This window comes from Aristolochia californica, unplaced genomic scaffold (assembly GCF_029961685.1).
Source record: "Aristolochia californica isolate CCGP_79_NKW_82.1479 unplaced genomic scaffold, dmAriCali1.0.hap1 SCAF_2, whole genome shotgun sequence".
In the NCBI taxonomy this organism is placed as follows: domain Eukaryota; kingdom Viridiplantae; phylum Streptophyta; class Magnoliopsida; order Piperales; family Aristolochiaceae; genus Aristolochia; species Aristolochia californica.
In genome coordinates, this window is record NW_027181881.1 from 8,183,504 (window position 1) to 8,327,682 (window position 144,179).

At 40.5% G+C, this 144,179-nt stretch overlaps 1 protein-coding gene across 1 annotated transcript; it reads right to left on the bottom strand.

The window, feature by feature from the left end:
- Positions 1-20,336: 20,336 nt before the first annotated feature.
- Positions 20,337-120,409, bottom strand: LOC137955714 (ferredoxin-dependent glutamate synthase 1, chloroplastic/mitochondrial-like). The gene is made up of 33 exons (XM_068802794.1): positions 119,461-120,409; positions 110,194-110,506; positions 109,566-110,008; positions 109,338-109,469; positions 93,984-94,082; positions 93,688-93,758; positions 83,580-83,676; positions 83,004-83,096; positions 82,659-82,804; positions 71,835-71,994; positions 61,396-61,506; positions 61,062-61,277; positions 59,434-59,591; positions 46,298-46,427; positions 45,960-46,018; positions 45,737-45,842; positions 41,111-41,207; positions 38,559-38,674; positions 38,160-38,357; positions 37,915-38,025; positions 37,444-37,683; positions 37,169-37,267; positions 35,942-36,037; positions 35,663-35,860; positions 35,465-35,539; positions 34,793-34,921; positions 34,586-34,684; positions 33,376-33,518; positions 32,912-33,005; positions 32,596-32,834; positions 32,375-32,453; positions 21,007-21,090; positions 20,337-20,905 (listed from the first exon to the last, which is right to left on the bottom strand). Exons 1-33 carry the CDS (start codon positions 119,740-119,742, stop codon positions 20,747-20,749), a joined length of 4,872 nt encoding a protein of 1,623 aa, XP_068658895.1. The 5' UTR covers positions 119,743-120,409; the 3' UTR covers positions 20,337-20,746.
- Between the last annotated feature and the right edge of the window lie 23,770 nt (positions 120,410-144,179).

The following is a 144,179-nucleotide window of genomic DNA, read 5'->3' on the forward strand; positions in this document are numbered from 1 at the left end:
GTAGCTTGGTCAAGCGTAGAAGCAAAATATCGTACTAGATCCATGTAGTAAGTGAAACGATATAGCTAAAATCCTTATTATTTGTTGATTTTCAGGACTCCATGGATTACATCATGGAGAAAGAAGAAGAACACAACCTGTGAGAAGAAAAGGGGGAAGAATGAGGTTATGGACTTATTGTCCAAACCCCCCTTGAGCTCTATTTATAACTAATAAAAGTATAATATTATAATTATGCCATTCACCATAATAAAAGTAAATAAGAGATAAAAAATATAAACTAATTACATCAATGACACCCTAATTACATCATATCTTCCAACACTCCCCCACAAGCTGGGAGGTAATGGTAGTGATCCCAGTTTGACACAAATAACATAAATGTAATAATAATCTCCTCTATCACGGTGTCCCAAGGATAAGTACAACACCGGGCACATACTCTCAAAGGTTAAAAATGGGCGATAAGTCGAAACCAACCTCAAATGATTTCAAACAAACATAATGATAATAATCACTAAAGTGGGTAATGCCTGTCATTCACAAGACAATGATATAAAACCTAAGGGTACCAAATAAAAAGTCTCGAAGGACCTAAAACACCCATATAAATAAAAGGATTAACCAAAGCTACGCTCCAAAAAAAGTTGGCCAAAGGGGTAAGTGAGATTCAAATAAAGGACAATTGGAGAAAAGATTGCCAAATAACCAAAGGTAATGAGTAATGAGGAAGATAAGATGTTGGAGCCAACATGTGCTTTATTTTCCTAAGAAAATCAAATTCTTCATCAGACGAACCAATGCCGAGAACAATCAACAAATAATGAACCCAAGATAAACAACATAGGAGGAGTTCTTCAATAATAATGTCTCAATCAAAGAGACACAAATAGTAGTAACAAAAATGGGCAAATGCCCAAATAACACATACCAAATGTGCAGTTGTATAGCAACAGATAACCGGTATAATAGAGGTAGAGAGCAAGTGGGCCGAGTCAACTTGACTGAGGTCCGAGTTAACTCGATCAGGTACTGAGTCAATCAAATCAGTAAGTTGAAGATACAAAAATAATTTTGAGAGAAACACAGATTAATGGCCTCAAAGTCCGAGTTAACCCAGTTTGAGTTGGGCTGAGTCAAGATCAGGTTGAGTCCGAGTTGACTCGAGTTAACCAGAGGGGAACAGAAGTACAAGCTGTAATAAGTAGTAGACCATGTGCTGATTCACTGGTTAGGGCCTGTTTTACTTGGTCTGAGTTGCCGGAAAGCAAACAAATAACAAATAGGCTTGGCAATAAATTAGTAACTTGACAGTAAACTAGAACCAGATAACAGGCGATTAAGTACCAGAGGCTTCATCTTCCAGAAATAGCAACAAAGCTGGCGCAATTGCAGTGTAGCAAAGTCTTCGTCCTCCAGAAATAGCAATAAAGTGATACAAGAATTTAAGACGAAGAAGAATAAATGAACAGAGAAGGAGAAGATACAAGAAGGAAGATTGATTTCAGAATTAATCATATATATCCCCATTATATTTCATCCCAGCTATATATAGCCATACAAGAAACTACCCACAACTCTGAAAAGGAAATAACCTCCCATGATCAAAGAACTGATTAACCCATTAAAATTAACTAAGTAAACACTAATTAATAACTGCTAAACCACTAACCTACTACACAAAGGCCTTAGCCATGTCCGGCCCTACCTTCGTGATCTTCTTCATGTGGCCATATCATTCCCCACCCCTTAAGAATCCTTGTCCTCAAGGATGAAATCAGGATAAGATCCTTGTCCTTAAGCTAGTATATAAGCCACCAGACCAACTTTCGTAATGACTTTGTATGGAACCAAGAAACGTTGGCGAACTTCATGGAGGGTCTGGTTCTGGTTGATTGCCCTCAATATCTCCGATGCCCGTAGGGGAAAAATCCTCGATCATAAATAATTGTGGTCGTTCGCAACGATGGCCTGGAACGAACTTCTCATCACAATAATAACATAACCCCTTCTCTTGATGTTCTCGTGCCTCTTGGTTGGTTATTCGGCGGAAGGTTGTTGGTTGAGTATTAGAGCTTTGGTTTATGTGTTGGGTTGGTGGAGGTCCTAACACCCCAACTATTGGTTTGGCTAAGACCTTTGGTGTCGCAAAAGTTGGTTGTGAAAATAGTTGGTGATTTGGTTGCCTCTGCAGCTAATTGCGTTCCTCGATGAGCCGAGCCACTCCTATTGTATCTGCCAAGGTTCTAGGTTGTTTAATTTTAACGTCGATGCGAATGTTGTCTCGAAGTCCTGCAATAAAACAACCAATTAGAAATTTTTCCGGTAGGTCGTCCACTCGGTGGGAAAGCATTTCAAAAGCTTCTTGATAAGCTGCTACAGTTGTGGTTTGTTTAAGGTGATTCAAAGCTTTTGAAGGGTCCTCGTAGTCGGTTGGACCAAATCGAAGTTGTATAGCCTTGGTAAACTCATCCCATGCGAATGGTCTGCGAAATTTCGTCAACCACCTGTGCCATTGCAAGGCGATGCCCTCTAAATGAAAGGAGGCTACCTGAACTTGTAGTTCTGGTGCAATGTGTTTGAATTCAAAGTATTGCTCAGCCTTGTAAATCCATCCAGTTGGGTCGTCTCCGTTAAACTTTGGAAATGACAACTTGAGGTGGTGATGAGAGTGGTCATTTATAGTATTTGAGCGAGAAATATGTGGGTGTGAGGATTTATCACGTGCAAATGGGTTGGTTTCAGAAAGACTAATGTTTTGGCTAAGGAAGGCTCAAAGAGCCTGGAGCTCGGTTAACACGGCTTGTAAGGCTGCGTTCACCTGATTGAAACTTGACTCGTGTCGTACCAAAATTTTGTTGACCTCGTTGCGGAACTCTGCGTTCGTTTTGCTGCAAGTATCCATAGACTGCAAACTTTTTTTTTTTTTAAACAACGAAAAAAAATAAATAAATAAAAAATACTAGAATTGGTTAGGAAGAAAATATGATCGTTTTAGAACGAGAGAAGGAGACAGAAAGATAATGAAGTGTAAAGAAGAGAAAAAATAAGACAAAGGGCTATTTTTTAGAGAGAAAAAAAATGGAACGGATTAAGGGAAGTTGCCGACAGGAGGGAGAAAAATGAAAAAAATGCGAGGGGGCGGAAACAGGAAGAGAAAAAAAAAATTTGACAGAAAGAAAAAAAAATGGAATTGATTAAGGGAAGTTGATGACGGGAGGGAGAAAAAATGGAAAAAATGTGAGTGTGTGGGGCGGAAACAGGAAGAGAAAAAAAAATCTGCTCTGGTTTTCGGAAACAAAAAATTTCGTCGATTCCGGCAGCGTTGAAGAAGATCTGTGGGTCTGAGTCTCAGCGGCAACGGCAACGGCAACGACGAGGATGTAACGGCGATGGTTCTGATTCCTTTCCGAACAGAGATTTTCTCGGATTTCCGGCGGTAGAAAGATGAAGAGTCAGAGGACGGCTTCGATGGCAGATGTCGAGTCCCGACAACGACAGCGTTGAGGCAGTCGGTGGCTCTGTTTTCTTCCCGAACATAGATTTTCGATGCGGTTTTTTCGGAATTTCTTCCCGGCGACAGAGGAAGGAAGATGATTCTTGCAAAAGACAACGACAAAAAGACACGGAAAGAAGGAAGGGAAGAATTTGATTTTCTGGGTAGAGAAGGGAAAATTGAAGAGCGTTGACAGAGAGAGATGTAGAGACAGAAGAAGGAAACTCGCGGAATGGAATCCCGGAGTCGTAACAGCTCTGATACCACTAATACAAGAATTTCAGACGAAGAAGAATAGATGAACAGAGAAGGAGAAGATACAAGAAGGAAGATTGATTTCAGAATTAATCACATATATCCCCATTACATTTCATCCCGGCTATATATAGCCATACAAGAAACTACCCATAACTCTGAAAAGGAAATAACCTCCCATGATCAAAGAACTGATTAACCCGTTAAAATTAATTGAATAAACACTAATTAATAACTGCTAAACCATTAACCCACTACACAAGGGCCTTAGCCATGTCCGGCCTTACCTTCGTGATCTTCTTCATGTGGCCATATCACAAAGTTGGCACAATGGTTGGAATCAATCAAAGCAGTAACTCAGAAATACCATATTGAGCTCTCAGAATCAATCAAAGCAGAAAAGATACCAAAACATCGTTGCAGGAGGATCAACCCGATCCAATGCCAGTGAAGAGATGAGGCAGGGTAACACCAGAAATAAACCAACCAACTGGGATCTGGTGTTCTTAATGAATCCGTGATCAACGAGAAAAATAGAGAAGACTTCCAGCAGTAGAATCAAATCGCATGATAATCAAATCTGCCAGCAACAGAGTCAGTGGTTATGGAGACAAGCAGAATCAGTGGGTCTGGTTGATTATCATGGGCTGGATCACCGTGAACAATAGCGCAGCAATTCCATAAGTGATTTCGATGCGACGTCCAAATGGAGAGGAAGACGAGAGCAATTTAAGCTTAATCCACCAATTGTTGCCTCTCGTTTCGATGCCTTGCGACCACCAGCTGGCAACGAAGCAATGACAACAACCAATGACAACAGCGAACTCGAATTAAAAACAGTAAGACAAATTAATCAGCTTTGGACGAGATTGTTGGCAACTTTCTAGTCGAATAAGAGGCTAGATACCGAGTGCCGGAGAAAATTACGTTCACTAGAGAGAGAGTTACGGGCTAGAGAAGTCAGCAGTGTTGATAACTTCGGGAATAGCAGGAATGATGAATGTACCTGGCTGGACGAGATCAACTCAGAATGATAGTTATCAGATGACAACAATAGAGCGATGAACCGATGAATCGAGATCCCTAGAGCAAGATACTTCCGACGGCCAGAGAGCAATCACCAATCGCCTAATATCATGTTGACCACGATGACCAAGAGGAAGATGAAGCAGAAACTGGTTCTTTTCAGTTAAGAGAGTCAAACTCGTTTTTTGTGACTCAACATCTAGACTCGGCAACAGAGAGCTGCTACTGGTATGCCTTCTCAGCAGAGATAACGGGGGCATAGGAAGACAACATCAAGTGGATTCTCGGGTATGGAACCAGATTGGTCTGGAACTCAGTGACATCAACATTCAAAGCCCCATCAAACCTCTGAGAGGCCGTAAAGGAATAGAAACAAGGATATCGTAGATGTCTTCATTGTTGTGTAGAACAACTACAAATACCATGAGTTTCAATAGTTCTGAGTTCTGAAGGGAGTCAGACCCTTCAACCCAAGAACAAGAGTCCTAACAACATTGATGAGTGATCAAAGGAGATTGACAACAAGTAACAGATTATCAGCCAGACTAACCAGCCGACCATTAATTAGGCTCCACAACTTAACAACTAAAACACCTTTAATTGAGACTCTTTAGTAAGACTTCCTCTTGCGAGACTCCTATAAGATTCCACCATATTAATTTTGGCTCTATGAGTCTTCTTACTGTGAGATTCATGTAAGACTCTTTCATATCTGCTCTTTTTGACACTCCTACACAAGTTGGAGTTTATAACTTCAACTTGCAATGAAAAAGATTCTTGGACCTCAATCTTGGTTTTCAATCTTCATTGACTAAAAATTTTATATAGATGTTAAATCTTCATCATTTGTTCTCCCCATTTCTTGAATATTATAGTGACATAAAATTTTTCACTCCATGTGGAACAAAATACCTCTTTCTTGTACTTCTTTTACTTCTCTCCCTCAAGCTAGGGATTGAAAAGAAAAAGAGATCCTAATTGGATAAAACACAATTTGGTAGAATAAAACCACTCCAAGCCATACGACAAAACTCTATACATTAGTTAAAGTAGTCATAGTCTAAAACACACTCCGCTCAATTTTAAAGGCAGGAAAACAACCCAACTTTACGGTTTAACTAAGGGACTACTCACTTTTAAGGATAGCTCAAACACAAATCACCTCTCAGGAGAATAATAAAAGACTTGCCTCAAACTGGATGTTGGGCACACTCTCATACTTTTTAGGTAGTGGATCTAGACATTACTCTAAAGCGATGAATACATAAGAAGATAAATTGAAAAATACAAGAGGAAAAATAACTTTAACCGGAAGGAGGCCACTATTCAACACTCATACTTCCAAACGAATCTAAAATATAACCTTTTTTTTTTTTAAACTATGAGAGACTATAATCATAGAACTTAATATATTTGACCAAGTATAACTTTTGTGTGTGTGTGTGTGTGTGTGTGTGTGTGGGGGGGGGGGGGGGGGGGGGGGGGGGGGAGGGGGGGTGTTGACCTCAATTTTCGGAGTTGATAATGCATAGGATACATAACCAAGTAACAAAAATGCAAAATTTGAAAACAACATCAAAGTGGGAATTTTTTGCATACCTTGAATGAGCACATCATGGAGTGATTAGTTCTGACCACAACTCTCCGATTAGAACATAAACTTGGCTAAAAAACTAGGATTCTAAGAGAAAAGGAAACTCAATTCATGTCAACTCACAGAAACCTTTTCTGATACCATGCTATTAATTGAGGTTCACAACTCAATTAATAGGGAAAAAAAAAGATTTTTGGCTGAACTGACCTTTAGTACTTCTGATATCAATATCTCCTATTAGATAAATCATAATCACAAAATGTTTGTTGTTTAAGTAACTAGATTGAAAGAGCTTTAATTTGATACCTATTTTGACATAGAAAACGTCGTTCTTTAATCTGTTATGGCCTCTTTATTTTCTTCATTGTGTAGCTTGATGGTCACTAACTCCAATGTGAATATCTCCTTCCATATAGACCAGATTGACATGAAATTTTTTTCTTCTGAAATTAGACTTTAATACCTTTAATTCAAGTATAATTTTTCTTTATCAAACATACTTATTTTGAGATAAAGAATCTGATAGATTTTTGCCTATGTAATTTGGCTGAACTGAGCACTCTTTCTTCTTTTGCCAGCATGACCATTGAGTCTTCCAATATTGACATCTCCCTCTAGAAAACTCAGATCTAGAATTGGTGTGATAGGTAAAAAACTAGACTTACAGATATTTATTTTTATATATAATTCTCTACTAAAATTCTCATTCTTGAAGGCATAAAACACCTTGAAATTGAAACTTTTTGCTGCTACTTGAACTTCTCGTGTAATCTGACCTTTCCTACTTCAAATATTGATTTCTCTTTGGAGAAAGATCCAATTTAAAAAATTAATTTGGATTGGAAATTAGACTCAATAATCTTTCCATCAATATATATTTTAAAATATGAAAAGTTCATTATGGAGGTGTAACGCCAAGAAAACAACGGATGCCAGGATAGGAAAGAAAGAAAAAAAGATAAGAATATGAACCTAAACTACTAGAGATGATAGATCAGAAAAGGATCACATTATCTTTGTGGGTTGACCGAGTCAACTCACAGAAACCTTCTCTGATACCATGTTGAATTTTTGGAAAAATGAAAAACGTCACTTACTTATTGTAATTTGAGTAAAATGAGCCTTTATTTATAATAGAGGAAACAAGTAGAATCCGATTACAACTAAACTACCTTTATCCCAGCTACACCAAAGTTAAACACTAAAAGATAAGTCCAGAATAATTAAATAACTGAACATAAATAGGATATTAATAAAACTAAAATACCTTTAACTGAGACTCTTTTATGATACTTTCTCTTATGAAACTCCTATAAGACTCCACCATATTAATTTTGGCACTATAAATTTTCTTACAGTGAAAGTCATATAAAACTCTTTTATATTTGCTCTTCAACTTGAGGGACTGTTAAAAGATACATGTGTAGGGGTGGCATGGCTAGTAAATAATGAGAACTTCCATAAAGATAGTATAGAATTATAATTATGCAAGCAAGAGTATATCCTCTTATATCATTTTTCCTTTTGAAGCATATAGCCCTAAGGGCATTGTGGTCTTTATAAACACTTTGCCACAACTATATATATAACCTCAAGGCATGGGGTAGAGCATTCTATCCTCTTCCTCTTGGCTCAAATTCATCCTTATACCTCTCTCACTTTTCCTCTTCTTTCTCTCCCTTGGTTTCTTCTCTCCTCTCTCTTAAGAGCTAGAGTTCCTTTCTTCTCTCATTCCCTTAAGATGTCTTGTATTTATGTGTTAACCCTAGAAATCAACACTAACCTAGCTTTTTTTATCTTGAATTTATGGAAAAGATAAATACTTCATTGACATATTGTAATCAGAGTACATGAACCTCTATTTATAATAGAGGAAGGTAGCATAGTCCGATTACAATTAAACTACTTTTGTCATAATTACACCCAAACTCTAACACTTAAAATAAGTCCTAGCATAATTAAATAACCCAATATAAATAAAAGACTAACATGACTAAAACACCTTTAAACTGAAACTCTTCTGTAAGACCTCCTTCCATAATAATTGTGGCTCTGTAAGACTCATAATGCCACCTCACGTGATCATGGTGGGTCCCACCTCACATGATCATGGTGGGTCCATATCTTATGGGCTTGGGCTCATCTTCCAACACATTTGGATATGTGGGTCTTCCTTGGTCTTGTGGGCTTGGGCCCATCTTCCAACACTCCCTCTCAAGCTGGGGGTGAGAGAACATCATGAACTCCCAACTTGCTTCAAATAATGTATAAGATCTTCTTGTATATAATGGCAGTTCTCCATATTTTCCAACACTTCCCCTCACGCTAGTGCTCTCTTCTATGAGGCCCAACTGGCATAAGGTAAGTGAGAGTAAAATCATTCCAAGCCATATGATATTGCTCCATACTCGAGTCATAACTCATGCTAGATGTAGGGCACACTCCTATCATTATCAGGTAGTGTCACTCCTATCTTTCACAAGTAGTGGGTCTATACGCAATGGTCAAAAGTGTAGTAAAACTCTTCCATCACCGTATCCTTCCACAGGACCACGAATCTCAAGTGGTAGGAGTAATAAATGCCAATTACGGGGGTAACAGGTAACAAAGATGTAGTAATAAGCTCATCCATCATGGTGTCCCAACCCGGGCATCGACTCTCACAGGTAAAAATGGGTGATAAATGCCTGTCATTCACAAGACAGTGATAAAAGACCCATGGTTATATATATATAGAAGTCTCAATGGACTTAAAACACCCAACCATGATGGATTTAAACTCCCAATCGAAGTAACATGCAAAAGGTTGGCCCAAAGATGTATGTGAGACTCAAATAAAGGATGGTAGGAGTAAGGTTGTCAAATAACTTGTTACAATGTGGGACCCACCATGAGCTCGAGAGGTGTCAACAAGAGTTCTCATACAAAGTGGCTCTAGCTAAGAGATAAGGAACATGTGTTGGAATTAAATAGAAGATTTGAAGATCAAGTGGGACCCACAAAGATACCACGAGTTGGTATCTCTATCTACATGAGCTAGAAGATCATGTGGGATCCATAAGATAAGACCAAGAGTTGGTTCTCTAGCTTGATTCACGTCCTTGAAGAAGGTGTTTGTAGTTGGGTTAAATTAGTCTCTTAAATAGATAATATAATCTTATCATAATAGGCTTAGTTCAAAGGGTTCTAGTTGGAATGTGATTAGGAGTCCTAAGGTTAGTTGTACATGGACTCTATCACCTCCTCAACTATAAATAGGGGTGATTGTAACTCGGAAATATCAAGCAGGTTTCTTATTTTTTTCTTCTCTCTCGTGTGAAGTGCTCTCTCTCTACTCTCCTTTATTTTCCTTGTCTCTATTATGAGTGGTTTTTTATCCATTGGATTTCAGAAATCTAATTACTTAGCTTCTATGCTAAACTTCTCCATTAACTGAGTTGTTTGAAGAACTTTGCTCGGTTTTGTGATTTTTTGGAGAATTTTTTGAGAGCCACAAGTTAGGTGATTGTTTTTGGAAAATCAAGAATTGAATATTGTTTTTAAATAAAAGGAATCAAGCACAAAATAAGAAAGGAAGTGGCCATTTGAAAGTCTAGTTGATGCCAATCCATTTGAAGAAAGATTGTTGTTTTTGAAGATCTCACAATATCTTCTTGATTAGGCTTGATTTTGTTTGATCAATCATATCTTGTCTAATTCATGAGGAATTGAATCTAGATTGGTTTATCCCAAGCCGGAGTCAAATTTTTTTTGGAATGATCTTGGAAAGATCTAATGTGGAATTGCTACCTTACCTTACTTGATCTCATGCTTATTTGATTTATTTTTGCTATTCTCTACAAGGAAGATTAGAGAATTAACTATAGAAATTTTTGGCCAACAAGTTGACTGACTAAGAGGGCTCCCTGCTTGCCTAAAGACTTGATAAGATTGGGTTCTCTGCTATCTACTCGAGCTAGCCTTGGCTGCACTTGAATCTCCAAGCTGCTTACTTAGGCTACTTCAAATTTGAGTACATTATTACCCTTGAATTGCCTGTTATATATGAAGAACACATGGGTAACAAAAAAAATATTGTCAAGATTATTACCATACCCTTGCGAGGGATATCAAATTTCTTGAGTTGGTCCACATCGGTTCAATAGTTCCTTATAATAAGGGACTTGGTCACCTCACCAAACATGGGCCACCCATTGATGAAGAAAATGTTGCTTATGCTAAGAGGTTAAAAAATGGCACTTTGGTAATTAGTTGGCTCATCAACAACATGGAAGAACCTGTTTCCAACAATGTTATTCATCTCGACACTGCCAAAAAAATTTGGGAGACATGTGCTAAGTTGTACTCTAGCTCCAACAACTTACACAAGCCATATGATATTATCCAAAGAATGTTCAACACTAAACAAAGAGAAAATATCCATGAATATTTGACTTATTTTTTAGGCCTTCTTCAAGAATAGGAGTTAGCTCAACCTACCTCCACCGATGTCTCTATCCAAGACAAACAGAAGGAAACCTTAGCCACTACCATTTGCCTAGTAAACATTAAGCCATATCTCAAAGTTTCTATAAGTAAACTCCTTAGCGCATCTGCTATTCCCACCTTTGATGATATATGTGCCACATTACTCTGCATTCCAGACTCTTCTTTTCCTTCTCCTATTGAAGTGTCATCCGCTAAATACTCTGGGCATAAGGGAACATCAGCCGACCATGGTTGAGGCCATCGAAGAAATTATAGAGGAGGAAGAGGAAGAGGTGGAATGAATGATTTTGTCAAAACAGACAGCAGAGAATACACCCAATGTGGGAAATATGGCCACACTATTGATCAGTGTTTTAAAATCCATGGCATACCGAATTGGGTTAAGGCTAATCAAGCCTCAATAAGTGATATAAAGGAGGATCGGTCTACCCCACCAAAATAAAATAAAACCCTTACTAATGATGAGTATGACTTATTCCAGAAAATGAAAACTCCAATGGTCTCTCCTCCAAGTTCCTCCTCAATTGTTGCTATCACCACCGCTTCATATATGCTCTCTGCCACTTCCTCCTCTTCATCCTAGATAATTGACTCAGGGGCCTTCGAGCATCTCACAAGTAACAAAAATCTACTCCACTTAGTTTCTCTTTGTCCGTCGAATAAATTTGTTACCATAGCTGACAACTCCCAAACTAAAGTTCTTGAGAAAAGATCCACCTCTATTACACCAATACTTACACTCACAGATATTCTTTTTTTTCTATTAGTCAGCTAACACAACACTTCAATTGCTCAATTACCTTCTCACTCATTTCTTGTGTGTTCCAAGTTTTTATAACGAAGTAAGTGACTGGTGGAGGCGGTGAACAAGGGGGGCTCTACTATCTGGATATGCCTCAAATAAATGCCGTCTCAACCAAGGAAACTAAGACAAGTCTATGGTACAATTGGTTGGGACATCCATCTGCACAATCTCTTCATCTTCTTTTTCCTACCTTTAAGGATAGGTCAAGTTTAAATTGTGAAGTGTGTTAACTGAGCAAACACCAGAGGACCACATACTCACCTCATCTAGAACTTCAAAGTGTTGCTCCATTTTCATTGATCCACACAAATGTATGGGGACCCTTGAGCGTCTCAAACATTTCTTGAGTCAAATACTTTATTACCTTTATTAATGATTTTACTCGTACTACATGGCTATTTCTTTTTAAAGAGCAATATGAAATACCATCCATATTTAAATCCTTTCATGCTATGGTTGTTACTCAATTTGGTAAGAAAATCAAAGTACTTAGGTCTGATAATGCCAAAGAATATACTTCTAGAGATCTTGATTATTTTTGTCAAGAGAATGACATTGTCCATCAAACATCTTGTACCTACACCACCAATAGAATGGATGAACCGTCACCTTCTTGAGGTAGCTCGTAACTTATTGTATACCATGAAAGTCTCATACTTACCTTTATTGATGATTTTACTCGTACCACATGGCTATTTTTTTCTAAAGAGCAATATGAAATACCGTCCATATTTAAATCCTTTCATGCTATGGTTGTCAATCAATTTGGTTAGAAAATCAAAGTACGTAGGCCTGATAATGCCAAAGAATATACTTCTTGACTATTTTTGTCAAGAGACTGACATTGTCCATCAAACATCTTGTGCCTACACCACCAATAGAATGGAAAAATCGTCACCTTCTTGAGGTAGCTTGCAACTTATTGTATACCATGAAAGTCTCATACTTTTATTGGCCGTAGGCCATCCTTCCTGCATGTTTTCTTATAAATAGGTCATAAATCCCCATATTCCTTATTGTTTCCACATGGTGATCCTTTATCGCTTTCCTTGAAAATCTTCTGTTGTATATGCTTTGTTCATATTACCTCCCCACAACATAGTAAAATTGATCCAAAATCTCTCAAGTGTATCTTCTTAGGATACTCTTGCACGCAGAAAGGTTATATTTGCTACAATCCTACTCTCCAAAGGTTACTTGTGTCCAAGGATGTAACTTTTTTTTAAAATTCTTCATACTACTCTGACAATGCTCCTCCAGGCCTCTCTTTTGTATCAGCCTCTCCTCGATTGGTTGTGCCCCATGCTACGGAAATTGTTCAACCCCCTAAAGCGCTAGTTGACACCACACCTATGGAGTTTGCGGATCTCATCGAGGTAAGTCCATCTTCTCTTGTTCCTTTTGGACAAAAAATATGATACTCAATCCATTGCCTTAAGAAAAGAACCCAAAACTTACACTAGACCTTCTACTTCTCACCCCATATCCAATTTTGTGTCTCACCATCGTTTATCCTCTTCATGTTGTCAATTTCTTGCGTCTATCTCCTCTATCTCAGTCCCACAGTCCTGTCAAGAGAAACATCTAGGGTGGAAGGCAGCAATGGACAAATAAATATAGGCACTCTAGGAGAATCAGACATGGGCTCTAGTTCCTCTTCCATCAGAAAATAAAACCTATCAATTGAAAGTGGGTCTTTACAGTTAAACACAATCCGGATAGGTCAGTTGCTCTCCTTAAGGTCTGCCTCATTGCCAATGACTACATGTAGAGTTATGGGATAAATTATGAGGAAACATTCTTTGTGGTGGCCAAAAGTCACTTGGTATGCTGCTAATTCTTCCTGACCGGTCTATCAACTTGATGTGAAAAATGCTTTTCTCAATGGGGATATAAAAGAAGAAATTTATATGCAACAACCACCTGGATTTTGGTTGAGGGGGAGTCAGTATGTCGATTGAAGAAATCCCTTTGTGGTCTGAAATAGTCTCCTCATGCATGGTTTGATTAAATTTAGCTAAACACTCATACGGGCTGGATTTCATAGATGTTCCGTAGATCACTCCGTGTTTCTTAAAGATACACCTAAAGAGAAAGTGATTTTGGCCGTATATGTTGATGATATTATCTTAACTAATAGTGATCCCGGGGGCGTTTAGGAAACCAAGGAAAAGATATGTGAAGAATTCGAGACGAAAGATCTTGAACTACTTAAATACTTTCTAGGTATTGAAGTACTACAGTCCAAACATGGGATTATACTATCTTAAAGGAAGTATGTCTTTGATCTACTAGAGGAGACAAGAATGATGGGTGTAAACTAGTAGAAACCCCAATGGATTCCAATACAAAATTATTTGCAGACACTAGAGATGATGTGGATTTCAGAAAATATCAAAGACTTTTAGAGAAACTCATTTATCTCTGTGTAACAAGGCCAGGTATATCATATGCAGTAAGTGTTGTGAGTCAATACATGCACAAACCACAACTTACTCACTGGCAAGCACTAAAAAGAATAATGTGATATTTGAAAGGAGCTCCAAGATGAGGGCTTCTCTATAAGAACCATGGTCACTTCAACATAGAAGGGTTCTCATATGCAGACTGAGCTGGATCTCCGGATGATAGAAAATCTACTTCGGGACATCGTACAAAGGTCGGATGAAACTTGGTTACATGGAGAAGCAAGAAGCGGAATGTAGTTGTAATGTTCAATGAAGATGTAGAATACAGGGCCATGGCACTCACAGTTAGTGCGCTTCTACGAATCAGATCCTTTCTCACTGAACTAGGATTCTATAAACAAGCCCCTATGGATCTACATTGTGATAATCAAGCAGCAATACATATCACCTCAAATCCGATCTTCCATGAGAGAACAAAACACATTGAGGTAGACTGCCATTTCATAAGAGAGAAATTCAAAGCCAGCATATTATCTCTCAAACACATCTCCTCACAAGGACAAGTTGTAGATATTATCACCAAACCAATCATTCATAAGATCTTGTCCACCATCTACAACAAGCTGGGCATTTACAATGTTTTCTCATCCCCAACTTGAGGGAGAGTGTTACAAGGTAGGACCCACCATGACCACACAAGCTGGCATGATGAGTCACCATGTGAGGTGGCATGATGATTCATCACACGAGCTGGAATCCTTATCACATGATTTGGAAGATTTATCAATCTTCCTTAATTAATGTAATCGATTTATCTTCCCTTGATTTATGTAGATTTGGATAATCATGATTGATGTAATTAGGGATATTAGGGATACTAACTTATCTCTGAAGTTTCCCTAAATATGTAATGAAAATATTATAAATAGGGATCTCGATTGAAGGGTTCAATCAAACTCTCCACTTCTCAACTCTGGAAGAATTTCTCTTTAGCCTAAGGTCCTTTTCTCTCTTTTCTCTTCTTTCCTCCCGAGCTCTCTCTCTCTCTTTGCTCTTTTTCTTCTCCCTCTTTTATCTTTCTTGAGGTTTCAATCATGAGGTCCTAAATTCAACATCTTTGAAATGTGAATTTTCAAATTGTAGTTCATTGTTACTCCTAATTTTTTATATTTCTATATCCTTGTTTTTTTTTTAAAAACTTTTTTACATGTGAACTAGAAAATCTACCCATGTGAACCTAGAGTAGTCATCTACAACCACTAGGGTGAGATGCTTTCTATTAAAGCTTTAGGTTCGAGTACATCCAACTAAATCCATATGGATTAGTTGAAGAGGTCGTGAGGTTGAAATTACATTCTTTGATTTGAAAGTGTTTGTGTTTCTTTCCAAGTTTGCAAACATAACAAGGTTTCTCTCTTACAATTTTTTGATTTTCTAGTCCTCTCACTGGGTTTTTCTTCACTACTTTGTTGAAGGAGCCTATTCCTATATGTCCTAGTCTCTTATGCCATAACCAAAAGTCATCGATGTTTGCACCCAAACAGATGGTACTAGTTGAAGGTAAATTAGCTATGTTCACTACGTAGAGGATTCTATGTCTCTGTCCCTCTAAAACTAGTTCATCATTTTTCATTCTTTACTAAGCATGTCCTTCTCAAATGAGACTTTGTTTCCTTTGTAACAAAATTGACAAATGATAAGTCATGCATCAACCCTTTTACATAAGAGACATCAGATATGAAAGAGGTTGAAGTACTGGTTGTTGACTGTATATTGACTCCCTTCTTGATTTTGATGATAACAAAATTTAATAGAATTGACAATTGCAAGTTAAGCATTTCATATACTTTACCTTCAAGAGACATGCATTTCTAGGTTTAAAGCTTCAAAACAAATCAAGCCAAACATCATGGATAGTAAAATCTTGAAGAAGCACCCTTGGAAGATGAAAACAAAGTGAAGACTGGAGTTTAGGATATACTGAGATATGTCAAAACTTAGTCTATGTAAAGAGAGTTGTCCAACACCTTCGATTGGAGGTACAATGTAAAATTAGAGCTTTAGGACATACTTTGCATTCATATATTCTTTAAAACTATCTATCATATACACATTTCAAACATGTTAGAAGCACTTATGATCATTCATTCCCACACTTTCAAAGTCAAATTAGTTAAACTGAAAGTAGAATGACCAATCAACATTTGCCAATGATCGATCAACCTAAGTTGATCGATTGATTATCCAACACATGGCCAAATCGTGCAATAAAGCATGTTTAATCATCCCACTTAGACTGATCAATAGAGGTCTCAAATCCCTCTTCGCCCATGTAAGCTTGCACCAAACTGAATAAGTGATCTACTTGCTCTTCCAACTTCTTCCAATTTGCAAAATTGAATGCCTGAGGTGTTAAGGAATAGTCCCAAATAAATTAGTGAGTAGAAAAATCTTGAGTTTATTAGTTGGGAAAGAGGCTTCCTAAGTAGGCAAGTTATTTTGGGACGGGCCTTAGACCCATTTTCTACATGGTATCAGATTATGTACTCATATGTGAGCCTTCACCCAAATTATCCACATATAGAGCCACAAAAGAAGGCCTACATGTAAGCGGGAGTGTTAAGGAATAGTCCCACATGGATTAGTAAGTAGAAAAATCTTGAGTTTATTAGTTGGGAAATAGGTTTTCTAAGTTGGCTAGTAATTTTGGGATGGGCCTTGGACCCAACTTCTACATGAGGAGCAACAACCATCTCTTACTCTTTTTCCATGCATCTAGTCATACCCTGAAAAAGGATTCATCCCAAGATGGAACTACTTCAATACTAGTTCATACGAGCCAAAAGTTTGTTTCAAAGAGTAGATGATAGTTGGTAATCTCTTCCTAAACACCTTCAAGATCTCCAACATAGTCCATGACATCTTTTTCACCCAGCTGAATTGGAAAAGTGTACAAGTGAGACATGTTCTATTCTTAAGAAATTCGCCTTGTGAGACCATTTCAAATATCATATGTTGTCTATCGTTGTATATCCTAACACTGTATATTAGACTACACTCTATTGATGAACCTAGACTTAACAAGAATATTTTTTGCTTTGCAAACAATTGACAAGTTCACTAGAGAAGGCTCAGTGAGATACTTCTCCAATCTCATCTAATCTCGTCTAAGTTCTCTATCTCATCAACCAACCACAACTGAAGTTATATGAAGGTGGAGCGTTAAAAAATGGAAACTCATAAGCTATAAACAAGTTGCTCTTAATCAAGACTAGAGAAACTGAGTAAGAAAAGGTAATAGGCTTGGAAAAACTTCACCTTTGACATTGTTACTTCAACCTCTTCACCACACATCAAGCATCAGCTTGATACCATGAGAAAAAAACGAGATTGCTAATTGGTTTTAAGTGTTAGAAAACTAGGAAAAGAAGAAGACTTAGTATGTAGATTAGGGTTCATATGAAAGAGAAAGATGAGAAAAGTTTATTGAGGCTAGTGAGGTGAAAAAGCAGACTCACCTCGTTCCTTTAGCCTTTATTTATATTATTCCCAAATAGAAAACAATTTAAGAGTAGCATCATCACTATCATAGGAAAGAAAAAAAATACAATGTAAGACTCAATATAATCAATTATCCCTCATAATTGAGTATAATTGATTGTGGTAGTGGGAAAGATGAGTTGATTTATTTTTTAAATGGGTTTGGGCCTAAGTCAATTTAGATTTTATTTGTCTAATGGGTTAAATTAGGGTTTGGTTAAAGTAAGGGCGGCATTGAACCAAGCTGGTTCATGAATAACTCGAGCTTGGCTCAGTTCCAGCTTGGTTCGGTTCAAAACTGGTTCATTTACTTAAACCCAGGTCAGGATTTGGGAGTCGGGACTCGGGACCGAAGGACTCCGAAACCTTTCCATCTCCAGTCGAGACGAAAATCAAAATCTCTCCATCTCCAAGATATGCAGTTTTCGACATCGATCATATCAACGTTTCCTATTTTAGATACCAACATCATCAAATTGATCACTCCATCTTGTCCCCTTTCTCCTCAAATTTTCTCAACTCGTAGACTCCCCCTTCTCCTCATTTTCTCTCTCGATAGGCAATTATTCGATCTCTCCTCCCTATCAATTCCCTCTGTACTCCTTGTTTTGTTCCTCGTCTTGATACTCGTCCTCAAATCCTCAAATCATCTCCAGTCTTGAGATGAGATTCTTTTATTGCTAATATTAGTTTCTCGTACGGAATTCTGTTTTACACATGTGAATGATCTTGATCGAATTCACGGATCTACATTGGGATGGTGATATGAGCTTGTTCTTAAATTGTAGAGGGACTTCGAGCATCATGTTTAAGAGGATTTTTGGGAAAGCTAAGCAGGAAACCAATGCCTTGGCGACTCTCAATAAGTTAAATGTGGTATTCTTTACCTTTATTAATTTTGTTTTTTTGTAAGTTTAGGTTTGCTTTCAATTCATGCGATCTTATCTGCGTATAGCATGATGGCCACAAAATCAAATTGGTGGAATTGTTGACGAAAGAGTAGAAGAAGGTGACTTAAATTGGGCGCTAGATCCACTTTTAATTTGGATAGGACTGATACGGGTGATGTTTGTTTCTGGTCAGTTGAATAGTAACTGAAGCCTTTAGGAGACCTTATATTTGACATTTTTAAATAAGGAAGTGGAGCAATGGGTCAAGCCATCTAATCCTGTAATAAGGATTATATCTTTGTTTGGTTTATGTGGTCATGGCCACACTTTTTGGTTTGTTTAACAAGTATGTTCTTGAAGGGAAGTTTCTAATTTTTTCAACTATCTTATGTTAACCATCTTATTTGCAGTTCCTAGATCACAAGCCATCAGCTTGTGAATAGCTGAACAAATCAGCTGCATACTATGATTTCTTCTAATTTTTTGTTGGCTTTCACTCTTTTTTTTTTTTTTTTTTTTTTTTGGGGAGAACAATGAGAAGAGAATATTCATTAAGAGAGTCCAAACATAATGGCAAAATGATACAAGAGGAGGAGATTGTAAATGATAAAAAACCAACCAAGCTAATGCACCAAAAGAAACAAAAAGAGCAAATGCCAGATAATGAGAAAACTCACGTACGAAGTGTTAAAAGTGAGCTCTAGGTAGTTTGACCTCCTCTCTAATGCCCATGAAATGACCAACGCAGAGTCACTGTTAACAGCCAGGGGGGACAAAAATCTCTCAAAATAGCTAAGCACACGGGTATGTAGAAAATAAAATTTTTATTGATATTTCATTAAAATTTTTGTGTTTGATTATTGAATAAATTTTATGCATAATATTATGCAATTTTTATGAATAGATTTCTGTAGAGTGTATAGACAATTTTATGTAGGGTTTATGTATAGAGGTTATACCTAATTTGATGTAGAGGTCATGCCTAATTTTAAGTAAAATTTTGTGCATAATTTTATATATAATTTATTTAACATGTATTTTATGTAAAATTTTAAATGTAAGTTAGAGGTTGAACTTGGTTCGAGCTCGACCTCGATTCCAATTTTAGGCTTAAGGCTGGGCTGGGCTCGAATTCGACTTCAAAGTATTTAAATCAAGCCTAGTTCGAACATATACAAGTTTGAGCTCGATTCGACTCACTACCACTCCTAGGTTAAAGTGGTGTTATTCTAGTCGCACTAAAATATGTCCTTATATTAAAATTCATATAAGAAATATATATTTTTAAAACCCAATATATAATCATTGGAATCTAATTCTAAATATCGTCTCAACAACATAAGCCGGAATAAATGTGATACAAAATTTTTTCCATTAGATAAAAAAAAATTCAACATTTGTTCTATTCTGGAAATAGAAATTTTTTTCTCTCCATTCTTCTCGATTTCTCTTACCTTTATGAATTATTAAAAAAGATAAAAAAAATGTCTCCCAATTCTCTTTGCTCTAACAAGAAACTATAAAAAAATAAATCCCAAAACACTAAAATGGCTCTTGATCACTTCTTATTTTTTATTATTTATAAAAAGTTTAATTAATTTATAGTATAAATAAAAAAACCGAAACTATTTTTCCATTGTTTTCAATGGCGACACAAACACAAGAAAACTAGTTAAAGTAGATTATTTTTAATAAGAAAATTTTTAATGAGAAAATTAGTAAAAAAAAAAGGAATTAACCAAAGTTACCCGAATCTCAAACCTAAGGGTTTAAGCACTGCTAATTGACAGGCATGAAGGCGTCAGCATTCCAGATGAAATCACAAATCCATGTACCTTGGACATTTGGGTTATTATAAATTATGTTCAAGAAAGCATTATAGAAGCCTGTTTGGGACTTCTCCAATATAGATGGTCCATTATAAAGAAAAGCTTGTAAATTACAAATGTTAGCACCATCCACATCAAGCAATTCTGTCAAAACACCACCTTTCTGACCAACATCGTGAAGTAAAAAATTACAGATTTCCTTCTTCTTTCCTTGACCCCTTTCCCCAATAATATGCCCTGGACTGCGGCCAGCTGATCAGTCCTGAAGTAACCAGGCTATCTACTGCTATTTAAGTGACTCGCTGTGTTGAATGGCTTCATATTTGCCAAAGATCTAACTGAATTCCCTGTCAGTTCAAGAAGAAAAGCTTCACTTCGCTGGTGGGCATTTTATATATATATATATATCAGCTCACTAGGCTGATTGCAACTTGATCTCTCCGGCTGCTTTCCCGTACTCAGAACAGGCCTCCGGCGTGTCTTCTTCACTAGGTGGCACTAATTGCCAAAATTGAGCAAGATATTTATCCCATTCTTGCAAAATCGCAGACCCCTTGCTGCTCCCAGTTTTCTCCTACAAAAAAAAAAAAAAAAAAACACATATAATCGACTTTCAAACGTCCAACATTTTGATGTTGGCTATAATAAAAGCAATAGTTTATCAGAAGTCGGTACCACATGTGCTTCTATGAGGCTCTTCAGCTGCATTTGGCCCACAGGTGCAACAACTCTCTGAATCTTGACAATCTCCTTATTTATCTATGACATTAGCAAAGAGAGTCGAAATTAGATCCTCTATCATAACTCAAAAAAAGGCTGACTTGAATTTCTGTTACTCTTGTTTGATCTTATGTTTGATCATATGTTTATGTGATTTCTTTTTAATTGGAGATAAATTCTAGGTTCATGTGAATGTAATAAGTAGGTTTGCCATTTGAACATGCCTGATCGTATACTACTGATAATATGCCATAGGCCACTGTAAACTACCTAGAACTTCTTACCATATAATAAATTTAAAAAATCATTCCCAGAATAGCTGATAATAAAATATAATAGGGTAACTTTCAAATATGGCCCTCGTAACTGTTTCCAAATTTAGCCAACTCGATAATGAAATTCGAATCTAACAGACCATAAAGGTAATAATATCATTAGTAGATCTTAACAAAAGAATACAGATAATTAAATTACTCTTCAAATATTTTTTAATCAAAAGAAATGCAACAGAAAAGCCACTCTCCCCACCCTCCTGCTACGCAAGAGGGTGGGCAGCCCATTGAATGCCACCAAAATTATTGAAATAAAGCTGATGGAGGAAGCTGGAATATGGTTAACCCTACCTTTATCTTTTCAATTTTAGGAAATTCCTGGTTTCCAATTTCCAAGGGAAGAACTTGAATGCCAGGTAGTTTTGTAACTAACAGTAGCTAACACACTAAAAAAATCCATCAAGAAATTATTCTTAGCAAAAAGAAAGAGAAATAGTGGTGTTTCAGCGACTAAAAAGAATTTTTTTTTTTTGTGTTAATATTGAAACTTGTTCAAAGACCTATTTATAGACTCTAAAACATTCGAAGACTTCCCAAAATAAGTAACATCACAACAAATTTTTTTTCCTAAGACGGAACATCCTAATTACAATTTAATAGTGAATTTCTGTCGAATTCGGGACGTAGCGCTAGCTCTGATACCAAATGTTGAGCACCTAGCCAATACTACCCAAAAGACCGGCCTGTTAGGAGCGGAAAACATAGGTACTTAACCCAAGACCACAACAATTTCCATACTGAAATCAGTTCCTGGAAAGAATTCCAGCCGCTAACTGAGATGGAAATCACTAATAATGGACTGACTAAATTGGAATTTTCCTAAATTAACTACTAATAAAAAAGACTTGCTAACAAAACACTTTGCTAAATAAAACTCTCCAAATTGTGACTGCAGACAAACTAGGAAACTATATAAAGTGGATACATGCTGATATAGGAAGTATAAAAATAGAGTACTTTCCAGAAATAGAAATAGCAATATGTCAGTCTTCTTCATTCCTTCTCTTCTACTTTCTTTTATATATTTTCAATGCTTTTACATTTTTGCATGAATTTCTTCTTCCACAAGTAAACTATGTACAACATCATTCATCCTCTCTTCAAAAGAACTTAGACTTTAGAGTTCTTGGTTGCAAATGAGCTCAATATAGTATGGTAAAAGATGCATGATAATGAATGTATAATTGTTCGGAAACTCTGTTTCAGCTTGCTGCCCATTGTTTTGGATGGTAGAAACAAGACCAACACCCTTCTTTTGTTCAGTTATTTGATTCTCAATGTCCTAGAGAGGCATAAAATAGGTTTGGATTTTTTATTATACTTTGGCCCCTTAATAATAGGCAACAGAGTGAATTTGTCCTCGTCTACAAGGAAGAAGTGTTTCTTTTGACATTATTTATTACATCTCTATCAGATGGCCACGATCTTACAAGTACGAGATGGCATGCAACCATGGAACAACATCACCCTATATCTTGTCCTTATACTTGTTTCCAATGCCAAAAGTAACAAAAATTATTTAGCCATGCAAGTAAGGCTGAGCATAAGTTTTGTTTTCAATTTGAGCTTGGTAACCACACCTGGAGAGATAATATTGTCACAACTACCTTAATCAATAATCAATTTGGTAGTGCAACCTCCAAGAGAACAAGTGGTGGTAAAGATATTATGACATAACCAATTCTCTTCATCCTTCTTAACAGTAAGAAAATACCTTCTAGTTACTAAAGAGAACTAAGGACCATACCCTTCATCCCCAAAAGGTACTAACTTCTTCCTCTTCATCCAAACAATCTCTACTTTCAACTAAATCCTATAAAACTATCTTCTCTACAATTCCATCTTCATGTACTAAGAGTTGTTGCCTTGATTGTGAACATTAAACTTTTGTGATGAGCTGTCTTTCCATACTTAAACACACACCAATGGCAAGAGATATCTCAAGGGAAGGAGAGAAGAATGAAACTCTGAGAGGAGAAAAGAAACAAAGGGAAAGAAAGAAGAAGAAAAGAAAAAGAGGTGTATGGACGAATTTGAGCCAAGAGGAAGAGGCTTGAATGCTCTACCCCATGCCTTGAGGTTGTATTTATAGTTGTCGGAAGGTGTTTACAATGACTACAATGCCCTTAGTGCTACATGCTTCAAAAGGAAAAAGACATAAAAGGACATACACCAGCTTGCATAATTACAATTGTATGTCATCTCTATGAAAATTCTCCTTATTTACTAACCATGCCACCCTAACACACGTGGGTGTCTTTTAACAGTCCCCTTCAAGCTGGTGTTTGTAACTACACTTTAAAAATAATCTTGGTCAAGAAACTTGTGTGCTTCCAAATAAATTCTAATCTTGTGTGATTTGCAAAAACAAATTTTGATTGCCTTACTTTGGTTCATCATGTTCTTATTCACATTTTGCTTGTAGTCTTCATTTTGTTCTCATCGTGTCTCCCCCTTGAATATTCTAATCACATAAAATTTGATTACCACAACACGTGACATTCTTCATTGTTTTTTTTTTTTTTTTAATGAAAGATGATTTTATTTAAAAGAGAACAAAGAAACAAAAGCTCAAGGGAGTAAACCCCTAACAAAAAGGGATTGGAGGGTAGCTCCCTGCTTAGCAAGTACATCAGCAACAGAATTAGCGGATCTCCGGATGAGAGACCAAATACAATCATAAAAGGCTACAATATCCATAATATAAAAAAAGGTATCCCAATGGTGCCATGGGGGGCAGAAGAGTGAGTACACCATCCGATCACAACTTTGGAGTCCCCCTCAATGTGGATAAGGCTGCTGAAATGATCTCAGAAGATGCCGAGCCCATTGAGGAGGTCATGGAGCTCAGTCGTCGTGGAATCAGCAATACCCAATAGGCCGGAAAAGGAAATGATCTGACTGCGTGTGGAGCCATGAATGACTCCACCAAAGCTTGCTTTCTGGGGATTACTGAGGGAGGAGCCATCAAAATTTAATTTGAGGGCACCGGGCTGCGGTGGGGACCACTCCATGACTGTCGGGGGGCTTCGAGTGCCCTTGTAGCTGAGCAAGGCAGCACCAATGTTCTCCAATGGAGGAACCAGAAAAGGAGGAGACAATCTTTTTGGTATGAAGCCAAGTAAAAATATTCTTAGAAATGATGTTGGCTACTATCTTTGGAGATTCAAACTTGGCGTTGAAACTCCTACGGTTTTGCTCATTCCAAAGACCACACAGAATGAAAGCAGCGCAATAGGAGATCATCAGATTTCCAAGACAGGGGACAGAGAAACCAAGGAGCATACGACTGGCGGTGGAGAGGTACGCAAGCATACAAAACTGAAACCCAATGTGACGAAGAATTGCGGTCCACACCCACCAAGAGAAGGGGCATAATAGGAGAAGGTGGCTAATCGATTCCTCCGCCAAGCTGCATAGGGGGCAAGTGAGATCAACCGAATGCTGGCCACAACTTCTAAGATTGTCCGCCGAAAGAATTTTGTTGAGATAGGCGCTCCACATGAAGAATTTGACTTTAGAAAGGGCACAAAGAAGCCAAGTGAAAGCAATCTCGTGCCTAGTACTGTGCGAGAGCCACCCCCTGAGTAAGTAATAAGTTGAGGTGACCGAGAAAGATCCACTCCTGTTAGGCCACCAAATTAACTTGTCCCGGGTAAGTGCATGAATCTGAGGTGGCTGAGTGGAGTCCAATAGGTGGCTCACCTCCAAAGCCTCAAGATCCAATAAGCCCCTGATGAGGGTGGAGGTTCTACCCACTATCACAAAGAGCCTCGGCAACTGAAATCCCTCTTTATAGGGAGAGACTGCAGAGAGTAGGGAAAGAGCTCTACAAAGGCACACCACTCGTCCACCAGTCTTCCTAAAATCTGATTGACTGACCGTTACCCATGTAATATTGAATAGCAGAGGAGAATTGGGAGGAGGAGATAAAGGGATCTCCATATAGGTGATAAACATCTCCTGTTCCCACCTGAAGTCCACCAAGTAGAGGGATTGCCGAGCTTAACATTCACCATATCCTTCCCAAGATTGGGAGCAAGAGAGTTATATCTCCATATCCATTTTAAGAGCAGATTCATGTCCTTGGATAACCGAATTCCTAGGCCCCCAAGGGACTTGGGGAGGCAGACATCATCCCAGTTGATAAGATGATACTTGAAATCAGAACCGGGGCCTCACCACAAAAATCTCCTTTTAATCTTTTTCAATAATCGGCAAAGAAAGGCAGGGCAAGGCATAAAAGATAGTGATTCGGGATTCCAACAATACTGGATTTGAGGAGGGTGAGTCTCCCGACCTTGCTGAGCAAACGCCCTTTCCAAGTGGCAAGGCATAATTCGATCTTTTCAATCACTGGCACCTCGAGATCCTTGCTGGTAAGACTCGTGAATAATGGAAGCCCGAGGTAAGAGGTGGGTGTGGATGAAACAGTGCAACCCAACACTAGCCATTTCCGAGAGAGTCCCCTAATCAATGCTGAAACCCAGCAGAGAGGTCTTCCCCCAATTAACCTTGTTTAAGGAATAATCCCACATGGATTAGTGAGTACAAAGATCTTGAGTTTATTAGTTGGGAAAGAGGTTTCCTATGTTGACTAGTCATTTTGGGATAGGGCCTTGGACCCAATTTAACATGGTATCAGGGCAGGTACTTATATGTGGGCCTGCACCTAAAAACACTCTACTTGTAGAGCCACAAAAGAGGGCCTACACCTAAAACTATTCACATGAAGAGCCACAAAAGATGGTCTACACGTGAGGGGGAGTGTTAAGGAATAGTCCCACATGGATTAGTGAGTACAAAGATCTTGACTTTATTAGTTGGGAAAGAGGTTTCCTAAGTTGACTAGTCATTTTGGGATAGGGCCTTGGACCCAATTTAACAAACCTTTTGCCCAGTCCTCAACTCAAAAAGCCCCAACACCACCTTTGATTCTTCTAATATCATCCATAGTCCCGTCCTTGAAGATCATAGTATCACTAGTATATTGCAAAACGGGAATGTCGAAAGTCGGAGTATGACTAGTTGGGGCTAACCATCCGCCTTCCTTGGCTGAGTAAAACATTGCGGAAAGAAATTCTGCCACATTGTGGAATAATAGCAGGGAGAGGGGGTCGCCCTACCTCAGCCCCCTTGAGCCCTTGAAAATATTGCAGGCTGTACTGTTGAGGATGAGCGAGTAAGGGGCCGAAGATAAACAACTCTTGATCCAGAATGTCCATTGGTCCCCAAAACTCATAAGCCCCATGAGGTCATCCAACAAAATCCAATTGACACAAGAAAAAGCCTTCTCAAGATCAAGCTTCAAAGCAAAACACGGTTCCTTTGAGTAGGTGCAGTGGTCAACGAGCTTATGAGCCGCCATAGTGGAGTCCACAATGTTTCTACCTTTGAGGAAAACACCTTGACCACGACAGATCACTAAGGCGAGGATCACCTTGAGTCGGTGCGCGAGAAGTTTGGCAATGATCTTGTATGTGCTGGATATAAGGCTGATCGATTGAAAATCACCCGGAAGCTCAACATTTATCTTTTTAGGAACCAAAGTGATGAAGGAGGCACCCATGCTATGGAAGGTAATGCCCGCTCGAAAAAAACCCGAACCATATCACACACATCCTCTTTTATGATTGCCTAGGATCGACAATAGAAATCGTCGTCGAAACCGTCAGGGCCCGAGGCCCTATCACTAGCCAAGCCTATCATCGCCCTTTCAATTTCCTTATGCGAAAAGGTACCCCCACTAGAGATGCAACAACATCGGAGAGGCGGGCGAAATGAAGTTGCTGAATTTTGGGGCGATAGAGACATTCCTCCGTATATAGATCTGTGAAAAAACTTGAGCAGCTTATCAGTAATGGAGATTCTATCCAACGTTACCTCATTATTGATGCATAAGGAGGTAATTCGGTTAGATATCCTCCTCGTTGAGGCGAGGGAGAGGAATTTTTTGTATTTGCATCTCCTTTGGTCAACCACATGAATTGAGCCCTTTGTTTCCATCTAATACTCTCATGGTGTAAAATTAATTTAAGTTCATTTAAAAGTGAAAGACGAGTCAAGAATTCAGAGTGGGAAAGATATCTTTGCTACTCCGTCGAGTCCAGGTCGGCAATTTGAGAGAGAAGAGAAGCCTTCTCAACACCTAACAAACGACAACGACAAGAGGACCAATCTTTGAGTTTGCCCTTAAGGAGTTTTAGCTTCTAAGGAAGGGACTATTCAGCTCTACCCTAAGCCTGAAAATTGGACCACTAGTCCCTTAACAAAGTACTGACATCAGATTGAGCAACCAAGCATTCTCGAATTGGATGAGGGGGGAACCCATCTACCACAATAGGAGGATAAGAGAATGGGCCAATGATCCGACCCACCCGATTGAGCACTCTACTCGACACATTTTCATTGAGAAGGAGCCAGTCCATGTCAGCAAGGAAACGATCCAGCTTAGAAAGAATTGGGCACTGCTGTCCGCTGGACCAAGTGTAGGTTTTCCCGGAGAGTGGGATTTCATCCAACTCACAACTACCGATGAAATCCGCGAATCCCCTCATGGAAGAAGTGATACACGTTGTTGGCAATTGCTTTTCATCACAAAATCGAATAGCATTGAAACCCCCCACAAATATCCAAGTTGAAGACCAACAAAGATGGGGCTCAGAAAGCTCCTACCAAAAACAAAGCCTCTATCAGTATCGATTGGAACCGTCGTCTCCAATTACATGGCAGAAGAGACAAAGAAAATCCTTTCCCATGGAAATCGAAACCAAGACGAATGATCTCTTCAATCCATTTCTGATTGTAATGCGAACAAATTCACCAATTCTGCCCGTGACCCGACCCAAGGAAAGTTCCGAGTCACCAAAGAGTTCCGGGAACGATCCGTCCTTCCGATTATCTGTCATTGAATCTTCATCCATCCTTCCTGATCGTCATCATGTACCTTGTTAAGGAATAGTCCCACATAGATTAATGAGTACGAATATCTTGAGTTTATTAGTTGAGAAAGAGGCTTCCTAAGGAGACTAGTCATTTTGGGATGGGCCTTGGACCCAACTTAACATGGTATCAGAGCAGGTACTCATATGTGGGCCTGCACTTAAACTATTTACTTGTAGAGCTACAAAAAAGGGCCTACACCTAAGCTATCTACTTGTAGAGCCACAAAAGAGGGCCTACACCTCAATTGCCTACTCCTAAATTATCCACTTGTAGAACCACAAAAAGAGGGTCTACACGTGAGAGGGAGTGTTAAGGAATAGTCCCACATAGATTAGTGAGTACAAATATCTTGAGTTTATTAGTTGAGAAAGAGGCTTCCTAAGGAGGCTAGTCATTTTGGGATAGGCCTTGGACCCAACTTAACATACCTTCTTTCCTCTGCCGCTGTCGTCGTGTTGAGCTGTCAGTAGGTCACCCTTCGTGCACTCAAGGGAGTCGTTGTTCTCACCGTTAGAGCAAAGAGGAGTCCCCTCTACAATTTTCTCCAAAGAATGACTAGGTCCGTCGTCCTGTTCCCTTCATCGGCGAAGGCACCAGGTGCGAAAGCCATTGCCTAGTCCATCGTACCGCTCGCCTCACTCGTCCATCCGTTTGTTTTTTATGAACCTCGGAATTCTTCATTGTTGGTTATCTCTTTATTGTACTTCTTCATTTACTTCTCCCCTTCAAGCTGGAGATCTCTTTGTTCTTTACCAAGAGACCCAACTTGCACAACAAAATGGTGAGAGAAGAAAAATCACTCCTAGACGAACGACAAAACTCCATACACCAGTCAAAACAGTCATAGTCTGAAACACATTCCACTCAATTTCAAAGGCAGAAAAACAGCCCGACTTTAGGGCACAACTTTTTAAAGGTAGCTCAAACATAAATCACCTCTTAGGTGAAGAATAAAAGACTTGATTCAAGTTGGATGTTGGGCACACTCCTATACATTTTAGGTAGTAGGTTTAGGCATTGCTCTAAAACACAAGATGATAAACTGAATAAATACGAGAGGGAAACAACTTTAACCGGAAGGAGGCGACCATGCAACACTCATACTTCTAAATGAATCTGGAAAGTAACCTTTTTTTTTTAAAAAAAAAAAACAGGGTAGACTAACGGTAGAACTGAATTAACTTAATAAAAATTTGACCAAGTTTCACTCACGAGGGAGATAAAAAAATAATCTTTATGAAGATGATGATTGAGAAAACATAAAAAAAATACCTTCACTAAGAAAGTTTTGAGATAAAACATAATAATAAAAAATTTCTAAAAATAGACTACATGCTTCAAAAGGAAAAAGACATAAGAGGACATACATGCTTCAAAAGGAAAAAGACATAAGAGGACATACACCTACATAATTACAATTGTATGTCATCTCTATGAAAGTTCTCCTTAATTACTAGTCATGCCACCCCTACACACGTGGGTATCTTTTAACAAGTTTATATTGGGGTAGTCTAGAAACTAGATTTGAGGTGGTCTTTGAAAATGATGATCGAGGTTGACTTGTATTATGAGGTGTATTTTCAATTGTTTGTGAATTAGATGGCTGAAAGGAAGATTGATAATTAGGTGCTCTAACAGAGGTCTTTCCATCATCTTCGGCAAATCAATTGGTGAAGGCTTCCAGAACAAAAGCAAAGGTAAGCATACTTGATTTCCTATAAATAGATGGTTTTAACCCACAAACATACTAAGATACCAATTACTCTTGAGTTTCTCCCAACCAATTCTTGCTAGCGATTTGTAGAACTCTTTGATGTATTGGAAAACAGATTTCATACATTGTGTGAGTTTGTGAAGTCTTTCACACAAAGCTTGATGATAGTTGAAGGGAAGGAACTCATCTCCCATTATCTTTTTCATCTTGCCATGCAAGTGATCTTGGGTTTACAGAAGTCTTTGGTGGTATTTTTTGGCTTGTCACATTGCAGTGGCTCGCCCCTTCAACTATAGAATACCATATCAACTTCTTTATCAGGTGGGAACTCCTTGATTTGGAAATTTTACTCAACCATAGTTACTCAATCAAGGTAATCTTCAACATCAAGGCTCCTACCAAATTCAGGAACCTCAAATTTCATTCCACTCTCCCATCAATTATTATATGTAGGTGGAGGATTATCTTGGAGGTGTCTAGGGTGTTGATTATGTGGTCTTACATTAGAGACATATCCTTCGGCTGGATTTTCCATGAAATTTTCAATTTCTTCATAACCCTAACTCCCACATTGACAATTATTTCACACGCTGCTCAAATTTGCTTGTTATATCAGCCTTAAAACTCATAAAAATCTAATCTTGATAAACTCTTTATATATATATTTTTTAAAATGATGCTGAGTTTTATTAAAAAAGCTCAAATGAGCAGATTACAAGAGGGGAAGCCTTCCCAAACAATGAGAGATTGCTGGGAGGTTCCGAATTTTTCCAATTTATCAGCCAAAGAATTGGCTGATATAGGAATGAGGTTCCTATTACAATGAATGGATGACACAATGTCAACAATACAATCAGTGATTGGCCAATGGCGCCAAAAGGGGAGCTATCTTTTGAATACCAGCTGATGACAATCTTTGAGTCTCCTTTGATAAGCAGCTTGCCACGAAGCCGCTCTTTAAAGATTTGGAAGCCGAGATAAACTCTTTATATTGATTTTGCAAGATCTAGTCTCGGTATTAATGTTGATTAGACAGTAGCTCTTATACCAACTATTGCTGCCAAAATTATTGAAACAAAACTAATGGGTAATGCTAGAATATAGATGACCCGATCTTTATCTTCTCTATTTTACGAAATTCCTGATTTTCAAGTTCCACAGGAAAAACATGAATTTTCAGGTGTTGCTTTGTAAGTAGCAATAGCGAGCTACTTTCTTTTAATACTATCACCACTATTTCAAAAAGTAGCAATAACTAGCACAAGAGAAAAATTCACTAAGATTTGTCAGCCATATTCAGAATCTGGCTTTGTTTTGAAATAAAATATCTGAACAGTCACATTTGGAAATAGCACATCTAAGGAAGCTGTATTTGAAAATTACCCACTATACTATCCAAAAACACATAAAACGTCTTTAGGCAATATGCTACCTTAGACATACAACTGCCAGCATAGCAGAATGCTTTTTCAAAGATTTTAAAAAGATTTCAGCAAAGTTGGGATCGACATCCTAAAAGAGGAGGCAACATACAGAATGCCGCCATCCTTTTTAATCATAGTGGCAGCTTCCTGCACACCACCGAACTCCCTCATTACTCTTTAACAGAAGACAGCATCAAGATGTCACTATTGCTCTATTTTTTTAAAAAGAAAAAAAAATTGCCACTTTGGCCATTTTGTTTGCAATGTGGTGAGTTAACTCATAACAAAACATTGAGTTTGCATTTGGGGGACATATTTTGTTTTTTCACTATTTGGGAATAATTTTTAAAATGTAAGTAATATAGTAAGAAACTCTTATCTTGAACTATAGAACACACAAGAAGCCACTAATTGACTCAGTTAAACACGACTCAATTTCGTCTGAAGTGCAATCTAAATCCGTGGCATTCTCCAATAGGAATTTATTGATATCACAACCAGTTTGCTGACTAGTCCAACTTGGTTGGTCAATGACCAACTGACACAAACTCGAATAGCCTGAGCCAACTGGTGATAGCCTAGCATTTTGAGTTTGGATTTTGAGCTCCAGGCCAATCCCGGAGGTGTCAATGGGAGTCACTCATTTGCACAGCGGAGGTTTCATTAAGTCTCCCATGAGGGGCTGGAAGCACCGATCTGCTGCTCCTGGAGCAGCAAATCGTCTCTAAACATGTACAAAACCCCCCTAAAATTCAAATGATAATGCAGCAGTAATAATTGCAATAGTAAGAAACAAATAAAATATGCCAATTGAATAATAATAATAAAAATAAAAACTCCATACCAGCAATTTAACAAAGAACAAGGCACATTATTAAATTAGAGTTAATAGCTCCATTGCAACATACCTTAGGTATGAGAGTATCATCTTCATCAAGAATATAAGTGAGCCCACCAGTCATGCCTGCAGCAACATTTCTTCCCACTCTGCCATAGCAAAAATTTCAATCAACTATTAACACCTATCAATTTCTACATAAAATAATGACACAAAGAACAGACGGTTTTGACTAAAATGAGCAAACATCCGCACTGTAAGGAAACATTAGTTCGAGAAATGTATACTTACTTCCCGAGCACTACAACACAACCACCAGTCATGTACTCACAACAGTGATCTCCAGTTCCCTCAACCACAGCTTCGGCGAGAGAATTTCTCACAGCAAAGCGCTCCCCAGCTTTTCCTCTAACAAAAATCTGACCACCCGTTGCTCCATACAGGCATGTATTTCCGACTATAGTTGCCTCCTCAGGTACAAACCCCACATTGTCCACAGGAGTTACCACGAGTTCACCACCTGCCATACCCTAAAATAGAATGTTTTTTGCTAAATTTGTTGTACTTGGTCAAAGATAAAAAAATATCCATCGTAGATCATCAATACCTTGCCCACATAATCATTGGCTTCACCAACAAGTCTAATGTTCATTCCAGGCGTCAAGAAACAACCAAATGATTGGCCTGCACTCCCCATGAATCTGACACCCAGAAGATGCAAGAGAAATTATTTGAGTCCCCAAAAAAATTACTCAATTAAATTTGACAGGCACTAGCAAATTTCAGGGAATTGCGCAAACATGGGACATTCATAGAAGTTCAATAGTAATGTTTTTAAAAAAGTTAAAGTTCAATAGTAATTTAAGTCAACTAAGCGGTATCCCATTGTCAGAGTCCCTTTTTAGTCCATGTTTCACTAATATTTTTTTTGTTAATGTTTTCTTCACTTTGAAGAACACACTTTGCACCACCTCACATCCACTACAAATTCCCTCCCTCCCCCCTTCCAAGGCTCTTTTCCTATTTGATTCATAATATCCTTACATAGAAAGCTTACATAGATAAACTTACATAATGTTTAACTGTCCTGCAAAACCTGTGTCACCATATTTCTTTGCAACCACACCAGCTATGCGACCACAAACAGCACGGTCAACATTGTAAATATTTATGGTTTTGTTCACCACTTTCTCCTGCTCAATTGCTTCAGAAATCTGCAAGGATTTTAAAAGCAGAACCCGAACAGCAGAGTCAATCTTATAAGTTATTTCAAATCCTATTTCTTTTTATTTTCTTGAAAATGATAAATTTTCATTATAAGTACTGCTGTAACGATTTAGGAGAATGTAAACTGATTCTAAAACTTTGCTACAGATTAAGGACAAGGAGGAAGATTATCCATGATGTCTCATAAATGCAACATAATTACAATGCAGAGAAGGCAATTCAGTCATTTGAGATAAGTTGTAGCCTTGCTAGCTGTCTATTATCCTATTCTTTACTAGTTAATTACCCCTGAAACTAGTTGGAAAGGGCACCTTTTTTGTTATTACATAAGGTAGACCAAGTGAAGGTCAGTATTGCCTTCATAAGAGAGGTAGCAGACTTTATACACTGCCCTTCACCCCTTTCCCTTATTGTACTTTCATTATTTCGAATGAAATTGTCATTTTCACCCAAAACCCTAATTCCTATTGAAGTAGATTTGATTAATGAAAACCCTAGATGAAATTATTGCAACTATTACTAAGGCAAAGATTTATTGGAGTCAAAACTTACTGGTTTTTTGTTAACCTATTGGTTGGGACTATTTTGCCTCACGATGCAGCAATCCTGAAACACTTTATATGTAATTTGGACTCTATAACCAAACACTGATGAAGTTGCAATTCTTCACAAAAGAACTAGTGGTAAAAACCAGAAAACCTAGAGGAACTATGTTGACTATGTTGATTGTTTTGAAGTCTGATGTACATACAAAGTGTTAAATACTTCCATGCCTGGGAAACCTTTTGCTCTTATAGTATATCTTAATAAACAACACAGAGTTGGTGAAATTAACAGTAAGCTGATCGTAGCAATTAGATTTCATTAAAAAACAGAGAAAGTTTAAGCATGCACCATATCCAAAACCATACATACATCAAATATATATCCGTTTGTTACTTAGTTGAAATATATGCATAAAAAGGTCCATCTCCAGCATGGAATTCAAATTCAAACAGATATTATACAGATCAATAAATTGTTTTCCAGATTCAACGAGGAATAAATTCACTACCTCAGGATCAGAAAGCAGAACATCATCTAGGACAGCACCATTATTATGAACCTGCTGTTTCCTGATCTGTGTGCTGCTCCACTTTGGTAGCCCAACACTCTGTAAATCAGTCATAACCAGCAAATAAATACTAAGAAAAGTGGTAATGCATGCAAGAATCAATAAATAAGATATGTAATTCAGAGAAAATTCCTTAAAACCCCTCACAGATAGAATGTAGCTGAGGTCAAGTTGTTGAGTCTTCACTAAGGAGATGTTTCTTGGTCTCAGTAAATCTGTCCGTCCAATTACGTCATCTAACTTCTCATAACCCAGTTGAGCCAGCATTCCTCGTACCTGGATGGAATCTTAAGTTCATTACAATTGCCAAAGTGTAAAAACAGGACGCCAAATTAGTACACATATGTTGCACATGTTATGACTAAGGAGCTTCCAGTTTATGTAGTTAAATGATCAGGTAGCCAGTACTCCTGAAACTCACTCCACTTAACGGACACCATGCTCAAGCCAACCAGAAAGACTAACTCAAACCATCACAGGCTTCAAAATAGAAAATGCCTGTGATTTTTCTTAGACTTCAATTTTGCAGTGGTTTATGTTCTGAGAGGCCTCTTTCCGCACCTACTTTCAAAAACTAAATCTGTCTTCTGTAAATATATTTCCTCCACCAATGTCCTTAAACTATTGTTCATTATAAAAGGAATTGTACAAGTGTAAAATTTTATTTTGGTCATATGGATAAAACTCATTCCAACTCGGATTAGTTCATCCTGATCAAATTGCAAAAGGAACACGCAAGCTTTTGGACTACATGCTGCATCCATTTGCCCCTAAATGCAAATTTAGCGTAATTCAAAACACAACAGCCACATGTCTCACCTCTTCAGCCACATACAAAAAGTAGTTGACCAGATCACCAGGAACCCCAGGAAAACGGGCACGAAGCTCTTCTCTCTAATGCACAAGAAGATACATTTGAGAAATAGAAAAAAGGAACAAATAGTTTTGTGTGTAGATATATGCCCACGTGTGCACACAAGATGAAAGAAAAGATCAAGCATTAAAGATCCCGGGTACCTGACTGGCAACACCAACTGGGCAGTTATTTGTGTGGCAAATTCGTGCCATAACACACCCAGTAGCTATCATAGCCACAGAACCAAAGCCATACTCATCAGCCCCCATTGCTGCAGCCATAAGGACATCAACCCCACTCTTGAATCCACCATCAACTCTAAGAATAACCCTCTCCCGAAGGCCATTCCCAATAAGTGTCTGCAAAAGGAAAATGCAATAATAAAGCAAAACCTCACAGTAATGAATGTGGTTAATAAACTGAAAGAATTTAATTATAACCTGATGAGTTTCCGTCAATCCAAGTTCCCAAGGACCTCCGGCATGCTTAATGGAACTTATAGGGCTCGCTCCAGTTCCACCATCGTGCCCTGATATCTGAAACCAATGAAGTAGAGTTGGAACTGGCCTATTTAAAGGAGCAGAAAAGATATGCGAGATCTCACTTTGAACATTTTATGATGACAGACCTCTTTTGCAATAACGAAAATATTTGTTTATGGAATGTACAAGCTAGCTGAAATGTTAGTCATGGTAAGGTAGCACCGAATTGTGCCATCAGTTTGCATATCCGATGACATTTTTAATGAATTTCACCAATTTTTATTATTTTTAAAAGCCAATAGTCCAACATATTTTTATTCTATCAACAAAAGGAAATGATCAAATGCTACAGTTTATAAGGGCACTTAACATAGAACCCTGTTAAAGTTCAAGGGTATTTTAGTCATTACATATGTGAGTAGTTGAGTCATTAGAATTGGTAAAAGTGTCTTGTTATAACATGTGGCCAGAAGGGACAAACATGTGGATAGGCCCTTCTCTCAAAAGGAAATTGAACTTGCCACTTTGGGTCTTGCCTCTGATCGTACTCCTAGTCTGGACAGGTTCAATGGCGAGTTTTTAAGCACTGCTGGCCTATTATTAAAGGGGATATATCGGAGATGGTTCATTCTTTCTACTCCCATGGGCTATCATATCAAAGCATGGGAGCCTCTTTCATCGCTTTAATCCCAAAAAAGCAAATCTCCTAGCACCCTAGGGATTACCGGCCGACCAGTCTTACATCCAACTCCTACAAAATCATTGCAAGGATCCTTGCCGACTTCCTCAAAGTAGCCTTGCCAATTCTGGTTCACCCAGGTCAATCTGCTTTTATTCAAGGAAGAAATATTTTGGATTCAGCCATGGTCACTCATGAATTGATGGATCATCTCAGCTGTCATGGTCACTCATGATTTGTTGCAGGCATGCCAATCATGAAGGGCATATTTGTCATTTGTAATGTCTTACTAAAGTGACTTAATAAAACAAGTTAGGATTCTCCCCCAACGAGAATGCTGCACTCTCTCAGCCTTTCTCCCTCAACTTTCTGCCTCTCTTTTTTCTTCTTCTTCTTTTATCTTCTTCATTTCATTATTTTACAAAGCCCATCACATCCATGTCTTAAAAGGAAATATCATATTTACAGAGCTAGTAAGTCGCTAGCAGATCCAAGTTAGGAGAGACCTGTATTATATCTGCATTGCCCTTTGCAACACCAGATGCAACAGTACCAATGCCAGCTTCTGCCACAAGCTTTACAGATACCTTGGCTTTAGGGTTGACCTGTAGAATCTAAAGTCAGTAACAGTGCCATACCGGCCAACACTGATGTAGCAAAAAGATAATAGTAGACATTAACATTCTTTTAAAAAAAGTAAGCGATAAATGGCACTTTGCTAAATGGTAGAGCATTAAAATTTTTGCATACTGATGAGCTTGAGCCAAGAAGGGCACTCGACCTGGTGAAGGTCAAAAATTAATTGAGCTAGATCCTCAATGGAATAAATATCATGGTGGGGAGGTGGTGATATAAGGGGAACTCCAGGCTTTGAATTTCTTAGTCGTGCTATGTAAGCACTAACTTTCTTTCCAGGCAGCTGCCCGCCTTCCCCTGGCTTTGCACCTTGAGCTATTTTAATTTCTAATTGAGCAGCATTCACCAAGAAAGTTGGTGTCACACCAAAGCGTCCAGAAGCAACCTACACAAGATAAAGAAATGGAGTTTAAATGTAGAAGGCAAAACCTAAAATAAAATCTTTCATGAAGTTCACAAAATAGTTTCAAGGGTTTAAAGATTTTAAGTACGCTCCATTAAATGGAAAATGGTACTTATTTTACTGTTCCACACCAGCCCGAGCAGCTAAAGAGATAAGAATGGAAGTACACAATCTAAAATTTAAGGGAAAATGGAAATGGTTGAGAGTCAAAACCTGCTTGATAGCACTAGTTGCAGTGTCACCATTCTGAAGACCTTTCAGGTGTGGGAGTGTCGAAGAGTACCCATCAACAACATCTGAAAGTGGACTCCACCGGATAGGGTCCTGATGAAGAAAAGTTATGAATTACTGGACTTTTCTTTCTTTGGATCTATGTTCAAATGGTGCAAATTACCATATGAAGAGAAATAACAAAATGTACAAATTTAGGTTTCAAGCAGATACAAATTGTATACTACCTCACCACCTTCACCAGAGTTTGACTTTCCACCTAATCTATTCATCGCAATTGCAATTGCTTCATGAGTCTCTCTGGAAATTGCACCAAGCGACATTCCACCAGTGCAGAACCGCTGAACAATAGAAGCTGCAGACTCAACCCTCCCAACTGGTATAGGACCACGATCACTTTTAAACTCAAGAAGATCTCGAAGCACCTATACAAAGAATGTTGTTAGGAAATACTTCAAAATAAACTAAATAAAAAATGGAGATAATAGCACTATTATAAATCTTAAGTTGAAGATGACAATTGCTGTAAGTATAATGACTTTTCAAAGATAAATATTAGAACAAACCTTCATGCTCTCCAGAAGTGCATCGAATCAATTTCAGGAAAAAAAGAAAAGAAATCTCACATTGACAGGACGGTTTGCAAGGTGCTGCTGATAAATTGAATATGCATTTTCACTCTTTTGGCGAACTGCTTTATGAAGTAGTTTCGACATCTCTGGGTTATTTCCATGATATTCTCCTTCATTATTGGGAAAGGAAAAAATATAAGAGACTGGTTCATAGATTGTACAGGTCAAGCAAGTATAACTGTATCAACAGATGGCATTAATTTTAGTTATTTCCTCTTGGCATTAATTTCAAATAGTGAGCATGTTCAGAAGAGAAAACATCATAGTAGAAGGCATTTTATTGAAGTATGATATCAACAGATGGCATTTATTTTGGTTATTTCCTCTTGGCATTAATTTCAAACAGTGAACATGTTCAGAAGAGAAAACATCATAGTAGAAGGTATTTTATTGAAGTATGACACAGGTTAAGTAGCAATAAATCTAAAACAAGAATGGATTGCAGTTACACAGGAACAGAGTCCAAGATTTGTTAGATCATTAATTTTTGTTCACTCTAACAAAAATTCACAGAAATTGAATAGATCTAACATGTGCATTTCCAGTGATTCAGGTCAATAAGGCTACTTTTAATTTTAACTCTGTGCAACAAAGTAGGTATATGTTTGTGTCTTTTGACTTTGAATCCAAAACATTAGTGCAAGTAGAGATGTGTTTTACTCTTGAGAACCTCCAATGTTTAGGTTAAATACATGTAAAGTTGGGTCCACGGCCCATCCCAAAATGACTAGCCAATTTCGGAAACCTCTTTCCTAACTAATAAACTTAAGATCTTTATACTCACTAATCTATGTGGGACTATTCCTTAACACTCCCCCTCACATGTAGGTCATTTTTTGTGACTCTACAAGTGGATAGTTTAGGTGTAGGCCCTCTTTTGTGGTTCTAAAAGTGGATAATTTTAGTGAAGGCCCTTTTTTGTGGCTCTACAAGTGGATAGTTTAGGTGTAGGTCCTCTTTTGTGGCTCTACAAGTGGATAGTTTAAGTGTAGGCCCACATATGAGTACCTGCTTTGATACCATGTAAAGTTGGGTCCAAGGCCCATCCCAAATGACTAGCCAATTTAGGAAACCTCTTTCCCAACTAATAAACTCAAGATTTTTGTACTCACTTATCCATGTGGGACTATTCCTTAACACATTAAATAGCAAAAATTTAATTTCTCACTCTTCTTTTTGCTAACCCTAAAGCCTTTACTGCTCACACTTCATCTTAAGACTAAAATTTCCTCTAATTAATCAAACAAGATCACTGTTTCAGTGAAAACATTGAGAATAATATTTTATTTGGAAGAATAAGGTCCATGCGTCTGACAAAAAGAAATATACGAGGCATCCACATAATATACATATCATCTCTATCACTTCTGGAATAAAATAAAAAAAAACAGGCACAATAACGTCCTTCAACCTCTGATAATTGGTATATACTTTTATCCAATATATTTAGAGAGTGGAGAAACTGATCTCCAATTGAACTACCCCAGTTGGGGCCCCTAATAGAAGATCAAATAAGCATTTTCCACTTCTTTGGAATTTGCAATCACCACACACTGTTCTTGCTTTCAATTATGCCCGGATTTCGATTTGACCAAGTGACAGATGATCAAAACCTCAGCCACCGAACAAGGGAGCTCTGGACAGGGAAACTGGTTTTCTACTTCTCAGTTTTCAATTACAAGGACCCAGAGAATGTAAGATCACCCAATGCAGCAACGGCACCAGTGCAGGATTGGGTAGGCGAGCATTCCGAAATAGTCTATTAGATCTCTCACCAAACACCCCAAACACTGAACCAGAAAAACAGCCCACACCAGCTCCTTTGGCAATCCTGGCATGGCGGGATTTGGTGGCGTGTTTCGGTACTCCTGTGGCAACCAGCTCATGTCCTACTCCGGTCCCATGGGCATCTCTGTCTCTGCCTTTGCAGAACTCCAGACCCTCAGTGGCCTCACCATTTTCAGGGATCATCTCTCTGGTCATCTCCACATCGAGGGAGATTCCACGGTGATTAGTGGATGGTTTTCCTCCCTCTACCCCACCATGGTAGCATTGGGATGTTTTTGATTCTATCATGGACATTATCCCCTACATTACCTGTATTTGGTCCCATGGTCCCAGATCTGCTAATTTTGTGGTTGACGCCTTTGCTAAGCAGGGAACCTCCTTCCAATCTTTGTTGTAAGGAGTGTGCCTCCCTAGTTTGTTTGTTTGTTCTCTTTGCTTAATAAACTATCACTTCAAAAAAAAAAAAAAAAAAAAGGACCAGGTTTCTCTAAATGTTATGGTATTTCAGTCTACATGAGTAGTTGCATATGACTAATTTTTCTAATAAAAAGTTTCAGAAGTTGACTATACTGTAAGTTCCCAAAATAACTTGACAGACTTTCCAAGCATAGAAACATAGAAACCAGAAGTGGAAAATCTTAAATAAAAATTCTGTTGAAATTGAGCTGCAAAAGTGACTCTTGATAATAAAGCCTTGCTGTAAATAATAATAAGAACAGTAACATCTCAAACATATTCACTAAAAAAAAATACGCTACCTCCTGGTCTGAATTGTATAAAACCAAAGTTTACCAGTCTCTTAGCTGTGTCTTCTGAGAAAGCCTTGACCCAAAAAGACAAGGTTTCCCTAGCCAACTGCAATAAAAGAAAAGGACTGTTCATGAGGAACATGGATACCAAAAAGGTATTTCTTGTATATGAAAGCACAATAATGATGAGCCATCCTAATTTTGCAATTAACTACCAGTCAAAACTAAAAACTAGGTATATCAGTAGCAGAACATAGTGTAACAAAAGTTGCTTCATCACTTTAGCTCAGCCCTATTGAGTAGGCCGAGACACATGACCAAAGTTCTGTTTGTTTTCTCCATGATTGTTTAGTCCTACTGCATTTTAAAGTTTTCTCAAGTCAGTGGAATACAGACGACAGAAGCATGAAATAAAACTCAGTAAATGACAAAAAACCAGAGGCACTAAGGACCATACCAAGATTCATCTTCTAAAATCCTCAATTTTCATAAATGATAGATATATTTGATTAAACCTAGCAAAAACTTAAATTTTAAAATTATCATGTGTATAGATCAAAGTCAAACAGGTAACAGTCGTAATGTGCGCCGAGAGCCTAACGATTTCGAATGTGCTAACATGCGCTGCTATTTAAGAAGAGCCGGGACCTTTCTCCGGTCACTATCCCCACGGTCAGTGACCGGAACCCACGACAACAGACTTCTGGCATGGACACAACCACCTTCTACGACTCCGATCGACGGAAAGACGACGTCTTGCCGAGAAGACACAAAAGATCCGCAACCATCGATCCAGGAAAAAGTCACTCCAGACACTCCAAAATCTCGGAGCTCCCCTCCGACGAGTGTTCGGAACCTCTGACAGAAGGTTTTGATGCCAACTAGAAGACGATCTCCCAGCGAAAGAAGAGGAACCATCCTTTCCGTTTCAGTTATGGAAAGAACAGAGTTACAGTGGAGATAGTCGCCAGGAGCTCTTGACATGTGATTCGCATCTCCTCTGCCATCGGATCGAAGATGTCCTTCATCTACGTTCCGATGGAAGCCATTTCAAGCTTCGTTCTTCTATTCCAAAGAGTCACGAACGAAGTCAATTGAACCCGTGAACTTTGGACACGGAATTCAATTTTCTTCCTGTCGGTGATCTCCTTTTGGGGACGAAGAGAGTGCCGTATCGTCCATCGTCGTGGCTGAACAATGCTCGCCATTAGGGGTGGCATCAAACCAACCCGGTTCGCGAGCAGCTCAGTTCCGGCTCGGTTCGATTCGATATCTGCATGCTAAAGCCGTTGCTGCAATCCTGGGCCTCTGCGAGAAAAGCATCTTCCTCAGTCGAGAGAGCCTCCGTCCTTTCTCAAATTGCCACTCTTGACTCTAAGGAAGAATCTAGAAGCCTCTCTTCCTCGGAAACAAACCAAAGATATGCCCTCCAAGGGCAAATGTAGTCCTTTACTCAAAGTGAGCTCGTGCACGGGAAGAAGCGTGCAAGATTTAAGTGGCTCGCCCATGGAGATACCAATACTAAATTCTTCCATGCAGTCGCCTCTGCACGGAGAAGAGCCAACTGCCTCACTACGCTCAGCATCAATGGTGAGATTACCTTGGATCGATCCCTTAATTTAGACTCACTGGTGAACTCTTTTGTAGATTTATATTATGATTGCCAACCAATCCACCCTTTCTTCGAAAGGGTTCATTTCCAGGCTCTTCCTTCAGTTGTAGCTAGTCTCATCGAGCTCTCTTTCTCCAGAAGGGAAATTGAAAAAGCAGCACTGGGTCTTCCTCTGGATCGCGCTCTAGGCCCGGATGGTTTTAACGGGGAATTCTATCGCTGATGCTGGCCCTTCACCAGAGACGACATTGCCTGCATGGTTCACTCGTTCTATTAGCATGGCATCAGATTTAGGAGCATCGGAGTTTCGTTTATTGCCCTTATCCCTAAAAAAGAAGGGGCAAACTTCCATCTAACTTCCGGCCGATCACTCTCATCACCAGTGCTTACAATGTGCTTGCACGCCTCCTTGCCAATCGCCTCAAGGTGGTTCTCCCTATTGCCGTTCATCATGGCTAGAGTGCTTTTATCAAGGGAAGGAATATATTAGATTTGGCCATGGCATGTCACGAGCTCATCCACCATTTTAAGGCTTTAAAGCTCCCCAGATTCATCCTAAAGCTTGATTTTGAGAAAGCCTTTGACAAAGTTAATTGGAAGCTTTTGGACACTCTCCTAGGGAAGATGGGATTCGGGGAAAAATGACGCTTCTGGATTCAAAGTTGCATCTCCTATGCGAGCTACTCCGTTCTTCTCAACGTAACGGCCTGCGGGTATTTTAAGGGATCTAGGGGAATTAGGCAGGGAGACCCCCTTTCCCCTTTGCTCTTCAATGTGGTAGTGGTATATCTATCCTCATTGATCTATTCGACCAAGAACTTGGGATGGCTCCTCCCCACGACGGACTGTGCAGCCTTTGATGTCCTGATTCTTCAGTTTGCAGACGATACCATTTGTTTTGGGGTTGGTACTATGGATAAGATTCGAAAATTGCGTGTTGTATTGGCACTATTTGAATTGGCTTCTGGTCGAAACATTAACTGGAAGAAAACCACACTCCTAGGCTATCATATCAACTCATTTCTGCTTCAGGGTATGGTAGATTATTTGGGGTGCTCAAGTGGGAAATTTGTCAGTTACATATCTAGGACGCCCACTCTTTGACTCTCGACCTTCAACGACGCTTTTGTCCCCCCTTATTGAGAAATTTGAAAAGAGACTAACTACTTGGAGGGGAAAGTTTTTATCTACTGCAGGGCGACTCACTCTCCTCAAGTCTTGTTTGGCAGGATTGCCAAACTATTTATTATCCTTCATGCACTGGCCAACCTCCGTTTGCTACAGGATTGACGCCATCCGTCGGCGTTTTCTCTGGAGAGGATTAGAGGACACCTTCAAATATCATTTGGTGAGTTGGAAGGATATTCACATGCCCCACAATCGGGGTGGTTTAGGCATCCGACCTACGAAGGAGATGAACAATGCCCTTATGCTTAAATGGATTTGGAATTTCAACATCAAGCATAACAACTATGGAGAAATATGGTCAGGTTCTATCTTCAACCTTCGGGTGACTGGTGGAGGGAGGATGGCATTACTCGCCTCCTATCCCTGAAATGGAAATCAATTCAAAAGCTCCTCCCAATATTCAGATATGTAACTTCCTTTCACACAGGCAATGGAAGGACCCTTCTCTTTTGGTTGGATGAATGGTGCGGCCCCTGCCCCCTCTTTGAGGATTTTTCGGGGCTCTCTAGGGTGGCAAGGGACCTCTCCTGCTCAATGGCAGATTCTTGGAGAGACTGTTCATGGAGTCTAACGTTTTCTCCTCTCTAGACTCAACAACATTACTATCCGTGAGCATGCAGTTGATAAACTGGCATAGAAGCCCAGTATTAATGGCCGATTCACAGTTGCATCCACCTACTCTCATATCAGAAAGCAAGATTACAACATGCAGGAGCACAAGGCAAACTTGGCATGGAAACTCTCAGCGCCTAATAAAATCAAAATTTTCGTGTGGACGACCATAAGGGAACAAATCTTCACCTTTGACAACCTCCATAGCAGAGGCTACATAGCCCCCGATCGTACTTGTCCCCTCTGTGGTACAAGCGATGAGACAGTCCAGCATGTTCTATTACATTGTGATTTCTCTTGGCAAGTCTAGATGAAAATCCTCCAGAAGATCGGACTCCAAATGGGGCTACATCAAGACCTCTTTGGAACCTATGAGATGGTTATGGGGATCTGCCTTCCTAGGTTGGGCAAACTAATTCTCTTGGCATGCCTTGCGCATGTTCCATGGTGCCTATGGCTCGAGCGCAATAACTGGAGATTCAACTCTAAGGTTAGCACCCCGGAAAACACGTCTTCTCATGCAGTGGGCCTTATCTCGAGTTAGTTACATACCGGAAGGAATTTGCCTCTCTATCGGGTGTTTCCCTTCAGGAAAATTGGGGCTTGATCATGCATATGGCGGACCCGTGCAGAACCCCGATTATGGCCACCTGGGATCCTCACCCTTGCGACTGCATCCAACTCAATTTTGATGGCAGTGCTTTAGGTTGTCCTAGGCCGGCCGGAGCTAGTGGTGTTTTCAGAGACAGTAGTGGAAACCCTATTCGATCTTATGCAGGACCGGTGGTTATTGTTGATTCAAATACTGCTGAAGTGAGTGCTCTTCTATTCGGCCTTCAAATCTTCAAAGAGTGTCTCCATGACATGTTGTTTATTGAAGGAGATTCTAAGACTATCATCAACTGGTGCTCAAAAGATAGCTCCCCCCCTTGGCGCCACTGGCCTATCACTGATTGTATTGATGACATTGTATCATCTATTCATTGTAATTGGAACCTCGTTCCTCGATCAGCCAATTCTTTGGCTGATAAATTGGCAAAATTTGAAACTTCCCAACAATCTCTCATTGTTTGGGAAGGCTTCCCCACTTGTAATTGCTCGATTGAGCTTTCTCTTAATAAAAATCAGCATCTTTAAAAAAAAAAAAAAAAAAAATCAAACAGTTAAACATAATTTATTTTCAATATCAACTGTAAATGGTTAATTGACATTGCAGTTATTACCTCATCAAAAGTCAGCCCACCAATTTTTGATACACTACCACAAAATGCAAGGTCAATGATCTCCTTCCCTAAGCCATAAATTTCAAATATCTGTGCTCCACAGTAACTGACAAAGGAAAGTGGCCACAACTCAGCAGTCATAAACAATTAACTCGGTAAAATAAGGGGAAATTGTTGCATAGTGAACTCTTCACAAAAACAAAAAAGAACAAGCTTTACCAACCTAGAAAGCAAAGAGATGCCCATCTTAGATAAGATTTTGAGAAGACCAGCTTTTACTGCCTGGACAAATTATAAATGATCAACATAATATAAATGCATGAAATTGGCTATCCTTTTTTAGAAAATTAAGTAAGAGAGAGAGTGTGGAATTACTATAACTTGTATACAACAATGAGCTCACTGGCATTCAAAATAGTTTTGCTAACTGTTACACAAGCAAAAGCAGATAACATGGACAAAGATTTGGACTCGGAAACACCCAGCATTGTTTTGACTGAGGGAAGAACTGGAAAAACAAGAAAGTTGATTTGCTTACAATGATGGAGCCTGTTTACAGACCTTGCAATAGTTTTTCTGGGCTTGCTCAATTGTAACAGTCGGCATCTTTCCATTGCGCATTAAGTTTACTGTTTTCGTGCTCAGACGCCATTGCCGACATGTTTCCAATGCCAAATACGGACATACAGCACTGCAGAAATTGGAACAATGGCAGTCAGTCCATCCTTCAAAGATTAGACTGTTTCTAAGAAGAATAGAGTTAGTTTTAGTATTGCTCAGTCCATTAGCAAGATTAAGTATTCATTTGGTCTACAAATTAACTCCCAAGTGTATAAAATCTGCTTTTTTTCCTTAGAAATTTTACGCCTTATACGTGTTAGAAGTTATAGTTTAGCATTTATTTAATTTTGTTATTTTTCTAGCAAAGTCGTTTCCTGCAAAAAAATATTTTTCCTAGGGTTTAAGGCAGAGCAGGGACATGAATATAGTTTTGAATATTATTTACATCATAAATAGGGGAGATGGGTCTCTAAACCCTAATCCATGAAAAATTCATCAATGCGATATTTGATGATTAATAAAAGCCAATCACCATTTCAAAAAAAAGAACCCAAGTACAGAGTCTTTTTTTTTTAAATGAGAAAAAGAAAGGAAAAAGCTGAACAAAGAAGAGAAAAAACGCAAAACAATACAATCGAGAAAGAACTAAGTTCACAACAAGCCACACACAAGGTTCATTTTGTAGCAAGCAAATCAGTAAGAAATTTGATGATCAGAGAAATGATCCCATAATTTCTGGGAAGCGATTGTAAGGTCAGCAGTATGAAGAGGATCACCCAAACCAGCCCCAAAAGAGATGATAACAGAAGAGTGCCTTCAATGATCAATGAGAGGGAGAGATACTCATAATAAAAATTGAGACCCAGAAGAACAGTCTTTACTTCAGCTTTTGTAGAATCCACTATACCAACAGGAGACACCCTCATGGTCTCTGGAGGTTCCCACTACCACTCCGATACCAGGGTTTTCCTTTGAGCACCTATCAAAGTTAAGCTTGAAAAAGCCAAAGGGAGGTGTCAAGTTTTTCAGCACTGACAGAGCAATGTTTTTCCAATTCATGCGAAAAGATGTCGCAGTTTTAATCTTTCTATTTTTTTCGTGAGAAAACCATGCTGTTTCTCTCCAACCATATGGACCAGGGAACAGCAGTACCAGATAAGGGAGAGGAAAAGAGGAGATTTCTGTCAACCAGTCAGCAATCCTCAAGGGAAAGAAAAGGAAGATCCCAAATCTAAAATTTAGAAGCACCATATCTCACATGCAAAGTGCCAATTGAGCATAATATGGTCAATGGTTTACTCTTCAGCATCACAAAATCTGCAGCTGATGATTGAGGTCTAAAACCTCTATGGTCAAGCAGGTTTCATTTAGGAAGCTTTTCCTTTTACTTTCCACAAGACAGCCTTTTCCTTCAAAGGGTTAATGCAATGCAATGCAATCACAGGGGTCTTTAAGCAAGAAATGAAACACTCAACCCTCATTGAATCTGCATAAGAACAAGCCATAGAGAATTTACCAGAGGAATAAACAGAACAGATGATCTTGACCTCACCTCTGCCATTATAGAAGAATTCCTTTTGAAGTCACTGGAGTCGATTAATTTCAGTAGCCTCTCTGAGGTTGCAGAGTATAACATAGCTGAGACAAATTCCGCCACTATATTGAATAAAAGCAGGGAGAGAGGGTTGCCCTGTCTCAACCCCCTCGAGCCATTAAAGCACCCACAGTTTGTTCCATTTAAGATGAGAGAGTAAGATGTCAAGGACAAACAGCTCTTGATCCAGTATCTCCATCGATCCTCAAAACCCATGTGGCACATGAGATCATCCAAAAGAGTCCAATTTACCTAGTCAAAAGCTTTTTCTAGGTCCAACTTCAGCGTGAATATCAACTTCTTCAAGCGGGAAAAATGGTTGACAAGCTCATGAGCTACCATAGTGGAGTCCAACATGTTTCTGCCCTTCAAGAATACACTCAGACCATGGTTGGTCATTAAAGGGAGAACCGTCTTGAGCCGATGCGTGAGGAGTCTGCCAATGATCTTGTATGCGCTCGAGATCAGGTTGATTGGCTGAAAGTCACTAGGGATCTCAACATTTCTCATATTGGGAACCAGAGAGATGAAAGAGGCACCCATGTGTTGAGCACCTAGCCAATACTACCCAAAAGACCGGCCTGTTAGGAGCGGAAGACATGGGTACTTAACCCAGGACCATAACATTACACCACACCTTCGCGAGCCGACGACTACAGCGGCCCACTCTAGCAACACTGGCCGGACCCGGGTTAAGTTCCTACGGCCTACCAGTAATTTTAATATGGCCTCTAGGTCGCCCTCTTTGCTTAGGTCATCCCCTCCGCTACGTCGCCCCCTCCGGGATTCGAACTCACAATGTGGGAGCCCGCTCTGATACCAAATGTTAAGCACCTAGCCAATATTACCTAAAAGACCCGCCCGTTAGGAGCGGAAGACATAGGTACTTAACCCAGGACCATAACACCATGCTCTGAAAGGAGATGCCCCTCTAAAAAACCAACCAACCATCGTATAAATATCCTCCTTTATGGTTAGCGAAGCCTGCCGGTAGAAATTTCCATTAAATCCATCAGGAACCGGGGCTCTATCGCAAGCCATTCCCCATAACTGTTTTTTTTTATTTCCTTCTGGGAGAAGGGGACCTCAAGAAGAGATGAAGCAGTGCGGGACAGACGGCCAAACTAAAGCTGCTGGATTTTGGGCCGATTAAGGAAGTCTTCTGTGTATAAATCTGTGAAAAACTTGAGCAGCTCATTAGTAATTGGGATATTGTCCAACATTATCTCGCTATTGATGCATAAAGAGGTAATTTGGCTGGATCTCCTCATCAAATCGAGGAAGTGGAAAAATTTAGTATCCGCATCTCCATCAGTCAGCCATTTGAAGCAGGCTCTTTGCTTCCAACTAACTCTTTCATGGTTCAAAATAATTTTGCAGCTCATTTTGGAGCGAAAGACGAGTGGAGAATTCAGATTGGGTTAGGTACCTTTGCTCCTCTGACAAGTCCAAATTGGCTATATGAGTGAGGAGAGAGGCTTGAGCTTTATCGGGAAAGACCATTCGGCTTTAACCCAAGCCTGAAAGCTAGACCACCAATCCTTCAGCAGAGCATCAAATTCAGCATCCATAAGCAAGCATTCTCCTCCAACTCCCCACTGCCTATGAAATTCGCAAATCCACTCATAGAGGACGAGATGCGGATGGCCGGTGGGTTGCTTTCCATCACATAACCGGATTGCATTGAAATCCCCTGCAAAAATCCAAGGCAAGGGCCACCGTAGTTGGAGCTCAAAGAGCTCCTTCTAGAAATTCATTCTCTCACAATAACAATTTGGGCCATATACTCCAATGAGGCACTATTGGGAGCTGGAATTGCGATCACGAAAATGGATCCCCACTGAGTAACTCCCATGGTGGGTGTTAACCGCATCGAACAGAGAGGCATCCCACAATACCATGATTCCTCTAGAGTGGCCAATCGCATTTACGGTCGACCACTATAAAGAGGAGCAACTCTAGATATGTCGAGCGAGCCTTGCGTACGAGGCCTGACACTTTGCTTCCTGAAGCACAATGATAGAAGGCTTGAATTGGGATAGGAGGCGACAGATGATTGCTCGCTTCCGAGAAGAACCTCCTCCCCGAACATTCCAGAAAATCAAATTGCCCACTAATATGTATTTCATCACAAAGGAAAAAACTAGAGAAAACATCTCCGCATTTAACTGATGATAGAAGTTAGCGTGAGAGGCGATTTAGGTGATTTTGAGCGATTTCGGAGAGAAATTAACGTTACGCGTAACGTGCGCCGTTAGCTTCAAATGTGCTAACGTGCACCGCTTTTCGAAAATGAGCCGAGATCCTTCTCCGATCACCGTCCGATAGTCGAAAAAGAGGTTGACCTTCCGAGAAGACACAGACATTCCGAAACAGGAAAACGTCAAGCCAGAAATTCGGAAACCCTGAATCTTCCCTCCGACGAGCCAACAGAATCTCCTACGGAAGATTTCGAAGCCAGCTGAAAGACAATCTCCCGACGAAAGAAAAGGAACCCACCTTTCTGTTTCAGCTACGAAAAAAACAAATTTACAATGGAGAAAGTCGCTAGGAGCTCCTAATTCGCATCTCCACTGCCGTGGGATCGAAGATGTCCTTCATTTGTATTCCGATGGAAGCCGCTTCAAGCTTAATCCTTCAGTTCCAATGAGTCACAAACAAAGCTAACAGAACCCGTGAACTTTGGACACGGGATTCGATTTTCTTCTTGTCGGTGAGCTCCTTTCGGGGACAGAGAGAGTGCCGTGTCATCCATCGGCATGACTCAATAGTGCTCGCCAAGATCTACATTCACGAGGCCACAAACTCGGGATTTGGCTAGAAGGAGTTCGAAGAAGCCATCCGAAGCTTCTCTCCGGCCCAAACTCCGGAGGGGGAGCCCCCAGAGCCAGCAGCACCAACCCAAGCCTTCCCCTATACCTGAGCCCCAGCAGAGACAAAACACTCCTTTGAGGCCATTCCCCCCACCCTTCCCTTGAATTTTTTTTTTTTTTATGAAGATGTAATTTTATTAAAAAGAAAGGAAGAAAAAACTACAAAACTACAAAAGCGGAGGGCGCAAATCCTTTACAACGAGAGATTGCAGGAAAGCTCCCTCCTTGGCAAGCCCATCTGCTGCCGAATTAGCAGATCTCGGAATGTGAGACCAAATACAAGAAAAGGAAGATACAATATCCAAAATCTCCCGGAATACGTCCCAATGCCTCCATGGGGGAGAAGAATTGCGCTGGCACCAACCAATCACCACCTTGGAATCTCCTTCGATGTGAATAGGCCCACTAAATTTGTCTTTGAACACCCGCAATCCATTAAGAAGGCCATGTAATTCCGCCGACATTGAGTCGGATATGCCTAAAGGACCAGCATAGCAAAGACATTGATTTCCAGTTGAGTCTGAAATGATGCCCCCAAATCCCGCGATCCCGGGATTACCAAGAGAAGATCCATCAAAGTTTAGTTTTAGGTAGCCAGTTCCTGGAGGGGTCCATTCCTGCATAACTGGGATTTTAGCTCCAATGTGCATCCTCGCCAAATTGCTCCAGTTGTCTCGAATGTCAGTGCCTTTGAAAGAGGAGGGGTTTTTTTTGCCAATAACCAGGTTGATATTTGCCCTGTCACTCTATCAACAACTCTAGCCTCAGATTCGCTTTTAGCATCAAATTGCCTTCTATTCCGTTCATTCCAAAGCCCCCATGGAACGAAGCTAGCACAAGCTGAGATAATCAATTTACTGAGGCCAGGAAAGGGATATCCCAAGATCGACTTGCAAAAGCTTATCAGGTCGACAACAATACAAAATTGAGTCTCCAATTTGCTTAAAATAGAGGTCCACACAGTCCATGAGAACTGGCACTGAAGAAGAGTATGACTGGTGGATTCATCTTCATTGTGGCAGAAAAGGCATAGTGGATCTATAGATGGGTGACCTCTTCTTCTGAGCACATCAGCCATAAGAATTTTACTTTGACAGGCACTCCACATGAAAATTTTTACCTTAGGGGGGCACATAGGTTCCAGACGAAGTTGATGTCATGCTCCCTTTGCGTCGGATCCCAACCGTTGATGTATCCATATGCCGAAGCAACTGAGAATTTCCCACTTTTGTCAGGCCACCAAATGAGTTTGTCTTCATTGGAAGGCCAAATTCTGACATTATTCAAAGCATCTAAGAGACTGCTGGCTTCCATGGCCTCCATGTCTGTTAAACCCCTTCGGGGGTGTAGGTTCACATTCCCTCCCTCAAAAGCATCCACAACTGTAATTTCCTTGTGAGTGGAGAGAAGGAAAAGAGTGCTGAAAGAGTTCCGTAAAGGTGTATGTCTTGTCCACCAGTCATCCCAGAATTTAAGAGATCTTCCATTACCCACAAAAAATCTACAGGCTGATGAGAAAATCTGAAGAAGCAAAAAAATAGATCTCCATATTGAGGATAGTCCTCTCAGGTTTCCTCCAGCCATCCACCATGGCATATTCCAGCCCAACTTGACGCGAACCATATCCTTCCAAAGATTGGAGGAATTTGTGTTGTACTTCCAAATCCATTTAAGCATTAAGGCTTTATTCATTTCTTTTGATTTCCGAAGCCCTAGTCCTCCCAATCTTTTGGGTAAGCAGACTTCATTCCATTTGACCAAATGATATTTAAAAGAGTCGCTTGATCCTCTCCATAGGAATCACCTTTTCATTTAATCTATGGCTTTGCAAACTGAGGATGGGCAAGGCAGAAAAGATAATGCATAGTTTGGGATGCCAGCAATACAAGATTTAAAGAGAATTGAGTCTGCCTGCCTTACTAAGTAACCGCCCCTTCCAACTGGCTAACCCGGATTCAATCTTTTCAGCCACTGGGATCCACAGATTTTGGGAAATACACCCATGAAACAGAGGAAGACCAAGATTCTTCACTGGAAGCGTAGCCGTAGAGCATCCAAATAGATTTGCCATCTCTTCAAGGTCATCTGGGCTCACATTAAAACCAATGAGAGAGGTCTTCCTCCAATTAACTTTCTGACCTGATGCAATTTCAAAGAGCCCTAATACTGCTTTTATCCTCCTAGCAGTATCCATATCACCGGTGCCAAAAATTATGGTATCATCCGCATATTGCAAAATCGGTATATTGAAGGCCTGTTGAGAACTGGTTGGGGAGAGCCATCCAAGGTCAACCGCCGAATAGAACATGGCTGAGAGAAATTCTGCTACTATGTTGAATAAAAGTGGGGATAGAGGGTCACCTTGTCTTATTCCCCTCGTGCCTTTAAAATAACCGCATACCGAACCATTGAGGATCAGGGAGTAGGTTGCTGAGCCCACACAGCTTCCCCTTCCCTCGAAATTACCTAACCCCCCTAACCCAGCCATTCAAAACCTCTTTTCAGAACAACATGCTCCTACACACCTTCCTTCAGAAAAATCCAAAACCATCCAAATCCCTCCAAACTTGTTGCATAAAGGGCGACAATCTCTGACCCGCTCTATCCTAGTCCACACCTTCTCCAGTATCGTCAAGTCAAGCATACTTCAATGGCTGACAGATGAGCTTCACCTCCCTACACACCCAGAATTTCCTACCTCAACCCCCATTCCTGGCTTGTTCACTTTGAAACCTAGCAAGAGTCTTCTGCGGCCCTTGCTCTCACACCCCACACCCCCTTGCGCATCATTGGGATATTAGAATGGCTCTCCTTGACTCCGTCTAGTCAATTTGGGCAATGGGCTACAGTCACCGGCCTCCCTACGGAAATATGGCACAACGAGGTCTTCACGAGCATCATCTCGGAGTTTGGCGACATAGCTCTAGACCCCTTACTGAGCACTGGCATCGTCTTAATGAGGCCCGGATCCTCATCAATCCTATCCATCCTTGCGAAGGACGCTACTTCCGATGTATTATGGTGGATAATGCCCGATTTTGGATCCAAATTGAGTTGGCAAATATGCAATATTTCAGTAATGTGACTTCAAGTCCTACAACTAAATCCAGAGATTCTCTACAACCTGCCCACACATTGAGAGCAGCAACCCCAGCCTCCTCTCCCCTGAAGATGCGTCCTGAACCAACCAGCCTTCCCGAAATAATCACACTCCCTCATTCCCTCCCGGCCTCTTCTCCCCTGAAGATGCGTCCTAAACCAACCAGCCTTACAATTGGTGATGATTCTATTCCAGCTGCCTCCTTGGTTGTCCCCCCCTCCAGCCTACCATACCACCCACCCACCCACCATAGACACTATCCCTGATAGAATTTATTCCACCCCCCAGATACCTACAGCTGCCATTCACTTTCCCACTTTACCCCCCGAAATAATCACCCCCCCCCCCCCCCCCCCAATTAAAAGCTCCGTAGGCCTCCCTATAACCACACCCCACAGTCCTCACACCCCTCAAACCACCCCTCAAATAATGAACTCTCCCCCTCCACCTCCTCTAAGATATTCCCACCCAGAAATTCCTCCTCCCCTTGCCACCTACCAGCGGCGGAATAGAGGTCAGCCAAGACAGCTTCTCCAGGATGCTTCAGATAGAACAACAAAAATTCGACCCAAAAACCTGGGCACATATAGTGGAACTAGTGATCAATGATCATTATCTCTTGGAATGTTAAAGGAATTGGATCCGTGCGTCATCGTGCCGCAATTCGGGACCTCCTTGCCTCTACCGAGGCAACTGTTGCCATTCTTCAAGAAACCAAGGCGACTTCTCTGCCCCTTGGATATATTTGCAAGTTGTGGCCTCAAAAGGAGCCTAGATGAATTTCTGTGGATGCAATTGGATCGGCTGGTGGCATTCTAATTATGTGGGACACTACTACCATTGAGGTAACTGATCGTTGCTGTGGCACTTACTCCCTCGGAATCAAATTGAGAGACAAAGGATCGGGGAACATTTGGTGCCTTGTAGGTGTGTATGGTCCTACTAGACACCATGAGAGACATCTCTTCTGGTATGACCTTGAGAGGACTTGTCAGAGGTGGCCCATTCCTTTGATGCTTGCGAGAGATTTCAATGTTACCCGCTTCTGCCACAAGAAATCCCCGCCCTCCTGGAGAATCACTACCTCCATGAGGCTATTTGCAGACTTTATTGGCAGTTGGGATCTTGACGAGGTTACCCTATCTAGGAAGACCTTCACTTGGTCAAATGGCAGACAGCCCCCCGTCCTCTCCAAGCTTGACCGCTGCTTAGCCAATAATTACTGGCTTCAGTTATACAGCAATGCCACAGGCAAAGTCCTCAATAGGGTTGTCCCCCCCCCCCCCCCCCCCCCCCCTCTTTTAGGTTCAACAATGCTTGGATGGCGGACCCCTCTTTTGACTCCTCTATCCAGTCCTTCTGGGAGAGGATGGTTGTGATGGGCCCGACCGGGTGGAATTTCCCAGCCAAACTCAAGATGTTAAAGCCATTGCTGCGATCATGGTCCTTTGCGAGAAAGGCCTCTTCCTCAGTTGAGAGAGCCACCGTCCTTTCTCAGATTTCCACTTTTGACCATGAAGAGGAATCTAGAAGCCTCTCTTCCTCATAAGTAACTCAAAGATACGCCCTTCAAGGGCAAATCTTCACTCATAGTGAGCTCATGCACTGGTAGCAGAGTGCAAGATTTAATTGGCTCGTTGAGGGGGACGCCAATACTAAATTCTTCCATGCAGTCGCCTCTACTCGGAGAAGAGCCAACCGCATCAAAGTGCTCAACGACAATGGTGAGAGTACCTCGGATCGATCCCTTATTTCGGACTCACTGGTGAACTTTTTTACAGAATTATACTCTGATGGCCAGCTAGTTCGCCCTTTCTTCAAAAGGGTTCATCTCCAGGCTAGTCCTTCGGTCGCAGCTAGTCTCATCGAGCTCCCTTTCTCCAATAAGGAAATTGAAAAAGCAGCATTGGGTCTTCCTTTGGATCGTGCTCCGGGTCCGGATGGCTTCATTGGGGAATTCTATCGCCGATGTTGGCCCTTCATCACAGACGACATTGCCTGTATGGTCCACTCGTTCTATCAGCATGGCATCAGATATAGGAGCATCGGAGCTTCGTTTATTGCCCTCATCCCTAAAAAAGAAGGGGCAGAAATTCCATCTGACTTTCGGTCGATGCCTCACCACTAGTGCTTGCGCACCTCCTTGCCAATCGCCTCAGCGTGGTTCTCCCTATTGCAATCCATCATGGCGAAAGTGCTTTTATCAAGGGAAGAAATATATTAAACTCGGCCATGGCATGTCACGAGCTCATCCACCATTTTAAGACTTTAAAGCTTCCCAGATTCATCCTGAAGCTTGATATTGAGAAAGCCTTTGATAGAGTTAATTGGAAGCTTTTGGACACTCTCTGGGGAAGATGGGATTCGGGGAAATATGGCGCTTCTGGATTTAAAGTTGTATCTCCTCTGTAAGCTACTCCATTCTTCTCAACGGAACGGCTTGCGGTTATTTTAGGGGATCCAGGGGAATCAGGCAGGAAGACCCCCTTTCCCCTTTGCTCTTCAATGTGGTAGCGGAATACCTATCATCTTTGATCTATTCGGCCAAAAACCTAGGTTGGATCCTCCCCACGACGGACTATGCAGCCTTTCATGTGTCGATCCTTTAGCTTGCAGAAGATACAATTTGTTTTGGGGTTGGTACTATGGATCAGATTCGAAAACTGCGTGCTGTATTGGGACTATTTGAATTGGCTTCTGGTCAAAACATTAATTGAAAGAAAACCACACCACACTCCTTGGCTGCCATATTGACTTTCCTGTGCTTCAAGAAATGGCTGAATATTTGGGGTGCTCAGTGGAAAATTTGCCAGCTACATATCTTGGACTACCACTCTTTGACTCTCGGCCTTCAGCGACGCTGTGGTCCCCACTTATTGAGAAATTTGAGAAGAGACTAGCTACTTGGAGGGGCAAGCTTTTATCTACGGTTGGGCGTCTCACTCTCCTCAAGTCTTGTTTGGTAGGACTGCTAAACTATTTATTATCATTCATGCACTGTCCGGCCTTAGTTTGCAACAGGATTGATGCCATCCGTCGATGCTTTATCTGGAGAGGATCATTGGACACCTTCAGATACCATTTGGTGAGTTGGAAGGATATTTGCATGCCCTGAAATCGGAGTGGTTTAGGCATATGGCTTACGAAGGAGATGAACAATGCCCTTTTGCTCATATGGATCTAGAACTTCAACATCAAGCATAATAGCCTATGGGGTGATATGATCAAGTTCTATCTTCAACCTTTGGGTGCCTAGTGGAAGGAGGATGGCGCTACTCGGCTCCTATCTCCAATATGGAAATCAATTCAAAAGCTCCTCCCAATATTTAGAGATGCAACTTTCTTTCACACAGGAAATGGAAGGACCATCCTCTTTTGGTCGGATGAATGGTGTGGCCCCCGCTCCCTCTCTGAGGATTTCCTGGGGCTCTCTAGGGTGGCGAGGGATCTCTCTTGCTCAGTGGCTGACTCTTGGAGAGATCACTCATGGAGTCTTACATTTCGTCAGGGATTAAATGACGAGGAAACTATTGCTTTTTGCTCTCTCCTCTCCAAGCTCAGCAGCACTGAGCATGCAGTTGAAAAACTGATATGGAAACCCAGCATTAATGGCCGATTCACAGTTGCATCCGCCTAATCTCACATTAGAAAACAAGATTACAGCCTGCATGAACACAAGGCAAACCTCGCATGGAAGCTCTCAACGCCTAATAAAATCAAATTCTTCGTGTGGACGGCCATCAGGGAACAAATCCTCACCTCTGACAACCTCCATAAAAGAGGTTACACCGCCCCCGATCGCACTTGTCCCCTTTGTGGTGTGTGCGATGAGACAGTCCAACATGTTCTCTTACATTGCGACTTTTCATGGTAAGTCTGGATAAAGATATTTCAGAAGATTGGTCTCCAAATGGGGCTACATCAGGACCTTTTTTGTACCTTTGAGATGGTTATGGGGATGCACCTTCCTAAGCTGGGCAAGATAATTCTCTTGGCATCCCTTGCGCATGTCCTATGGTGTATATGGCTAGAGCAAAACAACCGGAGATTCAATTCCAAAGCTAACAACCCGGATAATATAGCTTTTCAAGCAGTGGGCCTTATCTCGAGCTGGCTACATTCTAGGAAGGAGTTTGCTCGAGAAAATTGGGGTTTGATAGCGCACATGGCGGGCCCTCGTAGGAATCCGGTTATGGCCACCTGGGATCCTCCTCCTTATGACTGCATCAAACTCAATTTTGATGACAGTACTTTAGGTTATCCTGAGCCGACTGGAGCTGGTGGTCTTTTTAGAGATGGCAGTGGAGACCCTATTATCCTATGCAGGGCCGGTGGGTATCGCTGATTCAAATACTACTGAAGTGAGTACTCTTCTGTTCAGCCTCCAAATCTTTAAAGAGCGGCTCCATGGCAAGCTGATTATTGAAGGCGATTCAAAGACTGTCATCAGCCAGTGTTCAAAAGAAAGCTCCCCTCCTTGGCGCCACTGGCCAATCATTGATTGTATTGCTAACATTGTGTCATCCATTTATTGTAATTGGAACCTCGTTCCTAGATCAGCCAATTCTTTGGCTGATAAATTGGCAAAATTTGGAACCTCCAAGCAATCTCTCATTGTCTGGGAAGGCTTCCCCTCGTGTAATCAGCTCGTTTGAGCTCTCATAATAAAATTCAGCATCATTTCAAAAAAAAAAAAAAAGAATGTATTTCATCACCAATATGTATTTCATCAAAGTAATTCACCCACCAAAAGAGAGCATTTTACCTTTCCACACCGCTAATCTCTTCTCAAATCTTTTGATCATTGGGTACAACTCCACTTACATGGGGAATCTTTGAGTATATACCCTTGGCAGCCTCCCCAAGAAGAGTGATTTTTATTTTTTTTTGAAATGATGCTGATTTTTATAAGGACAAAAGCTCAAAAGATGATTAAAATAAACTTTACTTTGATGGAGGTTCTTGAGGGAACCTAGGCCGTGCAGGAAATGGAGGTCTCCATTTGGATCATTTCGGACAAATTATTAGAGAATACTCTGTTCCATTTGGTGAGAGTCATTCTACAAGGAAGAACTTCAGGCGTTATCGTGCAGCCTGAGGGTTTATTGACAGCTTTTTAACTCGCCTCTGGTGGTGGAGGGTGATTCCACAGTGGTGGTTAGGTAATTCTCTCATGGACACTTCGGCTTTGCAAGATGAAGTGTTCAATTTATGTGAAGGACTTCAGTTGCAGCAGTCACATACTGTGCAAACTGATAATGAGTTTTACTTTTTCTATTGATTGGGATTATTTTTATCACTATGTTCTTTTTAAGCATACAAGTTTTTTTTATCTTGTCATTATTATGGCCTATTCGTAAGCAACCTTCTTCTTAGTGGCCTTTTAGCCATTGGCCTGTTTGCAACTTGTCAAATGAAATTTTCCATATTCTCAAAAAAAAAAAAAAAAAAAAAATCACCAATAATGTAATCAAATAAAACAGCATCTTACATGCTGTGCACATAATTTAATAGAAAGTATATATCTCAGAAATAAATTATTGTCCATATAAAGAAGAAAGAGAAGAACCTGGCACCATATCCAACCAAACAAGCAAAATGGTGAGTGCTGAAACATTGAGCAGTATCAGCAACAATTGAAGCTGACATACGCAACCCATTCTGAATGAGGTGTTGGTGAACAGCACCAACAGCAAGAAGTATAGGGATAGCAGGACGAGTTGGTTCCTGACACAATTACAAAAAAGAAGCCAAATTAAATGATTCACTGTCAAACCAATGGTCCAAGTACACATAAGATGAGAGATTTGACACTGGAACATGTTCAAGCCACAAAAACACATAATTTCAGTTCATGGACAAAGCTAGAATGTGAACAACCCTGCCACTACTATTTCAACTCTAAAAAATTCCTGGTTTCAAGTTGAAAGCTGAATTTACAGGTGTGGTTTTGTAGCTCAAATAAGAAAAAAAAAAAAAAAGAATAAAAAACTGTTCCATAGGACTAGCAGGCTCTGTCTTTCCTTTGTTTTCTCAATAAAGGATCCATTTCTCTTAAAAAAATTGTTGTAATTACAGTTGAATGTCACTTGCTATATTAAAAAATAAAACTTACTCAAGAAATGATTCTAGCAACTAATTTAGATGGAAACTGCCAATGATTTAAGACTTTCTTAATAAGCAAATTAATTATTACTAAAGAAGACTTCCTATGTAAAGACTTTCCCAAAAAAACTTCTACAAATTGGAACTCTTGACAAACTGGAGTAATAAAGGAATATAGTTGCAGAATTTCGTCAAATAGAAAATACAAAAAATAATAACATTCCCTAAAAAGCCACTCTTCCGCCTCTTATATAGTTTCAATTGTTTTATATGACTTTCTCAGTCTTCAGGATATTCTTCAACAAATGAAGTGTATACTACATCACATATATGCACCAGAAGGAGAGAGTAATGATAGTAAAACAATATTCCAACATTCTCCAAACTTCTGCAAGAAGATCTCAGGAGAAAACATATATCAATTTGAACAAGGAGCAAATGAGACCAGAAAAAGCATATGCCTTGGAAGACCATCGTAGCACCATTCTTTCTTTTCCACTGCCGTCTCACAAAAAGATCTACAATCTTTCTCTCCTTTTTCTCCAACAGAAATGCCTATCCCAATGCACTATGAGGATGGCCTCACTGTGCTCAAGTATAATTAATGAAAAAAAATCAATGCTAACACTCATGACCATGATCAGAGAGACAACACATACACATGAGGATGAGAGATATAATAATGAATGGGAAGAGAAGAGGGAAAATAAAAGAAAGAACAAAAAAGCAAAAAAAGCCAAAGGAAGATTAAAAAAAGGAACCTCATGAATGATAACAGTGGTTTGTAGTTAATTTCTGAAACTAACAAGCAAGTAGTATGTGTTACTTCCAACAAGACGTTAAAAAAAACTTCCAGTCCACTAGGTTATTTGCTTAACTTTATCAGCTAAATAGTGCTAGTGCAATTCTCTCAATAGTAGAATAGAAATAACGCTTTCAAATAAACAAAGACCAACTACAACAACTACTCACTAAACATGCTGGAAATGTGGACAGTGCATGGAACCATATAGAGAATAATCATCCAAGCTTCTGTGCAGTATGATACAAATAGATTACCCACAACATGAAAAATTAGACAGACATCCTTACCAGTTCTTCAGAACGGTCAGAAAGTACAAGCAACTGTGAACCATTACGAACAGCTTCATCAGCTTCTTCACAAAGAATCTGCAGTGTCTTCTCCAACGAACAGTCAAGGCCTTTACGAATATCAAAAAATGTACGCAATATTTGTGGCTTAAAATGGGGGTCCTTCATCAAGCTCTCAAGTTCCCCATCATTTAGCACCGGACTTGAGAGAATAACCTTGTTGATTGTATAAAAAAAAAAAGCAAATGAAATGAAAAAAAAATGATTATTTACTTGCAAAAAATGAGGGAAACAAGGTAAAGGGTCCAAAATTGAGGGATGGAACAGCCATTACCTGAGAGGCATTTTGTGGTCCAACCTCTAATATGTTCCCACGTTTCCCAATATTAACTTCAAGTGACATAACCAAGCCTTCTCTAAGTGGATCAATTGCTGGATTTGTGACCTAAAGAAGAGACAAGAAAGTTGCAAATAGTTTGTTCCCTAAAGATGTGAGAGGATATAAACTCACCGATAGTTTAAGTGGAAGTTTAGATGTAAAACACAAAGAAGAACTTGTCCAATAAGCAATGGCAGGTATAAATGTGAGAAACATATTATTTTCATTAAATGACACAAAGGTCCACAAAAATGAAAAGTCAGGTTAAAATTTTCCTTTTAGGAACAGAATTGTTTTTGAGAATAGTGAGAATGTCATTAAATAAAATAAATTTTATCGATGGAAAGAGAACTATCCAGGTATATAAGAATTAAAGGAGCACCCTTATTTGAAAAAGTGTGTAAATAGACTATAAACGAAAAGAGCAAGTACAAACAAACCTAGGTCGGAGGGCTTTCCTCCACAACAAGGTGTTGGAGTGAAATGCCCGCTTTAGCTTGGGTGTCTGCCAAGTGATTGGTAGAGCGAGGAATGTGTTTCCAATTACAATTCAAATGAGAAATTAAATTACATATTTCCAAGTACATATCCCAGTGACGCCACAGGGACCTAATGGATTTTGCACACTAGTTTATGACCACCTTTGAGTCGCCTTCTATACAGAATGGACCCGAGAGTCGATTTGAAAAAAATTGAATTCCGTTTAGCAGTCCCGAAAGTTCAGTTGTTGTGGAATCTAAATTTCCAAGGGGCCCGCAAAAGAGAAGAGAAGATCACCGTTTGCATTTTGTATAATTCCTCTGTAGCCCGCAAGATCAGGGCAACCAAGAGCACTCCCGTCAAAGTTAAGCTTGAAATGGCCTAATGGTGGGGGGGTCCAAATAGCCATGAACGGGGGGCGAGAGGTCTGAGAGAACCCAGCAACGAGAATTCTTTTCTCTGAAGTTTGTGCTGCTAAAGTTTCTGAATTCTTTTCAGTTTTGGAGCCAAATAGATACTTGGCCCGAAATTTGATCAATTAGAACTTCTATGGGGGAGGATTTGAATTTGAATTTCCTCCTGTTTCGTTCTTTCCATAGTTCACATAGGATATGACCAATACAACATGATATAATCAACTTTCCTATCTTTGGGAGTCTGGATTCAACGAGTGAGAGGATAGTAGATGATAGATTTGCAGCAGCACAATATTGGAGCCCAATTTTATTTAAGAGAGAGGTCCAAACCGAGTGGGCATAATGGCATGATAGGAGAATGTGATTGGCTGTTTTTGGAGCAATTTTGCAGAAAGGGTATAATGGGCCCTGGACTTGGGAACCCCGCCGGATTAAAGAATCAGAGGTGAGGATTTTATTTCTGCAGGCGGTCCAAATGAAAATTTTTGCACGTGGCGGGGCAAGGAGGTTCCAAGCTGAGGCAGCTGGGTGATTTGAATGGGTTGTGGATGTGTTGCATAAGAAGTTGTAGGATGAGGCAATGGAGAAGGACCCTTTTGAGCAGGGTGTCCAAATTAAAGTATCATCTGTGTTATTGGGTTTCATTGCAGGAAGGCTTGCAAGGAGATTAAAGGCCAGAATGGCTTCAGGATCAGAAAGATGTCTTCTGAGATTTAAATTCCAGTCCCCACTGTCTGATCATATGTTAGAGATGAAGGCATCAGAATTACCAAAAAGGCTAGAGATTGACTCATGGCTAATTTTGAGGCTGGATTGGCTAGTCCGCCAATCATTCCAAAATTTTGTTGAGGTACCATTTTAGACATAGCACTTTACTGCTTTCTTGAAATCTGGAAGAAGTCGAATGATTTTTTTCCAAGCAGGGGAGAGAGAATAGAATTGTCCCCCCTTCGTCCACCAGCCCGAATGCTTGTTAGCTTTTGCCGCTACTAGAGCTCTCCAAATTAAGGTAGGGTAGAGGTAGAGTTTCCAAATCCATTTAAGGAGAAGAGCAGAATTTGTAGTGGTAGTATCTTGAATACCCAAACCTCTTTACAAACTTCGTCCCATTTTACTAGATGATATTTTTTCTCCCCATTTGGCCCTCCCCACAGAAATATTCTTTTTAGAAGCTCGATTTTGTTTCTGACAAAAACAAGACATCGAAACATGGACAAATAGTAGTTGGGAATTCCATGTAAACAGGATTTAATCAGAACTATTTTTTTTTTTTTTTATGAAATGTGATTTTATTAAGAGACCAAAAAGGAGCTAACTCCTGACAACAAGAGATTCCAAGGAGGCTCCTTGCTTGGTTAAAGCATCAGCCACATAATTCGCTGATCTCGGAATGAGAGACCAAAAACAATCAAAAAGATTGACAATATCCAAAATTTCAAAAAAGGCATCCCAATGGCGCCACGGAGGTGAAGAGGCATTCTTGCACCAACCGATCACCACCTTAGAGTTTCCCTCAATCAGGATCGGCCCAGAGCAATGATCACGAAAAACACGAAGCCCATTAAGAAGACTTTGAAGCTCAGCCGTCGTGGAGTCTGCAATACTGAGAGGCCCGAAGAAGGAGACGATCTGGTTCCCAAGAGAATCATGAATCACGCCACCGAACCCGGCTAAGCCGGGATTACCAAGAGAAGATCCTTCAAAATTCAACTTAAGGACTCCAGTAGGAGGCGGGGTCCTTTCACAGATGATAGGGGGCTTCGAAGAGATGTGGAGCTGGGCTAGGCTCCTCCAATTATTTATGATGGATGACCTCGAGAAAGTGGAGAAGGCTTTTCTAGAGTGAAGCCAAGTAGCAATATTGCCTGAGATGGTTTCAATGACTCTATCTTGAGTACTGAATTTGGCATTGAATCTTCTTTGATTGCGCTCCAGCCAGAGACCCCAGGCGATGAATGCGGATAAAGCAGAGATCATCTATTTTCCAAGACCGGGGATAGGAGTCCCGGCAAGCATTCGGCAGGTGGCAGCCAAGTCCTCAGGGAAGCAGAGATGGAGGCCAAATTTGCTAAGAATCGACGTCCAAATCCCCCAAGAGAAAGGGCACAAAAGAAGAAGGTGGCAAACAGTTTCTTCATTTGCATGGCAAAAAGGGCAGATGGGGTCAATTCCGAGTTGGCCACAATTTCTGAGGTTGTCAGCAGAGAGAATTTTGTTGCGGCATGCACTCCACATGAAGAATTTTATTTTTGGGAGGGCGCTAAGACGCCATGTGAATTCCACTGCAGGCTTGGGACCACGAGTGATCCCTCCTCGAATAGCAAAATAAGTGGAGGAGACTGAGAAGGAGCCACTTTTATATGGCCACTAGATTAATTTATCTGATTTGTTAGCTTGAATTCTGGTTGGCTGCAAAGCGTCCAACAGGCGATTGGCTTTTTTTTTTTTTTGAAATGATGCTGAATTTTATTATGAGAGCTCAAACGAGCTGATTACACGAGGGGAAGCCTTCCCAAACAATGAGAGATTGCTAGGAGGTTCCAAATTTTGCCAATTTATAAGCCAAAGAATTGGTTGATCTAGGAACGAGGTTCCAATTACAATAAATGAATGACACAATGTCAACAATACAATCAATAATTGGCTAGTGGCGCCAAGGAGGGGAGCTTTCTTTTGAATACCAGCTGATGACAGTCTTTGAATCGCCTTCAATAATCAGCTTGCCATGGAGCCGCTCTTTAAAGATTTGGAGGCCGAATAGAAGAGCACTCACTTCAGCAGTATTTGAATCAGCGATATCCACCGGCTCTGCATAGGATAAAATAGGGTCTCCACTGCTATCTTTGAAAACACCACCAGCTCCAGCCGGCCCAGGACAGCCTAAAGCATAGTCATCAAAATTGAGTTTGATGCAGTCGTAAGGGGGAGGATCCCAGGTGGCCATAACCGGATTCCTACGAGGGCCCGCCATGTGCGCTATCAAACCCCAATTTTCTCGAAGGGAGACGCCCGATAGAGAAGCAAACTCCTTCCTAGAATGTAGCTAGCTCGAAATAAGGCCCACTGCCTAAGACACTATATTATCCGGGTTGCTAGCCTTGGAATTGAATCTCCGGTTGTTTTGCTCTAACCATAAAGACCATGGGACATGCGCAAGGCATGCCAAGAGAATTATCTTGCCCAGCTTAGGAAGGCACATCCCCATAACCATATCAAAGGTGGCAACAAGGTCCTGATGTAGCCCCATTTGGAGACCAATCTTCTGAAATATCTTCATCTAGACTTGCCATGAAAAGTCGCAATGTAAGAGAACATGCTGGACAGTCTCATCACACACACCACAAAGGGGACAAGTGCGATCGGGGGCGATGTAACCTCTTTTATGGAGGTTGTCAGAGGTGAGGATTTTTTCCCTGATGGCCGTCCACACGAAGAATTTGATTTTATTAGGCACTGAGAGCTTCCATGCCAGGTTTGCCTTATGCTCATGCATGTTGTAATCTTGTTTTCTAATATGGGAGTATGCAGAGATGCAACTGTGAATCGGCCATTAATGTTGGGCTTCCATATCAGTTTATCAACTGCATGCTCACGAATAGTAGTGATGCTGAGCCTTGAGAGGAGAGAGCAAAAAGCAGTAGTTTCCTCGTCATTTAATCCCCGGTGAAATGTAAGACTGCATGAGTGATCTCTCCAAGAATCCTCCATTGAGCAAGAGAGATCTCTTGCCACCCTAGAGAGCCTCGAGAAATCCTCAGAGAGGGGGCAGGTCCACACCATTCATTTGACCAAAAGAGGAGGGTCCTTCCATTTCCTGTGTGAAAGGAAGTTGCATCTGTAAATATTGGGAGGAGCTTTTGAATCGATTTCCATATCGGGGATAGGAGCCGAGTAGCGCCATCCTCCCTCCACCAGGCACCTAAAGGTTGAAGATAGAACCTGACCATGTTACCCCATAGGCTGTTATGCTTGATGTTGAAGTTCCAGATCCATTTGAGCAAAAGGGCATTGTTCATCTCCTTCGTAGGCCGTATGCCTAAACCACCCCGATTTCGGGGCATGCAAATATCCTTCCAACTCACCAAATGGTATCTGAAGGTGTCCTCTGATCCTCTCCAAAGAAAGCGTCGACGGATGGCATCAATCCTGTTGCAAACTGAGGCCGGACAATGCATCAATAATAATAAATAGTTTGGCAGTCCTGCCAAACAAGACTTGAGAAGAGTGAGCCGCCCAGCCGTAGATAAAAGCTTGCCCCTCCAAGTAGCTAGTCTCTGCTCAAATTTCTCAATAAGTGGGGACCACAACGTCGCCGAAGTCCGAGAGTCAAAAAGTGGTAGTCCAAGATATGTAGCTAGCAAATTTCCCACTGAGCACCCCAAATATTCAGCCATTCCCTAAAGCACAGGAGAGTCAAAATGATAGCCAAGGAGGGTGGTTTTCTTCCAGTTAATGTTCTGCCCAAAAGTCAATTCAAACAGTCCCAATACAGCACGCAGTTTTCGAATCTGATCCATTGTACCAACCCCAAAGCAAATTGTATCGTCTGCAAACTGAAGGATCGGCACATCAAAGGCTAAACAGTCCGTTGTGGGGAGGATCCAACATAGGTTTTTGGCCGAATAGATCAAAGATAATAGGTATTCCGCTACCACATTGAAAAGCAAAGGGGAAAGGGGGTCTCTTTGCCTGATTCCCCTGGATCCCCTAAAATAACCGCAAGCCGTTCAGTTGAGAAAAATAGAGTAGCTTGCAGAGGAGATGCAAATATGAATCCAGAAGCGCCATTTTTCCCCGAATCCCATATTCCCTAGGAGAGTGTTCAGAAGCTTCCAATTAACTCTGTCAAAGGCTTTCTCAAAATCAAGCTTCAGGATGAATCTAGGAAGCTTTAAAGTCTTAAAATGGTGGATGAGCTCGTGACATGCCATGGCCAAGTCTAATATATTTCTTCCCTTGATAAAAGCACTTTGGCCATGATGGATTGCAATAGGGAGAACCGCCCTGAGGCGATTGGCAAGGAGGCGCGCAAGCACCTTGTAAGCACTGGTGGTTAGGCTACTCAAATGTCAAATGTATCTTTTGGCTCCTCACTCTCACAGAAAGGATATAAGTGCTACTGTCTATCTATTAAGAAAACATTTGTTTCTGCTGACATGACATTTTCTTAGGATACTCCTTTCTTTTCTTCATCCTCCATAGATGTATCTCCAGTCATTTCTATTCTTGAGGTTGTTGCCCCAACACCCATGGATGATATTCCTAGTCCACTTCCTAATGCTACTGCAAAGAAGCCGCTACGGCTATATCACCTATGGAAAGTTACTCGTGATGAAACTCTGCCCTCTCTCCTATTGGACCAAGAACCCTTCATATCTACTGATCTTGAGGTAAGTGATCTACACCTGCCCATTGCTCTTCGAAAAGATATTAGAAAAGGTACTTGTTATCCATGAAACAGAGGATGTGCAATGGTGGAACTCAGGTGACGTGGTGAACCGCTGGCACTACGCGTTGGAGACAATGGCAAGCAACTGAGGTGATCTCTTCTTCTTGACCTAGAGAGGCCTTGGTTGACTCAATGATTTGGTGGCCGGAGACTACCGGTGCCTTTTCTGTTTGTTCTGCCTACTTCCTCATCAAGGGATGGACTTCGATGCCTCTTGATCATAAAGTAGCTCTTATTTGGCGCTTATGCGCTCCCCCGAAGGTCAAATTTTTACTATGGAGTGTCAGGCTTAATAAAATCCTCACTGCTGATAATCTTCGACACTGTGGTAATCACAACGTGTGCACCTCCTGTCCTCTTTATGGTCTTGTGGAGGAGACTTTCAACCACCTTCTCATATCTTGGGCATCATCAAGCTGAATTTTGATGGTAGCTGCTTCAGCAATCCAACATGGAGGGCTTTGGTGGTTTTTTCGTGATTCACATGATAACCAGCTCTTGTCATACTCTGGACCTATGGGCATCTTTGATCCACTTTTGCCGAGCTTCATGTCCTCCTCAGCGGACTCACCATATTCCTTGAGCACCTCTCTGGCCCACTCCACATTGAGGGAGACTCTGTGGTGATTATTGGATGGTTTTCCTCTCCCTCCACCCTGTCGTGATAGCATTGGGATGCTTACTATTCCCACATCTCTTGTACTTGGTCTCATGTTCCCATATCTGTTAATTCTGTAGTTGATGTTTTTGCTAAGCAGGGAATTTCCCTCCAATCCCTTGTTGTAAGGGGTGTGCTTCCCTAGTTTGTTGTTTATTTCTCTTGCTCAATAAAATTATCACTTTCTCAAAAAAAAAAAGGGTACTCGTTTTCCCTTGTCTCACTTTGTGTCATATGATTCTCTTTCTAACAAATACAAATAGTCCGTCCTGTCCTTGTCCTTCTGTATGTTCCTTCATCTGTATAGGCTGCTATTTCCTCCCCTCAATGGAAGAGAGAAATGGATGTTGAGATGGTGGCACTACCGGATAGAGACACCTGGCAGCTATGTGATCACCCGCTAGTGCTATGGTTGTAGGTTGTAGATGGGTATACACTGTGAAGTATAAGCTAGACGATTCTATTGAACGATACAAGGCTCGACGGGTTGCCAAAAGTAACACCTAGACATATGGGATTGATATCTTCGAAACCTTTTCACCTGTTGCAAGCTATCTTCGTTTCAGATCTTGATGTATGTTGTTGTTAACCAAGGGTGATCATTGTATCAACTTGATTCTAAAAATACATTTTTGTATGGCGACATGGCTGAGGCAGTATATATAAAGCAACCTCCTAGTAATGTTGCTTAGGGAGAGAATGACAAAGAATGCGGACTAAAGAAAGCCATATACAGTCTCTAACAAAATCCCCGAACATGGTTTGAGAAGTTTAGTCAAGTGGTCATGTCGATTGGGTTTGTCAAGAGCCATTGTGACAATTCACTCTTTGTTATGAGGAGATTGTCTAGTGTCTTGGTAATATTGGTACATGTAGACGATATCATTTTATCTAGTAGTGACATACAAGGTGATGAAAAGGTTAAAAGCTCATTTAGCACAACATTTTTGGACTAAAGACCTGGGATCACTAAATACTTTCGAGGTATTGAAGTAGCTAGAAGCAAGACAAATTTGATACAAACTATATGTTACAGACATGTTACATCTTTCTCAAAAAAAAAAAAAAAATGTTACATTGAGTATGGACTGTTGGGTGCTAAGCCGATTGAAACCCCTATGGAGGTTGGATATGACCTTCATGGTAAACAGATTGATACACTCCACAATAAGACAATTTATCGTCGCTTGGTTGGACAACTCATATATATGCTATTGTCACTCATCCTGGCATATCCTTTGTTGTGAGTGTTGTTAGCATTTCATGGAGTGCCCCTTGCAAGATTTATCTGGAAGCTGCCCAATGGATCTTTCTGAATGGGGCACTTGGAAATGGACTATTCTTTAAACCTCACAATCACATGAAGATAGAGGTCTTTTCAGATGCAGACTATACTGGATCTAAACTTGACCAGAAATCTACCACTAGCTACTGCGGTTTTCTGGGAGGTAATCTAATTAGCTGCAAGAGTAAGAAACAAAATGTTGTTGCTCGTTCCAATGTTGAAGCTGAATATAGAGTCAGAAAGTTGAAACTACAACCGAAGGGGGCAATGACTAGGTACTACAACAATCAAGCTGCCATATTTAATACAGGAAATTCAGTGTTTCATGAACGGATGAAACACATTGAAGTTAATTGTCACTTCATTCTAGATATCGTTATTGAAAATGAAATCATCACCCCCTATAAGCGGTCCGGTGATCAAATCGGATACATGTTTATTAAAACACTAGGCAGACAAGAATTTGATGTGTTCTGCAAGAAACTGGGCCTTATGGATACATACGGACAAGCTAGAGGAAGATTGTTAGAAAATCTACTAAAAGGCAATATCGTTATTTTGCACTTACTACAAAGTCCAGCAGCTACACTATCTTGTTGTGTGTGCTTAATTTTATCTCTAATTCAATTTTTATGTAATTTGGACAATAATATAGGGAGATACAGGGGTTTAACTGATTTTAAGTGACTAGGGGTATTTCTGTAATTTGATTCTCCAAACCATATATGGGTCGAGCTCGACCCCCACACAGTCTTTTCACAACTCTGACTTTCTCCTCTTTTCTCTACTTCTCCTCCTTCTCTAAAACCCTAAAGCTCACTCTTTTACATCTACCATGTTCAACTTCCACCCAATATTTTAGTTTGCTTTTCAATAGCACGAGTTTTCTCATAAACGCCCATCCAACAAGACCCCCGATATCCATTTGCTTCCACTAGATGTCCACCAAATTTTTAAATCTCTTCACTAAGAAGCCATATGTTTTCAAATCGAAATGGATCAGGTATCCATTTTGTATGCCAAGTGGCAATCAAGATCAGCCATATCGGATGGAGCTCGAACCATTCAACATTAGTTGAAAAGAGATCAAGCTTGAATATGATTGGTGGGGATTGGCAACTGGACCAGGTAAGTTGAAGTCACCCCGAGGAGCCAAGGCTCCTCATTATGCTGAAGGAAACCAGATAACACCTCCCAAAAAATTGCCCGCAGCTGGAATCTCATAGGGCCATATATGCCACCCAGCTGGAATGCAATCCAGTTAGGGAAACCATCAACACTTTTTGTAATTTCTCTTCTCTATTTAACAAAATTGTCACAATTCTCAATAAAATAATAATTAACGAATCAAAACTTGTGCAGACACCATATACCTTAATTGTTGCAACTTTGTCTGGATTTGATTAGTTACCCATTCTAGAAATTAAAATTCTGTTCTTCTTTTAGAAATGAAAATCCTGTTTTTTACTTCCTAATTGTGGAAGTTTAAGTGTTCTGGGTAAAAGCATCTTAGGAGGGACTTACATTTCAGTTTCCACTCAGTTAATTGTTCCTAAGTGAACCTGTTTTTTTTTTCCTTTTACCTCGTGAATTGCCAAGGCTAACCGCTATAATAATTCAAACAAACCCTTGACAGAAGTCAAAGCTAAACTTTAGAGAATTCCAACTGTAGCCCTCAAGTGTAAAAGCAACTATCTTGCATGGTCTCAGTCAGTCGAACAGTTTTTAAAAACCAATTACCTTTATGTGCATAATGTTGACCTTCCTCCCACCCTAAATCCTAGAGTTACCATATATAAGAAATGGTAGAAACAAGATACTTTAGTCATTAGTTGGATATTAACCGGATCTGTCAAGAGTTATAAGTCAAGGCTACATTGGTCAATTTGCATATGGTTATTTTGGTCTTTGCCTAACCTCTCTCTCACAGAGTTGTCATGTATCAACTCGATCGAGTCACCACAGTGGGTTGATTTTTATTACATTGATCAATATATAGAAAAAAGAAAAAAGAGAGATTTGCCATTCAAATAAAGAAAGAAACTGCCCTTCAAAAAATGATAACAAGAAAAAAAGTAAGAGAGAGAGAGAGAGAGAGATTCAAACCTGTGCAAATCGCTGTTTGAAATAATCATACAGCATATGTGGTCTTTGAGAGAGTACAGCCAGCGGAATGTCATCTCCCATGCAGAATGTTGGCTCCTTTCCTTGTGAAGCCATACTTTCTATAACCATTTGAACGTCCTCACTTGAGTAGCCATATGCTCTTGTATAATCCAAGCAAAGCAAGAAACCAATAAATATGCTCTTGTATAATCCAAGCAAAGCAAGAAACCAATAAATATGCTGTAAAGAGATCGCGGCCAACATGGCTAAGGAAAGTTTTTGCATTTTCTTGGAGTATCTTAGTGATATGTGAAGTTATAGTTATTCTCTTCTTCAGTAAGTATACTTGTTCAGAAAAGAGTGTTGATGGACAGGATGCCCAAACAACTTATCTGATAAAAACAAGAGAGAAGAAGCAAATCATCTTTCACCATCTTTAACAAGGTGGATCCACTTCAAACCCATTATACTACCGTCGAGTACAAGGGCTACTTCAAATAGAAACACAGGAACATTCAAATCAAAAAATGATACAAAAAGTTCCCAATCCTTTTATTGCAATTTTTTTTCAAAAAATGGAAGAGGATATAATATTTTTTATGCAGTTAGATAAAGATGAAACTGACACTAAGGTTGTAGCTACATTTTATAAGAAACTTCAAAACAGTCAGAGAAAAGTAATTAAGAATTGCCAAATACAAAAGTGAGAAGAAGTGCACTATTGAGAATGAAGACTAGATTGATGACATGATGGAAACTATGTCAGTTCAACTTGCATCCAAGCAACTATTTGTAAAGGGTTAAGTTGCTGGTCCATTTACTTGTTTTTTTAAGAAAAGACGCATTTCATTAGGCCCGAGAGGAAACAAGAACATCCAAAAGCTGCATTCGACAGAGTTAACTGGAAGTTTCAGGACACCCTCATGGGGAAAATGGGATTCGGAAAAAAATGGCACTTCTAGATCCAAAGTTGCATCTCCTTTACAAGCTACTCCGTCCTTCTGAACGGAACAATTTGTGGGTATTTTAAGGGAACTGGGGGAATCAGACAGGGAGACCCCCTCTCCCCTCTGCTCTTCAACGTGGTGGCAGAATATCTATCCTCTTTGATCTACTTGGCCTAGATCAAGGGATGGCTCCTCCCCACGACTGATTGCACAGCCTTTGATATTCCAATTCTCCAGTTTGTGGATGATACTATTTGCTTCGGGGTTGGTACTATGGATCAGATCAGAAAATTGCGTGTCGTGCTGGGATTATTTGAATTGGCTTCCAGTCATAACATAAACTGGGGAAAAACCACTCTTCTTGGCTATCACATTGATCCAGATGGGCTTCCGGATATGCCGGACTACCTGGGATGCTCTGTGGGAAATATGTCAGCTACATATCTTGGGTTCCCACTTTTTGATTCTCGGCCTTCGGCGTCACTATGGTCCCCCCTCATTCAGAAATTTGAAAAGAGGCTAGCCACTTGGAGGGGTAAACTCTTATCAACAGTGGGGCGTCTCACTCTCCTCAAGTCTTGTCTGGTGAGGCAACCAAATTGTTTGTTATATTCATGCACTGTCCGGCCTTCGTTTGCTCCAAAATTGATGTCATATGTCGACAATTTCTATGGAGAGGTTCAGAAGATAGCTTTAGATACCATCTGGTTAGTTGGAAGGATATTTGCATACCTCATAATAGGGAAGGATTGGGCATCCGGCCTACAAGAGAAATGAACAAAGCTCTTATGCTCAAATGGATTTGGAATTTTAACAACAAGCATAACAGTTTGTGGAGGAATATCGTGAAATTCTACCTTCAATTTTCGGGTGCCTGGTGGAGAGAGGGCGGTGCTGCTCGCCTCCTATCCCCGATATGGAAATCAGTTTTCAAACTCCTTCCAGTATTCAAAGATGCTACCTCGTTTCACACGGGTAATAGAAGGACCCTTCTCTTCTGGTAGGACGAATGGTGTGGCCCCCGATCCCTCACGGAGGACTGCCCCGGGCTGCATAGGGTGGCAAGTGACCTCTCTTGCTCTGTGGCTGATTCATGGAGTGATCACTCGTGGAGTCTCCCCTTCCGTCAGGGATTAAATGATGAGGAATCGTTGGCTTTTTGCTCTCCTTACCAAACTCAGCAACACTATTATCCGAGAGCACTCAGTTGATAAGCTGATTTGGAAGCCCAGTAATAATGGTCGGTTCACTGTCACTTCGGCTTACTCTCATATCAAAAAGCAAGACTACAGTACTCATAAGCACAAGGCGAATCTGGCTTGGAAACTCTCAGCGCCAAGCAAAATCAAATTTTTCGTGTGATCAGCCATCAGAGAACAGATTCTTACTTCAGACAACCTTCATAGAAGAGGCTTCATTGCCCCCGATCTTTCTTGTCCCCTTTGCGGTGAGTGCGAAGAGACAATCCAACATGTCCTCTTACACTGTGGATTTTCGTGGCAAGTTTGGATGAAGATCTTTCAGAAAATCGGGCTCCAACTAGGGCTACATCAGGACCTCTTTGGCACCTTTGAGATGGTTCGAGGGATTCTCCTTCCTTGGCTGGGCAAGTTAATTCTTTCGGCATGTCTTACGCATGCTCCATGGTGCATTTGGCTCAAGCGGAATAACCGGAGATTCAACTCCAAAGCTATCACCCTAGACAACACGGCTTCTCATGTCATTGGCCTCATCTCAAGCTGGCTTCATACAAAGAAGGATTTTGCCACTCTATCGGGGATTTCCCTTCGGGAAAATTGGAATTTGATCGCTCATATGTTTGGCCCTAGCAGAACTCCAAGTATGGCTATATGGGATCCTCCCCCTTGTGACTACATAAAGCTGAATTTTGATGGTAGTGCTATTGGATGTCCAGGACCAGCAAGAGCAGGTGGTGTGTTCAGAGGTCACAATGGAGACCCTATTCTTTCTTATATTGGTCGGGTGGGCATTGCCGACTCAAATACTGCTGAAGTTAGTGCTCTGCAGTTCGGCCTCCAAATCTTCAGGGATCGTCTCCATGGTAAGTTAATCATTGAAGGCGACTCGAAGACGGTTATTAGTTGGTGTTCCAAAGACAACCTCGCCCTTTGGCGCCACTAGCCCATCACTGATAGTATTGTTGACATTGTATCTTCTACACATTGTAATTAGAATCTAATTCCTAGATCAGCCAACTCTTTGGCTGATAAATTGGCAAAATTCGGAACTTCCCAGCAATCTCTCAATGTTTGGGAAGGCTTCCCTCCTTTGTAATATGCTCTCTTGAGCTTTTGCCTTAATAAAAATCAGTATCATTTCAAAAAAAAAAAAAAAAAAAAAAAGAGACTTTGGTAATTTCCATAACAAGCTTGAGTCATTTGATATACATACTCCAGCTTAAGGGGGAGTGTTAAAGTAAAAGGGTATTTTAGTTGTTACACATGTGGGTAATTAAGCGATAGATAGTTAATGTTATCTTATTTTAAGTGATAGTTAATCAACATTGTCCTGTTTTAAGTGATACTTAGAAGGGACAAAGGTATAAGTTTTTTGTTTTGCATATATGCTATAGTAAATGTGTAAGTCATGAGGGGTATATGAGTCTTTTTGTACTAACCCACTTAAGTAATTTAATAAAAAGGTTTGGGGATTGATGAAGGTTCGGCTTCTCGCGGCCTCCTCTTCCTCATCTCTCTCTCTCTCTCTTCTTCTTTCTTCCCTTTATTCTATCAATTTTATAGCTAGCTTGGCTAGCCTCTTGTATGGTCTTTTTCTCCTTTAATGAAATTCTCGTTGTTTAAAAAAATAAAAAAATTATGACAATGATGAAAAATAATATCCACCAAAACCAAAGCCAGTTTCTAAGATTTTCAAATTTCATGTCTGCACTTCATACTTTCCATGTTCAACAAGGCATGACACACCTTTTGTTTTTAAGGAAGGTGAGTGAATAGTCAATAACAGAAGAGAAAACTACAACCTAGCGAGGTGGGCCGTCCTCCACAGCAAGGTGTTGAAGGGAAGATCCCCGTTTAGCGTGAAAATCTGCCAAATGATTGGCAAATCTGGGGGTGTGGGTCCATGTACAATTTAGATGAGAAGTTATGTTACAAATTTCAAAATAAATATCCCAATGCCTCCAAGGGAGCGAATTTCCTTTGCGCACCAATCAATGACAACCTTTGAATCCCCTTCAATGATGAAAGGCCCAGTGAGACGGTCCTAGAAGACTATAAGCCCTTGAAGCAATCCAGTAAGTTCTACAATAGTAGAGTTAGAGATACCCAAAAGGCCTGCAAAGGTGTAGAGAAGACAGCTTTATCATCATGAATAACTCCTCCGAACCCAACCGGACCCGGGCAGCCAATGGCACTACTATCGAAGTTCAGGTTGAAGTGGTTAGGTGGAGGAGGGGACCATATCTTCATGATTGGGGGACGGGGGGAATCCGTCATCTCGGCAATCAGCCACAAATTTCCTCTAAAATCAGTGTTGTTGAGGTGAATAAATTCCTTCTGGGTCATTAACCAAGCAGAAACCTAACCAACAATATTATCTACAATCACCTCAATAGGAGAAGCTTTGAATTGGAATTTTCAATTGTTCTTTTCTTTCCAGAAGGCCCAAGGGATGTGGCCCACGCAACTGGAGATGAGCATTTTTCCAAGTTTTGGGAGACAAGTATTTGATATAGAGAGCATCATTGATGGCAAATTTTGTGGTATACAGTATTTAATTCCAATTTTGTTGTGTACAAATTGGCAATGGAGGAGAACATGAGTGGTGGTTTCTGGGTTATTTTGACAAAAAAGGCAAGAAGTGTGTGCCCCGCTTAATGAGGGAATAGGATGTGAGTATCTTACTTCTACAAGCACACCAAATAAAAAATTTCATGCGGGACGGGGCAATCAAAGACTAGGCAATCACAGTAGGGTGATGCGGTTGGGAGGGGTTGGGGCTGCAAAGGAGGTTGTAGGCAGAAGCCGTGAAAAATGATCCTTTAGGACACGGGGTCCAGATGAGGGTATTGGGCATGTGCTCTCAGATTTTGACTTTGGAGAGGCAAGTGAGGAGGTTTGAAGCCAATAAAGCTTCTGAATCCGTAAGGGCTCTTCGAAGGTTAAGGTTCCGTCCATTAGGTTCGGACCATAAACCCGAGATAGAAGCGCTTTTGTCTCTGGCCAACAAGGAGATAGGAACATGACTAATATCAAGAATTTTGTCTCCCAACCACAAGTCTGACCAGAATTTTGTGAGATGGCAATTACCCAAGTAGCATATGACTAACTTGCTGAAAGCAGGGAGCAGTAGGGAAATTTTCCTCCAAACCGGTGACATGCGGTAGTGACGACCCCCATCAGTCCACTAGCCGTTTAATTTATTTGCTTTATCGGCAACAAAGGCCCTCCAGATCAATTCTGGAGATGAATTAAATCTCCAAATCCATTTCAAAAGGTAATCAGAATTGGTTGTTTTAATATCACGAACCCCGAGACCACCAAGATGTGAAGGTTGAGACACATTGGCCCATTTCACTATATTATACTTTCTTTTCCCATTGGGCTCGCCCCACAAGAATCTTCTGTTGAGACTTTCTAGCTGGTTTTTAATTGTTGCAGGGCAGTGGAATAACGAGAGATAGTAGTTCAGGATTCCGTGAAGGCATGATTTGATGAGAGTGAGCTGAACCGCCTTCGAAATAAATTTCCCCTGCCAGGTGGCCAAGCGCCCTTCCATATGCTCGATCATTGGGTGCCAGTTGCTTTTGGACAGCATACCAGGGGTCAGCGAAAGACCCAAGTAGGTACTTGGAAGATTTGCAATTTTACAGCCCAAATAGTTGGCCATTGAGGATTTTGACCAGCTCACTTTTGTTGAGAAGAGAGTTCAAACAGGTTGATAAGGGCTTTTATGTGTAATTTGTTTCATAATGTCGACGCCAAAGAAGATAGTGTCGTCCGCATACCGCAAGAGAGCAATGTCCTACGCGGGATCAGCAGAGATGGCGCTAAGCATCTAGAGCCTTTGGCATAGCAGACCATGGACAACAAGTATTGTGCAATAAGAGTGAAGAGGAAGGGAGATAGTGGGTTCCCTTGGTGGATTTCCCTTGTACCTTTGAAGTACCCACATGATTTGCCATTAACAAGGAGTGAAAAGGGGCCTTTGAGATACAACTTCTCATCCAAAACTACCAGCAAGTGCCAAATCCCATTTGATTGGATAGATCGTTAAGAAGCATCCAATTGATTCGGTCAAAACGCTTTCTCAAAATCAAGTTTGATAACAATTCTCGGGAGATTTGACTTCTTGAAAGAATCAAGCAACTCATGGGCAGCCATTGCCGAATCTAGGATATTTTGTGCTCTGATGAAAGCACTTTGGCAAGGGTTTATTATTTGTGGGAGGGAAGAACAGAAGAGGTTAGCAAGAATACGAGCGATGATTTTATAGGAGCAAGTGATGAGGCTAATAGGCCTGAAATCTTGGGGGGTTGGATTAAGTTTTTTTTTTTGGGGATTAAGGCAATGAAGGACCCTCTGATGGCTCCACGAGTGATACCACACTGATGGAAGTTATTTGCAAAAGCATGAACATCCTTCCAGATGATATCCCAGAATTTATTGTAGAATTCCCCTTTGAATCTGTCTGGCCCAGGGGCCCAGTCCTTAGGCATTCCGAGAGCAGCAAGGTCAATTTGTTATGTAGTGAAGGGGCACTCCAGACGATCAGCGTCCACATTAGTGATGTGGCGGAATTGGAGTTGATGAAGGCCCGGCCGATTGAAAGACTCCCCGGTGTAGAGATCTGAAAGATACTTGACAAGAATGTGAGAAATGGAGAGGCTATCTGTTATCACCTCATCTCCACAACAAAGGGAGATGATACTAAGGCGATGGCATGGAAAAACTTAGTATTTCCATCCCCATCGGTCAGCCAGCGGAATCTGGACCGCTGCTTCCAATGAATGGTTTCATTACGCAGTAAAGCAAAAATATCTCAATTTAAATGATTTTGATGAGTAAGTTCAAGAATAGAGAGGGACCTTTGCTCCTCGGTGAGTTCAAAGCTCAGTGATTCGGCGACAAACAGAGTCTTTCCGGTGAGCAGCAACAACACGGCAGTTGATGGACCAGTTGCGAACTTTGGACTTTAGAGCCTTCAGTTTTAATGGGAAGGACCACCCCGGGATGGGGTTATGAGGTATTTCTAGCCACCAAGATGCGAGGTTGGTAGCAAAGTTTTCTTCACACTCTGGGTGAGTGTTGATTTGAATCGGCCAATGGTTAGAGTAGGCTCGGTTGAGAACTTGACCCAAGATGTTGCCATAGAGTTGGAGCCATTCTGGGTTAGCAAAGAATCTGTTAAGCTTGGATAAAATCGGGGAAGACTGACCATTTGACCAAGTATACTCTTTTCTGGATGGAGGGATTTCTGAAAGCTCAAGGCTTCCGATGAGGTCAGAAAAGGCACACATGGTGGAGGTTATCTTTCTAGAGTGGAGGGGTTTTCTGAGCATAGACAGATAGCATTGAAATCTCCAGCAAGGAGCCAAGGTAAGTCCCAAAGTTGGATGAGAAGGACTTCCTCCCAGAACTTTGTACGGTCATGATATCGAATAAGGTCGTAAATCCCAACGAGGACCCAATGGTATCCCAAAGACTGATCACGGAAGCGGATCCCAATGTGGGTGGCTTCGACAGTGTTTGGGTTCCAAATAATGAGAACACCACCGAAGTGGCCAACAGCATCAATAGCAGACCATTCTGGGTCAGAAGTGTACCAAAATTCACGAACGATAGAGACATCATGAGATCGAGCTTTCTCCTCCTTTTTGGGATCTTCCATTCGAGACAATTGGAGTTGTCTTACCCAGCTTCATACATCTTCGATGCCCTCAGTTATTTCTGAGTGGACCCCACCACCTGCCAGTCCTTACCCTTGCACTTGTTCCGATGATGGGAATATGTGAACTCAAAGGGGGTGGTAGTTGGATTGTTCGAGGACTCGGCGTTGGAAGCGTCAGCCTTGGGAGTTGGCTTTGGACTTCATGATGGCAAGTGGAGTTGGGCAAAGAATGGGTGAGATTTGATTATTTATACTAGAGGGCAATCAGGTAGTTGGTGTGGTATTGCAGGTATACCACTCAATAAGGCGCGAATTTTGGGATTGATCCGACGCCTCGAGACCTCCCCACATCAAAGGGTCCCATCTAATCACCTGGTCCTAGAGATCTTGATTAGTGTCTTGGGGTCAGGTGGCAAGAGGTCACACTTTGTCTTGTTTTCCTCTCGGTGATGGAATAAAGCCGTAGATGGGGAAGGCCCATTTGTCGAGGGGTTGAGTGGAAGGCCAAGGGGTTGCCAGGTGTCCTCTTGGGTGCTATTTCTTGGGGAGTCGTGGCACGGGTGGCTCAATGTGTCAGAGAAGGGTAAGGAGGGGAGCAGGCGATCTAGAGAATCTCTGGAATGGCCTAAGGATTTTCTGGGGTAATCGAGACAGAGGACTAATCCAAGAGAAAAATGTTCGGTTGGGGGCAGAGGGGAAATCAAGGTGGACAGGTGTGGCAATCGAGGCATGCGATGTGCCAAGTGGGACAATCAAGTTGAGTTGACGGAAGATAAGAGGGTGGGGCAGTCGAGGCGGACAGACAGCCACCTGGCAACAAATCCAAGTGGTACTTGTCTTGGGTAATGGCGGGTTTGAATAGAGAAGAGGCAGGTGGGATTTTCAAGGTGGCGAGTGGTCCTATCAAGGGGGTGAGTGTGACTGTCAAGGGAACAGACAGGATTTGAACAGGCGGGATTTGGGCAGACTAGATTTGATCGATTGGGATTTGGACAAGTGGGATTTGTATGGGCGAGGCTAACAATTGGACTGTAGCGCAGAAGGTATATGTAGTATACTCGAGTGAGCAAGCGGGGGAATCAAGGGATCTGGTGGTTCTTTCGAGAGTACAGGCGATGTAAGTGAGAGGACAGACAGGATAATCAAGATGTTACTTTTTTAAGATTTGAATTTTGAATTCTGACTCAGGACAGGTGGCTAAGTCAGCTCGGTAGGAGTCAGGAGGATATAGGGGGACTGAGCCGAAGTCAACTCAACACGTGTCCCAGCTGAGTCCAGCCGAGTCAAACTATGCAGAGAACCTTGCGGGTCGGGGAGCATGGGGGAGTGCACTTCCATGTCGCCAAACTTCAGGAGTGCCCAACACGAAAAATTACCAGAAATAATTTTGACGTGTTGATGACCACTTACCGGAGAAGTTGGCCGGAGAAAGAACCTCTCTTGGTGTAGGAGCTCTCGTTGATCCACTGGCCAGATAATCTCACCAAATATGCTAGCAAGGCTAGCCATGGTGTGTCGGAATCAAAGCTCAGCGGGGATACCTCGAGCTACAATCCACTGGCCCGTTGACAAGTTCGTGAGGGCAGGGATTCAGTCAACCAGTCGCTCCATTGGGGACCTCGACCCCGTTTCATTACAAACAAATTCAGCCTTTTGCTTATCTTCAACAATTTTGAAGACGATGAGCCATTGACGGTCCCTATTATGAGTAATGTATGGAGATTGAGGTAGCGAAACTTGGGCATTGATCCAGTCTACAAGTTGGTTTGCAGAGGAGCAATCGGGTCTATCAGTGACCATAGCAGCGGTGGAGAGTCGATTGGTTCCATCGGTTAGGGCTTGGGCTGGGAGATTGAGGGTGATGTGGCTTGTATAGTGCTGTATCAACAGGGGAGGCAAAGGTGGGAGAGCAGACTCAGGATGGCTAGTGCTCGGTCAAGGAGATTGTGGGATTGGGAGGGAATTTTGGCTTTGTGGAGTTTGTGAGGCGGTGTTTGAGAGGGGATTGGCCTGAACATGAGGCGGAGGCGTTGTGTTAGGACAGTGGCTGTAAGCTTTGGCAAGATTTGAAGGAGGCTAGCATGGAAAGTAGCCAAACTGAGGTCTGTATTTGTGCTCTGCAGCAAGAAAACCATGCCTATGACCATGGTTTTGCGCCTTTGTGTGATGGAGCATTCCAGTGTGCCGTGGTGGTACTGCATGTGAAGATGGAATGCAAAGTTGCCGGTCTGTAGGGTGCGCCCGAAACCTCGGCCCATCTTGTCAGCAAGGACCTTGTCGAGCAGGATAACGAATGATTCAGCCACTGGAACGGGCAGAGAGATGAAAGATTTCTTCGTCCCAGATCGGGAGAGGATACGAATGGCTTCTCCATTCCTCTCGCACATTCAACATAGAGAGATGGTGGTTTTTCCATGGCGGAACTCAAAAACTCAGGGAGTGTCTGTCCCAGCCACCCAGATTCTTCTCCTCGAAGTTCGGCTAACCACTGTTTGCCAGCCCAGTTCTAGGTCTTCTTGGTCTTCTTGGTCTTCTTGGTCTTCTGGGAGAGTGGGCCACACATGTGGAACGTGCTGCCGATGCTGCTGCTTCGTCCTGAGTGTCTAATCGTCATCGGCAGCTGTGTCGAGTCCCACTGGAGGAGGTGGGGTAGGGAGAGCAACAGGGTGATCGGGAGCGGAGGAGTGCCAGGCCCAGTGGAGATGGGTGACACCTCACACAAGGAGTGTCAGGATATGGGTCGCACAGGATGCAGGTCGTGCAGGGGACCCCATCGCGTTCTAATTATGAGCTTACCTCTCTGCTTCGGAACTCGTGTCCTAGACATGACACACTTACTCTATCACAAAGTGAAAGGGGTATAAATAGAGTTTCAGCACCCTTTAGCCATGTATAATATGGAAGTATCCAAATCGATTAGCATCCTTGGCACAAATATATCATAGAATTATATAAGCAACAGAGAGCCCAAGTCTTAGATAAATGGCTAGTAAATTAAGGTCCTTACTGCTGGTGTCTTAAGATCATATCATCATCCATAACTGTCGTAGACAAAAAGTTCACTGGTTTCAGACTTCTCATGTTCTCATTCAGCCACTTTCCGTAAGGGTTTGAAAGTGCTACTTGTTTTTTAACTTCTGTATTTTCATAAACCTGCAGAAAAAAAAAACCTGACATGAAACCCAAAAGACAGTGAATAAGAAATTCTAAATAACATTATAAAAAAAAGAAATTTTAAATAAAAAACACACCACAATCTGAAGACCTAACACCTCGAAAACAGCCGCAGATAAAAGGTACCAAATATAAAGCCTGCACCCCACCCACCCACACACACACAGTAGAACATTACCTGACCATTCAGTAGATCAACCGCAATCATCATTCCTGGACCAAGACGACCTTTCATCACGACTTTTTCTTCATCCATTGGTACTACACCAACCTACATAAGAAAAAAAAAAACATAATGCAGAAACGCAACCTTGTATCATCAACAAGGACAACTTAAACAAGTCACATAACCAAGTGAAAATTTGTAGCAATAAAACACAACTTTTGAAAAGTGGAGCAGTCTTAGAAATAACACCTTTAACATAATTAGCATAAATCATAGCAAGCACTGAAAAACGAGAAACAGCCCACAAATCATTTATAGATCATTTTGAATGGCTATATTAAGTGACTAGATCATTTGTTAAAAAATAATTAAGCACCATTTTTGCCAACCATTTCAAGTAATTTGCAACAGCATAAGCATAGACAAGTTAGAAGGGATTTATTGATGCCTTAATATGGGAAGCAGCAGGGTTAGTAGCAACCCAATTGATAGAAAGAGTTCATGTGCACAGAAACCAAAAGATATAACGAAATAACAGTAAGACATTGTGACATTTTATGATATACATATAAAATGATAGAAATGTACCTCAGAAGCAACATAAACAACATTGTCTTTTGTGCGCCAGTATCGAGCTGGACGAAGACCATTTCGATCAAGACAAGCCCCAACAGTTTTCCCATCGCTACATTAAGCATATGAAAAATCAATTACAAATTGAAAACCAAGTGACAAAACAAAAATACATTTTCCAAGGAGGTCATAGGGCAAAGTCTCAGGTAATTCCTTAGTTATATTTCAAATGATTTGTGGCCAGTTTCAAGTATTATTACATCATTTGCATGCTTAAAGCACCTAAAAATTCTCTAGAACAATAATGAGATATTTTATTAAGGAGAGAGAACAAACACAGACATAAATGCTGCTGTATAGCTTAAATTGCTGAAGTAATATTTAGGAAATTTGCAAACACAAGCTCCAGCATCTTAAGCTGCAATATAAAGGCTGAAAAGTAAAGGAACATGCAAAACATAAAAAATTTGACACTTTTTACTAAGATGTTACTTCTGTCCAGTGTGCATTTTATTTTTATTTTTTATTTTTTTGAAATGATGCTGAATTTTATTAAATCAAAAGCTCAGAAGAGCAAGAGTCCAGTGTGCATTTCTTAAGAGTACAGGTACATTCTGTAAAAAAAAGGCCATATAGTCATTGTATCAAAATGAATTCAGAGAAGTCAGTAACAGAGATAAGGGTTGACTAATCCCCATATTCTGTTTTTTTTTTTTTTTTTAGAAAAAAGTGAATTTTATTCAAGGCAAGCCAAGAACAAAACACAAACAGAACCCCAGGTCAGCGATGGAGTGCTCCAGTTACAATGAGCGATTGAAAAGAGGTTCCATGCTTGGCCAGGGAATCAGTTACGAAATTAGTAGACGTAGGTACATGAGACCAAGAACAATTCAACAAAGAAGAAATTTCTACAACTTCATGAAACACAGTCCAAAGGTGGTGGCGCAGGGGGATAGGAGCACCATTCAATCACAACTTCAGAATCCCCCTCAACAAGAAGATCTCCACCTAAATGATCTCTGAAGTCATCAACCTGTGTAGAAGCCCCTGAAGCTTGAGTCAGAAACCCGCAATGGTCCGAACGAAGTAATAAAAGCAGTACCCCGACCATGACTGATAACTCCTCCAAAACCAATCCTGCCCACATTTCCAAGAGCACGACCATCGAAATTAAGCTTCAACACACCAAGGGGATGGGGTTTCCAATCTTCAACAGTGGCAGGGCTTGAGGGGAGAGACATCTATGCAATGGCACACCAATTATCATGAATATAACCTCTCGCAAACAGTCAAATACCTTTTTAGTCCAAATCCAAGCAGTAATTTCACCATTAATATGGATGGAAACCTGCTCAATAGTAGAAAATTTGTTATGGAACCTCCTATAAATTCTCTTGATCCATAAGCCCCGAGGGATGAAGGCCAAGCACGCCGAGAGGAGAGCCATTCCTAGACGAGGAATCTGCATCCCTTTTGGTCATCTCACTAACAGTAGTAATGCCACTAGGGAGGCAAATCTGGAGAACAATCTTGTAGAAGAAATGAGACCACATCTTCCAGGCAAAATGGTAATGAATTAAGAGATGCGAAACCATTTCATCAACACCATCACAGACAGGCCAATGGGGGTTGAGAGCTAAGTTCCTCTGCTTTTAAGATTATCAATTGTGAGGATTTTGTTGAGTATAGCACTCCATAAGAAGAGGAGTTTAGGAGGGCCTGAGAAGTGTCAAGAGATGGCAGCACTGTGAAGCACTGAAGAGGAATTCCAGCCGCTGATATACGTTTAGGCCGAGGAGCTTGTAAATGTGCCACTTTCTTAGAGGTGTCAATTTTATTTGATCACCCAACTTTTCGTCTGCTGTTTATTTAACAGAACGGAAACGGAAGAAAAAATCTTATCCATATATGTAATCAGGTAATTGTACCTGTTTACCGTTTTACCTTTTATTAAACAGAACAGAAGCGAATAATACCTATTCCATACTATTTACCTGTTTACCGATTATGTAAGGGTATTATTGTAATTTCTTTACATACCTTTATAAGGGAACATTGTTATGTATGTTGTTATATGATGTTTTACTCTCTTCAGATATTATAAAAAAAAAAATTTAGGAAAAGGTGTAAATTTAATCAGATATTATAAACATGTTATATTTTTTCTTATTTTTATTAATTCTTACTATTTTTCATTTATTTACCTGTTTACCAAGTTAACCAATTAAATAAACGAAATCGGAATGCTTTAAAAAATAATCAGACGAAACAAAAATGGAATATCAGAATGGTAATTGGAACAGTATAAGGAATAGCCGATTCCATTTCGTCCGCATACTATTTACACTCCTACACTTTCGTCATGCATCCGAAGAATTAGGTCTTGCATATGTTCTCTGATCTTGATGCTACCCAAAGCCAACAAAAGATTATTAGCAGCCTAGGCCTTATCATCACTTAGTCCTCTTCAGAAGTGAAGATCCCAATTACTGTTAGCACGCCAAGATTAAGCAACAGAAATGGATGGGTTAGAGGTGAGGTCGAACAAAGGCGGGTATGTCTTTCAAAAGGCCACTTTCCAACCACCGATCGTTCTTAAGATCATTGCTAGCAGCCACAAATGTTGGCAGTAAAGAATATAGTGATCTCCAAAGATGAGAGAAGCTCGCTCTAGATCCCCCTACCGTCCACCTATTGGCTCTCCACTTGATTTTAGCAGCAACCATTTGCCGCCACAAGGAGTTGAGTGAGGAATTAAACTTCCAAAGCCATTAAAAGAGCTTCGCTTATGTCTTTAGTGCTCCTAACTCCAAGACCCCCAAATTGCTGAAGATTACAAACATTATTCAAGTTTAGTAGAAGGTATTTGACGCCCCCTTCTGCTCGTCAAAGGAATGTCTCTTCAAAGAATCTATCTTGCCCCATATGTAGGTAGGACAAGGAATAAATGAGAGACAGTAGTTGGAGAACACGGCTATACAAAACTTAAGCAAGACAAAGCAACCAGCTTTTCAAAGAAGGTGACCCTTTGGACTGAAAGGAGTTCCAGACAGTTTAATCGAGCCTCACGCTTTCCCGCTGAGGTGATCTGCACTGCTACGGGCCTTATCTCTACCTGGATCTGCATTCGGAAAGAATTTGGTTGTCTATCATGTACCCCTTTCCGCACCAACTGCAAGATTATTTCTTAGATGTCCATTCCTACTACGCCCCGTCGAGTCGATATTTGGAAGCCTCCCCCCACCGTTTATTATAAGCTCAACTTTGACTTTGACGGCAACGCTTTTGGGAACCCAAGTTTGGCTGGCTTTGGGGGAGAGGGTGATTTCTGATCCGGAAGGAACAGCTATTATGTCATACTCTGGCCCTCTCAACATTGTGGATTCGACCATTGCTGAGCTCTCTGGCCTCCTCCACGGGCTTCGCATCAACCAGGATCGCTTCAGAGGTCCACTTATCGTCGAGGGAGACTCCAAATTCGTCATTGGTTGGTACTCCACCGCCTCCTTCCCCCATGGCATCACTGGCAGCTTTTTCTTGATATTATGGACATTGTTTCCACTACCTCTTGTACTTGGTCCCATGTTCTTAGATCAGCCAATTCGGCTGCTGATTTGTGTGCGAAATTGGGTCCCTCCCTACAATCTCTTGTTGTTATGGGAGGCCTTCCTTGATGTATTCTTTTGTTTTTCTTCATAATAAAATCATTACTGTTTAAAAAAAAAAAAAAAAGTGACCCTTTCAAGTGGATAGACAACGCCTCATTTTTTTCAATCACCAAAGTCCAAAAATTATAATTCGGTCTGCTATCAAATAAGGGAAGGCCCAAGTAGATAACGGGAAGATTAAAATATAAACCTCCCATGTAGAAGGAAAGCCATTATTCTGATTTGCATCAAATATTTTCTCTTTTTCTCTCCATCGTTCTTGCTTATGTCGACTTTAACTTCAAAATATCATGATTAGGTAATGCTTGAAGGTAAGAAAAAAAAAAAAAAGTGATGATTTTATTTAAGCAAAGAAAGCAAAACAAAACTAAGGAAGCGCTCCCCTTACAACAAGAGATTGTAGGCAGACTCCTAATTTAGCACAAGAGTAAGCAGTCGAGTTGGCGTTGGTTGACCAAGGAACATGTGACCAAATACAAAAAATGGAATATACTATCATAAATTTCCAAACAAAATTCCAATGATGAGAGGTCCGCTGAAACGATCTTGAAAGATAATGAGGCCATGTAGGAGGGCAGAGAACTTAGCAGTAGTAGAGTCGGCCACACCTTCTCCTCCCACCAGATATTATAAGCTGAACTTTGATGGCATGGCCTTGGGGAACCTGTGTTTGGCTGGTTTTGGCAAGATGATTTTTGATCCAGGAGGCATTGTCATACCCTCTTACTGGCCCTCTCGGTATTGCTGACTCGACACCACTTTTGAGTCCTCTGGTCTCCTTCACAGCTTGCGTATTTTTCAGGACAGCTTTAGTGGTCCCTTTATCGTGGAGGGAGATTCCAAGGTCGTCATCGGATTGTGCTCCACCTCATCCTCCCCCCCCCCCCCACAATCTCTTGTTGTTGTTTTTTTTTTAAATGATGCTGATTTTTATTTAGGCAAAAGCTCAAGAGAGCATATTACAAGGGAGGGAAACCTTCCCAAACAATGACAGATTGCTGGGAAGTTCCGAATTTTGCCAATTTATCAGCCAAAGAGTTGGCTAATCTAGGAATGAGATTCCAATTACAATGTGTAGAAAATACAATGTCAGCAATACTATTAGTGATAGGCCAGTGGCGCCAAGGGGGGAGGTTGTCCTTGGAACACCAACTAATAACCATTTTCAAGTCGCCTTCAGTGATTAACTTGCCATGGAGACGATCCCTGAAGATTTGGAGGCTGAACAGCAGAGCACTAACTTCAACAGTATTAGAATCGGCAATGCCCACCGACCAGCATAAGAAAGAATAGGGTCTCCATTGTGACCTCTGAACACACCACCTGCTCCTGCTGGACCAGGACATCTAATAGCACTACCATCAAAATTCAGTTTTATGCAATCACAAGGGGGAGGATCCCAGATAGCCATACTTGGAGCTCTGCTGGGGCCAGACATGTGAGCGATCAAATTTCAATTTTTCAGAAGGGAAACCCCCGATAGAGTGGCAAAATCCCTCTTTGTATGAAGCCAGCTCGAGATGAGGCCAACGACATGAGAAGCCGTGTTGTTTGGGGTGCTAGCTTTGGAGTTGAATCTCCGGTTTTTCCGCTCGAGCCAAATGCACCATGGAATATGCGCAAGACAGGCCGAAAGAATTAACTTGCCTAGCCGAAGAAGGAGAATCCCTCGAACCAACTCCAAGGTGCCAAAGAGGTCCTGATGTAGCCCCAATTGGAGCCCGATTTTCTGAAATATCTTCATCCAAACTTGCCACGAAAACCCCAATCTCTTGTTGTTAGGGGAGGTTTCCCTTGATGTATCCTTCTTCTCTTTGAAATAAAAGTATCAACATTTTAAAAAAAAGAGTCGGACACACCGAGGGGGTCGGAGTAGGAAATAAGAGTGCTACCATCGGAATCACGAATCACACCACCGTATCCGGCTAATCTAGGGCATCCAATGGCACTACCATCAAAATTGAGTTTGAGGGTCCCATAGGGGGGAGGTTGCCAACTGATCCTCATGCGAGCTCTATGGGGGGTGGACATAGGGTGGACATCTGAGCAATCACACGCCAATTGGTGCGGAGAGGGACATTCATGAGATTTAAAATTCCTTTCTGGTATGGAGCTAGGCAAAAATGAGGCCAGTGGCGTGGCAAACGACTTGTTCGGTAATTGTTCCATTCTTTCTAGAGGCACCATGGGATATGAGTTGTGCAAGCAAAAAGGATTTTGCCAAGCTTGGGTAGTCAACACCCAATGGACAAATGGAGACCCTATTCTTTCTTATGTTGGGCCGGTAGGCATTGCTGATTCAAATGTTGTTGAAGTAAATACTCTTCTATTTGGCCCCCAAATTTTCAAGGAACGTCTCCATGACAAACTAATTATTGAAGGAGACTCTCAGACTGTCATCAGTTGGTGTTCAAAAGATAGCTCCCCCCCCCCCCCCCCCCCCAGCACCACTGGCCTATCACTGATTGTATTGTTGACATTGTGTCATCTATTCATTGTAATTAGAATCTCATTCCTAGATCAAACAACTCTTTGGCTGATAAATTGGCTAAATTCGGAACTTCCCCGCAATTTCTCGTTGTTTGGGAAGACTTCCCCCCTTTGTAATTTGCTCTTTTGAGCTTTTGTCTTAATAAAATTCAGCATCATTTAAAAAACAAAAAAAAAAAAAACTAAGGGACAAAGACATACCCTCTGTAAGTCATGAGGGAGGCACAACTGAATACCCATAGGCAAAGGGGCAATGCAGCAAGAGGAAGCTAATTGTTTCCTCCACAAGATTGCAGAAAAGGCACAAGCAAGGCATAGTGTTTCCACGTTGTCAAAGATTGTCAACAGTGAGAATCCTATTGAGGAAAGCACTCCAAAGAAAGAACTTGATCTTGTATGGAGCAATGAGGCGCCAAGCAATAGCAGCCTCATGGTTCCTGCAGGAGCCCGTCCAACCCATAATGTCTAGCCAAAGAGACAGAAAAGTGCCCATTGTCCTCTGGGAGCCAAATTATCCTATCTTGCAAATGAGTCCAAATAATAACAGAGCTAATGCCCTCGACAAGGCTACAGGCATCTAGGGCCTCTTCACCATTAAGACCCCTGCAAAGGTGAAGGATTCCAAGATCTGCTACCCCAAGCCTCAGCCATAGTCAGGTCACACCGAGTCATGAGCTGCACAAGGGACTGGTAGGAATCAATCAAAGGGCCACTCCCGCTCCACCAATGAGACCAAAAATTCAGGCTAGAGCCATTTCCGAGAAGAATCGGATTGCAAACAGAAGATTGGGAGAAGGTGGAAGATGGATCGCCAAATTGGAGAGGCCTACCATCCAAAATCCATCTAGATCCGGTGCTCCGAAGTTTAGCAAGAATCATGGGCCTCCAAACAGTTTAGAGACTAACCCATGTCTTTTGTATGACGGATTTCGAGCCCTCCAAAACGTTTGGGAGTTCAAACATCTTTCCATCCCACAAGATGATATTTGAATTCGTTGTCGGCTCCTCTCCATAACAAAGTCTTTTGATAATCTCCATACGACGGCATAGGGAGGTCAGACAAGGCATAAAAGAGAGGAAGTAGTTTGGAAGTCCTACAATGCATGAATTGAGGAGAGTGAGTCAGCCCGCTTTTAATAATAATTGCAACATCATTTCAAAAAATAAAATAAAAATAATAATTGCACTCACCAAGTGGAGAACCGCCTCTCGAGGCGCTCAATGACTGGTGCCTAGAGATCCCTACGAGGTCTATTGTCAATCCATGAAGGCCCGAGATAGGTGGAGGGGAGGGTGGCAATAGTACATCCTAAGGAGGCAGCTATAATCTGAAGTAATCCGGGATCAATGTGGTATCCAAGAATGGTGGTTTTGCTCCAGTTACCTTTCTAGCCAGAGGTGAGCTCAAAGAATCCAAGGAGAGCCTTGATCTTCATGACTTGATCAAGAGTACCCACACCAAAAAAAAATAGTGCCATCAGCAAACTGTAGCAAAGGGATATCAAATTCCACATGACCAGTAATCTCACTAAGCCACCCCACACTTTTTACTGAATAGACAAAGGAAGACAAGTATTCGTCAATAAAGTTAAAGAGGAGGGGGGGATAGAGGATCACCAAGCCTAATGCCCCTGGAAACTTTGAAGTAACCACAAACAGTGTCGTTGAGGAGGGAGTAGAAGGCGGACAAAATGCAGCTACGAATCCAAAATCTCCATTGTCCACCAATCTCCAACTACGAAATGAAGAGCTGTAATAGTTATTGGTTGGGTGATTGAAAGTGAAGGAGGGGATGTCAGAGTCAGACGCCAAGATGCTGTCCACGTGCATTGAATTTGGACATGTTGCATGGAGCAGTAGAGGATTTGGGTCATGTGAAAGGCTGGTGTTGGGAGGCAAAGTGGAAAGCTGGGCCTGGCAGAAATCAGAAATTGCAGGGACATGGCGACTAATGCTGGAGTTTGAATTTGAATGGAGTAAAGGCAGTTCAGCAGTAGGGGGGCAGGTTTGCCAAAGCCATTGATGGTGAGGATTAGAGTACGAGTTTATTGTGACTCTGGGTTGACTAGGTGAGTCATTAGAAGGTGGGTGGCCAAGTTGTGTCTTCCAGTCATCTGGTGGTCAAAGTCAGTCCAGTCAGGAGCACCAAATTAGCCGAAACCGATTTTTATCCAGAAAAAAGAGTCGATGACGATGAGCTTCAAAAGCATTTACCCAGTTTGGTGATTGCCTGGGATGACTTCAGAGTTGCGCTTTGGAAAAGGTGGTGTAGTCTAGTGGTGGTGGGAGGGGGAGGGGGACTGCTTTTGGGCATTTGCAGGGGGGATGCAAGTGCTGTCATGGGCAGAAGGGGAGGAAATTGGCAATGGCAGTGGTGCTGGAGGTGTTTTGATGACGATGAGAGGTTGGAAGCTGTGTAAGCAATGGGCAAAGTGGCTCCATCCGAAGTTCGAGTTGCTGGATTTCGGTATGTAGATGCACACCATGGTAGTACGACCACAGTGCTGCATAATTCTGCACTTTGAGCGGTTGCAGGTTCCCTAGACGAGGAATGAGAAGGGCAGGGGTCTAGTCCAAAGCTCCCGAATCTGCATCGCATCAGGGTGGCACTCAGCTGTGATGTCCTCGAATTGACGGATTAAGGCTGAGCAAGCAACCATGGGGGCAGAAATGAAGGACCACTTGTCCCCATTCCAAACAGTCACCCGAACACAAAGTTTGGATCAGAAATCTCCACTTGAGATGGTAAGAATAGTGCTGCCATATTCAAAACGAAAGCTGTTGGAGCTAGCTGAGACAGCATGTTGTTTGGTCCGATTGACCTTCTACGAACAGCACCAGTTTCCGGCATCGTTTTTGGTCTCTGAGAGACCTTGGATTGTCGCTCCAAGTACCCTGCTGAGCATCGCTTCTCTCCTGGTCACTATTGCTTTGCCAATTCAAAATTTCAGAGCACAGGCTCTCGTTCCGGTCATCATTCCCATCTCCGGAGCAGTACTTCCATCCTGCAGCGTCCTTCCGGCAGTCAATAGTCTGTCGTCAGTCACAGCTTCGTCTGTGATCGGTACTTTTTTTTTGAAAAAGTGATGATTTTACTTAACCAAGAAGCAAAACAACAAACTAGAGAGGCATCCCCCTTGCAAGAAGGGCACGGAGAGAGGTTCCCTACTTTGCAAAACCATCCGCAACAGAATTTGTACATCTGGGCACATGGGATCAAATACAGGTAAGGAGGGAAGAATGTCTAAAACAAAATAGTAAACATCCCAATGATGCCACGACGGAGAAGAGGGAGAGGAGAACCATCCAACAATCACCGTAGAATCTCCCTCAATGTGGAGCGGACAGGAGAAGTGCTTGCAAAAGATGATGAGGCCTCTGAGGAGGGACTGAAGCTTGGCAGCAGTAGTGTCAGAAATGCCCATAGGTCCAGAATAAGACATGAGTTGGTTGCCACCCAAATCATGACAGACACCACCATAACCCACCATGCTAGGATTGCCAAGAGAACTGCCATCAAAATTCAGCTTGACGAAACCCAGATCAGGGGTTGTCATTCTTGCATAGCGGGAAGCTTCATCTGCAATCGATACTTCCTCCACGTTCCTGGCAATGATCAGCACTTTGATTGTGCACATGAAATGCCGGTTGACGGTGATCCACAGGATCGCCGTATCTCACACTTGCTCACTCACGACTCATTTCTAACCGCAAGTATGAGTAGTGGAGAGCTCAATATTTAAGAATCATCTAGAGTGAAGTGACATATCAATCAGATCGCTTGAAGGTAAGCCTTAATCAAATAAGCTAATTTAATTTCAGAGTCCTTCCAGGTATCATCTGTACATGAAAGCAATGTGAACTACAAAAGAACAACAGATCCAAAACACTTACATAATAACCAGAACCAGCTAAAGAAACCAGCAAATTCTGGATTTCAAAACCACAACAAGCTTCATCGGTACCTGAACAGAAGTAGAGCAGGTCCATCCCAAGCCTCCATCTGCCCCTTGTAGTAGTCATAAAAATCCACAGCCTATCAATAGCAAACAATCAAGCAACACATTTTAGATTATGATTCAACTTATAAAGTTTATAGTTTAAGAAAAAAAATTAATAAACATAACACATGCAAAATGCCAATTTCATAACTTCGAAAAAAGGTCATATAACCAAGAAAAGAAACAATAACATCAACAACATTTTTGTAGCCAACGAATTTATTTGAATAGCTTATTGAGAAATTATAGATGAAAAATACCTCAGGATATTTAATCATCAAAGTTGGATGATTTTTATAAGCCTCTGGTACAAGAATCATAAGAGCTTCCTCAGGGCTTCGTCCACTTCTTATCAACAGCTGACCAAAAATACATCAAGAAGAAAGTGAGCTCCAAAAGAAAAAAGTAAAAGAAACTGAATTAACAAAGACCAAAAATTGCAGAATGAGAAACTTATGGCCAAAGATAAACACGAGTGAATAGCAAAGTTAACCTGTTAGAAGATATAAGGGTAGCTTAGCCATTTAATATATAGTGCTCCCCTCTTTTTTAATATGTGAATGTGGGTTCCCCACATATTTTTAAGGCTTCAGGGCCTTTTTTATATTCTGTTTCGTTAGTTTTATAGTGAATGTACAAGTTGGCCATTTTGGGTATTTTTGTAATTATGACTTAAACCTAAATACAAGAAGGTTAGAGAGCCCATAGGCTCTCTAACAGACTGCCATTCTTAGTAGTTCCTCCCTTTCTCTCGTTCTCCTTTCTTCTCCTTTCACGCTTTTCTCTCTCTTAATTTTATGAAGTTGGATTTCTACATGGAATCATCAACAAGGTCTATAGTAAACCTGCATCAATCCCACTGAAGGTGAAAATCAATTTCTTTTGTTGAGAAGAAATACAAGTTAGATTGTGACTTCTCTAGTGCCATAACCAAGTGGTTAATGGCTTACCATGCCGCTTAGACAGTAACTCTATGTGCTTGTGCCCCTAAAAGGGTTGTTTCGTTGCCCTAGAACAGACCTATGCCTGCACATATCCTTCCAAGTTTGTGAATTGTCAGTTTTTTTTTGGAGAATCTGTCATGAGAAAATGAGTTTCAAATGCTGTTTAGTGACCAAAACTAATCTTGAGAACTCCTCCACTACAGATTATCACCTAACAAGTTAAGGACTCTCCATTCACTTGGCATCTACAGTTGGGACATCCTTCATCAGCAAAGTTTTATCATCTTATTCCTCCATTTCCTTTGGAGTTATTGTTGATTTTCAAGGCTCCATGGATTTTTTTTTTAATGTTGCTGTTTTTTATTAAGACAAAAGCTCAAAAGAGCAATTTACAAAGGAGGGAAGCCTTTCCAAACAATGAGAGATTGCTGGGAAGTTCCAAATTTTGCCAATTTATCAGCCAAAGAGTTGGCTGATCTAAGAATGAGATTCCAATTACAATGAGTAGAAGATACAATGTCAGCAATACTCCATGGATTTAACTCATGAAGAAAAAGAGAAAGACACTTATTGGGAGATAATAGAAGGAAGAAGAGTTTATGGACTTATGTTCTAACCCTATCCTGAAGCTCAATTTATAGATTAATGAAACAATAATATTATAATTATGCCCCTAGAACTTCAACTAATTACATCAATGTCATATTAATGAGATGACTCTTTATTTACCATTCTGCCATCACTATGTGGGCCTATGGGCCTTTTCCTTGATATGTGGATCTCGGGCCCATATTCCACATCTCTCAGATGTGTGGGCCTTCCTTGGTCTTATGGGTTTGAGCCCATCTACTAACACACTTGGATGTGTGGGTTTGGGCCCATCTTTCAACATTCCCTCTCAAGTTGGAGGTGAGAGAACAACATAAACACTCAGCTAGCTACAAATGGCGTATAGGATCTTCTCGTATAAAATGATTGTCCACTATATCTTCCAACACTCCCCCTCAAGTTGGTGGTCTCTTACATGAGGCCCAGTTGGCATAATAGAAGTAAGAGTAAAACCACTCCTCGCCGTAAGACATCACTCCATACTCCAGTCAAATAGTTCATGATGGATGCTAGACACACTCCTATCTCCTGTAGGTAGTGGGTCTATAGGCATTGCTCAAAAGTGTAATAAAATTCTCCTCCATCACCATGTCCCTCCATAGGATGCCAACTCTCAAATGGTAGGAGTAATAAATGCCAATTACGAGGAGTAACGGGTAATTACCCGAAAGATAATATTCTGGGGCCACCATGTGCTTTCTTCTTCATCAGAATAACCAATGTCGATAACAATCAGCAACTAAGAAGTCCTTTAATAATAATGTCTCAGCCAAAGAAACACAATAGCAGCAGCTGAAATGGGCATGGCCACAATAACACGTACCAAATAATGAAAATCCTCAAAAAGGACCCATAAAATAATCTGCAGATAGTCCATCACTAACTAAGGAAGTTGCACCAAATAATATGTTGGGACCAAGTAACAAGTTGTTTTTTTTTTTTGAAACAATGCGTATAAATTATTAAAAAGAAGAGGAAAGTACAACCAAACATAGGAAAGAGGGTCTTCCTCCACAACAAGGTGTTGGAGTTTAGCAGAATGAGGAATAAATTACAAATTTCTGAATACATGTCCCAGTGAGGCCATGGAGATCTGATGGAATTTGCACATCAGTTAATGACAATCTTAGAGTCCCCTCGATGCAGAGTGGGCCCGTGAGCCGGCTAGAGAAAACTTGAATTCCGTTCAACAAACCCGAGAGTTCTGCTATTGTGGAGTCGAAGATTCCAAGTGGGCCCGCGAAGGAGAAGAGGAGATGACCGTTTGCATCATGGATAACTCTTCCATATCCCAGAGGACCAAGGCAACCAAGAGCGCTTCCATCCAAGTTAAGCTTGAAATGGCCCGATGGGGGGGGGGGGAGAGCAAATAGCCATGATAGGGGGGCGAGAGGGTTGAGAAAGCCTAGCAACCAGCTACCAATTTCCTCTAAAGTTCGAGTTGTTAAAATTTCTGAATTCTTTCCGGTTTAGGAGCCAGATAGTTACTTGGCCCGTAATGATATCAATCAGAATTTCAGTGGGGGAAGATTTGAACTTGAATTTCCTCCTATTTCTTTTTTTCATAGGCCCCATAGGATATACCCAATGCAACACGAGAGAATCATCTTTCCTAGTTTTGGGAGGCTAGTATCAGTGAATGAGAGAATAGTGGATGACAGATTTTGTGCAGTGCAGTACTGGAGCCCGATTTTGTTTAAAAGGACGGTCCAGATAGAATGGGCATAATGACAGGATAGGAGAATGTGATTGGTTGTTTCTAGAGCATTTTGACAGAAAGGACACAAGGGTTCCCTGCCAAGTCAGAGGTGAGAATTTTATTTCTGCAGGTGATCTAGATAAAAAAATTTGCTCAAGGTGGGGCAAGGAGGTTTCAAGCAAAGGCCGCAGGGTGATTTGATTGATCTGAAGTGGAGTTACAGAGGAAGTTGTATGCTGAAGCAATAGAGAAGGTACCTTTTGTACAAGGTGTCCAAATCAAAATATCTCGATTGTTTCTGGGTTTGGCTGTGGATAGGCTCGATAGGAGATTAGAAGCCAGAATGGCTTAAGAATCCGAGAGATCTCTTCTAAGGTTCAAATTTCATCCCCCAGTTTCAGACCAAAGTTCTGAGATAAGAGGCACCAGTATTTCTGACAAGGATTGAGATAGACTCATAGCTAATGTTGAGGGTGGAGTTGCCAATCCACCAATCGGACCAAAATTTTGTGGAGGTTTCATTGCCAACATAGCACTTGATTGCTTTCTTGAAATTAGGTAGTAGTAAGAGGATTTTTCCAAGCTAGGGATAGTTGGTAGTGTCTTCCCCCCTCCGTCCACCAACCCAATTGCTTGTTGGCTTTTGTAGCTACTAAAGCTCTCCAAATTAGACCAGGGAAGAGGTTGAATTTTCAGATCCATTTAAGGAGAAGAGCAGAATTAGTAGTGGCAGTATCACGGATACCCAGCCCTCCAAGGAATTTTGGTTTGCAGACCTCCTCCCATTTTACTAAATGATATTTTTTTTCACCATTTGGCCCTCCCAACATAAATCTTCTTTTAAGTAGCTTAATTCTATTTCTAATAGAAGCATGGCACCGGAACATAGACAGATAGTAACTAGGGATTCCATGGAGGCAGGATTTTATGCGAACCAATTTTCCAGCTTTGGGGAGGAATTCTCCTCTCCAAGATGCCAAGCGCCCTTCAAGTCTCTCAATGACTAGGTGCCAGAAAGACTTGGAGGGTAATCCAGGGGTCAAGGGAAGCCCTAGATAAGTGCATGCAGACATCTCAACTTTGCATCCAAGATAACTTGCCATGGAGTTTAACAGGTTTGGTTCAATGTTAAACCCAGTAATAGATGATTTTGACCAACTGACTTTTTGGCCGGATGAGATTTTAAACAGGTTGAGCAAGGCTTTGATGTGGTAATTTGTTTTAAGGTGCCTTCATAGAAGAAGATGGTGTCATCCGCATATTGAAGTAGGGCTATCTCTTGTGCAGGATCAGAGGAGATGGGGCTGAGCCATCCTGATCTTTTAGCCAGCCGAACCATGGCATTTAAGTGCTCCCCAATAAGGGTGAGGATGAAAGGAGAGAGTGGGTCTCCCTGCATGATACCCCTAGTACCAATGAAATATCCACAGGGCTTATCGTTGACAAGAACAGGATATGAAGCATTAGAAATGCAGCTTCTCATCCAGAATCTCTAGCAGGTGATGAGGCCCATTTTCACCAAAGAGGTGGTCGATCAGCTTCCAGTTGACCCAGTCAAAGGCTTTCTCGAAGTAATAAGTTGTTAATACTCTAAAATAATAATCCTGCTAGAGATAGGGAACCGAGTCGAGCCGAGTCATGTATCAAACCACTATAGTCGAGTCATGGGAGAAATAGGTATAGAATTCGAGACCCAAACACATATAACCGAGGCAGAAAAACAAGTGAGCCGAGTCAAGTTGACCTAGACTGAGTTGACCCGGTCCGAGTTGACTCGATCATGCTGGTTAAGCTCGACAGTAGTGAGATGGGTCAGCTTGGTTCGCTGGGTTGACTCGGGCAGAACTCAAAACATCCAGGTTCGAGTCAACTCGGCAGAGGAGGCACTGGATTAAATCAGGTTTCCTAACTCAAGAAAATTTAAATCGGCAACAATGCGTCTCCTTCCTCCCCTCGCCGAAGCAGACTCAGCGACACAGACAACTTGGTGGATTTAATGAAACGGAATAGTCTTCGTCCTTCTGAAGCGGCAACCAGCGACAATACAGCCAAAAAGCAGACTTTCCAAAAAACTGCAGCGAGATCAAGGCAAGATCAAAATTTCAGATTGACAGCAGAAACAATTTCGGAGTGGCAGCGACAAGCAGTTTTTTCGCAACAAGAGAACTTTCCGAAAGCAATCATGTCCGGTTTCTGCAATAAGAGGGAAGAATAAAGTTGGAAGGCAATTTTCCAGAAATACCATGTATGACTTCCAAAGATATGCTGGGTGTTGGCAACTCTGTTAATTGATGAGCAAAAATGTCAGCAACCGAAAAAAATTGGGCGAGAGATGGCATGATGACTCGGCGGTGTCTGGAAAAAATTGTGCTTACTGCTGTTAATAGATTCGCCAGCGAAGGAGACCAAGGAGACAGCATAGCAAGAAAGTTGACGAAAATCAGTATCTTGAAATTGGCAAATCAAGCAGACCATTTCAAACCAACGTTGTAGAAGCATACACACATCAACGTTGAAAACATCATGAGACGACCTGAGCATAAGGCAAACTTGGCATGGAAGCTTTCAACGCCTAGCAAGATCAATTTTTTTATGTGGAGTGCCATCAGAGACCAGATTCTCACCTCTGATAACCTCCACAAAAGAGGCTTCACTGCTCCTGACCGTACTTGTCCTCTCTGTGGTGTGTATGACGAGACAGTTCAGCATATTCTTCTGCACTGTGGGTTTTCTTGGCAAGTTTGGATGAAAATCTTCCAGAAGATTGGCCTCCAAATGGGGCTTCACAAGGACCTCAACACTTTTCAAATGGTTATGGGGATTTGCCTTCCGTGATTGGGCAAGTTAATTCTCTTGGCATGCCTTGCGCACATCCCACAGTCTTTATGGCTTGAGCGTAACAACCGTAGATTCAATTTAAAAACCAATACTCCAGATAATACGGCTTCTTATGCAAAGAGCTTAATCTCCAAATAGTTGTATACCAAAAAGGAATTTGCTTCTCTATCGGGTGTTTCCCTTCGTGATAATTCGAGCTTATATGACAGGTCCTTGCAGGATACCGATCATGGCTACTTGGGATCCTCCCCCAAGAGACTGCATCAAACTCAACTTTGATGGTAGTGTTTTATGCTATCCTAGGCCAGCAGGAGCAGGTGGTGTTTTCAGAGACAGTTGTGGAGTTTCTATTCTCTCCTATGCTGGGCCGGTGGGCATAGCCGACTCCAACATTGTTGAAGTGAGTACTCTTCTTTTTGGCCTTCAAAACTTCAAGGACCGTCTTCAAAGTAAGTTGCTCATTGAAGAAGACTCCAAGGTTGTCACCAGTTGGTGCTCAAAAGAAAGCTCCCTTCCCCCCTTGGCGTCATTGGCCTATCACTGATTGTATTGCTGACATTGTGTCCTCAACTCATTGTAATTGGAATCTCATTCCTAGATCAACCAATTCCTTGGCTGATAAATCGACTAAATTCGGAACCTCCCAGCAATCTCTCATTGTTTGAGAAGGCTTCCCCCCTTGTAATCTTGCTCTTTTGAGCTTTTGATTTAATAAAATTCAGCATCATTTAAAAAAAAGGGGGGGGTGTGTGTTTAAGTGTTATGAGCCTAAGAGTTTCAAGATGTATAATTCAGCTAATGTGGCTTTCTTTGAAGATATTCCATATTTTTCATCCTTGGTTGGGTTCCTTTCCTCTTCAAAGTTGATCAACGATATTCCTTCAACCCTTCCAATGGGAACATTTCCACTTTTGATCCCACAACACAGCAAATGAAACCATTATAGGTGTACCAACACAAGAAAGATGAAACATAAGAAAGAATATTCTACTAGAACAAGAGAGACAAGAATATTCTTCCATGGACTTTCATTTTTGGCCTTTTTTCTTCATATCTAAGATAAGTTGTCAAAAAGGGGTAATTTAGCATCTTTCCGCAGTACTTCTAAGGCCACCTTGGTTACATGGGAACCTCCTTCAATTAGTCACTACAAATAAAATTTTGGTGGTGGTTAGGAAGGATCATCATGGCATGGTTAAGCTGGTTTCCTCAGGTCCTACTGGAAGACGAGATGTAGTTACATCTGAGATTAGCGCCTTTTACAAGGTGTCAGGTTCTACGTTCAGCAATTTATAGCTACATTATCAATTGAGGAGATTCTTCTACCCTTATATCTTGGCTTTCGGGATTTTCAATCCCTTTTTGGTATTATAGCAATTTTATGATGAAATTATTCACTCATTGCTAGGTTTTGAAATCATACTCTCAAATCAGCTAATCATCATCATAGTTGATGATTTAGCAAAATCCAGTGAATCTACAACTTGTATTGTTATTGGGGACTCGATTCCCCTTGGGGCTTGAGCCTCGTATATTTTGTACATATCAATGAAATTTTGCAAACAAAAAGATGTATTCAAAATAAATAAATAAATAAATACCTTGGGTCAATTGAAATATTTCGTTAAAATCAAAGTTGTTAGGAGCAAGGCTGGCCCGAAGAGCGAAACGAGAGAGAAACGAGAGAAGGGTGAGGGAAGGTATCGTTATCGTGCACCGAGAGCTCGAAGGCACTAATATGCACCTAAGAATGTCGCAAAAAGAAAAGCGAGGGAGAAGGGAGAGACCAGATCAGAGGGAGATTCGACAGGAAGACGACGGGGCTCAAGGTCCAACAGGCGAACGTGCCGACAAACAGACGCAACGACGGCCGACGAGCAGTCCAGCTGCTCGTCGATCCAAATCTGGTCGTGATTTTTTGGGGAGACAGAAGCTGAAAGACTCGTTGTTCCCGATCGGAAACTCCATCCGATTGGAACCCCCACCTCCCAATGCGATCCAGGGCGAGAAAACTTTCCCCCCCTTACTCCCCTCAACAGCAACGAAGACCTGCAACTTCCGCAGGTGACGTCCGATGGCCTCCAGATGTTGTTCGGCATTCTCAATATCACTTCACTGGTGATTTCGAGAGCAACAACAATGAAGAGAGCTTGAACAGTGGTCGTGCGACCTGTGACGAGGGCAGCACCACCAGCTAGACCACTGTTAACTGCAGGAGCTGGAGAAAACGACCCCGAGACCCAGCTTTCCACTTCGTTTTTGGTCCTAAAGCAGTCACAATCACTCGGGTGACCCGCCGGAGTGCCAAAAATGTCTGTATTATAGTAAAAATAGGGGAATGACATGCCTTCATCACTGTTCCTTAGTCAGCTGGCGCTTCTTTCCTCACTGCCTTCTCGACAACAATTGTTGAAGATATGAGGACATCGCCCAGAATCAGAGAGCTCTGGTCCGGATCTTGGAGATATTATGTTCGTACGATCCGTCGTGGGAACCACGTTGAATGCAAAATTTCGCAGCGCAAGGGCACCACAACCATGGCCCGTGTCACTATCCCAAAAACAACCAACTCCGGCTTCGGCTGGAATCAACTAGCCTGCTCCATCCGCCACTTTCTTCTACCCCCATCACCATCCAGCACCGACCTTCCCCGACCAAACTACACCCGAGTTCTTCAAACAACTCGGTTAAAGGAGAAGCTTAGCATAGAAGCTAAGTAATTAGATTTCCGAAATCCACTTCGTTTTTGGTCCTACAACAGCCACAATCACTCAGGTGACCCGCCCGAGTGTCGAAAATGTTCGTATTACAGTAAAAACAGGGGAACGACGTGCCTTCATCATTGTTCCTCTGTCGGCTAGCACTTCTTTCCTCACTGCCTTCTCAGCAGTAACTGTTGAAGATATGAGGACGTCGCCCAGAACCAGAGAGCTCTGGTCCAGATCCTGGAGATATTATTTTCGTACGATCCGCCATGGGAACCGCATTGAATGCAAAATTTCGCAGCACAAGGGCACCACAACCATGGCCCGTGTCACTATCCTAGAAACAACCAACTCCGGCTTTGGCTGGAGTCAGCTAGCCTGTTCCATCCGCCACTTTCTTCCACCCCCATCACCATCCAGCACTAACCTTCCCCGACCAAACTATCCTCCTTTCCCCCCTTTGCCTCCTTTGCTCCCAAACCTGACAATCCAGAAAACTACTCCCACTTGCCCCACTCTGACCCGATAGACCCCTAGCCCAAAAATCAGTTCTGATTCGTACGTCCCTTCCTTTATCCCCACCTCCACAAAGCTCAAACCCTTCCCCTCGGAACAAAACCATGACACCATTTCAATCCCTCCAAACCTGATTCGCAATGATTTTGACAGCCTCCTCTGTGCTGCCTTGGTATCCTCCATCACGCCACCGGCTGAGGGCCAGCTCATATCAGACTGGTTCCAATGCCACTTGTGCCTGGACAACAGCCCCCTGGCATCATATCCCTGCCCGGATGAGTGTATAATCACCTTCTGCTCAATTGATGACCACTGGGTGGCAACTCGGCTTGCAGTCTCTACTCCCATTGCTTTAGTCCGTGACTGGAGCCCCTCCTTGCATCACCGTGGCCTCGGTAAGTGGATTCAGATTATGGGCCTTCCACCTGAACTCTGGGAGAGCGGTGTATTCAATCTCATTGACAGCCACTTTGGTACTTTGATCAGACAGAAAGTAGCACAGCTAAACACCAGCGACTTGACCGAACTAGGCTCTTCATCAACCCCAAACGCGTTCACTCTAGGACGACTTTCTTGCGTCTTGACGCTGATCAGTCCCACCTCTGACTTAGTATCACATTTGGAGGACTTGTCGGAGATGGCTTATCTCACTGACACCAGCACCAGCAACCCTGTACCTGGTCATCAAGCACCCCCCACCCCCTCTACCACCGCTGCGCCCCCGGATAGCCTTCTACCCCTATGTCTCAGACTACCTACCTCACCTTTCCCATCAGCACCTGACCCCCCACAGAGATCCCCCCACCACACCAACACCCCTACCCCCTACCTGGCATCGCATCGATACTAGGACACCCCCCCTCCCTCTGACACTTGGCCATCTCTTTTCCCGCTCTGTGGCCCCCCGACTTGGGACGGCTACCAGCATCTCACACACCTACAGCAACCTGATTCCCCCACCCCCACTCCCACATAACCATCCCCATAGCTCCCTTTTTCAACCAAACCCCCCCCTATCGCTCGTATGGACCTCTCACCGACGAGCCAGGCCCCTCCCAGGCCCACCTCCCCCCTCCTTTCCGGCAGTGAGTCCTCATCTTCCTCCTCGTCTGGGACTAGTCAGCCCAAGCAACCTACTAGCGTCGTCGCCGCATTTCTGGCCAAGCCCCCCCTCCTGGGGAGCCCAGTGGCCCTCCCCGCCAGTCAGGGGAAATGATTCATGGAGTCCTATGCTTTCCCCCGCCCGATGACAGAAACCGGCAGCTCTACTTGGCTTTGCAGAATGAGCGCCACCAGTTTGATGATGAAACTTGGGGGTGTATCTTTGAGTTGGCTCGAAGAATGGGAGTGGTTTACAATGATAACATTTGAGGTAGCAAGACCACATCAGGAGTTTGCAGAGAAGTCAAGAAATGATTATTCTTTCTTGGAATGTTTGTGGGATTGGATCCTCTAGAATGTGTGCTACTGTTCGAAATCTTCTTTCCAAAAGTGACCCATTTATTGTAATCCTCCAAGAATCTAAATGTCAGAACCCTTCCAATTCCATTATACATGACCTTTGGGGTTGTAATAATTTGGAATGGCTTGCCATCAATGCTAATGGGTTTTCTAGTGGCCTCTTTCTCCTCTAGAACTCCTCTGCAGTTGAAGTCTTAGATCACGTGAATGGCTCTTTCACTATTGGAGTTAAGTTGCGTGACAGATGCACTGGTTTCACTAGGGGGCTTGCCAGCATTTATGGCCCTGCCAGATACTGGGATCATCGCTCTTTTTGGGATGAGATTTCTGGCCTTCTACCTCTTTGGCCAATTCCTTGGCTCCTTGCCAGGGATTTCAATGCAACCTGTTTTTGTAATGAGAAGTCTCCCCCTACCTCCCGGTCTACCTCAACCATGAGGCAATTTGCTGATTTTATTAGCAGATTTGAGTTGGAAGAAATCAACCTCTCTGGCAAGACGTTTACTTGTTCCAATGGTCAGAGACCTCCTATCCTTTCCAAGCTTGATCGGTTCCTTGCCACTGGTGACTGGCTCAAACTTTACAGCAACACTTGAGGATCTTTTTTGAGCCGTGCTGGCTCAGACCACCGGCCCAGGCTCTCCAGCCTTCACTTCTTCGTGATTTCCCCAATTCTGGCGAGTTTCATTGAGCTTCCTTTCTTTGTACTGGGAATCCACGGGGATAAGGACCCGGGCCATGACAGATTCAAAGGGGAATCCTACAAAGCTTGCTGGCCCACTGTGAGGTCGGACATCATTTCCATGGTCTGAAGCCTCTATGATCGTGAAATCACCTTTAAGAGCGTGGGTGCTTCTCTTATTGTTTTAGTCCCCAAGGAAACTAGTGTGGAGCGCCCTCATGATTATCAGCCGATCAATCTCATTTCAAGTCCCTACAAGATCATCGCCCGCATCCTGGTTCATCGTCTCAAGGTTGTTCTACCTACCATCATCCATCGAGGCCAGAGTGCTTTTATCAAAGGCCATGATATACTTGACTCAGCTATGTCCACACATGAAATTGTGGATCATTTTGCCAAGATGGGTCGGCCACGGTTTGTCCTTAAGTTGGACCTCGAGAAGGCTTTTGACCGAGTTAGTTGGTCCCTCCTAGACGACATTATGCAGTGTATGGGCTTCAGAGAGAAATGGAGATTTTGGATCCGCAGTTGTATCTCTTCAGCCTCTTACTCCTTACTCCTCAATGGCACGGTCTATGGCTTCTTCCAGGGCACTCGAGGCATCCATCAGGGAGACCCCCTCTCCCCACTCTTCTTCAACATCATTGCTGAGTACTTATCCTCTATGTTCTACTATGCCCGCAGCATTGGTTGGTTAGAGGTCGTCTTTGAACAGAGTTACTTTGACATCCCCTTGCTCCAATTCGCGGATGACACCATTTTCTTCGGCGTCGACACACTTAACCAGGTTCGCAACATTAAGGCTCGGCCTTTTTGAGATCACTATTGGTCAGAAAATTAACTGGAGAAAGTCAACCATCATGGGATATCACATCGACCCCCCCCCCCCCCCCTGCTTCAGATTATGGCAGAGACTCTAGGATGCCCTATTGCAATTGCTCCCACATACTACCTGGGTTTTCCTCTTACTGACAGTAGACCCCGGATAGGTCTCTGGGCTCCTGTGATTGAGTGGCTTGAGCGACGCCTCTCCCCTTGGAACGGTAGGATGCTCTCCACGGTTGGTAGATTGATCCTCTTAAAATCATGCCTCATGGGTATTCCCAACTACTTCCTCTCTTTCCTGGCTTGCCCCGCCTCTATTAGCCGGCACATTGACATGATCAAGAGAAGTTTTTTGTAGCGTAGCATTGGAAATAAGTTTCACTATCACCTTGTCAATTGGGATGAAATGTGTAAGCCAACATCTTTGGGAGGGCTCGAGATCAGGCACACCAAGGAAATGGGACATGCTCTTTTGCTCAAGTGGTTTTGGAAGCTCAACTCTTCCTCAGGGGCTTCGCGGAAGCCAATGGTTGCCTTCAAGCTTCGGTGTCTTGGTGATAGATGGATCACTGGCGGTAATTGTCGTTATCTCTCCCCCATCTGGAAGACCATGTTTCATTTGTTCTCCTCTTTCCGCACTGCCATTTGGTTCTTTGTTGGAGATGGCTCCAATCTACATTTCTGGACGGATTGGTGGTCGGGTGATGGCTATGTTGCCTCGTCTTACCCACCACCGCGACTTATCTGTCTATGACGCTTGACGGAATGGCTCATGGAATCTCCGCCTTAGACGCGGCCTTACTGATGAGGAAGCTATTTCTGTTTGTGACTTGATTGATAGTCTCGGTAGTATTATGGTTCGCCCTCAAACGGTTGATCGGATGATTTGGCTCCTTGATGACAGCAGGCAATTCTCGATCTCCTTGGCCTACCGTCATCTTATGGGATGAACCCAGCCACCCGCCCCCCACCCAGTAGCCATTGCTTGGCGCCTCTTGGCCCCGCCCAAGGTGAAGTTTTTTTCTTTTGAGTGCTGCCGCAATAAGATCCTCACTACATACAACCTTATTAGGAATGGTAACACCCACTCCCGATCCTCTCTACCCCTTCTGCGGGACGGTGGTTGAAATTGTGAATCACCTCCTCCTCCATTGTGACTTCGCCTAGAAGGTATGGACCTACATGATTGACAACATAGGACTCAGCCTCTGCATCCCGCTTGACCTGAGCACCATGTGTCGTTTTTCTCCTGGAACCTGCCTGCCTAGCCTAGGCAAGCTTTTGTTGGCTGCTTGCATTGCTTTCGTTCCTTGGTGCCTCTGGAAGGAAAGGAGCTCCAAGACGGTTTGATTGTACTGTTCGCTCTACTACTGAAGTTTCCTTCACTGCCACTGGGCTCATATCTACCTGGATCGCTCCTGGAAAGAGTTTGCCTGCCTCTCTTGTGCCCCAGTCCGCACCAATTGGAAGATTATCGCTTAGATGTTTGTCCCCACTGCCCCCCACCGAGTTTCTGTTTGGGAGCCTCCTCCTTCTGGATATTATAAGTAAACATTAATGGTAGATCCTTTGGGAACCAGGGTTTGGCTAGGTTTGGTGGGGTGATTTTTTATCCAAAGGACACTGTCATCCTCTCTTACTCTAGCCCTCTCGGAATTGCTTACTCGACCACTACTGAACTCTCCGGTCTCCTTCACGGCTCGCGAATTTTTCAAAACCGCTTCAGTGGTCTCCTTATCGTGGAGGGAGACTCCAAGATTGTCATCGGATGGTGCTCCACCTCATCTTTCCCCCCATGCGTCATTGGCAGGTTTTTCTTGATAGTTTAGACATTATATCCACCATTTCTTGTACTTGGTCTCATGGACTTAGATCGGCCAATTTGGTTGTTGATTTGTGCGCAAAATCAGCCCCCACCCCCCCCCCCCCCCCCCCCCCCTTTCAATCTCTTGTTGTTAGGGGAGATCTCCCTTGACGTATCTTCTCTTTCTTTGAAATAAAATTATCAACATTTCAAAAAAAAAGGAGCAAGGTTGGCCTAGATCTTTCCCAACCAAACTATATCAAAAAACTAGAAGAGCAATATGGTTTGTTGGGAGCAAAACCAGTTGTAAACCCCATAGAGGGGAGTCCTAATCTCTATGATGATCAAAGATCCACGGTGAAATATAAAAACTGAGTAAAAACAGGTAATTTTTTTTTTTTTTTTAGATAAGTAAAAAAGGTAAGTTGAACAGCTCATTTATCCAATTGTTACAAGACCAACCATTTCCATTGCAATAGGTATTAGCAAACCAATTTAAGGAGAACCCAACAAGAGTAAACTTTGAGGCAGCACAAACGATAGATCTAGTTAAGGAACTTCTATATCAACCACATAGGTCCAAAGGTGGATAAAAAGTCAACTACAAGTTATTGTACATTCCTTGGAGGCAACTTAGTAGTTAAAAGAGCAAGAAGCCGACTGTGATTGTTCGTCCAACAGAAAGGTGATAAAGGCAATGGCACATACCATAAGTAAACTTATGTGGGTAAAGTCCCTACTAGATGAATTTGGCTTTGAAGGATCCAATGGTCAAGGGATGTGACAATCAGGCGGTGGTCTATAATGCAAGCCACCTTGTTACCCATACATGAAGCCCACTAACCAACTTGGAGACATCTTTACCAAGGCATTTGTTGGTTTTTGTAACAAGTTGGGACTCTATGACTTCCACACTCCAGCTTAGGGGGAGTATTAGAAGATACAAGAGTATTTTAGTCATTTTACATGTACTATGATCCCCTGACTTTTTTTGTTATGTGTATGTGGGTTGGCTACAGGTTTTGTAAGGCCTCAGAGCTTTTTTATTTTCTGTTTTACCAGTTCTATAGTGTGTACAGAAGAAGAGGACCATTTTGGGTATCTTTGTAATTATGACATAAAACACTGAATAAAGACGGTTACAGAGCTAATGGGTTCTCTAACAGTATGCAATGTTTTGGCAGTTTCTCCCTTTCTTTCTCCTTTATTCCCTTCTCTTTCACTCTTTTCTCTTCTAAATCATATCAAGTGGGATTTCTACATAACCAGAGCCTTGAACCATGATTACTAACAGATCACCATTTTGTGAAATCGTTTAGTTGATGTTCCAAAAAATTAAAGTCCAAATATTTTGCAAAAGTTCCTGGATAAGGAATCATGAAGTAGAGCTAGGTTCAATTCATTTAAATCTCTTTTGGCAAAAAAAACACACAATTAGGACTTCCACAACACTTCATTTATTTTAATACTCCAAAAAAACTTATTAGGCAGAGCATGCAATAAAGTGGACGCAGGTTGTAAGAAGACAAACCTCTGCTGTACTATCAAGATTTGCAGAATCTGATGCCTTTGGATTCCCATATGGGCAAATTTCATTTTCACGGCCATGCCAAACAGGAGATGTGAGGGATGTCTCTCGTGATTGCATCCAGTTCAAATTTCCCTAAATAAACATCACAGTATAACTTTTACAAAAGGAAGGAAAATGAAAGAGAACCACAAAGGGCCTCAAAAAAGAAGCAAAATCAAGATACTGAACCTGTATTGTATTGATTTCACCGTTGTGACCCAAAAACCTCATTGGCTGTGCAAGAGGCCATCTTGGACTGGTATTTGTACTGTACCTCCGATGATAAATGGCAAAAGAAGATTTATAAAGATCACTCTGGAGATCCAGATAAAACTGCCCCAGAACTTCTGATCGAAGCATACCCTTGTATACAATTGTCTGATTAGATAAAGAACAAAAGTATAGCTCATCCCCCCACTTTTCCTGTTTTACTGCTCTCTCAATTAACTTCCGGCAAATGTACAATTCTCGTTCAATATCATCAATATTATTCTCTTTCAAAACTTTAACAAACACTTGCTGGATGCTAGGCATGGTTTCTTTGGCATAATAACCAACTACGGACATATTCACAGGAACCGGTCTCCACCCAAGAACTTCCAGGCCCTCTTGTTTAAAAATATTTACAATAACTGCAAAAGTGAAAAGTGCAAATCTCATGAAACTCATCAGACAGGTCGAATAGTCATTTAAATTTTAACAAACTGGTTTCTTACATGAAAATTTGATTTTAGCTATTTAAATGACCTGCTACGCTGACATGACTATACTGGATTCAGCCAGAAAAGGCAATACAAAGATTTTATAAAAGGATCACCTGTTTTGGCTTCTTTGATATAATTCTCATCCTTTGGAAGGAAAAGCATTCCAACACCAGTGTTCGGTTTGTCCAAAGAAGAAAGTCCTTGTTTATTAGCCCAATTGTTATATAAATCCCATGGTATAGAAGTCATCACTCCAGACCCATCACCAGAGTCATTATCTGCACTACAACCACCACGATGCTCCATGCAGCCAAGAGCTGTAAGAGCATCCTTCAAAATACCATTCGATGCTTCATTATCCAGATTTGCAATGAAACCAACCCCACAAGCTCCTCTTTCAGATATAATATCCTCCAAGTTCGCAACCTAGAACCAGCCACTCAAAGGAATTAATAGATCATCATTAAGCACAAACAAATAGATTTTGTCACCATGAAACTTAGAGAACTGAAGAACAAACAGAAGAATTTGAATAACAAAAGTAAGTACATTGCACATAACAAAAGTAATAATAAACACAACCAAGTGAGTAGTGGGGGAGGATTTTCATAAAACAACAATAAATGAAAAACATAGAAACCCCTCAGTCATCCATTAGTGAATTGCTGCAAATATGGATGGTGACTTGTCTACTTGTTTTGTAGAGGAACTGAAAGTGGAACTGTACAGTTCACTCATATTCCACTAAGCTGACGCTATTCCATAATTACTCGTTGGGCTTGATGACCATCAGAAATAGAGTAGCATTAAACATCATGCTTTCATGTTACTCCTCTCAAGATGTCACTAAAGATTTATCAATACACCCTGACTAATATCATTATCTACTCATTTCGTCCAGTGAAACACATGAGAATGTTGGACATGACAAATTAGATTCGAATGTACATTTCTCAACACTTAGCCACTACCCTACTTGCCTTTTACCATGTCTCTCTCTTCAAAACCATCGTGGAAATTTTCATTCTCTGTGCCTTAATAAGACCACAATAGCCCTATGATAACTTTTCAAGCAATATTATTGCGCCCAATTTCATGCCAATAACAATTTTTGCTGCCTATTCAACAAAATGTCTTCAAGAGTAGAAAGATCAGGAATCACCACCAAAAAAACCATTTGATTCTTATATGTTGTTGAAAGATAGAGACAAGTTTAGGTGGTATTATTATAAATATCTTAAGTTGTTTGCCTCTTCTTCACTCTCTCCAAGGTGAAGGGTATACTTGTAATTTATGTACTCTTGACATCTATTTTTTTTTTTAAATAGTGTTGAGTTATATTTAAAAGGCTTAAAAGAGTAAAATTACATGGAGGGGGAACCATCCCAAACAATGAGAGATTGAAGGGATGTTCCAATTTTAGCTAATCTATCAGCCGAGGAATTGGCTGATCTAGGAATATGATTCCAAGTACATGAAATAGTAGATACAATGTCTGAAATGGAAGAAATGGTGTGCCAATGACACCAAAGGGGGGAGGCCGTGCTAAAGCACCAGCTAATAACAACTTTGGAATCCCCTTCAATAAGTAGTTTTCCATGAAGACGGTCCTTGAAAATTTTTAACCCATGGAGAAGGGCAGTCACTTCAGCGAAGTTGGAGTCAGTAATACCAACCGGCCCAGCATAGGAAAGAATGGTCTTTCCTTTGTGGTTTCTGAAGACTCCACCCGCACCCGCGGGCCCCAAGCAGCCCAAAGCACTCCCATCAAAATTCAACTTGATGCAATCGCTAGGAAGAGGTTCCCATTCTTGCATAGAAGGCACCCTTTGGGGACCCGCCATAAGAGCCATAAGGCTCCAATTCCAGCGAAGGGATATGCCTGCCTGGGAGGCAAATTCCTTCCTGGTGTGCAGCCAGTTAGAGATCATTCCCACGACGCAAGAGACAGTGCTTTCCAAGTTGCTGAATTTGAGGTTGAACCGCCGGTTGTTTCTCTCAAGCCATAGACACCACGGGATATGGGCCAGGCAAGCAAAGAAAAGCAATTTGCTGATTCTAGGCAATCAAGTCCCCAAAACCATCTGAAAGTGCCGAAAAGGTCCTGATGAAGACCTAGCTGTATGCCAATTTTCTGCAAGATCTTCATAACTCTCCAAGAGTAGCTACAGTAAAGGAGAATATGTTGAATGGAATCCTCACAAACACTGCAAAGAGGGCAGGTGCTATCAGGAGCGGTAAAATCCCGCTTGTGGAGGTTGTCTACAGTGAAGATTTGTTTCCTAATGGGCTGTCCATATGAAAAAAATTATCTCATTTGGCACGGAGAGTTCCCAGGCAAGATTGGCCTTGTGCTCAAGCATGTTGGGGTCATCCTCCCTGATGTGGGAATAAGTTGAGGCAACTGAGAAGATACTGTTGATGCTAGGCTTCCAAATCAACTTATCATGCACCTGGTCCCGAATGATGACACTGTTGAGGCTAGATAGAAGCGAACAGAAGGTGGCGGCTTCTTCATCATTCAAACCCCGGCGGAAGAGAAGGCTTCAAGATTGATTATTCCACGAATCAGCCACCGAGCATGACAAATCCATAGCAGTCCTAGATAGCCCGGGTAATCCTCGATAGGGAGCAGGGACCACACCACTCATCAACCCAAAAAAGAAGATTTCTCCCATCCCCAGGCTAGAAAGAAGTCACGGCCTTAAAGGTGGGGAGCAACTTGTAGACGAATTTCCATATTGGGGACAAACAACGGAGAGTGCCTCCCTCTCTCCACCAACGACCCGAGAGATGGAGAGAGAATCTCACCATCATCTCTCTCCACAAGTCGTTATGCTTGGAATTCATATTCCAGATCCACTTAAGGAGGAGAGCACAGTTCATCTCTTTCGTGGGCCGGATGCCCAGACCACCTCTAATCCAAGGAAGACAAATCTCCTTCCAACTAACCAAATGATATTTGAAAGTGTCTTCAGAGTCTCTCCAAAGAAAACGCCAACGAATAGCATCTATCTTAGAGCACACCAAGGTCGGACAATGAATGAAGGACAAGAGATAATTTGGCAACCCTGCCAAGCACGACTTTGACAAAGTCTTCCCGTTGTGGATAGGAGCGTGCCCTGCCAAGTGGCTAGCCTCTTCTCGAGCTTCTCAATAAAGGAGGATCAAAGTGAAGCCGTGGGACAAGAATCAAATAGAGGGAGGCCCAGGTGTGTAGCTGGCGTGTTGTCAAGAGTGCATCCCAAGAAATCAGCCATATCCCGAAGAACTGCACCATCAATATAGTACCCAAGAAGAGTGGTTTTCTTCCAATTGATATTTTACACCAATGCCAACTCAAAGAGACCAAGGACAACCCTCAGATTCTTGATCTGATCCATGGTGCCCATACCGAAGCAAATGGTGTCATCCGCAACTGAAGAATCGGAATGTCAAACGCCTTAAAGTTTGCAGTAGGGAGGAGCCACTCCAATTCTTTGGCCTAGTAGATCAGGGAGGGAAGATATTCAGCCACCATGTTGAAGAGCCATGGGGACAAGGGGTATCCCTAAACAGATGCCACGAGTTCCCTTAAAGTAGCCACACACTGTCCCATTAAGAAACACATAATAACTGGCTAAGGAGATGCAACTTTGGATCAAGAACCGCCACTTGTCTCCGAACCCCATTTTTTCCAAAAGGGTGTCCAACAGCTTCCAATTAACTCTGTCAAAAGCCTTCTCAAAGTCAAGCTTGAGGATAAACCTAGGGATCTTCAAGGTCATGAAATGGTGAAGGAACTCATGACACGCCATTGTTGAATCCAGAATATTCCTCCCCTTGATAAAGGCACTATGCCTTTATGTATGACAACTGGAAGCACCGCCCCAAGACGATTGGTGAGAAGACAAGCAATCACCTTATAAGTGCTAGCGGTGAGGCTAATAGGCCAAAAATCTAAATGTTGTTCTGCCCCATCTTTCTAGGGAACAAGGGCAATGAATGAAGCCCCAATACTCCTGAAAGCGATGTCATGGCAGTAGAATGAATGGACCATATCAGTGATGTCTTCGCCAATGAAGGACCAACAGTGACGGTAAAGTTCGCCATTGTACCCATCCGGACCCAGGGCTCTGTCCAAAGGGAGGCCCATAGCAGCTTTCTCAATTTCTCATCTGGAGAAGGGAAGCTCAATAAGATTGGCGGCTGCCGCAAGGATAGCCAAAATATTAACACTCTAGAAGAATGGTCGAACTGGTTGGCATTCGGTACAGAAACCTTGCAAAAAAGGTCATTAAAGTGTTAGAAATAAGAGACCGATCCGAGGTAACCTCGCCATTGATGCAAAGAGAGGTATTCGATTGGCTCTCCTCCTTGTTGTGGCAACGGCATGGAAAAATTTTGTGTTCGCATCCCCCTCCAAGAGCCACTTGAAATGGGGCGCTGTTTCCAATGTACAAAATTGTTGTGAGCGAAGGCTTGCAATTGACCTTGAAGGGCATAGTAATGAGCTGTTTTAGAGGGGATCAGACTTCTGAACACCTCATCAGAGTCAAGGGTGGCCACTTGGGAAAGGACGGAAGCCTTCTCAGCCGAACGGGAGGACTAACGCTCCAAGTACCACGTCGCAAAAGGGGCTTGAGAAGCTTGAATTTTATCGATAGGGACCACCCACTCGGGCCAACAGCAACAATCTTCGTCCAAAATGATTGGAAAGAAGAATCAAAGGTAGCATCATTAAGCCAAGCATTGTTGAATCTAAAAGGTGGGGATCCCCAACTTCCGAAGTGAGTATCCACCATGATCGGCCAGTGATCCGAAACCACACGACCAAGAACTTTGCCAGATGCATTGCTATAGAGCCGAAGCCAATCCTCATTGGCAAGGAATCAGTCAAACTTTGACATGACAAGGGGTTGTCTGCTATTGGACCACGTGAAAGTCTTCCCTGATATGACGATTTCATCAAAATCCTAGCACCCAATGAAATCGGCAAAGAGTCTCATGGAGGTAGTAATCCTCCGAGATGGGGGAGACTTCTCATGGAAAAATCGCATCACGTTAAAATCTCCGACAAGTAGCAAAGGGATTGGCCATCTCTGACAGACCGAGAGAAGGTTGTCCTAGAAGAGGTGCCTCTAATTGTGTCTAGTGGGCCCATAGACTCCCACAAGACACCAAGTGTTGCCCGAACTAGATATCTTCCACAATCCTTATTCTCCCCTCAATTCTCTCCTCGCTCCTAGCTATCCTTCCTCGGAACTGGAAGAGGAGAGACGTAGGGTGGCAAGTGGAGGCAAGTAAATGGTTCAAGCGACGAGAATTTGAATTTGAAACTGAAATTGACTACTACGGTGGAAGGGATATCGACAAGTCCGAGTCGAAAACATCAATCTCTGGGTTTGCAGTTCGCTTCTGTTGAAAGTGAGGGGCAACTCGACTCTCGAGCAACGAGTAATTAGCGAGTGAATCAGTCGATGTCTTGTCTTCTCCAGGGCTGATGGTTAGCAACCAGTCCATTCCTATTGCCAATCTCATCGAATACGATTTTGACCCAAAAAGAGATGTCTCCCAGATCAATTTTCAGAAAAGTGTGATCAATCCAATGCTTGTCAGGGATGATGAAAAGCTTCGCATAGTCAAGCCATGATTCTTTGAGCTGGAATGTTGTCAAGAACATGATCATCCCAAAGCTCAATCGGGATCCCCACATATGAATTCATTACCTGCATGAGCCTCATAGACATAGATGGCTCCCATTCCCGTATATTGGTGAGACAAAGATCCCTAGTGAGATTGCTATTGAGTGATAACCTGGTGGCCAAGAGTTTATCACTAACTGAGCGAAATTAGAGAAGTCATTCACTGGATCCCAAATAGAAAGAGTGGTTTGTAGTCCAAACAAAGTTGTCTAGAGAGCCAAGAAGCAATAGCAGATCCCAAACAACCTTTTTTTTTAAATGATGCTGAATTTTATTAAGAGAGCTCAAACAAGCATATTACAAGAGGGGAAACCTTCCCAAACAATGAGAGATTGCTGGGAGGTTCCGAATTTTGCGAATTTATCAGCCAAAGAATTGGGTGATCTAGGAACGAGGTTCCAATTACAATGAATGGATGACACAATGTCAACAATACAATCAGTGATTGGCCAGTGGCGCCAAGGGGGGGAGCTATCTTTTGAACACCAGCTGATGACAGTCTTTGAGTCTCCTTCGATAAGCAGCTTGCCATGAAGCTGCTCTTTAAAGATTTGGAGGCCGAATAGAAGAGCACTTACTTCAACAATATTTGAATCAGCAATACCCACCGGCCCAGCATAGGATAGAATAAGGTCTCCACTGTTGTCTCTGAAAACACCACCAGCTCCAACCGACCCAAGACAACCTAAAACACTGCCATCAAAATTGAGTTTGATGCAGTTGTAAGGGGGAGGATCCCAAGTGGCCATAACCGGATTCCTACAGGGGCCCACCATATGCAGGATCAAACCCCAATTTTCCCAAAGGGGAACGCCCGATAGAGAGGCAAACTCCTTCCTAGTATGTAACCAACTCAAGATAAGACCCACTGCCTGAGAATCCCTCACAACTTTAATTGTCAGAACTAGCAATGGTTGCACTTTCTCTTCCTACAAAGAGGAGTGGGAAAGCAGGGTGATGCAGCAGGTATGGTGGTTCCATCCAAAGTTGGAACTTGCACATTGAGGGATATATATACACACCATAATAGAACTTCCTTGACATTGAGTAATTTTGCATCCTCTGGCATGTTTCCAGTCCAAAGTTCCTTCGTAATGGATCCGGGGTGACCATGAAAGGTGACAAGCTTGAACTACCTGATGAACTACGCATAGGCCACAATGGAGATGAAGATGAAAGAACGTTTCTCCCCATTTCTAATAGTTACTAGAACGAAATCGCATGCTCGCATTGCTAGTCTAGAGATAGAACAGTGCTGCCATAGGTATATTGAAGTCCCACGTGAGGTTTACCAATCCTACCAGCACAAAGTTTCAAACAAGATGCTTTACTCCGGATGGTTTTCCAATCACCATGCTCCCCCTCTTGTCAGTTTGTCCGCAGAATGCTGCTTCAAACATGATGTTCACTTGTCTCCTCCTCAACAATGCATCCCCTATTGTTGCTTGCAAAGCAAGGTCACCTACTTGATTCCACTCGATCCTCATCAAAGATTTTGTAATCTTGATCTGTAACCACTTCTTTTCCTCGACGTTGCAGCAACTCATCAACTCTCACGAGTACCCTCATCTGCGAACCCTCACACTCATTTCTTCCATCGCTCTCCCTGGTTTCCGCATCATTCCTTCGATCTCTCGGCTCCTCTCTTCCATGCTCCCTCTCCTCTCTTAGGTCACATCTTCTTCCCCGATTTTTTTCTCTTCCTCGATCTCTTTCCCTCGCACTCTCTCTCTCATATCGGTCTTAAGCCTGAATTGGAAGTATCACAATAGTATCCTTACCTTCTAAATAACCAAACTCTTTGGTTGGTGTAATAATTTCACCAGAATCAGCCATTGTTTACTACCACAAGACACCCGTATTCTAACACCAACCACACTGGAATACACTGGCATAACAACCAACACCAAGAAATTACAAAAAATACAATATAAATGCCAGCACAAAGGAAGTGGGTCCACACACAACTAAAAAATTAGGGCACGAGAAGCACAGCTGAAGACACTATACTACAACTGTGTTGTAATGAAAAATACAAGGGGATAGTCACTTCAGGCTGACATCTTAAGATGATGAAGCAGGCAATTTGCAGGTCTTCCAAAATTGCACAGGCCCATGATTGGGAAAAAAACTCCCAAACAACTGTTCAATTAACAACAGACACCATTAACCTTAGGGTTATCACACAAGAAAGAAAATAAAATTTTGACCTTTAACTTCAATTAGCAGATAAATTTCCTTTCTAGAGAAGTTACAAATTTGAAGGTGGGAAGAAGACTTGGACCTCGCAGCAAGCGGATAAGAGCTCTGATACCATGTAGAAAATAATAACAGGAAATTAAAAAAGTGAGAGAAAGGAAAAGAGAGAAGTGCACGAGAGAGATACAAAAGAGTGCGAGAGTGAAGACACTCATTAGGGATTAGAAATTGACCCCTTTCTATATTATTTATTCACATAAGTGAAAAAGAACATCAAATTACAATAATGCCCTCCACGCATAAAGCCTTAGAACTCTCTGAATACAACTTAGAAAAAAATCAAATTAAAACATAAATCTCTAACATGAAGACCAACTTACTACTATCCTATGAGGGACATACAACCATAGTAAATGCCCAGAATACCCCTATACATGTATTTCAATACCCCCTTGTGGTGGAAGGTCATGCCAAGGTGGTTCTATCATGGTTCACTTCAAGGAAGACCCCCCCCCCCCAGGCCTTTTTATCATTGGATGATAAGATTTGTACTCTTAGCGATTCTCTCTAGGTTGTTTGGCATCACATTCCTGGCAATACTAATTGTATGGCAGATTCTTTGACTTAGGAGGGTGATCAGCTACAACCCATTATAGAGAAGACTACTCTTACCCTTCATTGTTTTAGCTCTTGAGCTCTTGGGCCCTCTGTCTTCAGACACTAATTTTTCATACTAAGTTGCAGTTTCCCGTGCCACTAACATACAATCGGATCACAATCAATCTCTAGAGAGAACTGTTTAAGCTAAGCATGCTGCCTGCCTTTCTACTGATCATGTTGCCCGTACTTACTAGTGAAAGTCATGACCATACACTTCACCTTCTTTAGTAAACATCTGGACTGATTTGAATACCAAAACTGATCCAAACTTTCGGGACTTAGCTCAACCCCTTCCACTTTGTTCACCTTGGTGATCTTCAAAAGTCTCCATGCCAAAATCCACTGCTGTGATCTTGGGGTCAATTTCAATCAAAAAATTCAACCATAAAGCTACCCTTCACAAGAAACGAGCAACAATAGCCAATCTCTTTATTCCATTGGGAAACTTGTGGTTTTCGTCCTCCCATACTCAATTATGTGGATGCATTCATCTTCCCCATAGTGCATCATGACCTCTGCATCGTTATTCTTTTGCAAAAAGAGGACTCTCACTACACTTCAAGAATAAATGAAAAAGAAAAATGTTAATAAGTCCATCACAGTTGTAGTCGATATCAAACATCAGTGGAGCAACTTCAGGCTCGCTGAAAACACGTCACTTGAGATCCTTAACAGTATTTCAGTAACTATGAGCGAACGCAAATGTTTAATAGAAACAAGCTATAATAGCAGATGAAAGCGCAAATAATGTACAGTTCGCTGCATAAATAAATAATTGAACAAATAAACAAAAAAAATGCTAGTTTATAAAATGAAGGCCCAAAGTAATGGAGCCACCTTCCTTTCGTCGAGTCCAGAAATAACATCCGACTCCTTCGAAGTCATACGAATCTTATCCAATTCAAGGACGGATTTCAGTACAGACCAACGTTTAGGAAGTTCTCGACCTCTTCGAGCAAAGGTTTTCCGATCCCTCCGCCGCTTGGATTTAGAGCACAAACTCGAGGGGTCGCCAAAAAACAAAGTACGGTTTGAGGCCAAAACGGAATTGGTAGTTCGAGACAGAGAGCTGGGGTGGAGGAGTTGCGGCTGCGGGAGCCATGACGGTACCGCCGCCATTGTTAATTTCAGTTTGAAGAGGAAGAGAGAAGAAGAACAGAAACCGGAAAGATGACAATGTATTTCTGTGTGGAGAAAGCCAAAGCTTAGAGGATGAGAAAAATCCACCCGTTCCCGTCGCCTGCTGAGGGAGTGAAGGGGAGAGAGAATAAACAAAATCACATGTGCCACATAGCAAGAGGCGGTCCAAGCTAACCGGCTACGGCCTGTTCATTCAGATGTTGACTGAATAGGCAACGGCCACCTGGAAGTGGCTATATCTTCTTGTTTAATCTTTTTGCCGAGAATCCTGGACCTGAGAAATCTGACCCGAGGAAATGTGGCGGAGGATTTCCAAGTGGAAAATAACTGACAAGAACGAATACGGTGCAGACGTCGATTATAGTTTCCACTTATCTGTTTAATAACCTCTCAGTAATTTGAACAATATCTGAATCCTCTAGGAAATATAAGAACCAGACGACGGATGACATCGGTGCGTGACGGTCTTGAAAACATAGACAAAATAAAACGCAGAGAAAAAGCCGACAAAAAGTGTAAAGGGCAAAGCGGAGCAGGACTGTAAAGGCACTTTCTAGAATCAGCTTATTTTGGAGATGGTGCTTTCGCCTTTCGTTCCTGACGTTATGACAGAGATGATTCGAGTGCCTCTATCTTCAATGAAGGGCTCCGACTTCAAATAATTAGCACTTAGTGATGGAGATTCAACGGCAGCCTTATCGGATCGGACTTCCGTTGAACACACCCAAACTCTAGTCTCTGGTTTATTTTAATCTTGGCTCGGGGCTGCAAGAGGTTGTTTCCGATAGACTATATTCAGAGGCCGACACTCCTAGGTGCGGTAGCGGCACGGTATTGCCGTACTGGTCGGCCTGTGTCGTTGTGTCTGATCTTATTTTTCAGTGGAAACAAAGGTAAATTTCCTAGGGGATTTATTTCGAAGTATTCAGTTCCTTGGGGGCCTTCAAAATTTTGGATATTGTGTGTCAGGTAAAAGCATGAAGGAATTGCAACGAATATTTCAAAAATAAAAACTAGCTCAGTCATTGACTCTGTGGGGTGTAAATAAGATGATGCCGTAAATATATTTTACAATATTAAAATATTTAAAAAAAAAAGAAAAAACCAAAAATATAACATAAATTTTTGCATAAAGGATAGACCTGGATTTTAATTATGTTTCAATTTCTACTAAATTATTGTATAATATTGTTACACATTAAAACAATATATATATATATAATATATATATGAAACCGTAAAACCTAGACAAAGATAATTTAGGGATGATTAAAATACAAAATGTCTCCAATTTTTTGTAAATGTGCATCTATCTGAACAAGACAATTGTGGTTTGCATGTTTCTATAAACATTATATCTATCACAAAAAGACACCTAACAAAAATTCTGCATAGCCCTCATCACTCTTTGCTTAAGAGCTGTCAAGACTCCACCATTTGTTGTTGCCCTTTCAATCACTTGTTAGTCATTTCCTTGTCACCAACAAATTGCTTGATATTGGGTTTCATTCTCTGAACCGAAGACTGCTTGCTAGAATACTCAATTGTCTCCCAAAAGAATCAAAAAGAAGAAAATAAGAAGAAATACATCACTTAGAGATTTCTTCTTCTATTCTTCTTTTGATTCTTGTTGAAATATGTAACCATAGAATAGTGACAATAATGTAAAATGTCTTTATTTCTTGTCCATTTCCTCTCTTCTTAAAGTAAAGGGGCATTGATATAATTTGTAAAATGTTCAATATTATAAATACATGTTGAGTGGGAGGATTAAAAATCACTTAACGTAATCCTCCCTCTCTCCTCTCTCACTCTCTCTTGGTAGACCTTGTTAGGAATTAGATACCATAATTCTAAACTAACGATAGCAATAATACTAAACGCAAAAGAAAGAAAAATCAAGCACGAAAACAACAACAAAATTTATACAGGTTCGCCTCAAGGTGAGACTACGTCCTGTCTTCCGCTGCTATAGTAGTTCACTATAAAGATGAAATAGTTTACAAGAGATATCGCACATACTTACAAGTATTTTTCTCTAACCTCTCTCGGGCTACAACTCAAAGTCCATCTTTGTGAGTATAAAACCCTAACAACAATGCCCCCAAATATAAAAAGAAAATTAGGACAACCGGATTATAAGTGTGAAATTCCCAAACTACCCTTAATGAAACAATAGTCAATATATTGTGAATCTAGCCGGGACTCTGCCCCTGAACCCCCGCCCTCGTTCCAACCTCCACGACGACCTTAGCATGAAGGTTGACCTGCATACCAACTCACAAAAAGGAGTTAATTAGGCTTCACAACTTAACAATCTCCCACTTGGAGACTAATCGATCATCAATTGGGACTTTTGTAGAGGCAACAACTTCTCAATCCTCATAGAGAAGTCCAATTGAAGTTGCACACAACTTCAATTTCTCAATCATCACGGTCAATGTCAACATATCAGCCGAATTCTAACTCCCTTGAATCTTCTCAAGTGCTAATACTCCATCCTCAAAAGTTGATCTAATGAAGTGATAACACATCTGTAAGTACTTTGTTTTGGCATGATAAACAGGGTTCTTTGCTAAATGAATAACACTCTGACTATCACAATACAATATATTTTTCCCATGTTTGAGACCTAATTCTTCCCAGAAAGACTGCAGCCATACCATCTCTTTGTTGGCTTTGGTCACGACGACATACTCTGCCTCAGTAGTGGAAAGAACAACTTAGAGAACGAACTAACTGTTATACTACCCAATGTGTATACATATCCAGTGGTACTCTTCCTTCCATCAATGTCTCCAACCATATCAACATCTACATAACCCTGTAATCCCAAGTCTGACTTTCTAAAACATAAGGTTGAATCTGTAGTGTCTCTCAAATAATTGAGAATCCACTTCACTGTTTCCCAATGTTGTTTACCCGGATTACTCATATATCTACTTACAACTCCTACTGTATGAGCTATATCTGGTCTAGTGCACACCATAGTATACATGAGACTACCAAAAGTAGAAACATAAGGCACATTGGCCATGTAGGATCGCTCCTGCTCTGTAGAAGGTGATTGCTCCTTAGATAGCCTAAAGTACTAACCAAAGGAGTATTCACTGGTTTTGCATCATTCATGTTGAATCTACTCAGCACCTTCTTCTCATATTCTTCTTATGACAGTTTCAAGACATCAATGTCCCTAGTAATCTTCATCGTTAGGATTTGTTTTGCAGCACCCAAATCCTTCATTGCAGACTTCTTGGACAACTCCCTTTTCAACTTATCTATATCCTGTTTGAAAGCACTTGCTATCAACATGTCATCAACATATAGCAGTAGAATGATGTAGGAGTCATCAAGCTTCTTCATATAATAGCAATGATCCGCCTGACACTTCAAGAACCATTACTACTCATAAAGGTATCAAACTTCTTATACCATTGTCTTGGAGCCTGTTTAAGACCATACAAGCTCTTTTGAAGTTTGCACACCATTTGCTCTTTTCCCTGTGTTTTGAAACCTTGTGGCTACATCATGTAAATTTCTTCCTCCAAATCACCATGAAGAAAGGTTGTCTTTACATCCAACTACTCTAAGTGCAAGTCTTCATTAGCCACTAGTCCGAGCATTGTTGTTGTCGAATTTATGGAAAAGAGAAAAACTTCATTGACTTAATGTAATTTGAGTACATGAACCCCTATTTATAATAGAGGAAAGTAGTAAAGTCCAATTACAATTAAACTACCATTGTCTTAATTACACCTAAACTCTAACACTTAAAGATAATTCCTAGCATAATTAAATAACTCCACATAAATAGAAGACTAACATAACTAAAACACCTTTAAATTGAAACTCTTATGTGAGACCTCCTTCTATAATAATTTTGGCTTTGTAAGACTTCTTATTATGAGAGTCATGTAAGAGGTTTTCATATTTTCTCTTCAACACTCCCCTTCAGGCTAGAGTTTATAACTTCAACTCGCAATGAAATGGATTATTGGTCTTCAAATTTCTTTGTTGCAAAAATTTCTTTTTAGATGCAAAAACTTCATCTTTTGTACTCCTCCTTTCTCGAATATTTTTGTCACATTAAAATTACCACAATGTTAAGTTGTGCAGCCTAATTAACACCTTACATTGAGTTGGTCACAGATCGACCTTCGTGGTAAGGGCACCGTGGGGGTTGGAAGAGGGGCGGGAAGCCCCCCTCCCCAGGATGCGGGGGCGGAACCCCCGTCTGATCCATGATATATTAACTATTGTTTCATTAAGGGTAGTTTAAAAATTTTACTCTTGTAATGTAGTTGCCCTATCTTTTTCTTTAAATTGGGGGGCACTGCTATTAGGGTTTCATGATCTTAATCTGAGGAACATCTCGAGTTGTAGCCTGAGAGGTTAGAGAGAAACACATGTAAGTGTGCGATTTCTCTTGTAAACTATTTCATCTTCTTAGTGGATTACTATAGCAACGGAAGATAGGACATAGTCTCACCTTGAAGTGAACTTGTATAAATCTTGTTATGCTTTTTCGTGCTTGTTTTTCCCTTCTCCCACGTTTATTATTATTGATTTCGTTTGTTTGGAATTAGGGTGTCTAATTCCTAACACACAACATATGGAATAAAATACCTCTTTCTTGTACTTCTTCTTCTACTTCTCCCCCTCAAGCAGGGAGGTAATGGTAGTGATCCCAACTTGAACCAAATAACATAAATTTAGTAATAAGATCCTCCATCACGGTGTCCCAACCCGGGCACCGACTCTTAAAGGTAGAAATGGGTGATGAGTGGGTAATGCCTGTCATTCACAAGACGGTGATAGAAGACCCACAAATACATATAAAAAGTCTCAATGGACTTAAAATACATATATATATATATATATATATATATATATATATATATATGTATATGTATATAAAGGTAAACCAACCGAAGCCACACACAAGAGGTTGGCCCAAAGGGGTATGTGAGAGTTATATAAAAGAATGGTAGGAGAAAGGCTACCAACCAATGGGTAGTGGGTAAAGAGGAAGACAAGATGTTGAGGCCACCATGTCTAAGAAATTCAAATTCGGCATCAAACGAACCAATGCCAACAATAGACACAACCTAATGAACCCAAGGCAAGCAACCGAGGTTTTCTATGTAATCTCATGCTCCTAGCACGCTCGTTTAAAGTCATGTTCATCCATTCAGCCACACCAGTATGTTGAGGTTTTCCAGGAATGGTCTTCTTCATCTTGATTGCATTATCAACATAGTACCACTTGAAATCATCATCTATGTATTGTCCCCCATTATCTAGTTGCAAACACTTCACCTTCAATTCTGTCTCATTCTCAACTATTGTTCTCCATTTCTTGAAGGTATCAAAAGCATCAGATTTCTTTTTCAAGAAATAAACCCATACCTTTCTGTTTGTATCATCAATAAATGTCACATAGTAGTTAGAACCACCAAGGGAGGTAACAGTTGAAGGCTCCCACACATTTGTGTGAACTAACTCCAATTTTGTTGTCTTTTGTTCCTCTCCAAACTAAGAAAGCTAACCCTTTTCTGCTTGTCAAAAATACAACCTTCACACAAACTGTTGTTTACAATTTTCAACCCTAGTAGCATCCCTTTGGACTGAAGCACTTTCATTCCCTTCTCACTCATGTGGACCGAGCCTATAATACTACAAATCATAATCAGTAATCGCATCAGCAACTGCAACCGTGTCTCTACAACTGGAAGTGTTGTAAAGAGTTCCAATTTTAATTCCTCGTCCAACAACTATGACTCCCTTCGTGATTTTCCAACAACACCATTAAAAGTCACATTATGACCCCCATCATCAAGTTGCCCTACTAAGATCAGATTACGCATCAGTTTTTACACCTGACTCACCTTGTGAATTTTCCACATGGACCCGTTTGACATCCTCAAACTGACATTACCAATACCAAAAATATCCAAAGGTTCTCCATCAGCAAGATATACCTTCTTGTGATCTCTAGTAACATAATTCTCCGTGATCTCGTTGTATGCAGTGGTGTGAAAAGAAGCTCATAAATCTAACACCCAAGATTCAATAGGGCTATCAACCGACAAGTGTAAAACATTTTGTACCTCTTCAGTCATTGCATTTGCAACATCATTTTTCTTTTCATCCTTCTTTGGTGCTCTGTAGTTTTTCTTTATGTTACTAGATTTGCCACAATTCCAGCACTCCACATTCCTTCCAAATTTGGACTTGCATCTTCCATTCCTTGACTTCCCTTTATAGTTGCCCTTGTTGGAATTTCTCTCAAAGTCGACATTTAGGGCAGAATTAGATATTGATAATTCTCTTAAGTTTTTTCTACGAACGTCCTCCGCGAGAATAGTATCCCTACCATCATTAAAGATCAACTTCCCGTTGGCTACGCAGTTGTTGACCGCAACCCTCATAGGCTCCCAACAATTTGGTTAAGTCGCTAAAAGAATTAAAGCATGAACCTCATCATCAAATTTAATTTGAACAAAGATCAATTGATTAATAATCATGCTAAACTATTCAAATACATTGCCATTATGTATTTTATGTCATCTTTAAATTGAAGATTATTTTCATGAGACGTACCTTATTATTTGTGGAAGGGTCTCATACATGTCGGGCAGAATCTTCATCCTCCCCATTGTGGTTTTCTTCGACTCCACGTTATGAGCGACGTTCTTCGACAGTGTTAATCGGACTACTCCCAACACCTGTCTATAAAGGAGATTCCACTCATCATCTCTCATACCTTCTGGTTTCGTATCCAAAAGTGGTGAGTACAAATTTTAATTGTATAGATAATCTTTGATCTACATCCTCTAGAACACAAAACTCATACCATAAAACTTGTTGATTCCTTGTGCCAATCCTTCTCCACCAACCATTGCTCTCAATCATGAACCAAAACTCTGATATCACTTGTTAGGAATCAGACGCCCTAATTTCAAACTAAGGAAAGCAATAATAATAAATGCAAAAGAAGGAAAAAGCAAGAAAGAGAATAACAACCAGATTTATACAGGTTCGCTTCAAGGTGAGACTATGTCCTGTCTTCCGCAGCTATAGTAATTCACTATAAAGATGAAATAGTTTACAAGATAAATCGCACACTTACAAATATTTTTTTCTAACCTCTCTCGGACTGCAACTCAAAGTCCTTCTTTGTGATGAGACAACAGTAACAACAGTGCCTCCAAATATAAAGAGAAAATTAGGGCAACCGAATTACAAGTGTGAAATCCCCAAACTACCCTTAATGAAATTGTAGTCAATATATCGTGGATCTAGCGGGGGCTCCGCCCCCCTTCCAACCCCCAGGGCGACCATACTGTGAAGGTCGACCCATGTACCGACTGAGCATAAGGTGATAATTAGGCTCCACAACTTAACATACCTCTCTTATTCTCTCTTTCTCCTTCTCCTTCCACTCATGACTTGGTTCAAGGTGCTTTACTTCCTCATATAAGAGGTGAATTAACATATAATTAAGACTTTCTAAGTCTTATTTTTCCCTCTTTTTAAAATTCAGTTATTGAGCCTCGACTTCTTATTGTATACATAAAGCATATCTCTAATTTGAAACGATAGTTGAAGATCACACAGGAAGTAAGAGTAATCTTCTCAAAATTACCATTGTAATCTTGAGAGGCTTGTTTGATTACCTGAGCTGGTCACACTAGGTTAATAGGTTTCTCATTACACGAGACCTCTTAGGACATCTAACCAAGCCAACTCAACCTATTGATGAGGAAGACATCTCCTATATTAAGTGGTTAAACAATGATACATTGGTGAATAGCTGACTCATAAATAGCATGGAGGAGCATGTAGCCCATGATGTGGTTCACCTAGAGACAGCCAAATAGATATGGGATACATGTGTCAAGTTGTACTTAAGAACAGAGAACTTACATAAATTAAATGATGTTGTTCACAACATGTTTAATACAAAGCTAGGAGAAAACCTACATGAGTTCTTCGCACATTTTTGGGGGCTGATTTAAGAGTAGAAATTTCTCAACCCTACTCCATTGTTATTGGTTCAAGAAAAGTAGCAGGAAGCCTTAGCAGCTGCTATTTGTTTAGCAAACATCCAGCCATACCTTGAGGTGGCAAAAACTCGAACTTCTCAACTCGTCGGCACTTCCATCATTCAATGACAAAAGTGTCACATTACTTTTAATACCAAACTCTTCTTCCACCTCTCAGACTAAGGTGTTATCGTCTATGTACTCAGGTAATAGGGATAGAGCTTCTACCATCTGAGGGCGCGATGGAAATTATAGAGGAGGCTGAGTACGAAGTGGTAGAACTGGCCATGGTCATTTGAGTTGTGGTAACTGGGTTTGCACTCATTGTAGGGGACACCAATTGGAAGCTTCATGGCAAACCAGACTGGGTCACTGCCAACCAGGCCTCAGTTCACAATGAGAAAAATGGAGACAAATTTGAGTTAAAAAGGCAAGAAGACTATAACCGATAATGATTATGAATTATTGCAATGAATGAAGATTGACAATATCTTTTCTTGCCTCTTCTACTGCTACTACTGCCGCCACTACTTCAAGTATACTCTCTACCTCTTCCTCCTCTTCATCTTGGATCATTGACTCAGGGCCATCGAGCATCTCACAGGTAATAAGAATCAGTTACATTCCAATTATTCATGTTTACCACACAAGTTTGTTACCATAGCCAATGAATTCCCAAATCAAAGTTCTTTGGAAGGGATCCTTCTTTGCGACACCCTCACTTCTGCTTGTTAGGAATTAGACGCCCTAATTCCAAAAATAACGATAACAATAATAATAATCGCAGAAAAAGGAAAAAAACACGAAAAAACAACAAGATTTATACAGGTTTGCTTCAAGGTGAGACTACGTCCTATCTTCTGCCACTACAGTAATCCACTATGAAGATCAAATAGTTTATAATAGAAATAACACACACTTACAGATTATTTTTCTCTAAACCCTAAATCTTACTCCGGTTGATCAAACCCTAACAATGGTGCTCCCAAATATAAAGAGAAAATTAGGGCAACCGGATTACAAGTGTAAAATCCCTAAACTACCCTTAATGTAACAACAGTCAATATATCATGAATCTTTCAGGGGCTCCGCCTCCCAATCCGTGTGCCAACTCAGCGTAGGGCTTTGACTATGCTCCACAACTTAATACCGATTACTGATGTCTTATTTCTTCCCTAGTTTTCCTTAAATTTGTTGTTTGTTAGTCAATTAAAAAAATGGTTTAATTGCTCCATCACCTTCTCACCTTCTTCTTGTGTTTTCTAGGATCAAACAACGAAACGGGTGATTGGTGGAGGCCATGAACAAAGGAGCCTTTATTACTTGGACTTATCTCCAATGACTGCAGTTTTCACTTCTCAGAAAGAGGCAAAATTATGGCATAACAGGTTCGGAGATCTGTCAACAACATCTCTTCAACAATTATTTCCTTTTTTGAAAACCTTGTCTTGTTTAAACTATGAAGTCTGACAGTTGAGCAAACGTCAGAGGACAACATATTCTCCTCGAGCTGAAGTCAAAGGTGTTGCTCCTTTTTCATTAAGTCACTATGATGTATGGGGACCATTGAGTGTTTCAAACATTTCGCAAGTTAAGTATTTTGTTACATTTGTTGACAACTTCACCTGAGTCAAATGGTTGTTTTTTTTAAAGATAGCCTTGAATTTTTTTTTTCATATTTAAGTCCTTTCATGCCATGGTGTACACTCAATTTGGTAAAAAATACAAGTTTTTCGTTTCGATAATGCCAGAGAGTACCTCTTCGGTAAATTTCAATCCTTTTGTCAGGATCATGGTATTATCCATTTGACATCATGTGCCTACGCCCCTCAACAAAATGGTGTAGCCGAAATAAAAATCATGCATCTCCTAGAGGTAGCATGTGGCCTGCTCTACTATATGCATGTGCCCTATCTTTACTGGCCCCATGCCAATCTTACCACCTGTTTTCTTATTAATCAGCTGACCTCTTCAGTGCTTAATCATAAATCCCCATATTCATTGTTATTCCCAGATGAAGACCCCTTCTCCCTTACCTTGAAGGTCTTTGGTTGCATAATTTATAAAATGCTAGAGCTCTTAGAGAAAAATATTCCCATATTTTTAAAAGTCCACACTTTTGAACTAGCATTGCAATGATTGATCAACCATTGGTAATGATCGATCATCCAGAACTGTGCAAGCCAGATATATAAAACATGATCAATCTACCATAGTCAATTGATTGATCATCTAGGACATGGCCATTTCATCTAAGTCATTGTCTGATAGAAAAGTAGTCATTATGATCGATTGATAGATCAATCACTTACTGTGATCAATAAATCAAAATACTGATTTTTTCAAACAGGCAAATAATGACTAGTTTGAGTTTGGGAAACTATAACTATCCCATCAAACCATGAGTAGAAAGGTGAATGAGCATTAATTGGCAAATCTTCAAACCGTTACTCTCTATATTGCAAATATCTCTTAAAAGTTCTTTAGAGTGAAAGAGAGATTTCACATCGTCCTACAAAGGAGGAGGAAGTTTGAATCTCTCAAGGAGAAGCATTTCTCCAAGTAAGGGTGCAATTTTTACCTTTCTTTTATTTTTTTTTGTGAAAGTTTCATCAAGAACCTATTTAATCTTGATAGAGAGGTCTAGCTAGAATTAGAATCTAAAATCAATCTCTTGGGGAGATTGGATTTGTACAAATTTTGTATTCATTCTCATAATTAGAATCGCTTACCTCTTCCATAGTGGTGGAGTCCTCATCTTCAATTACCATGTAACTCACGTCACTATTCTTCTTCAAAATGGTTGGATTTTTCCTCAACTGAATCCCAAGCTAGATCAAGACTGTCTTCTTCTTGTTTCTTGGATCTTTACTTGTGGATGAGGTTCTTCCTTCAAGATTCTGGCATTTGTTCCTTCGATGCCCTGTCTTTCCACACTCAAAATAAACATTAGTCATTTTAATTGATTTATTGTTGTTAGCTTTGAATTAGCCTTTTCTAAAAAGTTTCTTCTTCCTATACATATTTTGAAAATGCTTAGTGATAATGCCCACTTTGATAGAGCTATCTTCACTAGTGTTATCATACACACTAGACTTGGCCTTAAAGGATTTTTTTCTTCCTAAGTTTCTCTTTTTCTTTTTCTTTAGGTTCTATATCATATGCGAGGACGATTCCAAGTAGCACTTTTGAACTTATAGTTCTAAAGTTAGCATTCTAACAATTGGTTGTCTTCCTCATGTCCCATGACTTTGGAAGTACCTAAAGAAGCTTGTCATTTCGCCTATTAGGAAAAATCTTCTCTCCTAGTATATTTACCTCATGTATTATATGAGTGAACCAAGAGTTCATGTCACCAACTAATTCACCCGATTTCATTTTGTTTCATCATATTGGGCACCGAGAGGCTGATTCTAGAGTCCTTGATCCGTGTAGTTCTTTCTTGAGATTCCATTGTTTTTTATAAAATCAAATAAGATTTTTATTTCAAATGCTTAATGTCTGCTCTAGTACCAACTATTGGCCCAATTGGCTTCTCAAGAGAGGGGGAATTGAGAGATATTTCAGTGATAAATGAAGATTCATACTAATTAAGAAATAAGGAATCACACCCCACAAATGAACACAAGGAATTTTTATTCTTGATGTTCCCTTATTGGTAATCACCGCCCAAGAATCATTTCTTGAGAAAATTCTATCGATTTCTCTATTAGCTAAAAATTACAACATTCATAGAGATTGTAGCTCTCTTTAAGCCAAGTATAATACTTGCTTATACTATTAAAAATTCTTCCAAAGAGTTATACAACTAGATTGTAGTTGTAGCTCTAATGAGCCTTCTCTTTCTAGATTTGATGTTCTAGAAAACCTCTAAAGAAATTAAAAGGAAAGTACAAAAGAAAAGATAAACTTAAACCTTTGAGTTGGGAGCATTAGCCTTCTCTGTTGAATTTAGGACCCCTTGCTTGAAGCCTCGAGAAAGATGAGAGAGGGAGAAGAGATGGAAAAGAGAAAAGAAGAAGATCAAAGAGAGAGAGAGAGAGCTCGGGCAAAGAAGAGAGAAGAGAAACTTTAGGCTAGGAGAGAGATTGTTCCACGAATTTGGAAGAGGAAAGATTGATTGAAGGCTTCAACCAAGACCCCTATTTATACTATTTCCATTACATTTTTAGGGGAACTACTCAACCAATTAAGATAACTAATTACATCAATCACGATTAGCTAAATTACATCAATCAAAGGAAGATCAATCAATTACATTATTCAAGGAAGATTACCAAATCTTCCACCTCATGTGATGAGGATTCCACCTCGTATGATGACTCATCATGCCACCTCGTGTGGTGATTCATCATGCCACGTCGTGAGGGCATGGTGGGGTTGGTCCCACCTTCTAAAACTTCCCCTCAAGTTGGGGGTGAGAAAACATCGTAGATGCCCAACTTGGTGCAAATGGTGGACAAGATTTTATGTGTGATTGATTTGGTAAGAATGTCTGCAACTTGCCTTTGTAAGGAGATATGTTTGACAAATAATATGTCAACTTGAAATTTCTCTCATATAAAGTGGTAGTCCACCTCAATGTGTTTTGTTCTCTCATGGAAGACCGGATTTGAGGTGATATGAATCGCCGTTTGATTATCACAATGTAGATCCGGAGGAGCTTCTTTATAGAATCCTTGTTCAGTGAGAAGGGACCTGATCCATAGAAGCCCACTAATTGTGTGTGACATGGCCCTGTATTCTGCTTTTGCACTGGACCTTGCAACTACAATCTGCTTCTTGCTTCTTTATCTAACCAAGTTCCCTCCAACTATTGTATAATATCCCGAAGCATATTTCTGAGGATTCGACCCATTTTGCATTTGAGAACCCTTCTATGTTGAAGTGACCATGGTTTTATAGAGAAACACTCTCCTGGAGCTCTTTTCAAGTATCACAATATTCTTTCCCATGTTTGTGTTAAGTACCTAGCCAATACTACTCAAATGATTGCTTTGTTTGGTAGGTAGCAGAAAGCCAAACACTTAACCCCATGACCATAACAATACTCCCACCTTTATGAACCAACGTCACGATGGCCCACTCTAGTGACATTGGCCCGATTCACTTTTTGAGCCTACCTATGATTTTAATCTGGCCTTTGGGTCGCCCCCTCCAGGATTCGAACTCGCAACAGCGGTATAGCTCTGATACCAAATGTTACGCACCTAGAGGCCAGATTAAAATTACTGTAGGCTCAAAAAGTGGGCCACTAGAATGGGCCACTAGAGTGGGCCACCATGGGCGTTGGCTCATAAAGGTGGGAGTATTGTTATGATCCTAGGGTTAAGTACCTGGCTTTCCACTACCGAACAGGCAGGTCTTTTGGGTAGTATTGGTTAGGTGCTTAACAGTTTACCAATGAGTAAGTTGTGGCTTGTGCATGTATTGACTCACCACACTTACTGTATATGATAATTTTGTATTTGAATCCATCGGGGTTTCTACTAATAATTTTATATTTGAATTCATAGGGGTTTTTGCTGGTCTACACCCGATCATTCCTATCTCTTCCAATAGATCGAGGACATACTTCATTTGAGATAGTATAATCCCATGTTTGGATTGTAGTACTTTAACACCCAAAAAGTATTTAAGTAGTCCAATATCTTTTGTCTTCAACTCTTCACATATCTTTTCCTTTGTTTTCTGAATGCTATCGAGATCATTAATGATTAAGACAATAACATCAACATAGACGGCCAAAAGCACTTTCCCTTTAGATGTGTCTTTAAGAAACACGGAGTGATCTACGAAACATCTGTGAAATCTGGTTCAGATCAGTGCTTTGAAAAATTTATCAAACCATGCACGAGGAGATTGTTTCAGACAATATAGGGATTTATTCAATTGATATATCAACTCCCCCTCAACCTCAAATCCATGTGATGAGTAGAGTTCCAACTCTTCAAACAACTCAGTTAATGGAGAAGCTTAACATAGTAGCTAAGTAATAAGATTTTAAAAAATCCAATGGATAAAAAACCCCACTCATAATAGGCTCAAAACATTTTTCTTCATCATAAAATCTTGTACCCACGAAATAATAACCCTTTATGCAAAAAAAATCAACATAAACTGATTTTTAGCAAAGAACTTGCAAGCTGACTAAAACAGCGTTGGCAAAATTTCTTCCAATTCGAGATACATATATCCCTATACTTTCTTATAATATAGGAACAAGAAAAACCCCTCTAAACCATCTTCTAGATTTAAGAAAACCGATAACATGAAGTTATAATAACAAGAATGAAAAACTTATCTCAGCAAGCTTCAATCTTACTTCACAAAGAACCTTCTATGAGTATCTTAGATCATAAACTTCTTAGAGCATCCTCTTGTTATGGGGATCCTAAATTCAATGCTCTGATACCATATTGAATTTAGGACCCCATACTTGGAACCTCTACCAAGATGAGAGAGAGAGAGAGAGAAGAGAGTGAAGAAGAAAAGAGCAAAGAGAGAGAGGGAGAAGAGAGAGAAGAGCAAAGAGAGAGAGCTCAATAGAGAGGAGAGAAGAGAAAAGGGAGAAGAGAGACTTTGGGCTAGGAGAGAGATTCTTCAACAAATTGAGAAGAGGAGAGCTTGATTGAAACCCTTCAACTAAGATCCCTATTTATATTTTTTCCATTACATATTTAGGAAAACTCCTCAATCAATTAGGATCCCTAATTATATCAATCAAGGAAGATAAATTGCATCAATCAATTACATTAATCAAGGAAGATTAACAAATCTTCCACCTCATGTGATGACACCACATGAAGATTCCACCTTGTGTGATGACTCATCATGCCACCTCTTGTGGGCATGGTGGCTTTGGTCCCATCTTCTAACAAATTTTAGAGAGATTTGAAGTGGGATTTCAAAATCAAGCTCTTGTCTCTAAAAAATGGGTTTGAGTTGGAATTTCAAGTAGAAGTCTATTGAAAGCTTTTCTTTTAACAAGTAAACGCTTAATCAATATTGTAAAAGGTGAGTTTTTTATAAGATTTCCAACCAAAATAGCCGTTATTTAGCCGCTTTCAAAAAGGTAATAGACATTTGATCAATCACTAGAAAGTTATGATTGATCAATCATGTGTAACGGCAATATTTTTATGACTTCTTGGGTTTATTGACCAATCAAGGCATCATTCAGAAGGTTTCCATGCCCTTCAGAAACTTAAGGTTGATGGATCAATCTCACCCAATTGATCTATCATGCTTTGTAGCCTTGGATGTGTAGAAGTCAGTATGATCAATCATGGGAAGAAGTATGATCGATCATGCTTTATGTCCCTTTATGACATACTTCTATTTAATTGATTGAGCCAGTTGGTATGATCAATCATCCTTTATAATTTGTTATGTCTGGACTTAATATGATTCATTAATCCTGTCATAATGATTGATCATGCTTTGTAGTTTCTTCTGGCAAGATATTGGATAATCGATTAAGCAATTAGGTTGATCAGCCATGCTTTATATTGCTTACAAGACTACACTATGGATGATCGATCATGACCAGTAGTATGACCAGTATTCTAAAAAGGCTTATGTTTGTTAATTTTTATACTACGGCATTCTAGCAAGTTTTAACCATTAATATACATCTGCTAAATATGATTTTGAAAGATAAAGCTCCAAAACTTCTCGTGTACCATTAGATTGAAGGTAAGATAATTGTTCTCATACATTCTAGAGTTCTTGAGATGTTTATACTAGACTTGACTCTAGTCTTAAAGTCTTCAAACTTCTTGTAGGTGGTTCTTCAAGATGACTTGACAATTCTTTAAGCTTGCAAATGAATTCGCTGGTTAATTTGAAAATGTGTCTCTTGGAAGTATAACATCTAAAATGCTTAATTTACAATTATCAGCTCAATTGAGTCTTATTGTCATTGGATGGGAGTCAACCGAGGTCAACAAGACGTGTTGAATATGTCTTATAATCACTTGAACCGGACTTAAAACATATGAAGCAACCTTAAAATATTTGAACTGACCTTCAGAACAATTGAACCTACCTTAAAATATCTAAACCAGCCTTAAAATCATCTTAACTAGTCTTAAACATCATACTAACTTGCTCATAAAATATCTAAACTAGCCTCCACATCATTGGAAATAATTATGAAATATGTAAACTCACTAAAAGAAACATGATTTATGCAAACAATTGTTTTACCCAATTTGCTAGCGAAAAATGCTTCTCCCAACGAATTTCAGAATTTTTTGAAAAAAAAACTTTCCAAGTGAATTATAAATATGTTGTTATAGATTAATTATTGCCAACATATTTTAAATTTCCTAGAGAAAAAGAATTTCTAAGAAATTTTTCCACTATCAGGAAGCACTTTTCCCAACTAATATAAACAATCATTGGGAAAAATGCCATTTCCAAGTAAAAATAATTTTTTTTTTGAAATGTGTTCTAGTAAAAATAAACCATACATTTTTCGTAATAAATTTTTAAATTCGCTTCAAAATTTCCATTTTTCTCAATGAAATTAAAATTCATTGGGACTACTAATTTAAATTAAATTTTTGACATTGTTTATTTTCTTCCAAAACATAAAATATTATTAATATAAATAAATAACTAAATATATTTGATATATTAAATAAATTTATTTAAATTTAAAATTTAATATTTAAATAAGATTGTTTATTTATTTTAATTTAAATAAAAATTAAAATTAGAGAAACAAATCGATAAATAAGATACATGTAAATTGAATTCATATAAAAATTACCACCAAAATATAAAAAAATAAACTCTATAATAAATATAATTAATTGTAGGTATAATTCTAAAAATTATTATAAAAAAATAAAATAATTTTCGTAGTATAAAAATACATGCATTTATTTAAATGAACATGTATAACTTAGAGAAAAAATAATTTTTAAAAATTTTAAATTATTTATAATTAAACTATAAATTATTTAATATAAATATTTTTAATTTTTTCCTATTAATTCGTTTATTTTTTATTTTCCTCTATTTCCTTCTCCTCTTATTTTTCATTTCTTTAATTTTCTTTCATTTTAAATATTTTTAAGTAATTTTATAATATTTTATCTTTTTATTTTTTATTTATTTTTATTTTTTCTTCTCCTCCTATTTTTTATGCTTTTTCCTTCTTCCCTCTTAATTTAATTTTTTCCCTTTTTCCTCCTTTTTTCCAATTTTTTCTTCTCCTTTTTTCCTTTTTTCTTTTTATTTTTTGTTCTTTTTTTCTTTTTCTCCTTTCTTCCCTTATTTTTCCCTTTTTCATTTTTGCCTTCTCTCCTTTTCTCCTTTTTCTCTCTGTTTTATTTTCCTTTTTCATTCTCTCCTTCTTTTTCCTTTTTCCCAACCCTCCAACCTTGGGCTCCTCCCTTTTTCATTCTTTCCCCATTCTTTTCTTTTCCATGTTTGTCCTTCTTCCTACCTCTCCCTTATGCCTCCTAGAAAGACCTCACCGTAGCCGCATGCCATCCAAAAATGCATTTTTTTCCCTGGTCTGCCACGTAGGGAAAGGGGTGAATTCTTGAAAAGAATGATCAAACACCTATTACGATCGCTATTTTGGTGTACATGCATTGATCAACATAGATGAAATAAATATTTGACATATTTATTTATCAATCTATAATCACTTTTATCTAGATGCTGTAGTTTTTCTTTTTCTTTCAAATTTAAAGCTTTGAGTCACCAAATAATATAAAATATGTTAAGATAAAATTGTTAAAAGAAGCATGCTAGAGACTATGATGTGATCAACAAGTTTAGGATAGATCCTATATTTTCTCTTTTCATTTGTCTTTGTAGTCCGGAATCCTCTAATAGTACAAACATGTGTTGAAGAGAAAGTATGGAAGAGTCTTACGTGACTTTCATAGTAAAGAGGTCTCAAAGAAGAGTCTCATTAAAGGTGTTTTAGTTATGTTAGTCTTCTTTTTATATTTAGTTGTTCAATTATTCTAAGACTTATCTTTTAGTGTTTAACTTAGGGTGTAACTGGGATAAGGGTAGTTTAATTGTAATTGGATTCTACATGTTTCCTCTATTATAAAAAAAATTACAAAAAGTTTGTGAAGTATTTCTCTTTTCCATAAATTGAACATGGTACCAGAGAGAGTTTTGTGAGTTGATTCATTCAATCCATATAGATAGTATGATCATTTTCTGATTTATCATCTTAAGTAGTTTAGGTTCATATTCTATTTTTTTTCTTTCTTATCCTTGTACCCTTTATTTTCTTGGTGTTTTCACCTCTATACTGAACTTTTCATATTACGAACTATATATTTATGGAAATATCTTCAAGTCTACTTTCCAACACAAAAATTAGTTTGACAATCAAAGTTTTCTACACAGAGAAATTGATATTTGTAGGAAAAGGTAGATTGCAAGAGAGGTTCAAGCAGCAACAAAATGCTTCAACTTCCGAGCAATTTTATACAATCAACAAGGAGATTTTATATTAATATATGTATATATCAAAAAAAAAATTGTAAGTCTATTTTTTACCTATCCAACCAATTCTCAATTTAAATTTTCTAGAGGGAGATATCGATCTCGGAATAGTCAATGGTCATGTTGGCCAAAGAAAAAAGAGTAATCGGTTCGGCCAGATTAAAAAGTCCAAATTTTAAAAAAAACATTTCATCTCAAAATAAATATATTTTATGAATAAAATTAATAAATGGATGAAAGGTATCTAATTCTAGTTTCATAAGGGAAAATTTTCATGTCAATCCGATCTATATTTAAGGAGATATTTGCATTGGAGTTGGCAAGGGACAAATTACATAATGAAGAAAATGATGATGTCATAAAAAATTCAAGAATGAAGCTTTTTATGTCAAATTAGGTGTCAAGTTAACGCGCTTTGAGTCTAGTTTCTTAAGTAAAAAACCTTTTTGTGATTTTGAAGTATATTGTTGGATATATCCATATTAGAAGTACCAAAGGTCAAGTCTACTGAAAATCTCTCATTTTTCTCCTATTATCTCTCCACGCATCAACGTGAATTGAGTTTATTTTTCTTAAATTCAAGTTTTTTAGCCAAATTTCTCTTCTAATTAGAGAGTTTTGGTCAGACTTAAACACTCCATGATTGGTTCATTCAATTTATGCAATATCTTCCTTCGATGTTGCTTTCAAGTTTTGTATTTTTGTTACTTGATTGTGTATCTTCCGTATAGTTAACTCCAAAAAATTTTGGTCACCCAAAAAGATTCTACTTAGTCAAATTTATTAAGTTCTACCATTATAGACTCCTCTAGTTGTAAAAAAAAAAGGTCACTTTGAATGTATGAGTGTTGTATAATCGCCTCCTTCTGGTTAAAGTTATTTTCTTCTAAAATTTCTTCAGTTTATCTTCTTGTGTTTTTATCAGTTTAGAGGAATGCCTTGACCCACTACCTAAAAAGTATAGGAGTGTGCCCAACATCCATCTTGAGTCAAGTCTTTTGTTCTTCACCTAATAGGTGATTTGTGTTTGAGCAACCCTTAAAAAATGATTAGTCACTTTGTTGTGCCCTAAAGTTGAGATATTTTTTCTGCTTTAAAATTTAGCAGAGTGTGTTTCAAGCTATGACAATTTTTAACTGGTGTATGGAGCTTTTTTGTATGGCTAGGAGTGATTTTCTTCTCCCTTATTGTATTTTGTCCAAATTGGGTCTCTATGTCCTTTTTATCCCCAACTTGAGGGAGAAAAGTAGAGGAAGAAGTACAAGAAAGAGGTATTTTGTTTTAGATGTTGTGGTCATTTTTATGTGACCAAAATATTCAAGAAAGGGGGAGCACAAAAGATATTGTTTTTGCATAAAGATGAAGTTTTTACATCTATGAAGATTTTTTTCAACAAAAATAAAAATTAAAGACCAATAATGTTTTTCTTAGAGAGAATGGTAGCATGATGGTAAGTAAAGAGTCATCTCATAAAGATGGCACTCCAAAGTTTCAACAATAATTAATATGGTGGAGTATAAGAAGAGTCTCATGGAAGGAAGTCTCATAGAAGAGTCTCAGTTAAAGGTGTTTTATGTATCTTTATTTTCTATTTATGTTCAGTTGTTCAATTGTTCTAAGACTTATATTTTTGTATTTAACTTTAGGTGTAACTAGGATAAGGGTAGCTTAATTGTAATTAGATTCTACTTATTTTCTATATTATAAATAGAGGCTCGTTGTACTCAAATTACAAAAGTTGTTGAAGTATTTCTCTTTTCCAAAAATTCAACGACATGCATTGAACTAACACTAATAAAAGAAGCAAACTAAATATTGTTTATGTACTTTATTTTAAAAAAATTGGTTTTCTTAGTTATCTGCTTGTGTTGAGTTTCTACTTTTCATGTTTTTGTGTGTGTGCTCCCAGGACTTATCAATTAAACAATTACATAATTACTTCTATTGAATGTCTTCTTCGGTTTTTTAATAAAAAATTGTTGTACTTGTTGCTCTATACTGGTTGGTTTGCCCATGAATACATTCACGAAAATGCTCATGCACTGAGATTGTAGAACTCAGAAGAGCATTTCCTTTCATCCCATTAGTGAGTGAAGAGGAATCATCTTTCCTAAGGTCCACCTAAGTAAATTCTGAGAAATAAAAAGGCTCATTGAGTAACTTCACGGTGGACTTTGTATTCGATGTTGTAAGTGATAAATCAAGTGCCATAGATGAATCATTAAGTCACGATGATGTCCTGGAAGCAATAGATAGAGGAGCCAAAATAATTGTGGGTTTTGGCACTGAAGCAACCACTTACTGGATGAGTTGCTTTATGAGCATATGACTCGTAAGTGATTCATCATTCCATAGAAGTTCAAACAGTACTACTTGAGGTACATTAGAAGAAAAACTGTTAGTTGGACATACAATTCTCTCAAAATTTGGGCATATCAACAAACATCAAATTTCTGTGTTGTTATTCATTATTTGGTCTTAAATCATTTTCTTTTTGCTCAGGCTCAAAACTTCTTCAATAACTTGATTTTTAGGCCATTCATTTTGAATTTAGGACATTAATGTTAGACACGTTCAAATATGACCCATTAATTGAGGAAGTGGTTTCGCTTGGATGTAGGTTGTAATGGACAGTTGTAACTGCCCATCAATTACAACCTCTCCTCTTTTGATGGGAAAAAAAGAGTTTAAGGATTACGAATCTGGTCTAGCAGAGTGCATGTATTTTCTATCAAGAGGTCTCTGAATAAATGAGTCAATCTCTGGTTTTTTGGAAATTGATCACCATGACTCGAGGTAAGTTTTTTTGTTTACAAATTATTAAGGACAATGGAATTTTTATTTAGAAGGAATCTTGAACGTATTTAAGATAAAGGTTTATTGTACTACATCAACATAGTTAACTACAATTTCATCAAGTTCTTGGATCATTTCACTTTTTGAAAAAAAATGTGTATCAAAGGCGTTGATTATATAATCATGACACTTGGGAGGTGCCAATTTGACTTACGGAGGCAAACCTCAAAAACTTGACAAGTTGTGTGAAATGCATTATCTTTTTTTTTATTTTCATTATTAGTGGCCCTTGGCTAAGAGGTAGAGCATTAAGTCCTCTCATCTCTTCTCAAAATCATCCAAGCTTTCCTCTCCCTTCTCTTGGTAGATGTGATTTAAACTCTTTCTTTTTTCTCTCTTCTTTCCTTCTTCTTCTTCTTCCTCTTCCTCTTCTTCTTCTTCTTCTTCTTCTTCTTCTTCTTCTTCTTCTCTCCCTCCTTTGCTCGAGATCAATAGGATGGAGTCCTAAATTCTACATGTGCTTTTAAATTGTTCGTAAGCACACTATCTCAAAAAATGGGATATCTTATAATGTCTATTTATTTAATGAGTCCACACACTTGACTCAGGTGGTTGATCCAATTGATTGTACACGAGGGTTTTTAGAAGGCAATGATGCCCTATACCTGGTAAATTTCATTGTTCTCTCCCACCAACTTTACCTGTGTTTTCCTGTGTCAATGCTTATGCATGAATTCTTATGTTACTAGTCCAGAACAGCCAAACTGAAAGTTTAATTCTATTTGGTAATCAAGATATTTTTGCAAACGTTTGAGTCAATCTCTTCCTAGTTTTGATTACAGGTTGCATTTCATGCTTGTTGTAAACATGAGTATGCTCCTTATGTTATGAATTTTCAGTGTATCAACATTCAAATGTTGCTTTCTCTATTCAGGTAAGGAAGAACACCTGAGAATGTCTTGTTCCTATCATTATAATGTTGTTTTTGTTAAAGGTTATCTTTGCCTATTTTGTAGCTTGTGCAAATATTTGACGGCAACTTTTAGTAGAGCTTCTATCTTCATTGTTTGAGCTAGGTCAACAAATGTTATCAAGGTTGGTGCTAATATCAACATTACTATCTTGATGGTTATATACTTCCTACGTGGATGGAATGCCCGTAATTAGTGAACCTTGATAGATCTACATTATTTCTTAGACAAACTAGTGAAGTCGGTTGTGATGATTTACTTATCTGTTATACCGGCTTGGGATCATGTAGTAGGAATGATTTTTGTGCATGAGCCTGGTGGAAAGTTATATTTTGTAGCTTGTGCAAATATATGATGGCAACTTCTAGTAGAGCTTCTATCTTCATTGTTTGAGCTAGGTCAACAAATGTTATCAAGGTTGGTGCTAATATCAACATTACTATTCTGATGGTTATATACTTCCTACAAGCATGGAATGCCTGTAATTAGTGAACCTTGATAGATCTACATTATTTCTTAGACAAACTAGTGAGGTCGGTTGTGATGATTTACTTATCTGTTATACCGGCTTGGGATCATGTAGTAGGAATGATTTCTGTGCATGAGCCTGGTGGAAAGTAATAGGGTAATCCTAAATAAAAAAACCACTAGTAGCTTTAGTGTTATCGGAATAAAAAATCCAGTTAACACCACTGTACCCTTCTAGTACAACAGGAAAATAAGAATAATGTATTCCATAATTAATGGTACCTTTCAAATATTTAAGGTCTTTCAAGAGCATCCTAATGAGTTTTATTGGGGTTACTAGTTTACCTACTGAGTCTTCCTACCGTGTAGGAAATATCTGGTCAGGTACAGTTTGATAAATACGTAAAACTTCAAATAATTTGAGAGTACATCAATTGCAAAACACTATCCCCACCATTCTTCTTTTGATATTATGCTAGAATCATATAGTGTGCTAATTGGTTTACAACTCTCATATTCAAATAATTTGAGAGTACCTCAATTGTGAAACATTATCCCCACAGTTCACGTCCCATCTCAATAAAGTAGGTACTCATCTGCAATGGATATGAAGTTGTGTTTTACATTAATGATATTGAGGCTATTATAGCAGGGTATAGAGATGCGGTATACCCTTGGAGATATCACCAATGTGAGTGTGTGATTGTGTGGCTACAGTATAATAGAGAATTAAGACTCATTATCTAAGAGGCACTCATAATACAAGATACTTGTGCATGGCCGTAATGCACTACTTCGATGGAACTCACATGCAGGATTAACACGTAGTTGTTCTGTATTCCCAAAGCTTACACATAAAGTCCAAGTTCAAGATTCGTTCACTTAGGATCGGTGTGTGTGGCAAAACTCCAACTAGATGTAGGTTCAAATCCGAAAGACACTTGTCATCAAAAGATATAATGTATTGAATGCTCGAACATTGTCAAATCTAATTGTTTCTTGGTTTCTAATTTTCAAAAATTGTGGGGGGGATGTCAAAGGTTTTTGAAAATAGAAGGCACGTGTGTGCACAACAGGTATGTGTGTGTACCTACCTCGGTTGGTTAGAGCTCTGCTACAGTTGCACAACAATCCTCTTTGAGTTCGTTGAGACTCACACACGCATGCCTGCGAGGCTCTCATGCTCACAGGTGTGCATAGTCTCACATGTGTGGTCACCCATGTTCAAGTGGGCCCGTATGTCACATGTGTGACATGTAGGGCCAAAGCAAGGTGAGTCTTTTTTATTGGATCAATCTGACCGCTAGAAATGAATCAAGACCAGAGTCATTGGATGGAAATGGTTACATATCTTGATCCTCGGATCAAACAGTTACAAATCATTCAGCAAATGCAAATTTAGAGTAATCCTCTTCCAAATCCTTCTATGGTGTATAGTTTTTTTATTAATTTTATAATTTATAAAATTTTATATGATTTATAATTTTATATAATTTTTAAAATTATTTTTATAATTTGTAATTTTTTGAATTTTATTTTATATATTTTTCTTGTCATATACGTTTGATTTTAAAATATAATTGATTATTTTTATATTTATATTTTATTATATTTATATTAAATAGGGAAATATCAAATTTAACAA

What these genes read in the sequence shown, in the direction of transcription:
- LOC137955714 (XM_068802794.1), bottom strand. Translation starts at nt 119,742, where the DNA reads ATGGCGGCGGTACCGTCATGGCTCCCGCAGCCGCAACTCCTCCACCCC. An exon ending in TTGCAAACCGTCCTGTCAAT is followed by an intron (nt 38,358 to 38,558) that starts GTGAGATTTCTT and finishes TTCTTTGTATAG; the next exon opens with GTGCTTCGAGATCTTCTTGA. An exon ending in CCAATGATTATGTGGGCAAG is followed by an intron (nt 32,835 to 32,911) that starts GTATTGATGATC and finishes ATTCTATTTTAG; the next exon opens with GGTATGGCAGGTGGTGAACT.